General features: G+C 47.7%; 4 protein-coding genes and 1 non-coding gene across 6 annotated transcripts; 4 read left to right on the top strand and 1 right to left on the bottom strand.

Annotated features, from left to right (window-relative positions):
* Positions 1–278: 278 nt before the first annotated feature.
* UBASH3A (ubiquitin associated and SH3 domain containing A) lies at positions 279–40,393 on the bottom strand. Of its 2 annotated transcripts, XM_022552814.2 has the most exons (14): positions 40,262–40,392; positions 38,236–38,289; positions 35,332–35,518; positions 32,798–32,996; positions 28,519–28,688; positions 27,433–27,641; positions 20,864–20,987; positions 15,485–15,584; positions 12,569–12,691; positions 11,164–11,256; positions 6,697–6,841; positions 5,936–6,042; positions 2,642–2,751; positions 279–819 (listed from the first exon to the last, which is right to left on the bottom strand). In XM_022552814.2, the coding sequence occupies exons 1-14, from the start codon at positions 40,372–40,374 to the stop codon at positions 682–684; spliced, it is 1,872 nt and encodes a 623-aa protein (XP_022408522.1). In that variant the 5' UTR covers positions 40,375–40,392; the 3' UTR covers positions 279–681. The 2 variants fall into 2 exon arrangements, with proteins under 2 accessions (XP_022408522.1, XP_022408523.1); XM_022552815.3 differs by lacking the exons at positions 279–819; positions 2,642–2,751 and adding an exon at positions 5,114–5,847 and having other exon boundaries at positions 40,262–40,393.
* LOC115802376 (small nucleolar RNA SNORA61) lies at positions 22,004–22,136 on the top strand. Its single transcript, XR_004022846.2, has one exon. It is a non-coding gene; the product is annotated as a small nucleolar RNA SNORA61 (small nucleolar RNA).
* An 11,241-nt stretch (positions 40,394–51,634) lies between the features above and the next one.
* Positions 51,635–69,969, top strand: TMPRSS3 (transmembrane serine protease 3). The gene is made up of 12 exons (XM_089910066.1): positions 51,635–51,769; positions 56,695–56,805; positions 57,669–57,785; positions 58,182–58,305; positions 61,056–61,181; positions 62,419–62,462; positions 62,964–63,129; positions 63,879–64,048; positions 66,084–66,179; positions 67,282–67,424; positions 68,040–68,395; positions 69,945–69,969. Exons 1-12 carry the CDS (start codon positions 51,676–51,678, stop codon positions 69,967–69,969), a joined length of 1,572 nt encoding a protein of 523 aa, XP_089766192.1. The 5' UTR covers positions 51,635–51,675.
* A 23,871-nt stretch (positions 69,970–93,840) lies between these two features.
* On the top strand, positions 93,841–108,942 carry TFF1 (trefoil factor 1). The gene is made up of 4 exons (XM_089910210.1): positions 93,841–93,954; positions 96,171–104,690; positions 107,769–107,921; positions 108,390–108,942. Exons 2-4 carry the CDS (start codon positions 104,615–104,617, stop codon positions 108,404–108,406), a joined length of 246 nt encoding a protein of 81 aa, XP_089766336.1. The 5' UTR covers positions 93,841–93,954; positions 96,171–104,614; the 3' UTR covers positions 108,407–108,942.
* A 19,239-nt stretch (positions 108,943–128,181) lies between these two features.
* TFF2 (trefoil factor 2) lies at positions 128,182–130,338 on the top strand. Its single transcript, XM_030760856.2, has 3 exons — positions 128,182–128,266; positions 128,938–129,087; positions 130,004–130,338. Exons 1-3 carry the CDS (start codon positions 128,182–128,184, stop codon positions 130,216–130,218), a joined length of 450 nt encoding a protein of 149 aa, XP_030616716.2. The 3' UTR covers positions 130,219–130,338.
* The last annotated feature ends 11,567 nt before the right edge of the window (positions 130,339–141,905 follow it).

Genomic DNA, 141,905 nt, shown 5'->3' on the forward strand with positions numbered 1-141,905 from the left:
TGCCTTTGAAGACAGAGGAAGGTGCTGTGAACCAAGGAATGCAGGAGCCGCTAAAGGCTGGAGAAGCAGGGAAGCAGACTCTCCCCAGCGCCGTGGAAGGAAAGGAACCCGCTGGCCTATTTCAGAACTGCTGACCTGCAGGACTGTAACAGTAAACACGTGTGTGTTTAAAAAGTTGTGTCTCTAATCAGTACTGTGCAGTTACTTGTTACAGGAGCAACAGGAAGCTAATACCTGGTCTGTGGTCACCAAGCCTGTTTCCTGGTTTTGATCTGGTAGGTGGTTTTCTTGCAACATTTTATTCAATATTCCACCTCTTTTGGCCTGTGTGGACATAGCCAAAGAGCGATTGAAACAGAAAAAGAAAAAAACGATTGGGAACTTGATGAATAAAAACATACAAAGTAAAGTAGAATTTTCTGTGGGGTCAGTGTCATGGTTCCTCATTCCCCTCCAAGCCACATGGCCAATGCACATGGTACACTGTGGCATCCTCACAGCTAAGCTCACAGGATGACGGTCCGCAGAGGGCAAACACTCTGGTATCTAAAAGTGCCTTTTGTGCTTCTACAAGTCACATTAGGGGAGACCATGACCTCTTCGAAATAACAGTATCTTACAGCCACTGCCAAGCGTTTCCCCTCTTCATCATTGTGAATTATGCAAACATAGAGGCGGCTCTTAGTTGCCCGGGATCCAGTTACTCCAGTTAAACGCTGAGTTTGAGCCATGAGTCAGCGTCTTCACGGGAGGGTTCACCAGCTCCCATTTTCCTTCTTCTTTGTTTTCTTCTAAGAAGCACATACCCAGAGAAGGGATCTAGAACAGAGTTAAATCACTTATTATTATTGTATACCAGGTCCATGGATTTCAGACTTGTTCCAAAGGCAACAGCCTTGGAGGCTGGCGTGACGTCCCCACGATGCCTTGAACGCAGCACTAACATCCAACACAGCAGCCCTCAGCGGGGCCTCCCCGCCCTCCCACGGGCAGTGGGAAATGTCTGCAGACCTTACTCTTGGTCACAGCTGGGGGTGCTACGGCATCTCAGGATTAGAGGCCAGGGATGCTGCTAAACATCCCACAATGCACAGGACAGTCCCCGTAGCACAGCATCGTCCCGCCCAAACGTCAACAATGTTGAGGCTGAGAACCCCTTCTGTCTACGCTACTGCTTCAAGAGTGGCTTCCATTCTCGAATTCAGCGTCACAAATCGATACAGGTATTGTGTTTTCAAACCCAAGATTAAAGGACAAAGCGAAACTTTAGACCTCAATTCCCTGTAAAATAAATGGTTTGGAGCAGATCTTTGCTTTTAAGGCTTTGTTTGTTTACATGTTCTGCTTTCCTTTTTTCCCCCTCTCTTTTCAATGTACGGAAATTCCTTGCTTAGAAGAAACGTGCAAAAATTCCAACCTGAGGGGCAGGATGCAAGTGGGGGCTGGCGTTGACTCAGGGACCCTCTCTCCTTCTGTGTGTAGAGCCTGGGGGGAGGGTTCGGGGATGAGTGTGATGGGGGTGGGCTCCTGAATGTCCGTTTTCAGCTGCCCCTGACTTTAAGGCCCATCGTTGGTTGGTAAAGCCCTTGATGAATTTCTGATATTAACTGGCAAGTCCAGCTAACTTGGGGATGGGGTGGGGTGGACTCTAAATCCTCAGTGTAAGAAAGTGGCGGGAGTGTGGAAGTTCAAGGCTGGCATCTCGAGCAGGGAGGCCAAGGGTCAGGGGAGTGGGTGGGAATTTGGCCACAAAGACTAATGGGATTTTGGAACCGTGTCAACATGCAATTGCCGTGCAGTCTCAGTCAGCGTCTGGCGTGTGCAGCACTGCTGTCTGCATGGATGACGAGGACCCCCAGGGGGCCCCAGGGTGGGAAGGGCTGCAAGAACAGGAGCGGCCACGTCGGAGTACGCGGGGACGGGAGACTTGGTGATGTCAGCAGGAGCAAGGCCCTGAGTAGATTTAGGGGGCAGGGACGGGGGCGGGGTCTGAGTCCTGAGTTTCCTGCCTCCATTCACCTCGTCATCTGGATAAAAGCCACCCCTGCTTTGCCGGGTGATGCTCCACAGTTTGGTCCAAAGTACCCGTTATCCTTCTCTACACATCCGTCACCTGCTTGCTTTTTCAGTATGTGTTTATACGGCCCCGGCCTGGCACCAGGCACCCCAGCAGCTTTGACCAGCTCGTGTGTTCCGAGGCTGGATGACTCCAAAGGCAAGACGGAGGGGCTCCCTTCTGGCCGTCAGGCCCCCAGTCCCCAGAGCAAGTGAGCCCAGCAACCGCCCTTTCTCTTCTTATCCAAATGTCTCACCCGCCACTGGACCAAGTGCTCAACTACTGGAGTGACAGGAATTATCATGTGACCTGATAATAAAAGTTCTCTGTCTTGTTTTTTATATTATGTGGGTAGCAAATGGCCACAGTTGCCATAATGATAAAGATGACAAACCTCCCCGTCAGCTCCCTGCCCAAGGCTGCCCTTTGCGTCAGAGCAGGAGGGCGCGTTCTCAGGTGACAGGTGGGTCCCTGCTGCCCTGGGTTGTCAGGACGCTTGTCTTCGTCCTGAGAGGGGCGTGTGGTGACGCCACATCGTCGGGCTGCCTGTTTCTGCGGCAGAAACACGAACGAGGGGGCGCGTACCTTCCTCACTAGCTGGGTGAGCACTGTGCAGTCCCGGGGCGGCAGCCCGAGGAGTGGGCGCGTGCAGGAGTCCAGCGCCGAGCCATGGCCCACGACCAGGATGACGCCCACTGTGGGAGAAAGGACACCCCGAGGTCAGAGCAGGCACAGAGAACGCGTCTTATTAGACGGGGGTGGGGGGGCAAAGTTGTCGGGCGGAACAAGCTCGTGGTGCCCCGAGGCCCCGGGTAGGAGGGAGGCGTGGTTGGTAAGAGCTCATTAACACTGGCAGTCGGCCTCTCGTTTGTGTAGAAGTTCTTCTGAGCCCGTCGCATCCTGTGCGGGGCTCGGGTGGCTGCACCCGCCCGCAAGCTTCAGGGATGGGCCGGCGCCGTGCGCTGAGCGGCCTCGTCCAGGCCTTGTCTGTGAGCTTGCGAAAGATCAGCTGCTCAGTGCCAAAGGGGCCACGGATGACTCTCTCTTTACAGAAGGACCTCCAGAGTCCAGGGCCGAGTGAGTCTCCTAAAGGTGATGGGCGCGGGCAAGGCTGGGAGTTAGACCTGCGGGTGAGCCAGGGAGGCCCCAAGGCGGGACCCAGCCCGCCACCTGAGGACGGAATCAGAACCCGAGCTTCCCTGGAAAGCTGAGAGTCACAGGGCGATCTATTCATTTGCCCCTAATGTGGCTATAAATTCTCCGGTGTGACCCCCAGAGCCAAGCCCCCACCTGCTTCTCCTGTGTTATTTCTGAGTAATTTCACACTCATTTCTTCGGCCTCTGAGGTTATGGTGAGGTTGCCGGACATGCAGATTTGACCCCTGGCCTGTGCTCTCCAGCTGGGCCACCTGGACACGGCGGCTTTCTAGACACTCTGAGCTTCCAAGTCACATGGTGTCAGTGGAGGTGATATCTCAGACCGCACGGGAGGGTGAGGACCTAACAGGTAAAGCCTGTGAAGGGCCACCAGTGCCGCAGGATTTGCAGGTGTTAGGTTTTACCCTCCAGCCCCCCTGGACTTTCCGTTGCTCTGTCCGCTGGATCCACATGTCTCTGCCTCCTCCTGGCCCCGCCTTTGCCTTCCAAACCCTACTCATTCCACTGCTCAGGTGCTGCATCTTGGGTGCCTCAGCCAATTGCCACAGCCATGGGTGGATGGGTCTGTATCCCTGCAGCAGGCAGCGGCCACCTGTGTCAATGGCAGGGGTCAGTAGACCCCAGAGGTAATGAAGCAATGGTTCTGCATCCTCTTCCAGAAGCCCTCAGGACCCTAGGGAGATGCTTGGAAGGAAGCTCATCCGTGGACACTGAATTTCAGCCTGGGTCAGGTGGAGACAGGTGGGCCAGGGCAGGGCCTGGGTGCAGGAAAGGCCCTCATTTCATTCTGTCCTCTGATGGCCTGTAGCAATAATTGTGAGCAACGTGAGACTGATAATGAATCAAAGGCCACTAAGATGTGGTTTCCAAAAGCACCTTCCCCAGGGTGCCCATCAGTCAAAACAGGTCACATGGACCCGTCTCGTGGCCGGGTGTGCGTGTGGCGCTGGACACCGCAAGGTTGAGGTCTCAGAGCCTGTGCCCCACGGTGCACTGGGGACTCTGGCAGGAGGGCAGGGGCTCAGCTGTCCCCGAGGTCCTGGTCATCAGAGTCTTTGGTCCCCTGAGCTCCTTTGGACGAGGGATGGAAAGAACGATGGTGGGGCAAGCGGGCCGGGTGGTCCCTTATCGACTCCTTCTGAGCTCTTTTTCATGTTATTTAATATTCCTAATACTCCAGACATTTGTGCCTTTTCCTCCAACAATATTCATACCCTTTGAGGGCAGAACGTGTGTCTTCTTTGCTTAGATTTTTCCCATGATGCTTTATTTGGTACCTGACACATTGCTGATGTCCAATACGCACTTGCTAACTTAAATCTTATAGGATTCGTTTTTCGAGCTTTACTATGGACATTTTCATATATCCCCGTGCTCCCATCAGGGAGCTCCAACGGTTGTTGACATTTTGCCCATCTTGTATCATCTGTCTCTGCTACCCCACGCCCTTTCCTGTGAAGTATTTTTATTTTATTTTTACTGAAGTGTAGTTTATGTACAATATTATACTGTATAAGTTACAATATTATATAAGGTGTACAGTATAGTGATTCACAATTTTTTTTTTTTTTTTTGTGGTACGCGGGCCTCTCACTGTTGTGACCTCTGGCTCCGGACGCGCAGGCTCAGCGGCCATGGCTCACGGGCCCAGCCGCTCCGCGGCATGTGGGATCTTCCCAGACCGGGGCACGAACCCGTGTCCCCTGCATCGGCAGGGGGACTCTAAACCACTGCGCCACCAGGGAAGCCCCTGATTCACAATTTTTAAAGGCTATACGCCATTTAGTTGCTATAAAATATTGGCTATGTTCCCTATGTTGTACAATATATCCTTGTAGCTTATTTTATACCTAATAGCTTGCACCTCTTAATCCCCTACCCCTATCATGCCCCTCCCCGTTTCCTCTCCCCACTGGTACTCCTCATTTGTTTTCAATACCTGTGAGTCTGCCTCTTTTTTGTTATATTCACTAGTTTGTTGTATTTTTTAGATTCCACATATAAGTGTTTGTCTTTCTCTGTCTGACTAATTTCACTTGGTGTAACGCCCTTCAAGTCCATCCATGTTGCTGCAAATGTCAAAATTTCATTCTTTTTTATGGCTGAGTAATATTCCATTGTGTATATGCACCACATCTTCTTAATCCATTTATTGGTTGATGGACACTTAGTGAAGCGTTTTAAAGCATATCCCAAGCATCACGCCATTTCACAGGATATACCTCGGTTTGCATCTCCAAATGAGGACTTTTCATTCTTACACAACAACCATGCTATTATCACACCTCATAAAATTAGCATTAATATTTCTTAAATACTTCCATATTCAGATTCCAGATTTAAATTCCATGTTCAAATTTCTTTAGTGGTCTCAACCATCAACTTAAACAGATGCTTTGTCCGAACTGTCATTTAAACATGACCCAACATTTGGCTGTTTGCTCCTTAGTTTCTTTGTTTCCTAGGAAGTGGGCGTGGCTGGTCTGTGTTGACTCTTCTGTCCTGGATCCCATCAGCTCTTGGTTTCGAAATCAGGGGCCCCAGGGCCTGGGTCGGGGGGCACGTGTCTATGCAGAGGCAGCGATGTAGCACTCCAGTGGCAGGGAAATGGGGCAGGGGAGGCTGGGGCATCCCTAGGTTCAAAAATCAATCATTTCCATCCCGGAGGTGAGAACCCAACCCCCAGGGCGGCTGGTACCCGAGGACAATGGGGGCACTTACCATCCTGCGGGTGGGTGCTGACCATCTGTTCCATGCTCACCGCACACCTGTGCAAGTAATCCTCGTAGCGCTCGGCGGGCAGGAGGGAGGGAAGGGGGAAGGCGGGCCTGGAGGAGGGGGAGGGGAGAAGGAAGGAGACGGCTCGCCTTTAGCCAGGGCTCGCAGTCAGCAGCAAGCCTTCAGATTTGTGCTCAAAACGAGCAAAGAGCTGGCGTTGGGCCTCCAGCGTGCTTTCTCACTGAGCACCAGGCACACAGGCTTGTGATGGCGCAGCCAGCCACGGGCAGAGGGAGATGCAGGTTCTCTGGCTGACAAACTCTAGCCAGACTGACTGACCCTCTTCTCAACGGGCCCGACCTGTGGGCTTCACATCCAACCTTGTGGACTCAGTTTAGCCAGAATCGCCCACCCCCGTATCTGACCACTCTGGATATCCGAGCAAACTCGGCTTCCCCTCCAACCCCAGGAGGTGTCCGATCCCCTGGCCTGCCCACAGCAAGGATCCTTTTAGGTTCCGTTTAGCAAGAATCACCCTGTTCTCTTAAGAATCTCCCATCGCCCCACCCTGCCCCTGGGAGGAAGAATCCCCACTTGGCCTTATATTCGGAGGGGAATCTGATCTTCCTCCCGTTCTGCAACCCCCCACTGCAGTGGTCCCTCTTGAATAAAGCCTTCCTTGGTATCTTTACCAAGTGTCGTGGGTAATTTTTCTTTAACAAGAACGAGAAAACCCCAGCAGCAGACGACGCGAGGCGGCTCACCTATAATCCATGCTGACGTTGAAGTTCGCCCCTTTCAGCTCTTCCAGGGTCATGAGGGTCGGGGTAGTTTTGCCAGCCTCCCATTTGGTCCATTCAAAGATTCCGGGCTCCACTCTTATCTTAATTTTCTTCTCCAGTTTGAGCTCTGGATTCAACAGAATACAAGTGTTTATCATCTTTGGCGTCTATTTTGGCTTTCTGTAAAGAAGTCTCTTCCTAGGTCTAAATCAAACCTTTGGAAAAAAATCTGACTTTACACTATTTCTCAGACAAAAGCCACCAGGCAGTTGGAGGGTATGAGAGGAGTGATGACCCTCTGTTCATCAGGAAGGGCCAGAGTCTCTTGGGATCTGGGAGGTGCCACTGGCAGCAGCCTCCCTGGAGCTCATCCTGGTCACCCGATGCAGCCCCATAGCACGCGGCACCCGCGCTTCTCCTTGGGTCAAGAAGGAACCTGCACCTATGAGGACTTGGCTGGTCCAATGATCTGAGGAAAAGACGAGGGCAATCGTGGAGCTTGTTAGTCACACGGAAGTGCCATCCTGGTAAACACTTACCCCGGACTGAGCTGAAGCAGAGGGTGGATGGGAGTCACCTTCTGGAACATTCTATCTCTCACAACTGGCCCTTCCCTAGGATTTTTTTTTTTTTTTTTTTTTTTTTTGCAGTACGCGGGCCTCTCACTGCTGTGGCCTGTCCCGTTGCGGAGCACAGGCTCAGCGGCCATGGCTCACGGGACCAGCCGCTCCGGGGCATGTGGGATCTTCCCGGACCGGGGCACGAACCCGTGTCCCCTGCATCGGCAGGCGGACACTCAACCACTGCGCCACCAGGGAAGCCCGATTTTTTTTTTTTAATGAGAAAAAACCTCCACTTGCTATTGTAAATTAAAAAAAACTGGAAATGGAAGTCATGAATTCAGTAAAATCTAACTGGTGAAGTTGTTTTGGACAAAACTTCATATAATCATATTTGCATCTAAGTATACTTCATCTGTTTTTCCAAAAATAGTACATATGTTTGCTACAGAAAAGCACATTCCATAAGCTGACATTTTGTTTTTATACCTTCAGTAAGAGACCTATAAACTAGTCACCTCTTTTTGAGTGGGGGAAAAACAAGACCTTAATGTTTTTATTCGAAATGGAGAAAATGACATTAAACGGAAATGCTGGCAATAAAATCCATTCCCCAATTGTATTTCAGGCCCATGAAATGGGTTCCTTTGCAAAGCACATTTAGAAAAGAGAGTTAAGGCTGGTTGATGGGGCTCCTAGGCTCTCCCGCAGCCTGTGAGGAGCTCGTGTCCACCGGGAATAGGTGACACGAAGAAAGAGTTTGGAGAGGGATGGATTGGGAGTTTGAGATTAGCAGATGCAAACTATTATATATAGGCTGGATAAACAACAAGGTCCTACTGTAGAGTGCAGGGAACTACATTCAATGTCCTGTGAGAAACCATAATGGAAAAGAATATGAAAAAGAACGTATATATATATATATATATATGTATAATGGAAAAGAATATGAAAAAGAACGTATATATGTATAAACTGAATCACTTTGCTGTACAGCAGAAATTAACACAACATTGTAATTCAACTATTCTTCAATAAAAAATAAATTGAAAACAGAAAAATAATACCCTACAAAATTAAAAAAAAAAAAGAGTCTGGAGAGTGTCCCCAATGGCGTTGGGCCCTCTTCCTGTTCTGTGGGTCACACTTTGGGAAATGGTCCTCCGTCTGGACACATTCACTGACATGGTGGTGAGATAAAGCTTAGCATTCTGGGGAACAGGATGGTCACGTTCGAGGACATATGAAGAAGGCCGGGCATCCTGCTTTCTGGATTAACACAGGATTTATGGATTTATGCTCTTTAAACTGACTTTGTCGTGCTCTCCTCATCTACATATAGAGTAAAAGTCAATGAGAGATCATGTTAAAGACATTGACATGATCATGGTCAGAAAACATTTGGGGGAGCTTTTATTTTAAATGCAAGAGATCCACATAATAGAAGTCAGAGAAATTGGAACAGATACATTCATAATGAAGAAACATGAATGATAACCAAAAGGGGATAAAGTTACGAAAAATGTTTTTGAAGCTCTCAGTTATATTCGTTTAAGGCCTAAAGAATATTCCTTTATCTTTTTTTTCATACGTTGTGACCATGGCTGGGAGGCTGGGTGGGGAAAGGGGGCCTGAGAGCATCATTAGGAAAGGGCCTGGCGACTCGGAGGAAGTAGTCACCGTCAGAGACATCCGCGTGCTGGCCTGGCTGGACACAGGCTATCTGCAGGTGTCACCCCCGCTCACCTGTGGGCTGCCAGCCTCAGATGGAAATTCAAGTGCTTTTTTAGGTTAGTGGAAAAGTATCAGCCTCTCGGATGGGTTAAAACAAAATAAGCTCCATTAAATGGCGGGTTTAAAGGCGGGTGGGGGGCATAGGAGAATCAGGGATGAGCCTGTCACCTTTTATCCTGTATCTGTGCGTGTTTCTTACTTTCTTCACATCTGATCACTGTAGCTGTTGGGTTAATTACACATATATTGATCCTAAGCTATCCGGGGATAGAATGACTTCATATCTATTTTGCTTTCTTCTGTCCTACTTATTAAGAGTTACCAAATGGAAACAGAGCAAACACGGCGGGGTCCTGGGCCCCTCCCGGGTTTGTTTAGCAGCTGACATTGTGCGTTAACCTGCCCTCGGCTCCATGGGTCCAGAGCCCAGAGCTGCAGGGAAGCAAAGCAATGAACGTGCACATCTCAACAGTGGGGGAAACCATGGGCGTTTCTCCATCTCAGGGACCCGAGAAACCATGCAGGGGAGTCCAGGGTCCCCTGTCATGCTCGGATGAGAAATGACAAACGGAGGACGTCTGCAGGGCTGACGATGCACAGAGACGACCTCCGAGTTTTAAATGTGTGGAAAGTGGACGGTGATGAAATGGGTTTCTACCCTCACAACTTAGCGGGTGGATCAAGAAACAGCACGTTAATGAGAAGGTAGGAAAGGACTGGATTGGCCACGGGCCCACATGGGTCCTGTGCAAGGATCAGGTCCATCCCTGGGAGGGATTCCCAGCTGCATGGCAGAATCGGGAAGGCACTTTGTCAGAGCTTCTCTGATCGACGTGGAGGGGATACTGGGGAGGGGCTCGGGCTGGCGGACCTGCTATCGTTTCAACAGCTCCTCCCGTGAAGGTCTGCTTGCTGCCCTCTTTCTGGCACCGCTCCAGCAGTAGCCTCTTTCCGCTTTGTCCCCTTCCTCCACTGATGTCTTTCCTCCCTGACCTTGACCTGGTAGGTCATTCCCAGCAGCTACAACCCCCTCTAAGCTCAGTGCCACCCCCTTCTCTATCTCCAGCCAGCCTTCCTTTCTCTGTAGCCTCCCGTCCCTCGTGTCGGATTCCAACCCTCCAGCCACCTCCCGGGATTTCACTCCACGGAGCTGACTCTTTTCTTGGTATCATTGGCCTCCCCCAGCCCCTAACTCCCTACCTTACACAGCTTAAAATCTCCACTCAATCTCCACGGCCCTTCCCTGTGCACCTCGCACCCTTTCTTGCTTCATCGTACTCACTTCTCAAACCTGTCCGGGGTTATAGCCCCAGGTCCTTCCGCTCCTCCTGGCCCACGCCTGGGGGCAGCCCCAGCCCAGCTGATGGGTCTCCGTGTAAGGCTGTGCCCATGAGGTCAAGTGGCCTTTGTGCTGCCCAATGTTCACCTTGCACTTCCCCATCCCTGTCCTGGCCCCCCTCCCCAATAAGCATGTCACACATTCAGCGCTCCCCTTTCTCATGCTCACCTGGTGACCTGACTTCCTGTGTCTCTGAGAAAGCAGAGGCAAGCCCCCTCCTCCACATGTGCCCACCTGCTACACCTGTGTCCACACGCTCTGCCCTCATTCCCATCACTGTGGAGGACCGGCCGTGCATGCATGGCGACCTAGGTCTTGTGCCCCCTTCCCCACACTGGGAGGGACGGAACCAGGACCTCCAGGGCAGGCTGCCCATCTCTGGCAGGAAGTTGCTTCTTCCTGTAGGTGGACGCTCGCTCAGAAGGGTCTGCCACTGGCTTCCGATCACACAGCAGCTTTTGATGGTGCCGAACAGCTCCCAGGAGCCGATTCCCTTGCCCAGGGAGTCTTGCATTTTGGACTTGAGAAGGGACCACAGCAGTTCTCAGCTCTCTGGGAACACCCTCGCCCCCAGCTTTCTAAAAAACACATGGCAGAAGCAGGCCAAAGGCGAATTACAATCCTGACCTTCCAGAAATGCTAACTGGCTCAGTGCCTCCTAACAGTCCTCGAGGGCTGGTTCACAGCTGTCTTGTGACTTTGTGTGGCCATTCGTGGTCACCCACCCCAGTCTCACCTCTGCTCACTGTCGTCTCCCTCAGGAGAAGAGTCATGAGGTCAAGGCCACATGAGAAGCTAGCTACAGTTCTCACTGACCTTCCAGGATGTGTTTGGCTGTCTGCACACAGCGGAGGGCTGGGGAGGTGAAGACGGAGGTGATCCTGATGCCACTGTCCAGCAGAGCTTCCCCTGGAAGACAGCAGGTGGAGAAGTGCCCTCTTCATAACTGTAGCTACCCATGGTGGCAACTCCAACAGGTGGCTTACTACCCATGGCAGGCAGGGTCTTAAGTGGCCCCAAGAATCCCCACCACCACCCCGTATACACACCCTGTATAATCCCCTGGTGTGTGGGTGGAAGCTGTGAGTACGGTGAGCTAGCACCCCTGTGACCAGGTTATGTTATAAGGCAGAAGGGAGATTATCACAGGTGGGCCAGACCCATTCAGGTGAGCCCATTAAAAGCAGAGGTTTCTCCAGCCCGTCACAGAAAAGAAGTCAGATAACATATTCACACTGCTATGTATAAAACAGACAACCAACAAGGTCCTTCTTCATAGCACAGGGAACTCGACTCAATATTTTGTAATAACCTATAAGGGAAAAGAATCTGATAAAGAACATTTATCTATCTATCTGTCTGTCTATCTATCTAAAACGGAACCACTTTGCTGTACACCTGAAACTTATATGATATTGTAAATCAACTATACTTTAATAAAATTTTTTTAAAAACCAAAGGTAGAGGGATTTGACATGCAATAAATTCTCTATTGTTGCCTTCCAAGATGGAGGGGGCCATGTTGCAAGGAAGGTGGGTGGGCTCTAGGGATCCAGCAGGCCCTGTGCTGGCACCAGGCAAGGAAGTGAGGACTTCAGTCCTACAACCACAAGGAACTGAATTCTCCCACCAGCCCAATGAATGTGGAACTGCTTCCAGGAGGCTCCAGGTGGGAAGTCAGCCCAGCCAGCAGCTTGATATCAGAGTTCAGACCCTGAACAGAGAACCCAGCCATGCTGTGTTTGTGTTTCTGACCCACAGAACTGTGAGCATCAAGTGGGTGCTGTTTCAAGTTCATGGTCATCTGTAGTAATGGAAACTCAAGCCCCCTGGGGCTCACGGAAGGACAAGCCTGTAAATCACATTTCTTCTTGCAAAATTAGAGGACCTGGTCTTTGGGAAAGAAGGAGATCTCTTCAGTACAAAATCTGCACAGTACCAACACCAGCGAGGTTTCCGTGGATGTTGTGATGGGCTGATTTCTGTTCCCTAAATTCATATGTTGGAGTCCTAACCCCATGCCTCACAGTGTGACATTCTTTGAATGTAGGGTCTTTATAGAGGTGATCAAGTTAAGACGAGCAATTTATGAGGACTGGTGCCCTTATATAAAGGGGAGATCTGACCTCAAAGGGCACGTAGCAAGGACTCAATACACGTGAGTGATAATCACTGCTACAGCTATTGTTACTATTCCTACTAGAATGATCCTCAAACATACCTGCCATTCTGGACTGGAAAATTCCACAGGACGATAAAGGTGGATCGTTTTCAAAGTCTTTGATACCTCGGCTCCGTCTGGGCAGACTGCGAGGGAAGTTCAGGTCTGGCCGGTAGTATTTCCCTAAAGCATAAATACGTACCAGATGCTCAGTTCCACTGAGTTAGTGCATATTTGTCCCACTAAACTCTTAAGATCAAGACCCACATTTGAAACACGGTAATTATTTACATTGTGGTCGACTGTGTTTTTTCTTGAGCATGCTCTGTGATGTGGATTCCAGGAGGAAGCCCTACTCTCACCACCCATTCCCTCAAACACAGAAAACGTATGTTTCAGCCATAGGCACCATGAGACCTTCTTTGTCCTCTCAAACACCCCCCGAAGAGTCATTCATACAATTTTCCTGATTAAGAACCGAGACTGATTTAGCTTAACTCGATAAGAATCTCAAATTGGTATTAATTAATTAGATGAAACTCAACCCATCCCCATAGCTTGAAGATGTCCCGTTGCCTACGGGACAGAATACAGATGGTGGGAGAGGGTCCTGCATTGTGTGTTGTTAGTCAGCTGCCTGAGGCAGGACTGGACGTCAGGGGGCTCCGCTGGGACTCCCCGCCACCACAACCCATTCAGAGGCTCAGAGCACCTTGGCTCACTTTGAGTTTGACCTTGGGCTCGAAGATTGGACGATCTGGTGCAAATCCTGGCACCACCAGTTACTAGCTGTGTGTGTACAGGCAACTGACTAATCTCCCTTATCGATACAAATCGGGAAACAACAGAGTTGTCTGAACCAATCAGCAAGATAATGCTTGGAGCCCGGAGCCTGGCTCAGAGGTAGTGGCCAATAGGGTCAGGTCTGATCTCATCCTCAGATTATCCAATTATCCCTGCGGATAAATGGATAATCATGCCACACCACACCAAGCCCTCTCATCCTCCCAAGCGGCCCCCAAACCTCCTGGCTACAACAGATTCTAGCAGCCAACCTGCCTCTCCTGAGACCTGCCATACGTCATACGGCTGGCCTGTCACTTGCTCCTGAACACGCCACCCCAGCCTCCCAGCAGTTCACCAAGGGGAGGCAGGTGGCGGCTATCTGCCTGCCTTGTGCTTTTTAGGATCCATGAAAGATTTTTCTGGAAGCTGCCTCCCTGGAATTTCCATTGGCAGAGACTTTGTTTGAACCGTAAGCTTTACAGACCTTTATTAAATGCCAGTGTTAGGTGTGCCCGCAGGGAAAGCTGGTGTTTGTTTTTCATTCAAAGCGAAGGTCCGTCACTTCTGTCATATACTCAAGGGCATCTGTCATCCCCAAATGTGAAACTACTCCACTGAGGTCTTTTGCCCTCACTGATGCTTTATCTGTGATCACTTTGGGAGGCAGAGGGCAGAGCTCACAAGAAGCCGAGGACCCGGGGGGGTGGTTGGGTTCTGACGGGAGTACAGTCTGAGCGAATAGGGGTGCCCTGGGCCAGCGCCGCTGGGAAGTCAGGGGCCATAGAGGGTGTGGGTCCTTCGTCCAGAAGTGAGCAGAAACCAGGAGGGACGCCGGAATGCAAGGGGAGGCCAGCAGTGTCCCCAAATACCCGTCACTGTAATTGATCAAACACTGCAACTTGCAGAATTCAGACCAAGTAGACAGTCACAACGCACTTTACCAGGGCTTCCTTACCTGGTAGAAGATCCACCAACAGCTTCCTCTAAGCTGGGAATTTCCAGTGCCTTTAAAATATTTTCCCTTATAGGTGACTTGATCTTTTGCGTAGATGACCAAATCTTTTCCCTCTTTTTATGAAGTCCAGTCACTCTTTTTTGATGTTGGTTGTTTGGTCTGGTTCTCACACCACCACCACCATCATATACATACTGACGTGTGTGCCATTTCAGTCTGTAGTTTTAGTAATTGTTTTATTGCAGGAAGTGTCTTCTAATTCTTTGTCTGAATGTCAGTGCATCTTCAGAGCCACGTATTTCTTCCTTGAGCCTTTGTGCCTCTACTTGGTCTTGTTTTGTAGAGACAAGCATTGCATTAGTTCTATGGGTTCTTGGCGATAGGTGTAGTCATGACGTCATTTGTGCAGGAATTTTCTTCTGCATTCAGGTCATCTGCCAATGCTTCCCCTATTCACCTCCCCCTTTCTTGGACTGTTGGGTTCCTGGAGGGATCCCCAAGGGCTCAGCAAGTCCAGCCACTGTGAATGGATTTTATCACTAGGTTCATTTAATACTTTCATTTATATAATTATCCATGGCTCAGAAATAGTGGCACTCTGGGCTTTCCATTAGGGGATGTGTGTGATGCAATTGTGGATCAGTACAGAGACTGTGGGTGTTTTGTATTTACAAGCCCTGTTCTCAGTTCTTGGCATCCAGAGGGGTGAAGTTGGGGTAAGCACCCAATACGTTAAAAAATATGCCCTTCAGTTGAGTATAGCACGGCCAGACATTGTAGGGAAGCGACCACTGCAGGGAAGATGACTCAGAAAGATGCAGCTGTGAGATTGCAAGTTGGGGTATGTGCCAGCAGCTGAGGGTCCGTGACTGCGGTCAGAGTGACTTGCTTTCAAGGCAGTGCCTTACCCACTAACCAAATGCCATGTGTGTGCTGCTGGGACACACAGGGCTGTCCACGTGTCACTCCAGCAGACTTGCTTACTATTGAAAACCATTCCTCCATCTTCCCCAAAGCGTTTGAGGTAAGACACTTACAGATGCATACACGCTCACATGCACACATGTAATGCCTGTGGAGAGAGATGGAGCGTGTGTCTATCCCACATGAACAGTCTATGCATGGTCATTCTGAAGCATGGTGCCCCAGGGGCTCTGGCTAAGAAATCTGAGACGTGATCTCATCTGTTAGCTCTGTCTAATTCCTGCCTCTGGATTCTCCAGGACTGCACCTACCGTCGGGAGTGGAACACTGCTGCAGCCAGGACTTCCCGAAGATCTGGTCCACTCTCTCCCCATGGCGCACCACCAGGACGCTTTTCCTCAGTATGGTGGCCTGGAATGGTGGAAAGAAAGGCACGTGAGAGTGAACACCCACCTTATGAAACTTGTTCCAGCAGCTTCTCCCCCTCATCCAGTGGTGGCCCGGACACCACGTCTCTTCCTTCCTCGCTCAGTAGCTACAGCCCGTTTTACCAGGATCATTATGATGAGAACGGGCTAGGAATTGCAGGTGATCTCTAATTTCTTGCAACTTTTAATTTTCTGGGCACTATAGCACACATAGGAAATGAAAAGGAAGTGGAACAAATGACCCATGTCATGGCACATCAACTGTCTACTTTCTGTCTCTTCCAAGTTCTTATCCTTTGTCTTGGTCCCTTCAGGCTGCTGTAATAAAATACCCTGGGTGGCTTATAAACAACAGAAATTTGTGTCTCATGGTTCTGGAGGCTGGAAGTCTCAGGGTGCCAGAGATCAGGCACCAGCACAGTTAGGTGAGGGCCCTCTTTTGGGCTAACATCTCACTGTGTCCTCACACGGTGGAGAGTAAGGGAGCTCTCTGGGGTCTTTTCCATAAGGTCACTAACCCCTTTCATGAGAGCTCCACCCGCATGACCTAAGCCCCACCTCCAAACACCATCACATTGATCAACAAGATTTCAACATAGGAATTTGGTGGGGGACACAAATATTCACCCTTCCATAGTGACTTCTTAGGAATGATCTGAATCTATCTAAATATAATAATATATACATTTATTACCTTATAATATGATATGTAATTGTAATTCAATTATATAATATAATTATAATCTTTATAATATACTATATTATAATATATCTATCATAATGTACTATATTATACTATTATAACATTATAGATTACATAATATCTATTATATATAATAGATATATATAATAGATTTATGTATATACTATTAGATATGTACAAATCTTCCTCAACATAGGATGGGGTTACATCCCAATAAACCCATATAAATTGAAAATATATTAAGTAAAAAATGCATTTAATATCATTTGATATCTGCCCAACATCAGAGAGAGGATTGGACCACATGTCACTAGTCTGGGAAAATTCAAAATTCAAGTATTCAAAATTCTATTGAATGCATATTGCTTTTGCACCATCGTAAAGTCAAACAAGTGTAAGTCGAACCATTGTAAGTTGGGGACCATCTGTGTGTGTATATCTATATCTGTATCTATCTATAAAATCTATCTATTATCTATTTATCAATCATCTATCTATCTACCTATCTATGTATCTATCTACCTACCTATCTATCTATCTATCTACCTATCTATCTCTCTATCTATCTATCTCTCTATCTAATCTATCTATCATTTAGCCATCCATCCATCCATCCTAGTCTCCTCTGTTGTTGGCACTCGTTTTCTTCCGAGGGGCCCTCTGGGACCACCCCAGTGTTGATGTGTTAAATGTGGTTCTCTGCTTAAATGTGGTTCACCCTGTTCTCCAGGGTGCCAGGGCGTGTGTTCAGCTCTGGGCACCCAGGGGAGAAGCCCTGCATCTACCCCTTCCTTCTCCTTTCTTGCTGGCCCTTCTTTCCCATAACTGGCGTTTTTCTGTTTGGCTGAGTGCTAGGGGAAAACAGCCCTTTATTTTACTTTATTTATTTTGGGGAGAGAAAGGCATCGACAGGAGGTTAGCAGGGTCCAGCTGTGGAAACAGCAGAGCTCTCTGGACCTCTCCCGCTTTGCTTTGGGCAGGGGCTCAGACGGCCTTTGGGCCTCAAAACTGCAGGGCTCACGTCCACCTTTGCTCTGGGGGAGGTCAGTGCTTTGGTGAATTAACCCAAGGGCTGCATTCCAGGCCGTGGCGTGGGGGGTCTTTGAGGAGGGGACCTCTATGTGCGGGGTGGCTGGGGGTTTCCTCAGGGGAGCTGGGGCTGAACCTTCTCCTCACTGTGCTGTGTCGGAGGGAGAGGTTGACCTCGAGAGGAAGCCTGAGCACATTTTCTGTAAAAAAGACGGAGAGAATGAGGGAGAGCTGAGATGGCCAGAGAGGTGAGAGTGACCTGCAGAGGCTGAGGGCGGAGCCGACGTGGAGCCACCAGGACAGCTGTGTGGGGCACAGGCCTCCCCCGGGAGCCCCAGAGGTGACAGACAACCTCTCGAGGGAGGCACTGAGGCTGGGCCGGGACTCTGAAGGAGCTCGCCTCCCAGCCCCGGGGGCAGGGGCGGTGCTGCCCAGCGCCAGGCCCAGACCATTCAGGGGACTCAACTCTGGAGCAGGATGGGAAATTCCGCATCAGACAGGCCCGCTGCCTCTGGGGACTCGTGCCGTCAGGGTCTGGGGACACGCGTGCCAGATGCTGGGACACAAGGTGTCGTCCACAGGTGCCCCACTTAGGGGGCCTCGGATCTCACTGGGGCCTCTGGACCAACATGGAAAGATGAGTCACAGATGGCAGAGGACGAGGGGCAGAGCTGACAGTGCCTGCCACAGGAGGTGGGCTGGGGGGACTCCAGGGAAGACACGGGACTTGGTCATGCCTGGAGCCACGGTCACCAGGGACGGTCAGAAGGGGGAGGGCGTCTGGACAGGAGACAGCTCCAGCCAGAGGTCTGCTTTGCCCTGACCACTCCTTTTCGTCAGGTGGACCCTTTCTCTCCCTCCCCATCCTTGGCCTCACATCCCTCTGAAGGTGGGCTTCGGGGTGAAAATGTATCTGCTATTTTTTTTTCTTTTGGCTGCTCTGCGCAGCACGTGGGATCTTAGTTCCCCGACCGGGGATCGAACTCTCGCCCCCTGCATCGGAAGTGCAGAGTCTTAACCACTGGACCACCGGGGAAGTCCCTCTATCTTTGCTATTGAGTGATGTGAGGAAGAGGGGACGAGATGTGGCCCTCCTCAGTGTGAACTCCATCACCAGACCCAGAATCACATTCTGGTTTCCCCCAAATACTGGAGAGGAAAATGTAGGTATTTTTAACAGGTAAACACCCTGAGAGACACGGTGTTCATTTGAAACTAGCCAGTGCTACTGACCACGCCCTTGGGATTGATTCTGCCGACAGGGGTGGGGCCTCGAGGGTCTGCACCTCTGGCTGCTCCCCCAGCATGTCTTCAAGTTCATCAAGAAGGACGAAGGGGCCCCAGCAGAGTCCCCGCATGTTGGAAAGTGGTTGGGAATTGCTGAGAAGGGCAGACACCAGAAAGTAGGGTCTCGGGCAAACTGCACTTGCCTCACAAGCGCTCTTGGGTCCGGCACCATGGGCAGCCCCAGCCAGACCCTCCCAACCCCTCATGGGGCCCACCCACCCCTGGGGGGATGCAGAATCTCCAGCTGTCTGACATACAGCGCTCTTCTCGGTGGACCTGACTACATTCTGACGGGTGCATGAAATGCGGTGTTTGTGAGCCGATGGGACGGTCAAAGTCTCCATATGTAGTTTCTCGGGGCTTTGGGGCCAAGTCTTCAAAATGGGCACAAGGTCAAGGTGAAGTGAATACTGTGGTGGAGGGCGCCGATGTTTGGTCCAGGATGCAAACACCGACCTCCGGCAGCTGCAAGGGGAAGGTCGTCTTGCTGTCTTACATTTTTTTAAAAATATTTATTTGGTTGCACTGGGTCTTAGTTGCAGCATGTGGTCTTCTTAGTTGCGGCACGCGGGCTCCTTAGTTGTTGCATGCATGTGGGATCTAGTTCCCTGACCGAGGATCGAACCCGAGCCCCCTGCATTTGGAGCACGGAGTCCCAGCCACTGTGCCACCAGGGAAGTCCCGTTGCTGTCTTACATTTTGAAGTATGGCTGTGGGATTGCCTGCACGGACACCAGGACCCCCTTTCTATTTCATTCCCCCTGCCGAGGACGGATCTTCCCAGTAGGTCACAGGACACACACGTGCTCCCAACCTGGATCTGCTCACTGATGGTCTCAAAGCACCATCACTGCCTTGGGCTGAGGTTTTGGATTCAGGGCATTTTCTTCCCTGGAAGAGCACGGAGGAGTTGAACTTTGAAATGCAGAGCTTTGCATCAGGAATATTATGATAAAGTGAAAGGTCCGTGGGGAATGGAATGGACTAACCCCTGGGTCCACACAACAGCAGGGCTGCATCAGATCTTTTGACAGAAGGCGCTGGATGCCTTTCCTGGGACTGCTGTAACAAAGCACCAACTGCGGGGGGTTAAAAAAAAGGAAGCTTATTCTCTTCCAGTTCTGAAGGCTGGAAGTCCAAAATCAAGGTGTCGCAGGGCAAGGCCCCCTCAGAGGCTCTAGGGGAGGGTCCCGGTGGCCCCAGCATCCTTGACGTGTGGCCGTGTGGCTCCAGTCTCTGCCCCGAGGTCACGTGCCTTCTCCCTGTGTGCCTGTCTCCTCGTCTATGAGCATCACATCCCCTGTTTCCTGTGATTAGGGTTAGGGCCTGCAAGATAATCTCCCCATCAAGATCCTTATCTCAGTCCCACATGCAAAGACCATTTTCCTCATAATAGGTGGCAGGAATTGGGACCTTACCTCTTTGGAGTCATTTTTCAGCCCACTACTCGACCACAGCAAAACGATGGCCAGTTTTCCTTTCTCACTACCTGGATGGAGTGACCTCAGGCCAGGGGAGGGTTCTGTTATCGGGGACGGTGTCAGGTTCTCGTTCATTTAAAGCACCAGTGTTCAGACAGAGGCCGAGCTCGAGCTTGGGGCTGAGCATTGCAAGCCAGCTCCTCCCCTCCTTCAATCTGAAAGGGGGGCTCAGCCTCAGGGAGCCCACGGCCCCAGTCCAGGCCGGCCTCCCTCATTCCCAGAGAGTCTGGGCCGGGGGCCCCATTTTCATCGGTCTGGGGCTGGCAGGCCTCTGGCTCCCAGTCTGCAGCTTCTCCACCCAGGCCGTTCACCCCCTGAAGGCCCAGCTAAAGAGGTCACCCATTGTCCTCCCAGGGTCCCAGTGTCCCCTGCCCTGCGCTCAGCTCTTGTCTGAACTGGAGGCAAGCTCTGGGGGCCGGTGGGCTCTTGGGGGAGGAGCCAGCTGGCCAATGGCAGAGTTAGGGTGAGAGTGTGGCCCCCCAGGAGGGCTGGGTCCCTGCCCCTTTCCTGCCCTGTGACCTAGTGCCATGATGACAGTGCTCAGGCTCACAGTGTGTGCGTGTGTGCGGGGGTCACCCTCTGCCCGGGGTGGACGGAGCAGGGGGACCTGGTAGCAGAGAGATGGGCCCCTTGCTGGCCCACCTGGGTCTGAGCTCAGGGCCGCAGTATCTGAATGAAAGCTGCCCCTGAGAAGCCGAGTCTACCCGGAGTTGACACAGAGTGGGGCTGTGAGCGGCTCATTTGACCTTAGGGCCCCGTCACCTGTAGAGACTGCAGGCTGCTGCTCTGGGACACGGGCAGAGGCTGAGGCTCCCCGTTCCGTCTGCTGCTGGCTTCACCGTCCTTCCCGGAGCTCGGGTCTGGGGCTACACCGAAGGTGTACGTCCTGTGGGAGAGGAAAGAGATCAGTGTCATGACGACCCTGGGAAGCATCCGGTCGTCACGTGATGGAGAGCATGCATGCGACGCGACAGGTGGGTTGGGTCATCGTGAGGATGAAACGAAACAATGGTTCAAAACGGCTCAGTGCCCAGCACATAGCAGCTCTTGAGCCAGTGGTGGTGGTTCATGTTCTCCGTCACCACCTGTTACAGACCGAACTGTGTGCCCTCAGGTGTATAGTCCTGACCCCCAGGACCTCCGAATGGGACCCTATTTGGAGGTCGGACCTTTAAAGAGCTGATGAAGGTAAAATGAGGTCACTAGGGTGGGTGCTAATTCAATCTGACTGGGTCCTTTTGAGAAGAGGAGATCAGGACACAGGGATGACAATGTGGGGACACTGGGAGGAGATGGCCATCTACACACCCGGGAGAGAGGCCTCGGGAAGGACCAGCTTGAGCTCGGACTTCCAGCCTCCAGGGCTGCAAGAGAAGGGACACCTGCTGTTTAAGTCACCATGTCTGTGATATCTTGTTATGAGGCCCGAGCAAATCAGTGCATCATCCTCTAAGAATCGCCTTCTAAAATAACCAAAGGTGTGAAGATGCTCGTGGTTGGGAACAGGGATAAGGGAGCAGAACAGACACATTAAACACCATGGCAACACACAGGAAAGGCACAGATGCATTAGTGGGCGGGTGGGTGACCACGGTGCCTGAGCAGTTGCAGGCGGAGAAGGAACTGCTGCTCGTCTAGGGGATCAAGAAAGGTGCCCCGGTGGACAGCCGTTTGGGAGCTCTGAGGACCACTGAGGGCAAAGGTCATGGCACACCGGAGCTGTGAGAACTCCGGAAGGTGAGTGGGTGCTGGTGCCGAGGTGAGGAACAGGGGAGGGGCCAGGTGCCGACCGTCATGGATGCAAATCCTCCAAGAGCAAGAAATGGCCAGGTTCCCAGGGGAGATTCCTTTTAGAAAGCGAAAGGCCATCTTTGTAAACTCTAGTTAAAAACAATTTACAAGCACCTCTGGTTCCCTTTCCCATGGGATCTGAACACCTGTCCTGGTGGTCGTAAAGGGACGACTAGTCATACGGAAGCTGTCCTCAGGAGGCCTGTAATCTGCTTTAGAGCGTGTGGGCTAGTTTCAAACAAGGCTGAGTGAAAAAGATACGTACAATCAGAGGAGAGAAATGGACAGTAGCTAGAGAGGGAAATGGGAAAAAAAGAGAGCTTGTGCTTGATTTTGTTTTTAAGATAACAGCATGTTTGCTTGCTGGTGGGAGCCATTGGGGAGGGCCTTGGGATGACAGATGGTGCTGGCGTGATGCCCTTGGAGGGCATGGGATGCCCAGGAGGCATGGGATGCAACGTGCCGTGAACAGGTGGCCTTGGCTAGGAGTTTGGACCCAGCATCACAGTGCGCTGTGGGGAGAAGGGCACGTGGGCCCAGAGGCTGCAGGTGACCAGAGCTGGTGGACGCCCTTCTGACGTTCACCTGTCCCGGTGGATAGGAGTGAGGAATGCAGTAGGTGGCCTCTGGGTTCAATGAAAAAATCGGACACAAATCAACGGGTGGGCAGAGTGTCCAGGGATGCCTGGGCCTCCAGTTTACGGGGGAAGAGAAGGAGGCAGACAGTCCGCTCACGTGAGTGACTGGTAAGGGAACGTCTTTATTACTATTCTCTGGAAAGCATGTTCTCATCTTGCTCTTTAAATTGTAGTATGATTTTTAACATACAGGAGGCTTACATTTTAAGCATTTAATAATCAGTATTAAAGACACATCTGTTAAGTCTCACCCTAAGATCCATTCCACTGCTTCTCTGCTTTCAAAGCTCTCCCCAGTCCAGAAATCAGAAATACAGTCGTTTAAACTGCCTTCTATTTTAAAATGATTTTCTTTTTCTGTTTAATTCCTGACTCAGAATTAAACTGATATCAGTGTGTGCTGTGAGGTCATACAGAACACCTTTTATTTTACACCCATTTATTTTCCTATTTCTGATGCATTTATCAGATAGGAACCTCCTAATATACCCGGTCTCCTGCTCTGTTAGCTAGTCTGTCCAACGGATCTATTTTTTCTCTTTCCCTCAAGTCAGTACCATATTATAGATTTATAACATGCTTTTAATATCTGGTAGGGTAAATATCTCCTCTCATCACTTTTATTTTTCAAAGTGCTCTCAGCTCTTCTCTCCTATTTATTCTCCCAGATAAATTTTTCAATCGCTCAGTGAAGTTCCAACAAACGATCCCATTGGGATTTTCCCTGGAATTTCATTAAACCTGGAAATGGCTCTGGGAGGATTCATTTTGCTCCATCACGAACGTGGTGTGTTTCTACTTATTCGGCCCATTTGTAAATGTTTGCCTTTCTCTCCCACAGTGGCCCCAAGTCCCCCAGTTCTCGTAAAGCTGATGGCTCCCAGGCCTCCATCCTAAGACCCTAACCGGGTCCTGAGCTGGGAGTGGCATCATTTCTCCTGCATCTCAGGGGTCCACAGGCTCAGGCCACCTGCTTTTCACCATCACAACCGTACGCCCGGGACCCTCAGTGCCCACGCGGTGTTTCGATGTAGTGAACTCACTTCTGAAACTGTCTGCCAGTCGTACCTTCTCTTCCCATCTTGTTGCCTGTCCTGTCTTGAGCGGTAAATCCTACTGGCGGTGAGACAGGCTGGGACCTGGGACCTTTTGCTGGGACCTGGGACCCTTTGCTGCAGGCCTTGCACCTGGACACACCTCTCCTCCAGCAACAGAATACAAAGAAACTGTACAGGACTAAAAATAACTGAGTGCATACCCAGTTGGGTCAAATTCTGGACCCAAAATATACAAAGAGACCAAAAAACCCAACTGCCACTTTTGAAGAGCCTGGAGCAGAAACAGGGTGTCGGGAGCAAAAGCAGGGCACCGCGCGTGCCCCCTGCACGCACCACCACCTAAGGGGTGGGCAGACCACCTAAGTCGCCCCTCCAGCCTGACCCCTGGACACACCCCTCCCCTCACCCCATATAAGGAACTAGCTCGACCCCCCTCGGGGAGCAGGCAAGCAAGGGAAACTGTTGTTGGTTCTCACTCCCCCCTGTGGCAGCAGTGGTCCCAACAAAGCCGTGCCTGAATTTCTTGTCTGGCCTCTGATCAATTTCCATTGATTAAGGAAGCTAAGAACCCTGGTCCGTAACAGCAGGATCCAGGTCAAATAGATTTACACGGCTCATATTCTCACAGCGTCAGATGTCAGCACATTCGACATCTTCAACTGGTCATAAATAGACAAGAACGTGATGCCCATATTCAGACCATTGACATTTCCCTCTTCTAGTGAGCACGCTCTCAGTATTTGCAGTCTCATGTTGACACAGGAAATGCTGGTGGGTTTCCCCTTCCTGAGGGCGAGGTGTGGCCCTCCCGCACCCTGCTCCGGGCCCTCGGGCCCTCGGGGCAGATAATGAAGCCTCCTTATCTATAAATAACATCTGTGAAGCTTACAGCTGGAGAGAAAAATTGAATTTTTTTTTTTTTTGCTACTCTTTCAAATGAAATACAACCTTGATTACGATGGGGATGTTGGTGATCAGAAGAGAAAGGAAAGAAGGTAGCATTTTAATACTTCTGTTTTTTTCTGAAACGTTGGAGGCCCACTTACTCCTTAACTTACACAATAGAAATAGATGTATTTAAATTCTCCCTGGCTTTTAAAAGGGGCACAGCTGCTGTCTGTGGGGTTGTGTGGACTGTGTCTGCTAGGGATGCCGTATCGAGGTACCATGGACGGGGCAGCTAAAGTAACAGATACTTATTCTCATACAGTCTGGGGGCTGAGTCCAAGATCGAGGTATGGGCGGGGTTAGTTCCTCCAGAGGCCTCTCTCCTTGGTGTGTACACGGCCGTCTTCTCCCTGTGTCCTCACATGATCATCCTTCTGTGTGTGTCTGCGTCCGGATCTCCTCTTCTTATAAGGACACCAGGCAAATTGGATTAGGGCCCACCCTGTGACCTCATTTTATCTTAGTCACCTCTTTAAAGACCCATCTCTAAATACAATCACATTGTGAGGTGCTGGGGCTTCAGACATCAACGTATGAATTTGGGGGACACAGTGCAGCCCATGACAATATCTCTATTATGTCTGAGCTACTTGCCAGGAACTTGCTCTGTGGGTTTGGAAAGTTACTGAGCATGTATTGCTCCAGGGTTGGTACTCTCATCTTGGCTCAAAGAGGACAAAGTGTCCTCTAAGCTCTAACGTTCATGGCTCTTTGTTCGAGATTATGCTACATACATTCTTGTCTGTGGAGGGTTGAAAACTGCTGTGATTCATGACTATGTTCCATCAATATCACAGTGGTCACCTCTGATCTTTTTCTTCAAAGTAACAGGCAAATATTGTGGGGTCATTTTGTTGCTGAGTAAATCCAGAGACCCTGAACTATTGGCACAAAGGCTGAATTGTCGCATTGGTGACGGGTCACTGATGTAAGGCCAATAATTTTTCCTGCTTGGGTTGCATGTCCCAAGTGTGAATTCTGTGCTGACACTGTCAGAGATATTTATCCACTGTCTGTAAACAACAGTTTGTCTGCCCACAGCTGAAGTAGCCTTGGGACAGTATCATCGGACGGTATTTCTGCTCAACCAATTAGTAAGGTGTCCAGACATTCTAGGGCCATTTTCTGAATTTAAAAGTTTGAAGTTTAATAAAGTACACTTTGGGCCATTTTAAAAGACTTAGCCAGGACAGCCGAGTCCGGCAACAGTGCTGGCTCTCTGTCCTTCTGACCCAGAATCACATGTCACTGTTTGTCTTACTTCTTCCCCAGCACAGCTGGGGTGCTTCCAAAACACGGCCAATCAGACACCCCACAGCCCAGCCCAGTACTTAGTTTTCTCTTCTTTTGCTATAATTCTTGTTAATACTTATCAATTCCTAGGGGAAACTTGTTTCTAGAAGGAATAGTCCCAGAAATGTTCAGCTTAAAAGCTGGAACCGTTACTTTGGTGACAGGTGACTAATAATAGATTAACTGTGAGGTGAAAGATGCGATAGCCATAAACTCATTTTCTCCAGAATCTTAGCTGCATAGTTCTAGAAACATCCAGTCTGCCGACTGCCTGGCGACAGTGATGCTCTCTTGTCCTGAGCAAGGACTGGGGGACTTGCTAAAGGACAGGGACCAGACGGGAGCCCACACCACCTGGACCTCAGATGGTCAGTTGGGGTGGAACCGGCATCTTCTCCCTTGTTACTCCTTAAATGGTTCATTGGACCGGGTGATGGTCCGAGCTGGTTCTAAAAGGAACCAAGTGCTTGCTTGATTGCGTGGTGTCATCTGGCCCCTCCACCTCCCTGGGCCCAAGTGTTCTCAACTCTCAGGGATGATGATGTACCTGACTATCTCTGCGGTCCCTCGTGACACCAATGTCCTGTGATTTTGTTGTGGCCACTGGACACATGGCCATGTCCACATCTGCAAAACTGTGCTTCTCCGGGACGACTGGTCTACCCATACCTGGGATGGCTGTGATCTTTTCGTGGAAGCCATATCCCTTTCCACGTTGGGTGTGGGAGAGCTCGGAGCCTGGGGCCCACAGCGTGCATGGTGTGCACAGAGCTTGGCCCTGGGTTTGTCTGACTTCTCTCCCTTTATTCTCCCTTTGACCCAGTTTTCCTTATATTCTTTTCTTTAAACTTAAAATTGATTAATTTAGATTTTGAATAAATAATACATTTCTATGGTTCACAAAGTTAAAAATTATGCAATGGTAGAGGGTGAAAAGTCTCCCTCCCATTCCTATTCCATTCTCCCAACTCCCACCCTCAATCCTGCAGGTAGCCACTGTTAGACGTTTATAGACATCTTCCCTTCCAGGGAACTTTTATGTATGGACGTGCATATAAATACATATCGTGCAGATCTAAGCACAGATGGTAATGTTTTAATGCATCTGTTCCCCACAGTTAGTATTATCCTATATACATCGTTCTGCAACTTCTCTTGGATTTTTTTATATCAGTACATAAAATACTTCCCTGTGATCATTTTTAAAAACCTCAAGTATTCTATTGTATGGATGTATCGTAATTTATTTCACTGGCTTATCTTTAATTGAATTATCTCTTCTACGGTGCTTGTATGCTTCTATAATTTGTTTTGCTCATAATAAGGAAGTGGTATTTTGTAGTCCTTTTGGGATTATGATCTCAGAAAAGTTTTGTAGAGTAATTGATGTTTTCTGAATGTTTTCAGTGGAAAACCACAAATCAACCAAGATATTTACCATATACCTGCAGGGATAATGTTGCTAGCACGGAGAAGGCAATTTTTACCAACAATGGAACTGTCTAGAAGCATACAAGCACCACGGCCACTGTTTCCAAAAAGACGCTCTCAGACACTAAGTCTGAGAGAGGCGTCTGGGCTGCAGGGGCAGAGTGGCGCTCACCTGTGCTTCACCCAGGTGTCACACTCGCTAGCTCGCTCCGTGTAGTTCTCGGGCAGGAAGCCCCGGCAGCCAGTCTGCTGTGAGATCCCAATCACCCAGCCCTCGCTGGCTTCCTCCTGCTGAGTGGGGTCCACGAAGATGTAGTCACCGGGACTGAGTGTCAGCTCATCCATGTTCTGCGGTTTGTACTGGAACAGGACCCTCAGGGTCTAGAATGGAGGAAAGTGTCTTCATGTCTCAAGCAAGGATGGGTTCTGTGTCTCCAAGACACATCCAAGCCTCTGTCTGATGACAGTAGAATATGACAAAAGGAAGTATACACTTGTTCAGATACATTCAGAAATGAATTTTGGTATCTATCTATCATCTATCTATTATCTCTCTATCATCTATCTATCTATCTATCATCTATTTACCTCTGTATCTATTTACATCTGTATCTATCAATCACCTATCTACCTAATCTATTATCTATCTACCTCTTATCTACCTATCAATTTATCTACCTATCTATCATCTATCTATCTACCTATTTTATCAGTCTACTATCTACCTACCTATTTATCTCTGTTTACTTATTTCTTATATGATAATTTCAAAGCATAACCAGATGTTCACATCCGCCCGCCTTGGAGTGAGGTTATTTACAGCTTCTCCCACACCACAGAACACGGTGGATTCATTCATACTTGTTCCATGGGTCTGAAAGGAGCATACCAAGCTTTCTACCTGAAGCAATCAGTCCCATGGGGAGGGAGTCTTGAACCGAGGCTTCACTCAAATCATTATCTAAACAAATCAGCAAGCAGCACAATGTATTCATAAATCTTTGCAACCGTCCATTTTTAATACCAGAAATGTTTCCACTTTTTCCCCAAATTTCTGTGTCTGCGACTTATATATACAAAAGAATGTTAATTCCATAGCGCAGGCCAAAGAATGATTTTAGACAAGGGATAGAAGTTCGTCCTTCTGCTGAAATACCTCCATCCGAGGGCTCCTGCGGGTCAGGGCTCCGTCAGGAGGGCAGCGTTCACCTATTCCCATGGCGGGGTCCAGCCCAGCCGTCCGCCTGCATTCGCTCACCTGGTAGTGTACAAAGCGCATGTCCCGGGAGTAGAGTGCGGCCGTCCACTGGCAGCTGTGGCCGGGGTGGACGGCTCTGGCCAGCTGCTCCAGCGTCCTCTGGTGGTGGGGATAGAACTTGTGGGCCAGGGTGAGATGCAACTGCTTGGTGCAGGGCTTCACGGTGCAGTCTGTGAAATCACGCAAACGGGGCACCTTGACCCGGACGTCCGCACTGCACGCCCGGGCCGTCCGCATCCGGGGCGGCCACGAGCCCGGGCTGGAGGTGCAAACGCCTTTACACACGCACCTCCTGCCTCTGCCTACTCCCCTCCCCACACCAGTGCTCCCCCGACAGGGCAAGGAGTTGGCCCAGACGGGCCACCACACAGAGGTCACCTCGTTAAGGAGGTACTTGCAGATTCTACGAAGAAGCAGGAAAGCAGAGGGTATAGAGACACAGGTTTTGGGGGTGGCTGTTTGTGGCCCATCAATTTGCAAGCTAATTGTCCCGACAATTGATTCAAATCTCTTTCACCCCCCGGGGTGTGCATGTGACACAGTGGCCTGAACGGGTGGGCTCACGCTCCAGTCAATGGCTTTTTGTTCAGTTGTGGAGTCTCTGGAAGAAAATGCCCTAAGCAATGCGATTCCATCGGACATCGCAGTGCCTCTAATATTCTGCTGACTTTGGTGAAGCAGGAAGCCCTTGGAGTGGCCAAGGCCCTGGTCTTTTTTTTTTTTTTTACGCGGGCCTCTCACTGCTGTGGCCTCTCCCGTTGCGGAGCACAGGCTCCGGACACGGAGGCTCAGCGGCCATGGCTCACGGGCCCAGCCGTTCCGCGGCATGTGGGATCTTCCCGGAGCGGGGCACGAACCCGTGTCCCCTGCATCGGCAGGCAGACTCTCAACCCCTGCGCCACTAGGCCCTGGTCTTTTGGAGTGACCTCTGCCCTCATGGCCCCAGCCCTCCTGGACCTCATCCCAGGGCCCTCAGGTTAGTGGGCAGCAGCGTCCCCGAAGCAGCCGGGATCCGGTTTCAGCCAGGTCACAAAGCAGCTTTGTTCCGGGGAGGTGGTGATTAGTGGAACTGCACAGACTCTGGAATCTGATAGACCTGACTTTAGACCCAGCTGCCCCGTTTGGCAGCTGACTTTGGGGACCATCCTGGTCTGACTCAGCTTCAGTTTCGACAGCAACAACTTGAGGATTGGACGGGCTGTCCTGGGAAACCGACCTCTTAACCGTAAGGTCCCCGGGAAACTTTCAGTAAATCTTAGTTACCTGCTACCTTTCTCACGGGCAACACTTAGCAACACACAGGATCCGTCTTCCCCCTGAAAAACGTCAAGGGTGATGCACCCACTTCCTGGAGCCCAGACTTGGCAAAACCCCATTGATGTCTCCCGTCCTCTATCTGAGCCTTTGGTAGCAAAAGAGAAACTTGAGAGGTCTCCAGGCCCTGAGCTGCGAGGTCTCCAGCCCTGAGCTGCAGGGGAGAGGAGCTCGAAGCAAGAGAGCATGTGGGTGGCGGGGAAATTCCTTTTCTCGGGTGTTCCAGACGAGGTGGGGGGGACAGCCTTGCCGTGGATGAGTCAGCGTGGCCTGGGAAAGGCCCGCTGAGGTCATCGTCAGAGAGATCACTGAGTCACCTGATCTGAATGGGCGCTTGTCTATTTCTCTGTGTCGCCCATGCCCCTGGGGACCGTGAGCTGGCCAGGATCACGCTCGCTGGCTGAGCTGTGCCTGGTGCCTCCCGATCCATCAGGGTCAGGCCCAGGGTGCCGGCTGTGGAGGGCAGGGCAGAGCCTGCTAAGGGGTGGGCGATGGACGTGAGGTCAAAGCCGGTTTCCCGGGGTGTGGAGCAGGTCAGCACAAAGCCCAGGAGGCGTGAAGCAGGACGTGGCCGGGCCCTAGTGCCAGGTCCACCACCCACTGGCTTGGGGACTCTGTTGTCACAGATGGCCACACCCTGGGTGGCCTAGAACAACAGAAATTTGTTCTCATGCGTCTGGAGGCTGCAAGTCCAAAACCAAGGTGTTGCAGGGCAGTGCCCCCCGCTGAAGGCTCCCGGGGAGGGTCCCTCCCGTCCTCCTCCAGCTCCTGTGGCCCCAGCATTCCTTTGCTTGTGGCCACATCCCTTCAATGCCTGCCTCCGTGGTCACATGGCCTCTCCTCTGTGTCTCTGTGTCTTCTCGTCATACAAGGACACCGGACTTAGGGCCTGTCCTACTCCAGTGTGACCTCAACTAATTACATCTAATAGAGACCCTATTTCCAAATAAGGTCCTTTTCTGAGGTTTTGGTGGACTTGAATTTTAGGGGACACTTTTCAACCCATGACAGTGACCTTGGGCAGGCACTTTACCCTGCACAGCCCTCAGTCACTCTATTTTTAAAATGAGTGGTCATTAAGAGCCACTTTTGGGGGGCATGGGAGTAAGTGAGGTACTAGGCCTGCTCGGAGGCAACTGGCTGATACACTGCATCAGGACAAGAGCCATGTCCGTCGTCCTTCTAGAGACAAGGAGATTCAAGAGCCATCCCCTGAACTCACGTTTACATAAGGGAGGCAATCCGCAAGGACATGGGGTAAGGTTATCATTATCTAGCAAATATGATCCCAGACTCGACAAGCGAGCCTCCAAATGGAAATCTGGGACTAAGGAAATTATTCATGTGACCGGCATCTGCGTTCATACATGTCTGCAGGGGGCAGGGAGGGGTCCTGCTACCAGGGTGCTGCGGCTTCTTCGAGTTTCAGACTCAGCAAAGCACAGCTGTGCGGAGCACCTCTGAGTACCAGGACCACGGGGAAGTTCCCCAAACATGCCGCACTGTTTACAGGGCGAGAGCCCCAGCCATTTGCAGAGAAAGAAAACGACTCAGGGGTCAGAGGACATGATTCAGGTCACGTCACCAACCAGAGACGAGGGAAAATTCACACCTGAGGTCAAGTCTGGAATTCTTCCCACTAAACCCCAGCCGGAACCTCAGTCTCCAGACTGGGGCTGGTGTCTGAGGAAAGTGAATTTGATTGATTTCAAAGTGAGTCTAGATAATTTTCCCCCCAAGAGGCCAAGGAGACAAAACTACGCTCATACCTAAAACGTTAAAATGAATCAGCTAGGACTTGTGTTTTACATACAGCACTGGCCTGGTGAGGAGGGATGCCTCTGGTGGGCGTGGGGCTGGGGGAGGTGCCCCAGCCTACGATCCCCTGTCATTATGTGACCACACACTGTCCCTCCTGGGACAGTTTCCCAGCAGCTGGAACACGGCGGAGTGTTCTGAAAAACCGCATCGATGCAGACAAGGCTACTTCCACTTAGAGAAGAGCCCTCTGCTAGTTCTGAGTCTTTCTATTCGCTCACTCTGTTTTGTTTTTAATTAATTCTTATTGGAGTATAATTGATGTACAATGTTGTTTAGTTTCTGCTGTACAGCAAAGTGAATCCGTTATACATATACACATATCCACTCTTTTTTAGATTCTATTCCCGTACAGGTCATTACAGAGTATTGGGTAGAGTTCCCTGTGCTCTACAGCAGGTCCTTATTAGTTACCTATTTTATATATAGTAGTGTGTATATGTCAGTCCCAATCTCCCAATTTATCCCTCGCACCCCTTTCCTCCTTAGTAACCGTACGTTTGTTTTCTACATCTGTGACTCTACTTCTGTTTTGTAAATAGGTTCATCTGTACCATTTTTTTTTTTTTTGCGGTACGCGGGCCTCTCACTGCTGTGGCCTCTCCCATTGCAGAGCACAGGCTCCGGACGCGCAGGCTCAGCGGCCATGGCTCACGGGCCCAGCCGCTCCGCGGCATGTGGGATCTTCCCGGACCGGGGCACGAACCCGCATCCCCTGCATCGGCAGGCGGACTCTCAACCACTGCGCCACCAGGGAAGCCCCATCTGTACCATTTTTTTAATTCCACGTATAAGTGATATCATATGATATTTGTCTTTCTCTGTCTGACTTAGCTCACGTTTTTGAAGGACATCCTGGCCCGTTACGGAGGTTCTGGCTAATTGTTCAGCCTCAGGTTAAGGCCGTGTCATAGTTGCTGGCTGTAAAGGGCCAGGTGGGTGTGGAAGTGACCTGGTGAGGGTGCAGATAACCCTGTGCCCGGCCAGCCCGTAGGATGACCGTCGCTGCATCTGGGAAACAGTCTCACTCTTGCTGCCCTGGGGTCTGCCCATCGCATCCAAGTGTGGCGAGCTCAGTCCCTCAGGCACAAAGGGACCACTTTCTATTAACGGGGCCCTGCGTGTGCTTCTGCCTGGGGCTGCCTACCTGCTAAGATGGAAGCTTCCGTGGCGAACATCACAGCAAATTCCTGGATGATGTCTGCGGTGCTGTCATTCACGAAGAAGCCCAGGTAGCTGACGGAAGAATGGAGAACCAGAGGCACGGCCGAGGGGAAGGCGCCCAGGGTCCTATCCCCGGCTCTCTTCAGTGCTTCATACAGACACTCCAACTTCTGGTCCTCGCACTGAGGGACAGAGACAGGACAGTCACCTGTTACCTTAACTAATAAAAATCAGGCAGCCTCGGGAGCCTCTTTTCTGTTCACGATGCTGTAACATAATTTAACTAGTCCTGGTGTTTGGGGTGATGGATCCGTTCTATAGCTGGTCCCCAGTTTCTTATAGAATTCAGGCCAAGCTCTTTTTGGAATAGAATAGCCTTTGAGTGCCCAGGTCAAAAATCCCTTGTCCCTCTAAATATGTGCCTCACTGCACGTTGAGTTGACCCAACCCTGCATCACATCCTGAACCCCGTCCTCCACTCCTGTGGCCCACAGCTGGGCTCAGTGCTGCATCATTGGCTTCTGGAGGTTTCCTGTAGACACCAAGGCAGCCCCGGGGTGCATCGCTCACAACCTACCCTACTGAGGAGGGTTGTAGCCTACCCCTCAGCTGCTGACCTTCAGACCCGGCAGCAGGCCACACACTCGGCCAGTGATCGAGCCATCCTTGCCCCCAACGGGGTCTCCTCTGACGTGGTCTTGGCTCACAAGCTCCCCCTCAACCCTGCTGTCACCCACTCACCTGCCCTCTGGCCACACAGCCCTTGGCTCCTTGCTCAGTGGGAAAGACTCCACGTGCCCGTGTGGGACCCCAGTGGAACCCTGACAGAGCCACCCGCTTCGGGGAGCCGGCCAAATCCTGCTCTCCCCAGCAGCTGGCTCCCTCTGGGCTTCCCACAGCCCTCTTTATTCTCTGAGTTATGAACCTTATCATCATTGTTAATGCGCACCCTCGGCTCCCCTGCTAACCAGGAGTGCACTAAATTCAACCCTTTCTGTTGTATCTTTGCCGTCCTCGTAGGGCCTGGAAAGCACGTGGTGCCTGGAGGGCACTCATCTCATGTAATCTGGGAGCATGGAGCCACGTTATACACTGACCTGTAGCTGACAGCACTATGTGGTGGCAAAGGGGCACTCAGCCACCAGGGCAGGGTGGGACGTGGGGCGGGCGTGAGGGGGCAGCTACCTCAAGAGAAGGGAAATGTGTGTGCGTGTGTCTACGTGTGTGGTGTGTCTGTGTGTCATGCTGTGCGTGTCTCTGTGTGCATATCTGTGTGTGTGACATGGTGTGTGCGTGTGGTGTGTCTGTGTGTCTGTGTGAGATGCTGTGTGTGTCTCTGTGTGTCTGTGTATGTGTGTGTGCGTGCACAAATGGACATGCCTCGACAGGCTGGGAGGAAGAGTTGGAGGCCCCGGTCAGCTCTCTGGCTGTCAGGACCCGGTGTGTCCATTTCTAAGGTCATGTTCGTTGCTGGCTTCACTGCCTCTCCTTTCCCTGATGAGCTCCTAGGACAAGCCAGGAAGGAGCCTGTCACAAATGCCATCAATGTGCAAGTAGGGTGACCAACTCACCCTGGTTTGCCTGGGACTTTCCTGGTTTCAGAACCTGGGAATCCCTCCCCACTGGCCCTGACAAATGAGGATGATTGTCAAGGGCTTTGGAAGATGCTGCTTCTCCTGGGCATCGTCTGGAAGCCTTCCTGCACAGGTTTGCATCCCCTTTTCCGTGCAGCGCAAAGGAGCCTGGAACAGAGGGCTCCTTGGGCCCCGGTGGGACCCTTAGAGTTTGCTGGCAGTAGAGCCGGGGTGGGGCCAGGGTGTGCCGTCTGTACTTTTCTCTGGTCGGGAGCCACAGTGGTGTCTGCCCCTCCTTCTCTCATTCTCATGCCTCCCTCTTGTCTTTTGAGCATCCCAGGTCCTTCTCACCTTCCCAGGACCCCATCCGGGGAGCTGGAGCTGGCTCTCTGAACATCTTTCGAATCAGAGAACTGGTCCCCCAGGCAGGGAGAAGTCCTACATCTGTGGCTGGCCAACCCGTTCTTTAGTTGATCCATCACACATCTGTGAAGCACCCACTCTGTTTGAGGCATGGTGCTGGTCTCTGGGGGGCAATGGTAAGTGAATTATCCTCCTTCACTTGAGCGGTTCAGTCCAGTGAGGGATGCAGAGCTGAGCCAGACACATGGCCATGCAACAGGGAAAGAGTGCCACTAGACTTAGAAACAAGAGGATGGTGGGAGCACAAAGGGCAGCAACCTCTTCTGCCTGGGGAGCTGGGGAAGACTCAAAAAGGGAGGGGATAAATGAGTTGGGTTCTGAAGGATGAATAGAAGTTGACCAGATGAAGATGAGGAAGAAAGTAAAGGATATCTCACACAAAGAGTCCGGGTAACACCACCATTGTGGACCGCCCTGTGAAAGCAAACCCCTCAGTTTTGCCCCATCACCACCTAGTTATGGCAGAAAATGACTCAGCTGCTGTGTTAATGAGCATTAAAAACTCCTTGGACCGACTCACCGTGAAGAAGTCACAGAGCGTTATGTGAGGGAAGACCTCATGGGCTCTGTTCTTTGCGCACTGACGCCTGCTCTCTCTCCAGAACTCTTGAAGTTTGTCCAGCAGGGGTCCCGTGGGACAGAGGAAAAGGGCGTACTCCTGGGGGATGGGGTCGTCGAGAGAAGGGTCATTGCAATGGCAGTGCAGCCTGCAACAGAGAATGGGACACTTTTACCTGGCGTCGTGGCCAAAAGAGTCTTTCCCCATGGAGGACACAGGACAGTGGTGACAGCAACTCAGAACAGCAGGCCGTGCAGAGCAGAGGTGTCCATGCCCGGGCGGGACTTGCCGAGCATGGGGCTGAGTGTGGCCGCAGAGCAGGTCAGTGTCCAGCCAGGTCTCAGACCCTGGCTAGTCTGATTCCCAGGCCAAAGACCCAGAAAAGCAGAGAAAGGTGACAGAAACACTCAAAACCTGGTCTTCCAATGGTCTTTGTGAGCCAGTCATCTCCTTAGGGTTGAAAATTTTGTGGAAGAAAACTCACACTTTAATTTTATCTCCAACTTCAAATTAAGTGTAAAAATCAAAGCCACAAAGAACTAGACAGAACTTAGGTGGCTACTATATTTTCTTTCAGTTCAGAAAGTTATTTTAAATACTAAGAAAAAAAATACTAGGAAAAATGACATAGAGCCCCCAATTCAAGTTCATTCTCACCAATAATAAAAAAAAAATGGGGGCTTCCCTGGAGGCGCAGTGGTTGAGAGTCCGCCTGCCGATGCAGGGGACGAGGGTTCGTGCCCCGGTCCGGGAGGATTCCACATGTCGCGGAGCGGCTGGGCCCGTGAGCCATGGCCGCTGAGCCTGTGCGTCCGGAGCCTGTGCTCCGTAACGGGAGAGGCCACAACAGTGAGAGGCCCGTGTACCGCAAAAAAAAAAAAAAAAAAAAAAAAAAAATTGAGGCAACCACGAGACACTAATTTTCTCACTTGTCAAATTAACAGAAGGTCTTTGAGAGGGTGAACGTTAGGCTTAATTGTGTTGAAGGTGCAGTGAGACTTAAGGATGAATTTCTGCAACCTTTACATATAGCAATTTGCTAAGATGTGTCAATAGCCTTAAAATACCCATTCCATTTGAACTAATAATTCCACTTCCAGAAATTTATCCGAGACAAAAAGTATAGATAAGACTTCATATAACATATTTATTGTATGGTTATTTATAATAGGAAAGAAGGAAAAAACGAGAAAAACGACAATAACTTTATCATGCAGTCATTGGAAATTATGGATTTGAATAATTTTTGATGACTCAGAGAAGTGCTTGTGATATAATATTGAATTTAGGAATCAGGGTACAGCCACTGGAGAAAACATAAGATACACACAAATACCTTCTCCTTAATAAAAAAAAATACCAATAGAGGAAGCTATACCCCTTCCACTGTAGCTCACTTCCCCTTTTCTAGAGGAAACCTCAAGTCTTAGTCTGCTTGTTTTCTTCTAGACATCTAGGTAACAAATCCACAGATAGCACTTGTGTGTGTTTTATATAAATCATAAGCTATTGTTCAAATAATTCAGCAACTTGCATTTTTTACTCAACCCTGTGGTTTTGTAATCTCTCCACATTGATACACATACATCTGGGGAAGTTTGTCAGAATGAACCTTCTAAGGTCTGTATAACAGTACGTCATCTACATATGTAATATCTCATCCACCCATGCCATTGATGGACATTTAAATTGTTTTCTTTTTTCTAAATTTCACAGCTCTGTGATCAAGATCTTTGTACATGTCCTTTTAGGTCCTCTGTGTTTCTCCAGGGAATGTACTTGGACATGAACTTCTGGGTGGCAGCTACACATTTTCAGTGTTGATATTCATCGCTATTGCAGCTGAGAAAGTGAGAGACCACCTTCCCCTCATTCTCACCAACACTTGAAGCCGCCTTTTGCTGTTAACGGCATCCTGATTTGCCCCCGATTAGGAGTGCGGTTGGGCCCACTCTCACAGAATCTAGGGGACCCACCACCTCCCTGTTCTTCGGTGGGTCTGCTGGGCTTTCTGGCTGAGTCACCACTAGCACGACCCTCAGGGCAGTGGGTTTGGTTTTTAATTCCAATTCTGCAATGGACTTTAGGGTTAGCCTAGCCCAGAGGGTCCCGGGTGCTTCCCTTTGTCCAGTACAGGGTGGGCATTTTTGCCCTTGGCCTAGAGTTTTTGGAGGAAGAGGGGGTTCCCGCCGAGGACACTCTGAGCCCTAAGAGACCTGGTGCCTGTGTCTGCCATCCTGCTCTGGGGAGGGCACCCCAGCCTGGCGGGACCTGGGGTTTTTGTTTGATTTTCACTGCAGCTATTCCGGGGCGGAGCACGAGGGGACTTCCCACCAGGGGAAGGATGATGGCATCAGGCCACACGCGGGCGGGACTGAGTTTTAGAGAACGGGGTGTCCTCTTTGATTCCCAGGGCTGGAAACCGAGGCCCGTAGCAGCAGGAGGCTGGCAGAGCTGCAGAGCTGAGGGCTGGCTGAGCCTCCTGGAACCCAGAGCTCCCCCCAGCCCCCAGGCACCTGGCACCCTGAGGGGCAACATGCGAGGCCTTGGGGGGCATTCAGCACCACCTGCAAGTTCTCGCCCCATCAGAGGTGAAGATGGTGGCAACCTCGCCTTCATATCAGCAAGAATGGCTCTGCCCTATTTACTCAACAAATCACATGGATATTACTCTTCACTGACAGGCACGTTTGGATTAAATCAGACTTTTAAGTGAAGAAAACGTTGTTCAAAGTTCTCTCTCTTTTGTTTTCCTTTTTAACCGGGGCCTCTTTATTCCTTTCCCTGGGTGCTGGGTGGGCGGCATGGAGGTTCCCCGCCCCCTGGAGTGTCCTGGGTACTTCCCAGCGCTCACCCTGCACCTACCAGTCTGACGCCTCCGCCGCCGTCTTCCTTCCAGTCGCCGCCAACGCCTTGAGCCTGTGGGGAGGGAGAACGCGAGGAGCTCTCAGAACCTGCCTTCTGTTCTTTGGAAAAGGTCAGAGAGACAGGAGTGTCCCTGCAGCACATGGGACCTTAGGGGGTCACCCCCAGGGGCTGGACAGCCAGACCTCACAGTGGGATGCAGCGCCCAGTCCTCCGCCCTCCGCGTGGCATCACTGTGGTTTTGGAAACGCAGACGCCCTGCATCTCAGCCCATCATTTTCCTTCCCTGGCCCCCACCCCCAGTCCCTGGCACGGAGTCCAAGGGCTCCTGTCCTGAGGTCCACCCACACCTGAATCCCGCGTCCCCATCCCTCCCCAACGCACCTGCTCCCAAGCCAGGTGGACCCGCTCTTGGACCCTTGAGTCGGCTGTGCAGGGCCATGTCCCAGGCTTGCACACATGCCTCCCTGCCAAGATTAGGCCCGGTGCCAACATGCCCTGGGGCAAATGGCACTGGGTATTCCAGGCTCGGCTCAGATGTTTCTCTTCCAGGAAGCCCTCCGCAAACCACCCAAGCAGGATGCCCGTGCAGCTCTCCTGCACTTCCCCACTGCACATATGGCCACCTTGCCCCTCATCTCAATGGACTTGAGTCTATCTACCTGATCAACTGGACCACAAGCTCCCTGGGCCCAACCAAGTCTTACTCATCCTTGAAACTGGGATGAATGTACACTGAATGGAGTTTAACTGAAGGGGACTGAACTGGACAGATGGAGTTTGGTAAAGGTAATTCATCCGGGAATTCAGCCTGGAAATAGCTGGGGTTGACCAGGCACCCAAGATGGCCAGTGCCCAGCACTGCTATTTCAGAGGATACTGGCGGGGATGAGGCTGCCTGGAGAGGTTAACAGGAGCCTTACCTGGGTGCTCTCGCCTAAGGGAGACGTTTAAAACACGTTTCTCCACCTCCAACACGCAGCTGTTTAAACTGGAAGGAATTTTGAGTATGTCTCCGATGGTGGCTTTGGTCACGTAATAAAGCATGAGTGTTGCAAGCGTGAGTGTTACTGGGAGTGGGGTTCCAGCCCTGCCCCTCCAGAATCTGCCCTCTCTGGCCTCGGTGTCCCCGTCTGCCCCTGACGGATGGTGCCCGGCCCATGGCAAGCTCCCTGCACACGCCTGGTTCTGTTCCCGTCTCACAGACCCCCGCTTTACTATGAGCATAACATGACAACAAAGTCCTGATTTGGGTTGGGGAGGAAAGGGGTCCAGCCTCAGTCATTCCACGCAGTTGGGCAAGGGTTTGTCATCTGTCTAAGGAGAGTTTGCCCCCCCCCCCCAAATCCGAGGTTACCTAAGGGGACTTATGATGTATTTCCCACATGAATAAGCACGTGAAAAGCACCAGATCTAAGAAAACTGTGGAAGCTGCAACCTGATGTCGGTCTCAAGCTCATTGTTTTGGGGGACCCTGTCCTCTCCCAGAGGGTGACCTTCAAGGTGGGGTCATCTCTGTGTGGCCCTTCTCCTTGGACAAGTAGGATCATGTCCACCCTGCTCGAGGAGTTCCTTAACCATTTCGCTCCATTATCAGACATTCAAGAGAGTCCCCCTCTAAGGACAAGGGGTTTCCCTGCATATTTAGAACTACATTCTTGTGTATTTCAAGAGGTCCCAGCATCAGAGACCCACCCGGCTTTGGGACTTTCAAATTCGAGTCTAAAAAGCTGTCTCAGATTCACTGAGCTGCCCACAGAGGGGGTACAGCCAGACCCCTCCAAACCCTGCTTCCAATTTTCACAAATTTCAAGGTCCCTCCATCACCAGCCAGCAGAGTTTGTCTTTAAAAGGCAAAGATCGTGTCATTTATAAAAGCAGAAAAGGCCTCATTTTGAGCCAGTCTCTGGCCCTGCATGGTGCACCCTTTGACAGGAAGTAAGTGCTCTGAGCCACCTGCAGTTTTGTGGCCCCAGAGGGGCCAGCTCAGGGTCCAGGGCACATGGCCAGCCAGGGTGGTACTCACGCGGTGTGTGCCGGGAAGCCCATGCCCAGGAGGGGGTCCAGGAGCGAGGTGGTGCTGCGGCCCTTGAGCTTGTTGGAAACCTTGGCATAGATCTGAGTCTCACCCGCTGCCATCTCTTCCTGATGCCGACTGAAGCGAGCAGATAAAGCAGGGAGGGAGAGGCAGGGGAGGCTGAGGCTGAGAAGAAAAACCTCAAGCCCTTTTTGATCTTTCTGACAAAAGCTAATATCCTGTTTGCATGAGCTATTGGTTTTCAGAATTCTCTTTGCAGAGTATGGGTGTAAGGTCAACCAAGCCCCTTCCACAGTGGGGTTTGGAGTCTAGAGGTCCAACCGAGTACCTGCATGGGATCGGCCTTGGCTCTGACTTGGGCTGTATTGGGGAGCGAGTAGGCCTGGGAGGGAGGGGGCAGGGTGGGGGAGGGGAAGCCGGTGTGGGGTTAACTCTGAGCCACTGTATCTTAGCTTCCTTATCTGCAAGACACTGCATCTAGTGTCCCTGCTAGCTCTAAAAGTTTTGGCTCTTCTAGTTATTCATTGAATTTTTTTTTTAAATTTAAAAAACTCTTAAAGTTTAATATGCATGCAGAAAATCTGATGAATCCTACATGTACAGCTCAATGCATTTTCACCAAGTGAGCTTGCTAACCTCATCCTCCAAGACCAGCAATGAAACAAAGGTCCTCAACCAGGGCAATTTTGGCCCCCATCCCCAGGGACCACTGGCAACGTTTGGAGACATTTTTGGTTGTCACAGCTGGAGGAGGGGGTGTTTGCTACCTGCACCCAGTGGGCTGAGGCCAGGAATGCTGCAGCATATATGACAGCAAAGAAGGGCCCAGACCAAGATGTCAACAGTGTCAAGGTTGAGAAACCCTGTTCTAGAACATCCCCAGAACCTCAGAAAACCCCTGGCCCCCAGCATCATTCCCCCAGCCTCCTAGTTTTCTCCTCCCTCCCCCAAAATGTAGCTGCTGTGCTCATATATATATTAATTTTGCTCATCTTTGAATCTGACATAAACAGAACCGTGTAGCATGTACTCTTTCATGTCTGATTCCTTTTGCCCAAAATTATGAGTGTGAAATTTATCCACGTTATTGAGTGTAGCCATGGTTCACTGTATTGCTATGAACTATCAGATAAATGCACCATAATTTATTTCTCGAGTTCTCAGTTGATGTACATTTGGGGGGTTTTCAGTTTTGCCGCTGCACACATTCTTGTATATGTGTTTGAGTGCCCCATGCATGCATTTCTGTTAGGTACCCGTCTAGGTGTGGGATAGTGAGGTCATAGGACATGTGCATCCTTCATTTGTACCAACTTGCCCCCTTGCCAGCAGCGGATGAAAGTTTCTTCTGCTCTACATCCTTGCCCACACTTGATGTTATCAGTCTTTCAGCCAGTCTGGGGCTGCATCATTGTATCTCACTCTGGTTCTAATTTGCGTTTCCCCAAATGTCAGTGACACTGACCACCATGAGACAGGCCGTTGACCATCTGAATTTCCTCTTTGGGGATGGGCCTCTTCTAGTTGTCTGCCATTTTTAAATTGGATTGTTTGTGCTTGCTTATCAATTTATGGAAACTCTAGAGATGAGTCTTTTTTTTTTTTTTAAGATGCTGGGGGTAGGAGTTTATTAATTAATTAATTTATTTTTGCTGTGTTGGGTCTTCATTTCTGTGCAAGGGCTTTCTCTAGTTGTGGCAAGCGGGGCCCACTCTTCATCGCGGTGCACGGGCCCCTCACTATCGCGGCCTCTCTTGTTGCAGAGCACAGGCTCCAGACGCGCAGGCTCAGTAGTTGTGGCTCACAGACCTAGTTGCTCCGAGGCATGTGGGATCCTCCCAGACCAGGGCTCGAACCCATGTCCTCTGCATTAGCAGGCAGACTCTCAACCACTGCGCCACCAGGGAAGCCCTAGAGATGAGTGTTTGGTTGGATGCCTTTACAGGTAACTTCTTCCAGGCTTTGGTTTGCTTTTTTAATCTCTTACTAATGTCTTTGGGCAAAACAAAAGTTCTTAATTTGAATAAAAATTAATGTAGCAATCTTTTCTTTTATGGTTAGAACTTCCTACATCTTATTTAAGAAATCATTGTTAATCCAACATTGATGAAGATAGTCTCCTATGTTTCCTTCTTGGAGCTTTTCCATGTTTGCAGTTCATATTTAGCTCTATGATCCCCTTGAATTCATTCTCTATATGGTGGGAGGTAGGCATAAAAGTTCACTTATTTCCCTATACCTTTCTTTATTCATGGATAAGACCATCCTCTGCCCAGTGAATTGCAGTAGAATGCTTATTGTAAGTCAGTAGACTGAATATGTATTAGTCTGTTTCTGACTCTGTTTTCCTGTTTGATTTGTTCATTTTTGTATCCACACTACACTATTTTAATTACTATAATGCTAAGGCCTCTGATTTGTGTCTTCTTTTTTTTTATTTTTATTTTTTGTGGTACGCGGGCCTCTCACTGTTGTGGCCTCCCGTTGCGGAGCACAGGCTCCGGATGCGCAGGCTCAGCGGCCGTGGCTCACGAGCCTAGCCGCTCCGCGGCACGTGGGATCTTCCCGGACCGGGGCACGAACCCGTGTCCCCTGCATCGGCAGGCGGGCTCTCAACCACCACGCCATCAGGGAAGCCCTGACTTGTGTTTTCTACTTCAAGATTGTCTTGCTCCTCTGGGCCCTTTGATTTTTCATATAAATTTAAAAATCAGGTTGCCATAGTGAGCCATTGGAGAGTGCAGAAAGACCCTCATATGTAGCCAAACTGATTCTCAACAAAGGGATCAATGTAATTCATGGGGGAAGGGGTAATATTTTCAATAAATAGTGCCAGAAAACTGCATATGGATATGGGAAAAGTATGAACCTCAACCCTTTCTCCACATCATGCCCCCAAATTAACTGAAAATGTATGATAAACCTAAATGTAAAAGCTAAAACTGTGAAACTTCTAAAAGAAAAAGCGTTTGCTATGCTGGAGTTTGCAAAGCTTTCTTAGTACATAAAAAGCATGAATCATACAAGAAGAAAATTGATGAATGGGATTTCATCAAAATTGAAAACATCTGCTCTTGAAAAGACATCATAAAGGAAATAAAAAGGCCAGGCACAGACTGGGAGAGAATATCATCATATATACACCTGACAAAGGACTTATATCCAGAATATATAGAGAATATAATATAATATACCGCAAGTCCCCTACATACGAATGAGTTCCGTTCCGAGAGCACGTTCGTAAGTCCAGTTTGTTAGTAAGTCCAACAAAGTTAGCCTAGGTACCCAACTAACACAATCGGCTATATACCGCTGCTTTTACACTTGCTTCCAGACACCCTGGGCTTGAAATATGACACTATACTGCTGTACTCTATACAGTACTGTAGAGCAAAGTACACAAAAGCACAACCACTTGTAGAGGATGCACGCACGTGACAATGCACGCTAGACACGTGAACTAACTTACGTGATTGGACATGCGAACGCACGTTTGCATCTTTGACAGTTCGCAACTTGAAGGTTCATATGTAGGGGACTTACTGTAATTGCATATGTATCTATTGTGTGTATTTATATTACTATAATCAATAATAAGAAAACAAACAATCCAGTTTAAAGATAGGCGTAAGATCTAAATGGACACTTAACGATAGAAGATACATGAATGGCTAGTGAGGATGTGAAAAGACATTCAATATCATTAGTCATTGGGGAAATGTAAATTAAAACCACAACGTGATACCACAACACACTTACTAGAAGAGCTAAAATTGAAGAGACAGACGATACCAAGTTTTGACAAGACTGTGGAATAACGAACTCTCATAATGTTGTTGGTGGGAATACAAAATTGTCCAACCAGTTTGGAAAACATTTTGACAGTTTCTTATAGTTAAACTTACATTTGCTATATGACCAATCCATTCTTAGCAATCTGCCACAGAGAAATGAAGATGTATGTCCACAGTAAGACTTGTATACGAATGCCCATGATGGCTTTATTCACAAGAGACCCAAACTGGAAAGAATCAAATGTCCATCAACTGGAGAATGGATACACAAATTATGGTATATTCAATCAATGGGATAACATTTATCAATAATAAGTAACACACCACTGATTCATGCAACAGCATGGATGAATTTAAAAGAACATTTTGTTGGCTGAAAGAAGCCAGACACAAGATCATGCATACTATATGATTTTATTTAAATGAAATCCTAAAAATGGTAAAACTAATCTATAGAAACAGAAAGCAGGTCACGTGGTTGACCAAGACTAGTGTATGCAGGGGTTTTGGGAGGATAATGGAAATGTCCTATTTCCTGATTTGGTGGTGACTGTATAGGTGCATAGATGTTCAAGACTGACTGAACTAAACACTTAGGATGGGTGCATTTTTATAGTGCATAAACTAAACCTCAATAAAATTGATTTTAAAAAAAGGAAAGGGAAGGAATCCAGAGGAAAATAGAAAGCAGTATTATGTCAATTTCCACCAATCAAAAGGCCTGCTGAGATTTTGCTGGAGATTTTGGTGACTCCATAGATCAATTTCAACAATGTTAAGTCTTTCATGAGTATGGTATATCTCTCTATTTGTTTAATTTCTTGTAGTAATGCTTTGTAGTTTTCAGGGTCTTGTACTTCTGTCATTAAGTTTATTCCTACATGTTGTATGTTTTTGCTGCTATGGTTTAAAAATAATTTCAGTTTCCATTTGTTTGCTGCCAGTGTATAGAAATACAATTGATTTTTATGTATTGACGTCACATCCAATAATCTGGCTGAGATCACTTTTTTTTTTTTTTTTTTTTTGAGGTACAGCGGGCCTCTCACTGTTGTGGCCTCTCCTGTTGCGGAGCACAGGCTCCGGACGCGCAGGCTCAGCGGCCATGGCTCATGGGCCCAGCTGTTCCACGGCATGTGGGACCTTCCTGGACCGGGGCACGGACCCGTGTCCCCTGCATCGGCAGGCGGACTCTCAACCACTGTGCCACTAGGGAAGCCCTGAGATCACTTATTAATTCTAATATTTGGTAGATGCTTTTGGATTTTCTATGTACACAATTATGTAATCTTCAAATAAGGACAGTTTTCCCCTCACTTTCTAATATTTATAAACTTTATTTCCTCTTCTTGCCATATTGTGTGGCAAAGACCTCCAATGCCATGTTGAATAAAAGTGGCTTTTTGGTAGATACTCTTTATCAAATAAAAGAAATTCCTTTTCACTCCTAGTTTACTGAAGTGTTTTAGAATTTCATTAATGGATATTAAATTTTATCTTATGCTTCTTCTGCGTCTATTGAGGTGATCATATTGTTTTCCTTTTTTATTCAATGAATGAGGTAACTTACACCAATTGACTTTTGAATGTTAAATCGATCTTGTTTTCCAAAGATAAAACCTCCTTGGCTATAATATGTTATCCTTTTTATATATCGCTGGAATCAAGTTGTTAATGTTTTGTTTAAAATCTTTGCATCGATATTTGTAAGTTAGCTTGGCCTTTTGTTTTCCCTTCTTGTAATTTTCTTGTCAGGTTTTGGTATCAGCAGTGATCAACTCATTCTGACTTACCTGTGACTTTCTTGGTCTTAGCACTGAAAGTTCCCATCCTGGGAAAACCCTCTCAGTCCCAGGAAAACAAGAACAGTTGGTCACCCTAGTGTCAGCCTTATTCTGGCCTCATAGATGAGTTGGGAAGTGTTACCTCGTTCCATAATTCTCTGAGTTTTTGTAAGTTTGGTATAATTTCTTTCTTAAATATTTGAAAAGATTTATCAGTGAAGTCATCTGAGCCTAGAATTTTCTTTTTTGGGAAGTTTTAAATTATGAATTTACTTTATTTAAGCAATATAGGACTGTTCTTCTTGTATGTGTTTTATTAAATTGTTTTTCAAGGAATTTGACCATCTTATGTAAGTTGCCAAATTTCCAGGCACTTCCAATTCTGTTACATAGTTTCTGTATCCACATTGTTATCTTAAAAAATAAAAGTCAGTTATTTTACCAGCAAAAATGGGTTTATTCGAGAATAACAGAGAATTGAAATTCAGGACAAGTAAGTCACAGTAAAAACCACAGGCAAGTCTAATAAACAAAGGAGAGGAACATTATTTTATAGTAAAAAGGAGGAAGCTGGGAGGGCTTATTTTGAACTAAGTCCATTGGATAAAAGTGAGAATTCAGGGTGATGATGGTTTTTCCCTGGCTGAGTTACCAGGGTGGTCAATTTCTTGTAGGAGATGCAATGTGCATCTTTTCCTGTTGGGGGGCATAATTGGTGATTCTTTCCTTTTGGTGATCCTTCTGCTGGGGTCTGTAATTGACAATTCTTCCTGTAACTGACAATTCAGGTAATTGACGTCTACCTGTGTGTCTGTGAGAACTCCCACTTCTGGCCTTCCAATTCCATTTTAGTGAGGTTTCCCTCTTAATTTTCACAAGGTTTTACAATATTGGTTTTATTATTCTTAGATATTTGATTATTATTGATGCACTGTAAAGTATATCTTTTAAAAATTTCATGTTCCTACTCTCTGTTGCTGGTAAATCAAAATACTATTGATTTCACATTATTTTACACTCAACTTATATCCACAAGTCTTACTTGACTTACTTATTCATTCTAAAAGTTTATCTTTAGAATTTTAAAGATATTCTTTGTGCAAAAATAATTTTGTCTATGAATAATACTAGCTGTATTTCTTGTTTTCTAACCAGTACATATTCTTTTCTTTTAAAAATTCTCCCTTCCTTCCCTCTTTCTTCCCTTCCTTCCTTTATTCCTTTCTTTTTCTTTCATCTTTTTTCCTTTTCTTTTTTTCTTTCTTCTTCTTCCTCCTCCTCCTTCTTCCTTAGTTTTATTGCACTGGTTTGGACACCAAATATTGAATACATATGACATATACCTATATAGTGCATCTCCTTATATTTTCGTCCACCTCAGAGGAAAGAGTTTCAATATTTCACCTTTAAATGTGAAAAGTAAAAATTATATTTTAAAGTAATGTCTTTTTCCTTTGAGGATTTCAAAAGATGAAATAATTTCAAAATCAAATGAATTATAGATCTTAAATTTGAATGTCTGAAAATAGGCAAAGCTTGTTACCCAAAGGGAAAAAAGTAGAGTTGGGGTCTGAAATAGAGCCTCTCTTCAAACATACTTTTCTCTTCTAATAGTAAACCACTTTGTGAACCATGGTGCTTATAGCACATTAAAATGTAAATTAAAAAAAATATCCGTGTAAACCAGGAAGTGCCCTATCTAGCTTAATTCCTTTTTCTTAGATTGAAAAGTTATCTTCAAAGGCCAACAGTGAAAAGACTAAAGCTTCCTGATCAATGATTTCTACTGTGGTTGAGCCCCAAAGCCTCCCTTCACTCACTAAAGGAATCAAGGTGGAAACAGACCACACCTGTAACTCAAGCTGTGTGAAGATGGTTACTAAGGCTTCACAGCTTCTAGAGCAGTCCTCGGGAGGATGTCCCTTCTCATACCTTCAAACGGAGACCTCTGAAGACATTAGCTTGGTGAATATCAGATACCAGCCCTACGTATGCTGATTTCTGTTTCCTTAACATTTTATTTTGAGTTTGATGGAATTGAATTGTAGGTAACCTTTCTGAAAAGCTACTTTATGGTGGTAGAAGTCCAGCTACCTTCATGGGTTCTTTCCCTAATACTCCCTGGTGAATTGTCCCAATCTTTGACTTCATGTGACCCACATGCCAACATGTGAACACATGGTAATATGCCCTCGTGGCTGCTTTTGGTTTTCTGCATGTCCACTCAGTATTCTCCATCCACCTAGGTTTACAATCAACTCGTATACATGGAGGCCCATCATACACTCACCATTGGGCTGGACACCCAAAGAGTACATTCTAGACTCTGTCCTTCGAGAGCTGTACCACACTTGGGAGCGCCAGCTATGACACTCAGGTAAAAGCAAAGAAAGAATTAAGTTCTAAGTTTCCTGTTGCTGTCTTTGAGAGCAAATGCTCCTTCAGGGACTGGGGAGGGTAGTTAGGACAGATGTTAAGAAGGGATGTATTGGCTTGAGGGACACCTGGTGTTAAATGCAAAAGACACTGAGAGATATGTGGGCAGGTGCTCGGAGGTGGGAAAACAAGACTGAAGTAATTCACGATTGGCTGAATATAGTTCTTTGGCTACTGTTGCCATTGACAAATCCCACCAATGCGACCTTCAAAATCAATCCCAAACCCTGCCCTTGATCTCCACCTGCACCACCAGCACCCTGGTCGCAGTCGTGGTGGCCCAGGGTTTCAGTAGCCTCCTACTGGTTCTCTGTACACACAAACCTGCCCCTATACTTGGTGCACACAGGTAGATCCCCACCACACCCGGGGATCTATCACATCAGCTCCTCCACCCTTTCCCTCACATGGATGCCAAGCCAGAGTCCTTCCAGGAGCCTGGGCTCTCCAAGCTCTGCCCTTTGGCCTCTCCAGGCACATAGGCTTTCCTGAGTTTCTCCAACACTCCTAACTCATCCTCTCCACTGGGCCTTTGGCATTGATGGTCCCATGCTTGGAGCAAGCTCCCCTCTTAGCTGGAGACAGGCTGGGACCTGGGATCCTTTGCTGCAGTGCTTGCACCTGGACAAACGTCTCCTAGAGAAACAAAATGCAAAGAAACTATAAAGGATTAAAAATAACTTCGTGCATGCACAGTTAGGACAAATTCTGGACAAGAAGATTCAAAAAATACAAAAAGACCAAAAAAAAAGCAAAACCCCAACTGCCACTTCTGAAGAGCTGGGAGCAAAAGCAGGGCACTACGCATGCCCCCTGCACTCAACACCACCAAAAGGGTGGGCAGACCACCTGAGCCACCCTCTGGCCTGACCCCTGGACACACCCCTCTCCTCATCCCATGTAAGAAACAGCTCAACCCCCCTCGGGGAGCGATCAGGGGAACCTGTTACTTGCTTTTGCTCCTTCCTGTGGCCGCAGGAGCCCCAATACAGCCTTGCCTGAACTTCTTGTCTGGCCTCTTATCAATTTCTATTGGTTAAGGAGGCCAAGAATCCTGGTTAGTATCAGGCTCACAAGACCTACTTTACCACATCATCAAGGGCTCTGCTAAAACATCACTTCCTTCCTGGAGGCCTTCCTCCACTACACCATCCCATCATTATCTAAACCTCTCCTGGCCTCATCTCTTCCTACTGTTTGTCATCACCTGAGACCACAGGTGAGTGCTTTGTCCCCTCTGCCACCTGCTCTGAGTCTAGATGGCTGGCTCATGGCAGGCGGCCCATCAATGTTTGCTGAATCAGTGAATGCACGACTCTCATCTAGCTCACATTCACCCTGGCCTTCCAAAGGGCTTCCTAGTCCCCTGCCCACAGCAGCAGGGCTCTGTGCTTTCCTGAAAACACATCTTTAAGCCGTATTGTGTGCAGAAGCCTCTTGGGACGCAGAGGACTCTACAGAGCGGAGCAGGCAGGGTGTCTCTGTAGAGTGCTGGCTGCGGGTCCCCTGTCTTTTGTCTGCAGAGCGCTGCAAGTCTAAACCTGAGCTCGGGCACACAGGGGGCTCGAAAGCCCCACCAAAGAGTTTCCCTGCCCTGCTGGGTGACCTTGCTCAGCAGTGGGCAGGACCTGCCTGTTCTTTTAAATAAAAGGAGTGCCTGTGTCCCAAAGCCTCTCTTATGAGAAGTTTCTGAAAAGGTTTGCTTACCTTACTTAACTAATTAAAGGCAAGCCACATTCCCCCTCTCTGGTCTCTGCAGTCAAGCACCAGCGGCTACTTGATAGTCACTGCCAGGTAGGGTTACCCAGAGGCCCGTGACCAAGCCATTTGCGTGATGATTGAGTCGACAAGGCTGAGTGCCTCAGTGGAAATATTTCCCGGTTGGACTCTCCTGTTGGCAGCCTGCTTACCATCACGCTTACTTTTATAATGAGAAAGGAAATTATTTCTGCTTTTAATGATGGCGGCTCCAGAAATGGTGAGTGAAGTGGGGGGTGGGGGTGGGGCAGGTGCAGGGGAGAGAAGCCGCTTCTAAAAGATGACTTCTCAACATTTCTGGATGTGAAACCTCCCAACCATGACCTGCTGGGAAGGGACTCCCTTACCTAGGTTCCCCGTTTCAGAAAGCATTTTGCTGTTGATTCTTACTCTTGTTCTAAAGCCAGACTGTGGAATTTGCCACAGGCTGACAGTAAGCTGCAGTTACGAGCAAGAATCAAGGTAAAAGATGCTGAATGTGAATTATTAGTTTCCTAAGCTATTCTTCGAAGCTACTCTCGCAATGGAAATGAAATAAACATTTTTAGCGCATAACTCTTGCTTAGATTTTCCCATGACCACGTGAAACAGCATGAAGACAGAGTTTGTTTTAAGTGGCTTAATAGTTCCCTTTTGAATTTCAAACATTACAAGTAAATGGAGAGAAAATAACGATGGGTGATCTAAGTATCCATGTTTATATGACTCTTGGAAAGTCTAGGTTTTAGCACGTTGCAGAAGCAACTTCCTGGGGTGCTCTCGCCTGATTCCTCGGAGAGTGAGCTGGAATTTAGTCGGGAACATTTGGACTGTTTCTTTGCTCCCTCTGCCCCTCTTTTGAGTTATTGGAAATGACTTCCAAAGGCTTCTGACCTGTCCGGCATCACGATAGGTGGAATTCTCTTGGAGGAAACAGATCCCCGGTGTAGCTTTTGGGCGAGCCCGCAGTCCCCAGCCACTCCTCCCTTTGCGAGGTAAAGGGGGGGGACTGGGCACCCAGAGGGCGAGGATACTTTCATCCTTAATTAGGTCAAGCCTGTGCGAGCCAGGAAAAGGTTGTGTTTACGGGAAGCTCCGAATACTGTGGGTGAGCGTCCCTTCCTTGGTGCTATCTGCATTTTGGGGGCACGGACATGATGTGAGTATCCAGACTTCTTATAGTATGGTAGGTGTATCACCTGCACGGGCAAAGGGTCAAGTTTAAGTGGGACAAAAGAGAGAAGGAAAGGGTTTGAAAGTAATTTATCTTCTGAAAAGTAATGGTAACTAACTTCTAAATGGTAAAAGGGCACATCTCTAGAGAAATGCTATTCAATTGATTTGAAGATTGGTTGAACAAATAATGGGAAAGTCATACGCGTGGCAGAATTACATTCGTAGTTTCGCTCACTCTAGACGTTTCTGTGTTATCTGCTGTGGCTCAGAAAAAAAAAATGCGTTCTCCCTGGACAAATAGTTTTGATTTATCGGCACTGAAAGCTCTTTATGTGGATTGTCAGATTTCAAAGATTTCACACGACAAAGATTCGTTTGATGCTAAAACTATAAACAGGGACGCAAACGCTCTCTATTCTTTCCTGCGAAGGAGGTGGAGGTAGAGCCTGGTCTCCGAGGTCCTGAAATAGTCACCATGGGGGAAAATGACCCACCTGCTGCCGAAGCCCCCTTCTCCTTCAGATCGCTTTTCGGCCTTGATGATTTGAAAATAAGTCCTGTTACACCAGGTAGGTGGCACCAGGTATCATTTCTGCCCCGCTTCCCCTCCCCCATATAGATGATGGATGTGGCTGAGTGTTCCTCTGGAGAAATATCTCCCCAGGAGCCCTCACACCCACAGGCCGCTTCCTCGTGTTTGCAGAATCCTGGAGAGAAGGGGCATTAGGGGGGCCGTCACTTTGTTTAGCCTCTTGCCAACTCCCTGGAGATAGGTGTTGGTATTCTCTGGATGGAGGTTTTCTGAAATCGAGGCTCCAACTGCCCCTGGGAGTTAGGGGTCAGATCCTGGCCAGGAAATCTCTGAGCCCTCCAGGAATTCCTGACAATCAGTGGTCACCAGCCCTTCCAGAAAACTTAAAATAAGCCGGTTGCCCTAACGGTATCAGATACCTAGATTAAAATTCAACAGCAGGTGACGGAGTTGCTCCTAGCAACTGAAGGAAGGAAAGTTGGTTTTGGAAATGGGTCATAAATGCTTGGAGAAATGGCAGACTCCTTCATGCCTGGATAGGATCTTTTTGGCAAAGACCCTATCAGGACTTGTCACAGGAAGCTGTGGCTCCCTGGTCCTGGCTGCAGTCAGGAAGACTGAGCCCAGGGGCTGGGCAGAGGGACATCTGGGGCCCCTGGCTAGGGTTCCAGAAAGCATGGCATGGGGGCCGCACTAACAATTCCTTTTAAACCACCTGGACAGCTGATGTGGACCGATGGGAGGTGGGAGAAGAGGTTTCAAGTAAGGGAAAATATACACAATTTACAAATGCTTTTGAAAAATTAGCATCAGTGGAAATGAAGAAAAAACATCCTGCAGTTACCTAACCACCCAAACTTAGCTAGTTTTTACATTTTCTTCATTCTCTCCATGTCCTTGACCATAAGTATACACTCACAGGCAGTGCAGGTGCAGACAGGCGTTTTTCCATGTGCTTTTTGGTTTTCTAAATGCCCTTTTTTATAGGATCAGGTAGGTGTGTAATTTACATAGCCATTTTGGTCATCATTTGACATATAATTGTTTCTAATATTTTATAATATAAATCATAACATGAATAGCACTATACATGTTCTTTTCTGCTAAGTTTTGATCATTTCTTCATGATTAATTCCTAGTCATGGGAAGGAATAAAAACTTTTTTAAACTTTTCTTTTTAAATAAACCAATGCATTGTTTATGAGGGAAATTTAGGAAATACAGTTAATCAAAGTTTTTTTAAGATGAACCACAATTTTACTCTTACTCAGAGATAAACCTATTAGCACTTTATAATTTATTTCTTGCCTTTTTCCTATCAACATATCTGCATTTCTCTTTGGAAGTGAAATATGAAGGTAGACCCCAGAGATATTTTGGGTTTGGTTCCAGACCACTGCAATAAGCAAATATTGCAATAAAATGAGTCACACTAATTTTTTAGTTTCCCCATACGTATAAAAGTCAAGTTTATTCGATAGCATAGTCTATTCAGTGTGCAATAGCCTTATGCCCCCAAACAATGTACATACCCTAATTAAAAAATTACGTTTTAACTTAGTTAAACAATTCATCGCTAAAAAATGCTAGTCTTTACCTGACTACACAGTGTTGCTACAAAGCTTCAATTTATGAAAACTGCAACACCAGCAAAGCGTGATAAAACGAGGTCTGCCTGTACTATTTGTATGATTTTGAAGCTTATTTTTTTTAACTTAAAAATATGTTCATCTTTCCATGACATTAAATAATTAAATAGCCTTTAAGGCTTGGCAAACTATGGCCCCTGGGCCGAATCTGGCCCGCTGTCTGTTTTTATAAATAAAGTTTTATTGGAACACAGACATATCCATTTATTCACATTTTGTCTGGCTGCTTTCAAGCCATAGCTGCAGAGTTGAGAAGTTGTGACAGGGACCACTTATGGCCCATAAAGTTTAAAACATTTATGATCGGGTCCTTCACAGAAAAACGTTGCCGACCCCTCTCCTCTATCATTTTAGATATTTCTATACCATTTGTTATTTCACCACCTCCCTTTTGTTGGTCACTTAGGCTGTTTCCATATGTCCATGCATCAATATTATCAAGGTCACTCCTTTAAGTGTCCTTTACATAGAGATTTGTGTACATCTGTGATGACTTTTTAGGATAAATTCCTAGAAGTGGAATTAATAGGTCAAAAATTCTATCCATTTTTTAGCTTTTTGGTACATATTTCCAATTTGACTGTCAAAAAGTTTACACAATTTATACTCTTATGGGCTGTTAAGTGGAGATCCATTTCCTTTCACTTTGGACTGCAGTGGAAATAGTAGTAGTAGTAGTAATAATAATACATTGCAAAGGTGATATGTAATTATGTCTAATTTGTGGTGTTTTTTTCGTTTCCAGAGGGGTTGAAGGTTTTTTGTGTGTGTGCTTGTTTATCATTTGCATTCCTCCTTTGAAGAGATGCTATACCTTTTGCTTTTTATTCCAAGCATGACCTCAAAGACAGGGCAAGGAGGAGGGGGACCACAGTGGGACCATAGGGCACGCGGCCGAGGAGCCGTAAAGTGGCAAATGTGAGCTGATACAAAGGCGCTGTAATTGCAGGAGGGGCTGTAACTGCAGGACACTCTTTGGATCTACAACTGGGGCTCACTTCCTAAACCTCACTCTTAGATACTGAACAGCTAGAATGATGAGAAGTCATTCTGGGGTTCCTGCTGAGTTTTAAAGTGTGACTGGAGAGCCGGCATCTCAGTAGGGAGAGTGACTGATTGGGGCAGACTTCTGGAGGCGGGGGAGGTGGAGAGGAGGGGTCTGCTTTGCTGACTCTAAATGGGTTATCCTGAAAGGAACTGGTCTCTGGCCTTGAGATAAAACCACGTTCATTATCCCGAAACCATCCCCAAACCAACCATCCATCCATCCATCCATCCATCCATCCATCTATCCATTCCTTCAATCTACTAACATTTACTGAGGACCATGGAATGGCTAGTGCTGTCCTAGGTGTTGAGAGTACAGCCTGGAACAAGCCGCCCGCTCCTGCATCCAAGGCTAAAGAAGGACCGTGCGGGTGGTCCCTCCGCCCTGCTCCACACTCACGGCACAGAGTCTGATGTGCATCTCCTATCCCCCCATTCTTCCCTTTCTGCTCCTGCTTTTTCCTTGTTTACTCTTTTCTCCTTTTTCTCCCATTTCATGGCTTTCTTTTTTCCATTTTTCTTTTCTAATTCACTTCTGTTTTGGGCAACCGGGAAGGGTACTGACCATTTTATAATCGCAGTCTTTATAGCCAGAGGATGAAGTTGTGGGTTTCCAAAGACAGACAGGGAGCCTCTTTTTGGCTCTTCCATGGGAGACTCTCGGCCCAACATCTCCAAGAGCAGGAGAACAGAGGCCAAGGCAGTCTCCGTCCTGTGTTGTCATGTGAGGCCTGGAAAGCTTCCTCCCCTCCCTACATTCTAACCTTCCTAATTATAACAGAGGACAACTTCAGCATAGATGTATTTTCAGGATTGATGAGATAATTTGCATGAAATGGCCTGTTCTCCTGAGAGTAAACGTTGCAGTGGAAATCCTCCTGTCGTCCAGAGAGGCTTGCACTTTTGGGTATCTTAAGCTGTTCACATCTTCTTTTCTACCAAATCAGCCTTGTTCTATAGGCAAGAACTGGGAAGGGTCTGGGGCTTTACCCTACTTGCAAGCTAACAAGTCAGCCTGCCCCAGTCCCACGGATGCTGGCAGAAGACACAGCCCTTCGGTCGGACACGTGTACACACAGCACAGGTGGCATGAGCGTCCTGTTTGAGTAGGTCACGCTTGCCTGCCAAGTCCCTCAGCAGCAATGTGGAGCGGCCCAGGTGCACGCTGTACACGCAGCGGGTCTGCATCACAGCTGAGGAACCCTGAGCTGAGGGAATACACATCTTTGATAATGGGCTTCAAACAGACATGCACAAGCTTTGTCCCAAAGGAAGAGGTGGTATTTATTAAGCCAGACAGTAAATAGTAACCTGTCCCTTGCTCTGGAGAAGGACACCATCTCTGTCTTCTAAGGCTGTTTGCTCTGCCAGCATCCTCCAAGAGATGGTCTGGAATAAAGGCCCTCGGTGTCTATGCTCAGGACTGGTGGAGAATGACCCGCACATCACCTGGTGACCCTTTCAGAGATCGCAGCTCTCTCTCTCCTGAAAGCACCCTGTTTGGGTTTTATATGTTGCCTTCCTCTGTAGGAAAACATCCTTGGGAGTTGGGGTTCTACCTCCCCTCCGTATTAGTTTCTTAGGGCCACCAAAACATCACAAACTCGGTGGCCTAAAACAGCAGAAATCTATTTTCTCTGGAGGCTAGAAGTCTGAAACTAAGGTGACCGCAAGGACTTGCTCCCTCTGACACCTGCAGGGGAAATCCTTCCTTGCCTCACCTTAGATGTTGGGGTTTGCTGATAAATCATGGGTTCCTTGGCTTATAGATGTATCACCCCCATCTCTGTCTTCCTCTTCACATGGCCTTCTGCCCGTGTCTCTTCACATCATCCTCCCTCTGTGTGTGTCTGTCTCTGTGTCTGAATTTCCCCTGTTTATAAGGACACCAGTCATTTTAGATTAAGGCCCACATTAATGACCTTGATTTAACTTGATCACCTCTGTAAAGACTCTATTTCCAAATAAGATGATATTCTGAGTTCTGAGGGTTTGAACATAAACCTGTCTCTTGGGGGACACAATTCAACCCATCACACCATCCCCTAACCGAGGACGGATGGAGCTGGGCTGGTGTTGGGGAGCTTGGGGCTCAACTTTTAGAGAACGTGCCCCCGGGTAGGCGGCCATTTCTCTAAGTCAACTCCCTTTGGGCTGGAACATTCTCTGCACTGAGGGCAGGGGGGATGAATAGCTAAATTTTGTTTTATTTCATTCAGATTCGCTATTCCGTGGCCTTTTGCTCTCCCCGCTTTTTGGTTTCTAGATGCCGATGCGGTGGCTGCCCAGATCCTGTCTCTGCTGCCACTGAAGTTCTTTCCCATCATTGTCATCGGGATAATTGCATTGATATTAGCGCTGGCCATTGGTCTGGGCAGTGAGTACGATCCATTATTTAGTAGGTTCTCAAATACCTGTTCAGGCGTTTAGACTTTCACGGGCTCCCCCCTCACACCAACCCGGGCCCGCCACACAGCCCTAATTACTAAGGCAAACACCCTCTGGGTTTGCTGATTTGAGCTTTATTTGCCGGCAGGATCGTGAAGCCGACCAGGGCCCCAGCGGGGGCCTCTGGCTGTGGTGGAGGTTTCGTCACCGAGGAGCCTCTGCCCAGTTAACAGTGGCCAAAGGCAGCTGATGGAACTGAACCCACAGGCAGGAGGGGGTGGGAGCGGGTGGAGGAGACAAGGAGGCCATTCATGCCAGGCCAAGCTGGGTTCCAAATAAGGTGCAAGTGGCTTTTGAGAAAGAGAGTCCTTTGAATGGTCCCTGATAGGGAACAATTTTGCATTTACTCTTCAAATAGGCGGATCTCAGATCAGTTTAACTCTCCACGTGCTCGGCTCTGGGGTCCACAGTTCCCTCACTTCTCGCCCAGGGTCAGAGAAGACAGGAGGTAGATTGGGGGCCAGGGGTCCTCTCTCAAGGCTCCTTGCTCAGCCGGCTTAGCCAGTCGGCCACAGCCACGCACTTTCTCTCTGGACCTTGAGCCACCGGAGTCTAAATTCATCTTGAGTTGTGGCTTGAGGTCACTTAGGGAGACACGGTGGGGTGCAGCTGCCCCGCCCGCTGGAATCTGGAACAGAAACTGGGCTGAGGGAAACAGGCTGCTGGCAGTGGTGCCGTTTCAACGCAGCTTTCATGACGCTTGGGCGAGCTCAAGGCCGCGTGGCAGGTGCACGGTTGTCAGTGCTGTGCACTGAAGCAGCCCTTCCCCGACCCCCTCCCTCCTTTCCTCAGTCCACTTTGACTGCTCCGGGAAGTACAGGTGTCGGTCGTCTTTTAAGTGTATTGAGCTGACGGCTAGATGCGACGGAGTGTCAGACTGCAAAGACGGGGAAGATGAGTACCGATGTGGTAAGGTCATGCCTTTTCAGAAGCAGAAGCAGGAGGACGTCAGTACAACCCGACCCTGACCTTCCCCATCTGAGAAATGGGTCCAAGGCAATGCCTTTGTTAAGTCATGGGATCCAACTGGCATTCAGCCCAGGAGACCCTGGGCTGGGTATTAAGGGAGGGTCCTTACATGGAGCTAAAATTGGGTTGGGGAGACTCTGTAAGCAACCAGAAGAGAGCTCCAAGAGAACTCAGGGGTCCAGACGATAAGAACTGTGGCCGCCCTGCGTGGGTGGGGCACTGAGCAGGGGCAGGTCAGACTCAGCACGGGAGGGTCTAGGCTGGCTGCAGAGAAATTCTGCTGGGTCTCAGGGCTCCTCAGGCCACTAACGACCTGTCTTCCTGTGCATTGGTCAGTCCGCGTGAGCGGTCAGAACGCCGCACTCCAGGTGTTCACGGCTGCCACCTGGAGGACCATGTGCTCTGAGGACTGGAAGAGTCACCACGCTACTGTCGCCTGTGCCCAGCTGGGGTTTCCAAGGTAATTCAGAGAGTGTCCAGCAGTGGGCAGGACATGAGCAGTGATCACGATGAGGGCAGACAGCTGCCGTTTAGCTGAGCATGCACAAGGCACCTGGACATCCCCATGGCAACCCCGCGATGCCTGACATCACAGGTGCGCAAACCAAGGTCCCAACATGCTAAGTGACTTGCTCAAGGTCACATGGGACCTAGCATGTTTGGGGGCGTCTCAGGCCAGGACCCTAGATGCAAACATTCAATAAAGAGCTTCAGAGCTGAGGACTGAGCCCCCAGTTCCTCAGGCCACAGCTTTTGGGCAGCTTCCCGACACCACCCAGCTTGGTCCCACTTCCCAAGGAGCCCCAGAGAGCCAAGTTCGAAAAGTCAGGAATTTAGTGAATGTCCAGTTATTCAAAACAGTTGATTAGCAACAGGTGGAAGAAAGAAACAGGTAGAAGAAAGAACTATTGCAGTGGAATCTCCATGTTTCAACGTTCTGCGTTCCTTATGTGACTTTTTGCACTGGGGCGACACACTTTGGCCCTGATGCGGCCCCGTCCCTCCCCTGGCCCCTCCTTTGGGCCCCTGATAGCTGCTGTCTTCCTCGGGTGCCCAGGACTGCACTTCTGCTCCTCTTTGTGCCGGATTCTTGGAGTTCAAAACCAGCAGGCTCTGAGTACCCACACTCTCCTCAGGAAGTGGGCATCCCTGTTTGCGCCCAAGGAAACGGGCGTTAAAACCTCCACGCTCTGAGCAGGGAGCCCTGACTTGCAAATCTGATGCATCATATTCTCAACTCTTTTCTCCAAAGCCAGTGAAACCCTCCCTCCAGCCTGTATCCCTGAGATGTACCTCTTTCTCACCCGTGACAACCTGGATTCAGAAATCAGCTGCACTTCAAGCCCAACGACAACAGCAAAAGCACCCACACAATCGCCTTCAGGAATTATGTAGACTTGACCCCTCATAGGCAAGGAGGAAGTTTACATACCACACACACACAGCCCACATCACACACACCACAAACACACACACGCCACACACACCACGCGCACACATCACATCACACACACGCCAATTACACAGACACACACACAAACCCCACCACCACGGCTCACAGCTGAAAGCTTCCCTTGGGCATTTCTGCTCCATAGGAGGTAGTTCCTTGGACTCACTAGGGGGTGTCCCTTCTTCTTCCCGTCTGCCTCCCCTGCTTCTCCCTCCTGGACCACCTCCCTGCCCTGAATCCTTGGCCTCCCCTCTGTCCTGCAGAAGGACCCAGCAGCCCCTCTCTCCTTCTCCCAAACCTTCCCGGCAGTGCTCAGGCATCTCTGTACCCCAGCCGTCTGCGGAGAGGCTCCTTCCTTGTTCCATCTCAGGGCAAGTCTGGAGTATGCAATTTTCCAGTCTGTCCCCTCAACCTTGTCCATTTTCTTCCCTCTAAACTTGCTCTGTTCTTCCCTGTTTCTTCAGTTCTAAGATTTGCTTCTGTATCCTTTCTTGTTTATTCTTCCTATTTCTCTCTTGAAAGCCCTCCTTTGATCCCCTCTGCTCTACAGCGTCCTGTGTCAGAGGTCTGTGATAAAGAATAAAAGATAGACTGACAGCTCAGATTGCCTGGGTCCAAAACCCAGCACACGCAGCCCCGCCACATGACTGAGGCCTCAAAATAAGGCGAATAATAATACCAGCTTTAAAGGGTCGCTGTGAGGGTCAAGTGATCTTGGGGCTTTGAAGCCAGCCTGGACCGCAGGGACGCCCTATAAGAGTCTGTGGTCATGGTTGTTGTTACCACTGAGACTTTGACAATTTATGGGGCTCCAGGTGCAGCCTTTGGGGTCCCTTTGCATCACCCTCACCGCCCCACTGGTGGCCCAGTCCACCTGTATCAGGATCTCCATCTCGGTAACATCCGGCTCTTTCATCTGGTGCCTGACGTATCAGCGGGTTGAGCAATACCTGGGGAGGCTGGAAGGGTCATTGCTGCTGCCTAGATTACATTTTTCTCAAAATTCAAACCTGGCTGCACTTTGTACACCACGTACGCTGCCCGCGCCGCCCCCCAGCGCTTACGGTCACCTGATGAAATCATGCTTGATACGCTGGTGAGTTTGTGAGCGAAGCAAGCCAGCGACTCTGTCTTTTGTTCATTCCACGACCTCCCATCTCATAACTCTTTGGATGCCTGATTTGAAAAATATTATTCCCTCTTTTCCATCATTCTCCAGACCTGTTTCCTGACCCTTTAAACACTGGCTTGTCCTGGTGCCCCCGAATCTCTCCGTCTACATGCTCATCTCTCTGTAATGGGAGCCCTGCCAGCTCTGGGCAGCCTGGGAAAGTATTTCATCCCCCCCCACCCCCAGCCTATCGTACCTGGGGCGCTCAGCATCCCCACTTCGGTGCTCACCTGAAAACACTCCACCCAATTCTGTGTTCTGTTCCCTCTGAGGCTCGCTTCAGGCCAAGCGAAGGTCAGTTCAGCTCAATGCATCAGGGAGTGTCCCCCCAGCTACGTCACGAAGTGGTCCTCCCTTGCATGTGTCTGGAGCCCATGGTGGGTGGATGGGCTGTGGGGAGAGGGTCACCCCAGACTCTTCCAGGTCTGGAATACCTTGCTAAGTTGGCAGAAGGAAGCCATTGACGGTTTGGGGCTGCAAAATGACTCCCCTCCCAGTATGATACCTGTATCCTTGTGACTTGAGCCCAGGTAGATTTGCTACAGAGTGAATTCCACACATCAGGTCTGTGTTTCCATTGTACTTGCAGCTATGTGAGTTCGGACACCATCAGAGTGGATTCACTGGAGGAGCAGTTCCGAGAGGACTTCGTTTCCATCAATCACCTCTTGCCAGATGACAAAGTGACCACTTTACACCAGTCGGTGTACGTGAGGTAAGCGGCCAGGTGGTGCCGTGTCCACTTATGTCCACTCATCCGCTGGACTTGTGCATGAGGTTGTGTTCTCCAAGTGCAAGGTGCGGGTTTGGCCACTTTGGTTAGAAGGGTGGACGCACCAGGCTGGGGTACAAGAACTTAATCCCAAGCCAGGCAAATACAGCCCAACAGACAGAGGGAGGAAGGATGGTAAAGGGGTCCCGTGATGCGCGTGTCATAAATGCAGCATTGCACCGTGCACACAGTGGGCACTGCTGATGTGTTTGGGGAAAGGAAGGGAGGGAGGGAGGAGAAAAAATATTAGAAAGAAAGAAATTAAGAAAGAAATTTGTATTTGTATCCTTTGTTTACAAAATACTTTAATGTTCACCATTAGTATTACATGTTTCCCCAAAGAAGTCATAAGGGAGGTAAAACGAGGTATCCTTAAATGACAGTCAGGTACCTGAAGCTTACGGGGCCACCTGTCTGGTGCACAGAGGTGCGTCAGGCTTTCTGAACCCACGTTCCATGTGCTCTTCCTGACTCCTTGGACCAAACCCCAAGAGGAGTGTTCCCTGCTCCAGGAAACACCTGCCTGTCAGCCTATTGTGCGATTGACAGTCGCTCCTGAACCCACAGGAAATCTGCAGGGACAGTTCATCTCTTGGGTCCTAAAACCTCAGTCTGGTGACACTAGCTTTTTCTTGCATGGCCATGTGACAGGACTGGGGCTCTAAAGGCAGGAAATCTACAAAGGGATCTACAAAGGGATCCCAGGGTGGATTGTAACATGAGCACCCACCCACGCAAGGGACAGTGTGTGTCATTTCCCGGGCAATCACATCTCAGCGCTGGAGGTGGCGGGAGGTCTTCTCTGACATGCATGTGTCCCAGGCTGCAAGGACTTTGTGGCAGGAGAGCCACAAAACTGACATGCAAATGACACCAGTGTATATTTATATAATATAGCTCATTATGCATTTCTTATCATTAGCTATACAAAGCCTAGAAATGCTCAACACATGGTCACACACACCATACCTCACTGTAGTCACGTGTTTTATAATGAATTGTGTGACCTCACTCTCGTGGGTTTTTTTTTTATAGACTAAAATTATAATCTGTATTCAAGAGCAGGGGAGTAAAGTTTATTTTTCTTTTACCCCAAGATTTAAGTAAAAAAAAAAAAAAAAAGTGTTCAGTTCACAGGCCTCGGGTATTTATCATTAAACGCATTCTTTTTCCACTTTAGGGAGGGATGCACCTCGGGTTACGTGGTTACCTTGAAGTGCTCAGGTGAGAGTTACAGAAACGCAGAGAGAAACGGAAGGAAGCCCTGGCTCACAGGCTCCTGTCCTCCCTCCCCGCTCCTTGGACCGCTCTGTTGGCAGTCCCTTCCTCCCAGGGGCCAGGTGGGAACTCTGTGACCCCCATCTGCCAGGTTGGTGAAGAGAGCCCTGGGCGACTTCTCAGCAGCAGACAGGACCACGGCGCACGATGTCCTGTCCTTCCGTGGTGGCTCCAATCGAGTGACTCTCTGTCACCTTCTCTTCCCCACCCCTCCTGCCAGAAAAGTGTGCACGGGCTGCTTAGTGCCCGCCCCCAGCCTGGGCAGGCACCCTGTGTTCCTGGCAAGGGGGCGCCGTACCTGGTGCTGTGTCCTGACGGGCTTTTCCCACTGCACCCCTACAGCACCCTGCTTGTCCCACGCCGCAGGTGACCTGCCCCCCGACCCCCATCCCTCACCCTGTGCTCCTGCCAAAGCTCCCGCCCCTGCCCCTCCCTCTCGCTCTGCAGTCTGCGGTCTGAGGACGGGCTCCAGCCCGCGCATCGTGGGTGGCAACGTGTCCTTGCTGGCGCAGTGGCCCTGGCAGGCCAGCCTGCAGTTCCAGGGCTACCACTTGTGCGGAGGGTCCGTCATCACCCCCGTGTGGATCGTCACTGCTGCCCACTGTGTTTATGAGTGAGTTCTCCTGACCTCCTTGCCGGGGGTCCTCATCTTCTGCAGACCCCCATCCCAGTCCGGGCCATGTTGGGACAGGGCTGATTTGGGTGGTCGACAGCAGGGCAGGTCCAGAAAGCAGGAAGACAGACCGGATGGTCACAAAGTAATGTCCATGGGGCGGGACACCTTCCTTCTTCACTGTGGATCCAGCTCCAACAGCTGGGTGAGACTGGTGACCCCGGGCTCATTTTAAGGATCCCTGGCCTGCAGCTCTTACAGAAAAGAGAGAAGGAAGAGGAAGGAAGCTCTCGCAGGAGGGAACCCAGCAACGTAAAGGCCCTAGGCCTCCCTGTAGCTCATCACAGTGGACCATGCCGTGGCCGAGAGGGAGAGGGAGGGTGCAGGGTAGGCAGGGGTCTCCCCAGAGCCACCCCTCCTTGAATCTCTCTCCAGGGGGGTGGCTTGGAAGAAAACCACAGAAAATACTTCCAAACACAGGGGCAATTGTCCCCGTTATTTCCACCTCCCTCAACTTCGGTTTCTGATGGAGAATAGACCCTGATGGACTCTCACAGGGAGCAAAGTTCAGCTCACTTCTCAAATGCCCAGAGGTGCAAAGAGCAAGGCCTGTCTAGGAAATGCATGGGGTGGGTCTGTGCTTCTGCTGGGCTTGGTGGGGGGGACGTCTGCTGGCATCTCCTTAGCACCGGCTCTCGGGACACCTGAGGGGTCCGTGGGTTAACGTGCTTGGGGCTTTCTCATTTTAGTCTCTACCTCCCCAAGTCATGGACCATCCAGGTGGGCCTCGTTTCCCTGCTGGACAGTCCAGCCCCCTCCCATCTGGTGGAAAAAATCATCTACCACAGCAAGTACAAGCCAAAGAGGTTGGGCAATGACATCGCCCTCATGAAGCTGGCCGGGCCTGTCACTTTCAATGGTACGTCTGGGTCTCTGTCATTTTGTTGCTATCCTTTGTTTCAAGAGAATTTGAATTGCTTGTTGAAGCATGGTGATGAAGGCTGCCTTACAATCTCGCCAGATAATTCCAATATGTGATTCATTTCTGCATTGGCCTCAGTTGACTGTCTCTTTGTCTTAAAGTTGTGATTTTCCTGGCTCTTGGTATGATAAGAAATTTTCAGTCATATTCTGGTCATTTGGGCCATCGTGTTAGGAGACGTACATCTTCAGTTTTAGCAGACTGTCACCCTGTTCAGGTTCACTATGCCTGCTTCTGTGGGCTGTGGTTCTGATGATTATTTGATTTCAGAACCTGTGTGGTTCTACTTTGGTCAACTTGGTTTGGCTGGGGCCACTGGGGCCCTCACTTTTGCTACTTCCTTTCTGCTGGTACCACCTGGAGATTAAAGGGACTTCCCCAGGCCAGACCACCCGGTGCCTGTGGGTGGTAGAAGGGGGTCTCAGGCGCATGGGAACAAAGAGCTTTTTCTTGTTTCGTGTTTATTGTGGTGAGGTCCCCACCCATCTGCCTGGTGTCTCAATCTTGGCTGAGAAAGAGAGGGCCTCCCAGGCCAGCCAGCTGCTTGTGGTGGGATCTTCCCTGCAGCCCTTTCTTTACAAGTCAGAAGACACTGGGAATCTCCAGCTCCTGGAAATACTCAGAAACGTTCTCTCCCAACCAGCTGCTGAGTTCAGAGGCTCTGTTTCTCCACAGAAATGTCAAGTCCTGACTCCTGGAGGTTTCAAAAACACCAGAAAAGCCACACGGGACAGAACTTTCCAAGATGTTGCAGATGCAACAAAGCATATGAGCCTACTCCTAAATAAGTAAAAGCCCTCTTCTGCTTCCCAAGGATTAGAGCAGCTCAGAGAGCAGCAGAGTATAATAAACAAGGCCCCTTGTTGGAGCAGAATCCTGGCTCAGGACCAGCAGCAGGTTGGACCTGGCAGAATCAACAGTGTGTTTATCACACAGCACGCAGAATTCTCCACGCATCACACTTGGAAACAAATATTTCTAGAGAAACAAAGAGAAATTGTAAAGGTGGTGTTTGTTTGTTAATTATGATTAATGACCCTTGGTTATAAAATAATGAGGTGCCAACACTTGCACTTTGACAAAAATTAAAATGAGTGCCCTTACCCCTTCTCTACCTTTCCATTATTGTCCTACCCCAAAAGCTTAGCGTGTCTCAGAATGCGGGCACATGAAGGCCCCGTGACAGTCTTTGGTGGAGGGCTTACATGACACAGCCCAGGTGGACAGGCAGGCTCGTCGCCTCCAGATATGTCAGGAGGGATGGGAATATTCACACACTGTTGGTCCATAAAGCAGCGTGCCCATGGTCTAGAACAAGAGCAGGCAGGCTATGGCCCATGGGCTGAATCTGACCCTTTGCTTACTTTTGTAAATAAAGTTTTATCAGCCCACAGCCTGGCCCATTTGTTCACCACGGCCCGTGGCTGCTTTCATGCTACTGTGGCAGAGGTGAGGGTTGAAACAGAGACCACGTGGCCTGCCAAGCCTAAAATATAAAGTATTTGGCTTTTTTTTTCTTTTTTGCTGTACGCGGGCCTCTCACTGTTGTGGCCTCTCCCGTTGCGGAGCACAGGCTCCAGACGCGCAGGCTCAGCGGCCATGGCTCACGGGCCCAGCCGCTCCACGGCATGAGGGATCTTCCTGGACCGGGGCACGAACCCACGTCCCCTGCATCGGCAGGCGGACTCTCAACCACTGCGCCACCAGGGAAACCCTATTTGGCTTTTTATAGAAAATATGCTGACCCCTGGTCTAGACTCCCTCATGTTGCCACGGTCTCCGGTTGTTTTAAAGTTTCAGGGCTCTGGTGGGCAAGGGGTCCCTACTCTGAGCAAATAGCTTCCAAACGACCAGGGACCTGGCCTTTCTCTGGGAGCTGGCTTGAGCTGCCAGAGCGGTAGGCACTGAGAAGACGGTTTTCTCAGACCACAGCTGCCACAGGCTTGAAAGCTCTTGTTTCCTCTCCAAACAGAGATGATCCAGCCAGTCTGTCTGCCCAACTCCGAAGAGCACTTTCCTGATGGGAAAATGTGCTGGACGTCAGGCTGGGGGGCCACAGAGGATGGAGGTCAGTGTTCTGAAATCAAGATTCTGAGTCCAGGGTGCCTAGAACCGAGAGGGCTGTGGGCCTGCTCCCCAGGCTCCCAGTGTAATGTCCCCGCCCACGTGTCCCGGTAGGGGTGTAGCGCAGACCCCCAGCCGGCCACTGAGACATGAGAGGAATGGGAGGCGGGTGTGCCCCGTGGTGAGCCTGTAATACGTGAAGGTCACAGTTTACAGGCAGGTGAAGTTAGAGGGTGTCGATCTGTTTGGGTGGGTGGTGAGGCTGACCCACCACAGATGTGTTAGTTTCTTGTCGCTGCTGTAACAAATGACCCCAAATTTACTGGCCTAAAGCAATGCACGTGTATTACCTTACAGTTACGGGGATCGGAAGTCATAAATCAGTGTGTCAGGAGGGCTGTGATCCTCCCAGAGGCTCTGGGGGAGGATCTGTTCCCACGTGTTCCAGCCTCTAGGGCCCCTGCATCTCTTGCTTCTGCCCTCACCTCCACCTTCAAGCCAGCAGCACAGCATCTTCCAATCTCTCTCCCCTCTGACCTCCGCTTCTCCTATCATCACATCTCCTTCTCTGACCCTTTGAAGGACCCTTGTGATTACACTTAAGGTCCACCCAGAGAGCCCGGCATCGTGTCCCCATCTCAAGGTCTTATCACATCTGCAAAATCCCTTTTAGAAGGTGACACGGTTCCTGGTTCCAGGGGTTGGGATGTGGATGCCTTTGGGAGTACAAGTTTCTGCTGACCACCCCCAGGTTCCACCCCAAAGCTGTGAGTGGGATCTTCGTGTGCCTTAGTTTCCCTGCTGTCATCTGGGTTATTTTGGGAACTAAACAGACTGGTGTAGGTCAAGTGCTTGGCCCAGGACAGGCTCTGGCGGGGCGCGGGGGGGGGGGCCCTGTTGGCTACATTTGCCCCCCGTCCTCCCACATTGGTGACCTTAGGGAAGTGAGTGGCCCTGACATGAAGCAGCGGGGTCCCCCAGCCCACTCCCCAAGGGGCAGAGCTCTAAGGCCATCCACCTCCAGGCTTCCCCACCCACATGCAGGCCCCCTGAGTTCCTGGTGGGGGTCCCCCGCACCACACGAACCACCCCCTGCTCTGACCCAGGCGATGCCTCCCCGGTCCTCAACCATGCGGCTGTGCCTCTGATCTCCAACAAGATCTGCAACCACAGGGACGTGTACGGTGGCATCATCTCCCCCTCCATGATCTGTGCTGGCTACCTGAAAGGCGGTGTGGACAGCTGCCAGGTAGGGGCCCCTGGTGACCCCTGGGGGCCACGCTGCAAGCAAGGCGAGGCTCTGCTGTGGCAACCCAGCCTGCGGGAGAGGCCACCACCAGCATGTCCCTGTGACTGACTGAAAAGCAAATTTACAGGGCGTGGGAAGAAGTTTGCTCAGGATATCAGTGTTTACCCAACGCTCCCCTCTGCCTGGGTGCTGGGCAGTGGGAAGGGTCTCGGAGTTTGCAGAGGGACCAAAGGGGCAGAGGGCAGGTGGGAACCAGGGAATCCAGTCTGCAAAGCTACAGTGGGCGAGACTCCAACACTGCCTGGTCCAGCCGAAGCCCCTGGCCAGGCAGACCCTCCCTCTGGAGCATCCCTCTGTTTCCCCAGCTGCCTTGACCTTCGTGGGTTCAGGGTACCGAGATCTGGCAGGGAGACGGCTGGAGGGGGACCGTCCCCAAAGGATAAGGACCCCACTATTAGGGGTACAAGTCAGTTCCAGAAGGACTGGGGGGTGAATGCAGAGCCATCTTTGTGCTGTATTTTGTGATAGAGTGAAGGGGGGGATCCTGCCACCAGGACAGGGGACACACCATGGCAGTGCCTGTTGTGTGTCCTTTGCTCTTTCCTTGTCATCTAGGGAGACAGCGGGGGGCCCCTGGTGTGTCAAGAGAGGAGGGTGTGGAAGTTGGTGGGAGCCACAAGCTTCGGCATTGGCTGTGCCGCGGTGAACAAGCCCGGAGTCTACACCCGCATCACCTCCTTCCTGGACTGGATTCACGAGCAGATGGAGGTGGGTGCAGCGCCGCCCCTGCCCTGGAATCCCATGCTGGTGCCCGTCAGTCAGTCCACCTCTGGCATCCCTTCCGTGGGACCCCAGTCGTGCTGTCCGGAGCCAGGGAGTGACCAATCAGTTATCGATTTGTCAAGCAGTGACTTTGTGCTTCTGGGCGTTAGACTGAGCAGGGCTAATCCCACAGACAAGGCCCTGGTGGGGTGGGCATGGCAGGTGGGCACACACAGGGCCAGTGTTGCTGGGACGTGAAGGAAACGTGCTTCCACCAACTGGGGAAAGGAGGAGGGGCAGCCGAGGAAGAGCCCTGGGGGACGGGAACCAGCCAGGTGGGCACGTGTGGGTGTGGAGACAGGTGGGGGATGGTCTGGACCGGAGGCCCCGAATGCCCACTGGGGTGTTTGGACCTTGCCAGGAGCCAGGGTGGGATGGAGAGTCTCTAATCAGGAGGGGTCTGGGCGGTTCTGTGCTTTGGGGGGACCTCCCTGTGGGCGGTCGGGGGTGGTGCTGGAGGAGGGAGATGGGTCAGTGAGGCTGGCTTGGCAGGACCAGGGCTGGCAGGGGGAGCCCTGGTGATGGCGGGAGGAAGAATGGGACGCCCAGGGACAAGGAATGCCCCAGCCTACTCCAGGCCCCAGTGCAATGGCTTAGAAGACAGGGGGAGACACGCACCCAGGGAGCGAGAGCCTGGACAGCCCGGCCTTCCACCCCACGGGCGCACAGCAGATGTTTGCGGACCTGATCACCGGCTCTGAGTCCCACGTCAGCCCTTGGACCAGTTTCAAAGAACTTTGTTTTTTTTTTTTTTGGTGTATTTTGTTGTTGTTGTTTTCGTTGGGTTTTTTTGAGGCAAAATTTACACAGAGTGAAACTGACCATTCTAAAGTGAAAATCTGGGGGCATTTAGCCCGTTCACGATGTTGGGCTGCTGCCGTCTCTACCTAGTTTCAGAATATTTTCATTTTCTGGAAGTAAGACTTCATTAAGCAGTCACTCCCTGTTCCCTGTCCCCCGGCCTCCAGTGACCAGTAATCTGCTTTCTGTCCTGGTAGATCAAGACCTTTAAAATGCTCCTTTTAATTTAAAGCATTTGGCTAAGAAGGACCAAACTCCTCAAGTGCCTTGGTGTTAATTTCCACTTCTTCCTCCTTGAATATTTGCCTTAAATCAGGAGCTACGAGCAGGGCTGAGACCCCAGGACTGGGCCTGGCTGGAATTCCAGCCCTGCTGTCGTATAGCTGTGTGTTCTCGGCAGGCATATCGTGCCAGCCCATTGCAGGGCAAGGCTAGGAGATAGGCCTGCCGGGGACTTCTGCTGGGGCTCATTTTGCTGTTAGCTGACCGCCTGGCCCAGCGCTGAGGGCTGTGCAATGCTCTTCAGCCCCCAATTCAGCCCAAATCCCTCACCCCCTCAGAAAACAGACATTTGAAAGAGCAGCCTCCTTGCTGCAGTGGCTGCAGACAGCCCGTGAGCAGGATTGAGAGGGGTGAGGGTCATGTGGGCCGGGGGGGGGTGGGGGCGTCACGTGGGCGTAGGGAGTGGAGGACCCTCTGATTTCGCCCAGGGAGCCTCGGAGGTGCAGCTCCACGACGCTGCTCCCAGGCTCAGAGGGTCCATGTGACCAGGCTTGCTGCAGGGGTAGGTTGAAGATGTCCGGCCCAGTCCTGAGCTGGTGGGGAGGACCAGGTTCCAAAATCAGTCTGGAAGGTTCTGACAGAGGGGTCCTGACCTCTCAGCCCATTTCCCCCCAGCACCGCCCTGGCTGTGGGGCCCTAGGACCATTCCCATATTAGAGGTGAGGGGACCCACATAAGCCCCCCGCCGAGGCTAATAAGGGCAGGGCATGAGTCTAACCAGCTCCGTGAGCCCAGCCCCCCACCCTGCAAAGCTCAGTGATGGATCTCCAAGCGGGGCCACAGAGCACTCCTTCTGGCTGCTCGCTAGCGTTGAGGGTCCAGAGGGTCTGATCGGACGCCCTGGCAATTCTGAGGCAGGGGTCTCCGGGGCACACTCTGAGGACGTGGGGGGATTTTAGAAAGGGCTCCTCTTCCTCCCAGAGCTCGAGAAGCAGGTTCTTCTGGATGTAGGTGGACGGCTCTCCTGAGGCCTGGGAGAGCACCTCAGCCACGGCAGCCTCTGGCATCTGAAGGCCTGTGTGAGTCATGCCTCTCTTCAAACGTCTCTGGGACGACCCAGAAGAGGCTTCCCTCCCATGAGAGTTTTCCAGTGGGCCTGCATTTTTATTTATATTTTATTTTTTGTGGTACGCAGGCCTCTCACTGTTGTGGCCTCTCCCGCTGCGGAGCACAGGCTCCAGACGCACAGGCTCAACGGCCATGGCTCACGGGCCCAGCCGCTCCGCGGCATGTGGGATCTTCCCAGACCGGGGCACGAACCCGTGTCCCCTGCATCGACAGGCGGCCTCTCAACCACTGCGCCACCAGGGAAGCCCCGGGCCTGCATTTTTAGTTGTTTCTTTTGAACCTTGATGTGAGGGCCTTCCAATAGCTCTCACACCTCGAGGGGAATCACCCCATTTTTTAGCTGATGCTGAAGCTTGCTGCATCACCTTCATTTTCATCCAGTAGTTTTCTCTCTCTGCTGGACGCTTAAAACGAAATTGTTGCAACTCAAAGAGAGACACAGGAACACTGATACTAAGAGCTGGAAACGATGGAATAGTCGCAGGTTGATGACGGAGACGGCGGGGGTGTGGCAGGTTGGAGGTGTGACACAGGGAAGGGGAGCTATTTCACACTTACCCGGGATCCGCATGGAACAGAGGCCAACTTTGTCCCCATCAGTTGTGAACAGCTGACGCTCCACTCAGGGTACAGTCAGGTGCTCACTCCATCTAAATATTAGAGAGATGGCTTGAAGCGCTGAAAAAGATAATACCTATGTTTTCATTTCTAGAGGGACCTGAAAACTTGAAGAGAAAGAGGCAGGTTACCACCTTGAGTTCCAGCCAAGACGGAGACATCCCTGTCCTTCCATGGATTCTAACAGCAGAGCCAAAAGAAGGAGCATCTTTTCGTTCCTCTACATCTAGAGCAATTTTCTTCTATCACCTCTAACAAGCCAGAGGGACATTGGACTAAAATGACCCCGAACCTCCTTTCTGATCTTCACTAAGAACAGAAGCAGGAATGCCTCCGAAGTGCTACAGTTTCCTTGTCCATCTGGTTTCCTCCCCTGCAAAGCGATCCACACCTTAGCCCCTCAACAAAGACACGGCAGCCTGGACCTGCAGGAGTGTGGTCAGTGCAGATGCAGCTGTCTGCACCTTTTTATCCGGGCACCAGAACCTAACCAATTTTCTACCAGGATCTCCTTTGACATGTGGGAACTTAAGATCATAGTTTGAGGTTTATTTCTGGTATTTTTTGTAGCCTTTGGTGCTTGATGTATCATTGTCCCTTGCTTCCAGAGGATGTCCCCTTTCTTAGTGCATTCATCCCTCCGAGCTTGTCTGAATGAATCTTGACTGCTCGTATAAGCTTAATTCAAGAGGCTCAATTAATTTGATCTCTTCTATATCCATCGTGGGTTTTGTATTTTCTGTTAGAACGGGTTTCTCGGCAGATCAGAATTATCTGCTATTACATCACCGTGCTCAGAAACAGAGTAAGAAAAGAAAGTACTAAGCCAAAGCCATCTAAACCTCACACAACGGTACTGAGGCAGACTAGACAGTCTCAAGTCGTTAAGAGGCCAGAGGTTTCCCTACCTCTCTGTATGGGCCCATTCATCTCCCACGCAGCTGCAGGATTAGAGACCCCTTTCTGTACCCACACACCTTCTGCAGTCCACATAACACACACATAACAGAGGAAGGTTACCTGGTAAGTAATCACTGTCCAGTGGTGCTTTATCACAAATGACTTCATCAGAATATGAATCCGTTGCTTTGCCTGAGGTAACAGTGGGAAAGATGGGTGAGTTTCAAAGAGCTCAGAGATGGGTCCAGGTACCCGGGGAAGGGCCGGCTCCAGGAAGCCTCCATGTGTGAGAAGGGGATGGGGGAGATAGGGAGGGAGAACTAAGGGCAAACCTCATTTGGATGCACCTCACTGTATCACAGTCACTGCACAGATCTCTGTACATGTCAGAAGTGACAAGACCATTTTTATTTTAAGTGTGTCTGCCCAGCTCTCTTTGAAAGCAGTGGTAGCTCACCAAAGCATCTTGAGAAAGAGGAACAAAGCTGGAGGTATCACTCTCCTGATATCAAACTATCCTACAAAGTTTCAGTCATCAAAACAGTATGGTACTGGCACAAAAACAGACACACAGATTAATGGAACAGGATAGAGAGCCCAGAAATAAACCCACACTTATATAGGCAATTAATCTACACCAAAGGAGGCAAGAATATACAATGGAGGAAAAGACAATCTCTTCAGCTACATGCAAAAGAATGAAACTGGCCTACTTTGTTATACCATGCACAAAAATAAACTCAACATGGATTAAAGACTTAAATGTAAGACCTGAAACCACAAAATTTGTAGAAGAAAACATAGGCAGTAAAATCTTTGACATTGGTATTAGTATTATTTTTTAGATCTATCTCCTCAGGCAAGGGCAAGAAAAACAAAAATAAACAAATAGGACTATATCATACTAAAAAAACATTTTGCACAGTGAACAAAACCATCAATAAAACGAAAAGTCTGCCTACTGAATTGGAGAAGATATTTGCAAATGGTATATCCAATAAGGGGTTAATATCCAAAATATATAAAGAACTCATACAACTCAATAGCCAAAAACCAAACAATCCAATTTTAAAAGTGGGCGGAGGACCTGAATAGACATTTTTTCCAAAGAAGACATAGAGATGGTGGACAGACACATGAAAAGATGTTCAACATCAATAATCACCAGGAAGATGCAAATCAAAACCATCATGAGGTATTACCTCACACCTGTCAGAATGGCTATTATCAAAAAGAACACAAATAACAAATGTTGGTGAGGGTGTGGAGAAAGGGGAACCCTTGTGCACTGTTGGTGGGAATGTAAATTGGTGCAGCCACTATGGAAAACAGTATGGAGGTTCCTCAAAAAAATTAAAAATAGAACTACCATTTGATCCAGCAATTCTGCTTCTGGGTATTTACCCAAAGAAAACAAAAACACTAATTGGAAAAAATATATGCACTCCTGTGTTCGTTGCAGCATTGTTTACAATAGCCAAGATATGGAAGCAACTTATGTGTCCATCAGCAGATGAATGGATAAAGAAGATGTTGTGTATATATACAATGGAATATTATTCAGCCATAAAAAAGAATGGAATCTTGCCATTTGTGACAACTTGAGTGGACCCTGAGGATATTATGCTAAGTAAAATAAGTCAGACAGAGAAAGACAAACACAAAAATGAAAGAAATATTTCCCTTACACGTGGAATCTAAAAAACAAAACAAATGAGCAAACATAACAAAACAGAAAAAGACTCATAGATACAGAGAACACATGGGTGGTTGCCAGAGGGGAGGGGGGTGAGGGTTGGGTGAAATGGGTGAAGGAGATTAACGGGTACAGAGTTCCAGTTGTAAAATAAATAAGGCATATGGGGATGTAACGTACAGCACAAATATAGTCAATAATACAGTAATAAGTTTGTATGGGGACAGATGCTAACTAGACCTATCCCAGTGATTGTTTCATAATGTATTTAAATGTCGAATCACTCTGTTGTACACCTGAAACTAACCTAACATTGTACGTCTGCTATACTTCAATAAAAAAAACAATGTCCTATAGGAAAAAAGAATAAGAAATCATCGAGTTCTTCAGATTTCGGTCTATAATGGTATCATGGCACATAATCATTTGTTAGTTTAAATAAACCCATATAACTTCACTAAATTTACCCTGTTATACATAAAATAATACTCCAATTAAAAAAAAAAAAAGAAAGTAGTGGTAACTCAGGTATTGAAGATCCAAGCTGTGAAAAGTTGAAAGATTTCATATGTGATCATCTCAGTTTTGAAAACTTGACTTTGGGGTCAATGCACTTTAGCCTGTTGTGGTTTCCTTCTGCTAGCTTGTTGGGAAAGACTTGCTGTCTTACATCTTTCAAAGGGTGCTGGATAATACTAATGGTGGGGAGTTACTCGGTGTGTGCTGGGTCCTGACCCTGTTCCCTACGCTTACCTGCTTCATCGTTACAGCACCCCTACGACACAGGGTTTTGCCACTAGTTCCAGTCACAGATGAGGAAACCGACTTGTGAAAGTGACGAGATTTTCCCAAGACCACACGTCGGGCCAGTGGGGTACATCATACCAGCAGGAATTAAAGCAATTAACTAATTGCAAAGCTACATTCTTTCACATTTGAGTCCAAAGGGACTTTGTGCCACCAGTTTGAACCCATCTGAGATGCAGTAGTGATTCAAAGTCGTGATCGACTTTGTCCTCTAGAAACGTTTGGTTCCCACGGAGCCGTTTGCTGGCTTAAGGTTCTCGAGTAAAGCGGTTTGTCATCTTGTTCCTTTTCTCCTGTGGCTACAACAACTTGACACCTACCTCACACCTGGCAGCCAGGCCACAGCAGGAGCTGGGAGAGAAGGCCATGGCTGGAGCATCCCTAACCTGCAGCCCAGCCGCAGCCAGAGGAACACACCATAGATGAGGTGGGCTGCCTCCCCTGACGGCTCAGACCTGAAGAAGCAGATGTGGGGCATCCGTGTCCCGAGGTAGTAAATGAGGGAGCCTCACCTGTGCCCAGACATCCAGGACAGTGGCTGGGAAACAGCTCCTCTCCCTCTCCCTCTCTCTCTTTCTCTGTCTCTTTCTGGTACTTTAGTATTTGATATGGCTGTATTTAAATATGTTTATAAGAATTGCAGAAGACCTAACAATATTATAGAAAGCTTGGAAACAGAGTATTAAAAATTGGTCCGGGGCTTCCCAGGTGGCGCAGTGGTTAAGAATCCGCCTGCCAATGCAGGGGACACAGGTTCGATCCCTGGTCCAGGAGGATCCCACATGCCGCGGAGCAACTAAGCCCGTGCACCACAAGTACTGGGGCCCATGCGCCTAGAACCTGTGCTCCGTAACAAGAGAAGCCACCGCAATGAGAAGCCCGCGCACTGCAACAAAGAGTAGCCCCCGCTCGCCGCAACTAGAGAAAGCCCACATGCAGCAACGAAGACCCAACACAGCCAAAAATAAATAAATAAAATAAATAAATTAAAAAAAATAAAAATTGGTCAACAACTTGAATACTGTAATTGGTCACAAAATCTGTTAGTTGCCTCCCTTCTCTAATAGGAGGGCTTCTGGCCGGGAGCTGAGGAATCTGTTGAAGTCTATCTCTTCCAATTCTCACCTGGAGAGACCACCTGGGCTGTGCAGGAAGATGCCAGGACAGTCTGGCTGTGGATCCCCCGCCCTGTCACCCTGTCCCACAGCCCAGCCCGGGAGCCACTGCTGGTGGAAGACGTTCCAGGTGTGGGCGCAGCTGTACTGGTCTCAATGTCCAAAGGCTTCTCTGCAAGAATTTCCCAACAGCAGCAGTGGGGTTGGGATACTTCTGCAGGAGCCAAGCCCTGATCTAACGGGCAGGGGCAGGTGCATTTTCCGATGGCCTGGCCACCAGCACCGGGGAGGCAAAGGGACGTGCCAGCAGTAAGCAAGAAGAATCCAGTTTCTGCTGCAGAATCGTAAACAACACTGGCTTCCAATCAATTAATTTAGACTACTTACTCGCTGGGCCACGTTTTCCCCACAGCGTGAAAAATCCTGGCTGACTTGTTGCATCTCAGTGACTTGCAACACAACGTCTTCTGTGTCTGGCCCAGCTCCGCACCAAGAACTGTGGCCTGTCTCACCTGCTTGGGAGCAACTTCTGGAGACTGGCTACCTTTTATTCACCTGCACATCCCAACATCTAGACCAGGACCCAGAAGCTGCTCATGGACACGAGTGGAGTGACCGAATGATGACTATGAAGTAAATGCACCACCTCCATGGACTATACCTGAATGCCATTGTTTCATAAACCAGCACATATTATGTATGGAAGTAGGTGAAAATCAACCTAATGATAACATTTATAATTTAAAATTATGATGTATTTAAAAGAACATCCATATTTCTCCCCTTAAAAGTACAATATAACTGCCTGATGTGTGAAAACCAAATCCTGCTACATGTCTACACTGTATTCTGGTCTGCCGTAGAGTGATCAAAATTCTGTAAAAAATTATGACCCAGAGTCTAGTTCACAGAAAAATGGTCAAAGTGATATCACTAAGGGGTGAGAAATGACAAAAGAGAGAATTTATTTTAAGAATGAAAAGAAAACAATACTGATGCTCTCTAAAATCCATCCACTAAGCATTGATATCATGTTTTCAGACTTGGGGAAATGGACTCTTAAGACATAATTTTTTTTTTTTTTTTTTTTGCGGTACGCGGGCCTCTCACTGTTGTGGCCTCTCCCGCTGCGGAGCACAGGCTCTGGACGCGCAGGCTCAGCGGTCATGGCTCAGGGGCCCAGCCGCTCCGCGGCATGTGGGATCTTCCTGGACTGGGGCACAAACCCACGTCCCCTGCATCGGTAGGCGGACTCTCAACCACTGCACCACCAGGGAAGCCCTTAAGACATAATTTTTATATCAGAGTGGTTTTTTTTTCTTTTTTTTACTCTTTTACCCCTTCTTTCCTTTTCATCTTAGGTGCAAACTAGAAGCTTCCACTGGCCCTCATTTCCTTGCTGGGGTCAGAGCGGCGAGGGAGGTTTGCAGGAAGAGCTGGGGTCTGCTGTCTAGCCCACATGTGCCTTGGCCTCTTGCTGACCTCCCTCTTCTCCAGGAGCGGCTGGTGTGGGGATGCAGCTGCCACATCTGCACAATTCCCCGTATTCTCTCCTCAGGCCCTGGTGGCGGGGGGTGGGGGGGCGGGCCTGGCCCCAGGCAGGAGGCCCCCACGTTGGTACATTAAAAGGTGTATAATATCACTGGTTTCCAACACAGTATTAAAACTCAGTGCTCATTCCCTGCAGACTCCAGAGGACAAGGCAAGGAAAGGGAAGGGATGGAGTTGGGGACCATCCCTGGGTCCAGACAGCTGCTTGTTTATCACACCCACCCTCAGAGAACTTCAAGGGAAACCTAGGAGCTTCCCAGGTCTGGCCACCAGGGGGGGCTCTGGGGAGGGCACCCACTCCCACCCCTTCCGCCTGGTCACTGGAAAATTCCAGATTCTCTCCCAGGTCCCGGACGGACAGCTGTCTGCTGGGACTGTGACGCTGGGGCCACAGCTCGCCTTCCTCCTGGCTTGTGAGAGGGCTGCCTGCTGCCAGGCCAGAGCCAGAGCTTCTTCCTGTCCCCATCCCCGGGGTGCCCACCGTGACTCAGTGCTGGCCACAGGGCAGGATGGATGCCAGACGGGCGGCAGGGCCCAGGGCGAGATTCCAGAGTCTGTACCCATTTCAACCAGAGCAGGAGTCAGGCCTTCAGCTGTGAAATTGTGAGGACACCCCTGCAGTCCCCAGCTTCCCTGAGGCTGAAGCCAGAGTGCCTCCATGGGCCTCCGTGCGGGAGGCGGTTATCTTCTCGGTGCAGTCACATCCGGGAGGGGCGGGGGGCTGGGGTTTCCGTTTAACCACTTTCCATCACCAACCACACAGAGGGCTGCTGAGAAAAGGAACCATGAAAATGATTGTTTAAAGTTATGCTTGGTTCATGGAGCCCAAAGAACTATGATTTCAGAAACATTCTTATCGGGCTAATATATATGTTTTTTAACATCTTTATTGGAGTATAATTGCTTTACAATGGTGTGTTAGTTTCTGCTGTATAACAAAGTGAATCAGCTATACATATACATATAGCCCCATATCTCCTCCCTCTTGCGTCTCCCTCCCTCCCACCCTCCCTGTCTCACCCTCTAGGTGGTCACAAAGCACCGAGCTGATCTCCCTGTGCTATGCGGCTGCTTCCCACTAGCTATCCATTTTCCATTTGGTAGTGTATATATGTCCATGCCACTCTCTCACTTCGTCCCAGCTTACCCTTCCCCCTCCTCGTGTCCTCAAGTCCATTCTCTATGTCTGCGTCTTTATTCCTGTCCTGCCCCTAGGTTCTTCAGAGCCACTTTATTTTTTAGATTCCATATATATGTGTGAGCATATGGTATTTGTTTTTCTCTTTCTGACTTACTTCGCTCTGTATGACAGACTCTAGGTTCATCCAACTCACTACAAATAACTCAATTTCATTTCTTTTTATGGCTGAGTAATATTCCATTGTATACATGTGCCACATCTTCTTTATCCATTCATCCGATGATGGACACTTAGGTTGCTTCCATGTCCTGGCTATTGTAAATAGAGCTGCAATGAACACTTTGGTACATGATTCTTTTTGAATTATGGTTTTTTCAGGGTATATGTCCAGTAGTGGGATTGCTGGGTCATATGGTATTTCTATTTTTAGTTTTTTAAGAGACCTCCATACTGTTCTCCATAGTGGCTGTATCAAGTTACATTCCCACCAACAGTGCAAGAGGGTTCACTTTTCTCCACACCCTCTCCAGCATTTACTGTTTCTGGATTTTTTGATGATGGCCATTCTGACTGGTGTGAGATGATACCTCAATGTAGTTTTGATTTGCATTTCTCTAATGATTAGTGATGTTGAGCATCCTTTCATGTGTTTGTTGGCAATCTGTATATCTTCTTTGGAGAAATGTCTATTTAGGTCTTCTGCCCATTTTTGGATGGGGTTGTTTGTTTTTTTGATATTGAACTGCGTGAGCTGCTTGTAAATTTTGGAGATTAATCCTTTGTCAATTGCTTCTTTTGCAAATATTTTCTCCCATTCTGAGGGTTGTCTTTTGGTCCTGTTTATGGTTTCCTTTGCTGTGCAAAAGCTTTTAAGTTTCATTAGGTCCCATTTGTTTATTTTTGTTTTTATTTCCATTTCTCTAGGAGGTGGGTCGAAAAGGATCTTGCTGTGATTTATGTCATAGAGCGTTCTGCCTCTATTTTCCTCTAAGAGTTTGATAGTTTCTGGCCTTACATTTAGGTCTTTAATCCATTTTGAGTTTATTTTTGTGTATGGTGTTAGGGAGTTTTCTAATTTCATTCTTTTACATGTAGCTGTCCAGTTTCCCAGCACCACTTCTTGAAGAGGCTGTCTTTTCTCCACTGCACATTCTTGCCTGCTTTATCAAAACTAAGGTGACCATATGTGTGTGGGTTTATCTCTGGGCTTTCTATCCTGTTTCGTTGATCTATATTTCTGTTTTTGTGCCAGTACCATAATGTCTTGATTACTGTAGCTTTGTAGTATAGTCTGAAGTCAGGGAGCCTGATTCCTCCAGCTCCAGTTTTCTTTCTCAAGATTGCTTTGGCTATTCGGGGTCTTTTTTGTTTCCATACAAATTGTGAAATTTTTTGTTCTAGTTCTGTGAAAAATGCCACTAGTAGTTTGATAGGGATTGCATTGAATCTGTAGATTGCTTTGGGTAGTATAGTCATTTTCACAATGTTGATTCTTCCAATCCAAGAACATGGTATATCTCTCCATCTGTTGGTATCATGTTTAATTTCTTTCATCAGTGTCTTATAGCTTACTGCATACACGTCTTTTGTCTCCCTAGGTAGGATTATTCAGAGGTATTTTATTCTTTTTGTTGCAGTGGTAAATGGGACTGCTTCCTTAATTTCTCTTTCAGATTTTTCATCATTAGTGTATAGGAATGCAAGAGATTTCTGTGCATTAATTTTGTATCCTGCTACTTTACCAAATTCATTGATTAGCTCTAGTAGTTTTCTGGTAGCATCTTTAGGATTCTCTATGTATAGTATCATGTCATCTGCAAACAGTGACAGCTTTACTTCTTTTCCGATTTGGATTCCTTTTATTTCCTTTTCTTCTCTGATTGCTGTGGCTAAAACTTCCAAAACTATGTTGAATGACAGTGATGAGAGTGGACAACCTTGTCTTTTTCCTGATCTTAGAGGAAATGGTTGCAGTTTTTCATCATTGAGAATGATGTTGGTTGTGGTTTTCTCATATATGGCCTTTATTATGTTGAGGTAAGTTCCCTCTATGCCTATTTTCTGGAGGGTTTTTATAATAAATGCGTGTTGAATTTTGTTGAAAGCTTTTTCTGCATCTATTGAGATAATCATATGGTTTTTCTCCTTCAGTATGTTAATATGGTTTATCTTAACATTGATTGATTTGCGTATATTGAAAAATCTTTGCATTCCTGGGATAAGCCCCACTTGATCATGGTGTATGATCCTTTTACTGTGCTGTTGGATTCTGTTTGCTAGTATTTTGTTAAGGATTTTTGCATCTATATTCATCAGTGATATTGGCCTGTAGTTTTCTTTCTTTGTGACATCTTTGTCTGGTTTTGGTATCAGGGTGATGGTGGCCTCATAGAATGAGTTTGGGAGCATTGCTCCCTCTGCTATATTTTGGAAGAGTTTGAGAAGGATAGGAGTTAGCTCTTCTCTAAATGTTTGATAGAACTCACCTGTGAAGCCATCTGGTCCTGGGCTTTTGTTTGTTGGAAGATTTTTAATCAGAATCTCAATTTCAGTGCTTGTGATTTGTCTGTTTATATTTTCTATTTCTTCCTGGTTCGGTCTCGGAAGGTTGTGCTTTTCTAAGAATTTGTCCATTTCTTCCAGGTTGTCCATTTTATTGGCATGTAGTTGCTTGTAGTAATCTCTCATTATCCTTTGTCTTTCTGCAGGGTCAGTTGTTAATTCTCTTTTTTCATTTCTAATTCTATTGATTTGAGCCTTCTCCCTTTTTTTTCTTGTTGAGTCTGGCTAATGGTTTATCAATTTTGTTTAGCTTCTCAAAGAACCAGCTTTTAGTTTTATTGATCTTTGCTATTGTTTCCTTCATTTCTTTTTCATTTATTTCTGATCTGATCTTTATGATTTCTTTCCTTCTGCTAACTTTGGGTTTTTTTTTTTTTGTTCTTGTTTCTCTAATTGCTTTAGGTGTAAAGTTAGATTATTTATTTGAGATTTTTCTTGTTTCTTGAGGTAGGCTTGTATAGCTATAAACTTCCCCCTTAGAACTGCTTTTGCTGCATCCCGTAGGTTTTGGGTCATCTTGTTTTCATTGTCATTTTTTTCTAGGTATTTTTTGATTTCCTCTTTGATTTCTTCAGCGATCTCTTGGTTATTTAGTAGTGTATTGTTTAGCCTCCATGTGTTTGCATTCTTTACAGATTTTTTTCCTGTAATTGATATGTAGTCTCATAGCGTTGTGGTCAGAAAAGATACTTGATACGAGTTCAATTTTCTTAAATTTACCAAGGCGTGATTTGTGACCCAGGATATAATCTATCCTGGAGAATGTTCCATGAGGACTTAAGAAGAAAGTGTATTCTGTTGTTTTTGGTTGAAATGTCCTATGAATATCAATTAAGTCCCTCTTGTTTAATGTATCATTTAAAGCTTGTGTTTCCTTATTTATTTTCATTTTGGATGATCTGCCCATTGGTGAAAGTGGGGTGTTAAAGACCCCTACTATCAATGTGTTACTGTCGATTTCCCCTTTTATGGCTGCTAGCATTTGCCTTATATACTGAGGTGCTCGTATGTTGAGTGCATAGATATTCACAATTGTTATATCTTCTTCTTGGATTGATCACTGGATCATTATATAGTGTCCTTCCTTGTCTGTTATAATAGTCTTTATTCTAAAGTCTATTTTGTCTGAGTGTTGTTACTACAGCTTTCTTTTGATTTCTATCTGCATGGAATATCTTTTTCCATCCCCTCACTTTCACTCTGTATGTGTCCCTAGGTCTGAAGTGGGTCTCTTGTAGACAGCATATATACGGGTCTTGTTTTTGTATCCATTCAGCCAGTCTATGTCTTTTGGTGGGAGCATTCAATCCATTTACATTTAAGGTAATTATCGATATGTATGTTCCTATTACCATTTTCTTAATTGTTTTGGATTTGTTATTGTAGGTCTTTTCCTTCTCTTGTGTTTCCTGCCTAGAGAAGTTCCTTTAGCATTTGTTGTAAAGCTGGTTTTGTGGTGCTGAATTCTCTTAGCTTTCGCTTGTCTGTAAAGGTTTTAATGTCTCTGTCGAATCTGAATAAGATCCTTGCTGGATAGAGTAATCTTGTTTTTTGTTTTTTTTAAAAAAATTATTTATTTATTTTTGGCTGTGTTGGATCTTTGTTTCTGTGTGAGGGCTTTCTCTAGTTGCAGCGAGCAGGGGCCACTCTTCATCGCGGTGCGCGGGCCTCTCACTGTCGCGGCCTGTTTTGTTGTGGAGCACAAGTTCCAGACGTGCAGGCTCAGTAGTTGTGGCACACGGGCCTAGCCACTCCGCGGCATGTGGAATCTTCCCAGACCAGGGCTCGAGCGCATGTCCCTTGCGTTGGCAGGTGGACTGTCAACCACTGCACCACCAGGGAAGCCCCGAGTAATCTTAGTTGTAGGTTTTTCCCTTTCATCACTTTAAATATGTCCTGCCACTCCCTTCTGGCTTGCAGAGTTTCTGCTGAAAGATCAGCTGTTAACCTCATGGGGATTCCCTTGTATGTTATTTGTTGTTTTTCCCTTGCTGCTTTTAATATTTTTTCTTTGTATTTAATTTTTTTCTTTGCATTTTTAACATCTTTATTGGAGTATAATTGCTTTACAATGGTGTGTTAGTTTCTGCTTTATAACAAAGTGAATCAGCTATACATATATCCCCATATCTCCTCCCTCTTGCATTTAATTTTTGATAGTTTGATTAATATGTATCTTGACATGTTTCTCCTTGGATTTATCCTGTATGGGACTCTCTGCACTTCCTGGACTTGATTGACTATTTCCTTTCCCATATTAGGGAAGTTTTCAATTATAATCTCTTCAAATATCTTCTCAGTCCCTTTCTTTTTCTCTTCTTCTTCTGGGACCCCTATAATTCAAATGTTGGTGCTTTTAATGTTGTCCCAGATGTCTCTGAGACTGTCCTCAATTATTTTCATTCTTTTTTCTTTATTCTGCTCTGCGGTAGTTATTTCCACTATTTTGTCTTCCAGGTCACTTATCCGTTCTTCTGCCCCAGTTATTCTGCTATTGATTCCTTCTAGAGAATTTTTAATTTCTTTTATTTTGTTGTTCATCATTGTTTGTTTGCTCTTTGTTTCTTCTAGCTCCTTGTTAAACATTTCTTGTATTTTCTCCATTCTATTTCCAAGATTTTGAATCATCTTCACCATCATTACTCTGAATTCTTTTTCAGGTAGACTACCGAAGTGCTACTGAAGCGCAACTCCTTATAGAGCCTTGGAAAATCAGGCCAGCGCAGCAGTTTCTGGGCGGGTCATGCCCCCGCAGTGCCCCCTGCCAGGCGACAGTCTTCTCAGGCTAATATTTTTCAATTGAAACTTTTATTGAGATAATTATCGTATCACATGCAGTCACAAGGAATAATACAGATAGGGGTCTTGTGAAATTTGCCCAGTTTTCCCTCATGATGACATTTTATAAAACTATGGGGCAGTATCACAGGCAGAACGTGGACAGTGTTAAAGTGCATTGATCTTACTTGGGTTTGTCCAGTTTTACTTGTTCTTGTGTGTGTGTGTGTGTGTGTGTGTGTGTTTATATGTGGTATATGTCTTGTGTGTATATGTGGTATGTCTGTTTATGTGTGGGTGTTTATGTGTGCATGTATGTGTATGTGGGGTGTGTGTGTCTGTGTATGTGGTGTGTGTCTATATGTGGTATATATATGTGTGTATATGTGGTATGTATATATGTGTGTGGTGCATGTGTCTGTTTATGTGTGTGTGCTTATGTATGTGTATGTGTGTATATGTGGTATGTACGTGTTGTGTATGTTTGTGTGTGCATGTATGTGTATGTGGTGTGTGTCTGTGGTGTGTGTCTGTGTGTGGTGTGTGTGTATTTAGCTCTGTTCACTGTGTAAAACCCATGTAGGTCTGTGTACCCACCACCACAATGCAGACACTGAACAGTTCCATCACTGGAAGGATCCCTCCAACTGCCCTTTTCAAAACCCCACCTAATTCCTTCATGAATCCACCACCCTCACCTCCCACCCCTTTCCCGTCTCTAATCCCTGGCAACCACTAAGCTGTTCTTCATTTCTAAAATATAGTCATTTCCAAATGTTCCATATGGAAGCATACAGTTTCCATTCCTCTCAGATAAATGCCCAGAAGGGCAACTTGCTGGGTGATCCCATAGTTGCATAATTAGATTTTTAAGAAACTGCTGCCCTCTTTTCCAGAGCGACTCCACCACTTGACAAGCTCAGAAATGCACGAGAGCTCCAGTTTCCTGAACCCTTGTCAGCATGTGGCCCCTGCTTTTTATCTGAGCCATTCTGATAGGTGTTTGGTGGTATTCCATTACAGTTTGAACTTGCGTTTCCCTGATGGCTAATGATGGTGAACACCCTTTCCTATGCTCACTTGCCATCTGTGTATACTCTTGGTGGAACGTCTCTTCCTGTTTTGGCCATTTTCTAATTGGATTGTTTTCTAGCGCTGAGATTTGAGAGTTCTTTATACATTCTAGATACAAGTTCTTTTTTGGATGTGTAGTTTACAAATATATTTCCTACCAGTCTGTAGTTTGTCTTTTCATTTTCCTCACACAAGGATTCACAGAGCAAAAGTTTTAAATTTTGGGAGGAGGGTACATTTATCAACTTTTCCTTTTATGTGTCATGTTCATGGCACCAAGTTGAAGAACTTCTTGCTTAGTTCTAGGTCCCAAAGATTTTCTCCTAAAAGTTTTTCTCCTAAAAGATTTATAGCTTTATGTTTTATGTTTAATTCTATGCTGTATTTTGGTTAATTTTTTATATAAGATGTGAGGTTTAGGTTATAGTTCACTTTTTTTTCCCCCTGTGGATGTCCATTTGCCCAGCACTATTTGTTGACAAGGCTGTCTTTTCTCCATTGAATTGCTTTTACTCCTTTGTCAAAAAAAAGAGTTGGGTGGGCTTCCCTGGTGATACAGTGGTTGAGAATCTGCCTACCAATGCAGGGGACATGGGTTCGAGCCCTGGTCCAGGAAGATCCCACATGCCATGGAGCAACTAAGCCCGTGTGCCACAACTACTGAGCTTGCACTCTAGAGCCCGCGAGCCACAACTAATGAAGCCCACGTGCCTAGAGCCCGTGCTCTGCAACAAGAGAAGCCACTGCAATGAGAAGCCCACACACTGCAACGAAAAGTAGCCCCCGCTCGCCACAACTAGAGAAAAGTCTGTGTGCAGCAACGAAGACCCAACGCAGCCAAAAATAAATAAATTTATTTTAAAAAAATTAGTTGGGCATATTTGTGTGAGTCTATTTCTGGGTCCCCTGTCCTGTTGTATTGATCTATCTCTCTTGTCTTGATTACGGCCACTAGATAGTAAGACTTACTATCAGGTAGAGTGATTCCTCTCAGTTTATTCCTCTTTTTCAAGATTGTTTTAACTATTCAAGGGCTTGTGTCTTTCCATATAAATTTTAAAGTAAGCTTCTCTATGTCTACAAAAACTTTGCTGGAATTTTGATAGGAGTTACATAAACCTATAGATCAATTCGGGGAGAACTGACATCTTGACTATGTTGAGTCTTCCAACATGTCTCTCAATTAGATTTTCTTTGATTTCTTTCCTCAAAACGTTGTCATTTGCAGCGTAGAGTTCCTCAAAATATTTTGTTAAATGTATACCTAAGTGTTCCAGTTTTTGATTGGTTATAAATGGTATTGTGTTCTTAATTTCAGTTTGTGTGTGTTTACTGATAGTAAACAGAAATACAATTGATTTTTGCATACTGATCTTGAATCCTGTGAATCATTGAACTCTTTATTATTTCTAAGAGTTTGTGTTTAGTTTCTTTGGGATTTTATACATAGGTGATCATACCATGTGCAAACAGTTATATTTCTTCCTTTCTCATCCCATGTTCTTTTAATTTCTTTTTCTTCCCTTATTTCAGTGGCTAGAATGTCTAGGACTATATTAAACAGTAGTGATGAGAGCAGAGAGACTTGCCTTGCTCTCAGTCTTATGGGGAAAGCATTCAGTCTTTTTCAAGTTTGACATCAGCTATAGGTGTAGAGGCTCTTTTCCAAGCTGAGGTCACACCCTACTATTTTTAATGGCTGAGAGGTTTTGTCAGTAATGGCTGTTGGATTTTGTCAAATATTTTTTCCACATCAGTTGATAATGTATGGTTTTTCTTCTTTAGCTTGATGTTGATTTTCTAATGTTGAACCAGCCTTGTATACCTGGAATAAACCCTATTTGGCCATGGTGTATAGTTCTTTTTTATTGTTGAATTAAGTTTGCTAATATTTTGTTGGGAAATTCTGCATCTAAATTCATGAGAGATATTGGTTTGTAGTTTCCTTTTTTTGTGTGTTGTCTTCATCTGGTTTTGGTATCAGGGTGACACTGGCCTCATAAAGTGAGTTGGGAAAAGTTTATCCCTTTTCTATTTTCTGGAAGAGATTGTGTTAAATTGTTGTTAATTATTCTTTTAAAACTGGGTGGAGGGACTTCCCTGGTGGCGCAGTGGTTGAGAGTCTGCCTGCCGATGCATGGGACGCGGGTTAATGCCCCAGTCCGGGAAGATCCCACATGCTGCGGAGCAGCTGTGCCCATGAGCCATGGCCGCTGAGCCTGCCCGTCCGGAGCCTGTGCTCCACAATGGGAGAGGCCACAATGTACCGCAAAAAACCCACAAAAAACAAACAAACAAAAAACTGGTGGAAATTTCTTTTTTCAGAGATTTTACATTATAAATTAAAATTCTTTGATGTTTATAGGGCTGTTCAGATTGTCTATTCCATGTTCATTGAATTTTGGTTGTTTGTAGCTTTTGAGAACTTAATCCATTTCTTCCTAGTTGTAAAATTTATAAGCATAAAGTTCTTCACAGAATTCCCTTTATATCCTTTAGATGTCTGCAGGGTCTGTAGTGATATCCCCTGTTTCATTTCTAATGTTATTTGTGCCTTCTTGCTTTTAATTTTTGTCCGTTTTGCTATAGGTTTGTCAATTTTATTCATTTTCCAAAGAACTAGTTTTCATCTCATTTTTTTTTCCTATTTTTCAATTTCATTGATTTCCACTCTTATTTTTCTTATTTTCTTCCTTCTAATTGCTTTGGCTTTATTTGGCTCTTATTTTTCTAATCTTTTGAGGTAGAAACAATATTTTGATTTGACAACTTTTCTTATTTCTATTGTAAGTTAATGCAATGAGTTTCCCTCTCAGCACTGCTTTAGCTGAGTCCCACAAATTTTGTTATGTTGTGTGTTCATTTTCATTCAGCTCTATATACTTTTAAATTTCTTTAGAAACTTCTTTTTTAACCTGTGAATTATTTACACAGGGGTTATTTAATTTCTACCCATTTAGAGCTTTATCTATTGTTTGCTATTGATTTTTCATTTGATTTCATTGTGGTCAGAGCACACATTCTGTATGATTTCAACTCTTTTAGATTTGTTGAGATTTATTTTATGATCCAGTATACTGTCTATCTTGGTGAATTTACATGAGCACTTACAAAAAATGTGTATTCTGCTGTTATTGGGTGGAATGTCCTAGAAATACCACTTAGATCCTGTTGGCTGGTATGTAGCTCATATGTGCTATGTCTTTGCTGATTGTCTGTCTAGTGGTTCATCTGTTGCGGGGAGGGAGGTTCTTGATGTTTCCAACTATAATTGTGGGCTTATCATCTATTTCTCCTTTCAGCTCTATCCGTTTTTGTTTCATCTATTTTGAGGCTGTTTTTTTAATAAGGACTAAAGCTTTTGAAAATTTTAAAGGCAAAATAATTTTTTTAAGAGTCATGTAAGCATTGTAACAATTTTTGAGAGTATACATACTACATATTTTTACCCCAAACCACTTTCAACCTCTTCATCACGCTATCCTCATGCTGACTGTGGAAGGAAAGGTCAGGTCCACAGAGGTCTGGGTCTCAGAAACTAACGTTGCCCCTTAGTATTTTTTTGGAATCTTTATCTTCTTATGTGGAAAAATGAAAAAGATTAAGAGTGGACATTCAAGGCAATGTTGTAAACATCCTATTAAAACACTTAAGAAAAATGACATCCCTTTTTAAAGCAAGGATTTAAAAATAGAACATTCCAGATGAACGAGTAGACCTGAAGCCATTCCCTGACACATACATAGGGATGAATTTCCTACAAGGACCCTAGGTTGTGTGTGACCTAGAGCTTGATTACTCCAGGGCTGCCTCCTTCTCCTCCAAAGAAGAAAGAATGTGAAAACGCAAGGGAGAGATAATAATATGGGGAGAACCTTGAATCTCTTCTAATTTACATTTTAAAAAGCCAATCGTTTTTTTGAATTTTTAAATTTTATTTTACTTATTTTTTATACAGCAGGTTCTTATTAGTCATCAATTTTATACAAATCAGTGTATACATGTCAATCCCAATCTCCCAATTCACCACACCACCATCCCCACCCCACACAGCCTTCCCCTCATTGGTGTCCATACATTTGTTCTCTACATCTGTGTCTCAACTTCTGCCCTGTAAACCGGTTCATCTGTACCATTTTTCTAGGTTCCATATACATGCGTTAATATACAATATTTGTTTTTCTCTTTCTGACTTACTTCACTCTGTATGACAGTCTCTAGATCCATCCACGTCTCAACAAATGACTCAATTTCATTCCTTTTTATGGCTGAGTAATATTCCATTGTATATATGTACCAAATCTTCTTTATCTATTCGTCTGTCGATGGGCATTTAGATTGCTTCCATGTCCTGGCTATTGTAACTAGTGCTGCAATGAACATTGGGGTGCATGTGTCTTTTTGAATTATGGTTTTCTCTGGGTATATGCCCAGTAGTGGGATTGCTGGGTCATATGGTAATTCTATTTTTAGTTTTTTAAGGAACCTCCATACTGTTCTCCACAGTGACTGTATCAATTTACATTCCCACCAAGAGTGCAAGAGGGTTCTCTTTTCTGCACACCCTCTCCAGCATTTGTTCCTTGTAGATTTTCTGATGATGCCCATTCGAACTGGTGTGAGGTGATACCTCACTGTAGTTTTGATTTGCATTTCTCTAATAATTAGTGATGTTGAGCAGCTTTTCATGTGCTTCTTGGCCATCTGTATGTCTTCTTTGGAGAAATGTCTATTTAGGTCTTCTGGCTATTTTTGGATTGGGTTGTTTGTTTCTTTAATATTGAGCTGCATGTGCTGTTTATATATTTTGGAGATTAATCCTTTGTCTGTTGATTCATTTGCAAATATTTTCTCCCATTCTGAGGGTGGTCTTTTCATCTTGTTTATGGTTTCCTTTTCTGTGCAAAAGTTTTTAAGTTTCATTAGGTCCCATTCGTTTTTTTTTTTTTTTAATTTCCATTACTCTAGGAGGTGGATCAAAAAAGATCTTGCTGTGATTTATGTCAAAGAGCGTTCATCCTATGTTTTCCTCTAAGGGTTTTATAGTGTCTGGCCTTACATTTAAGTCTTTAATCCACTTTGAGTTTGTTTTTGTGTATGGTGATAGGGAGTGTTCTAATTTCATTCTTTTACATGTAGCTGTCCAGTTTTCCCAGCACCACTTACTGAAGAGACTGTCTTTTCTCCATTTTATATCCTTGCCTCCTTTGTCATAGATTAGTTGACCATAGGTTTGTGGGTTTATCTCTGGGCTTTCTATCTTGTTCCATTGATCTGTATTTCTGTTTTTGTGCCAGTACCATAATGTCTTGATTACTGTCACTTTGTAGTATAGTCTGAAGTCAGGGAGTTTGAACCCTCCTGCTCTGTTATTTTCCCTCAAGACTGCTTTGGCTATTCAGGGTCTTTTGTATCTCCATACAAATTTTAAGATTTTTTGTTCTAGTTCTGTAAAAAAAAAAAATGCCATTGGTAATTTGATATGGATTGCATTGAATCTGTAGATTGCTTTGGGTAGTATAGTCATTTTCACAATATTGATTTTCCAATCCAAGAACATGGTATATCTCTCCATCTGTTTATATCATCTTTAATTTCTTTCATCAGTGTCTTATAGTTTTCTGCATACAGGTCTTTTGTCTCCCTAGGTAGGTTTATTTCTAGGTATTTTCTTTTTTTTGTTGCAGTGGTAAATGGGAGTGTTTCCTTAATTTCTCTTTCAGATTTTTCATCATTAGTATATAGGAATGCAAGATATTTCTGTGCATTAATTTTGTATCCAGCTATTTCACCAAATTCATTGATTAGCTCTAGTAGTTTTCTGGTGGCATCTTTAGGATTCTCTGTGTATAGTATCATGTCATCTGCAAACAGTGACAATTTTACTTCTTCTTTTCCAATTTGTATTCCTTTTATTTCTTTTTCTTCTCTGATTGCTGTGGCTAGGACTTCCAAACTTTGTTGAATAATAGTGATGAGAGTGGACATCCTTGTCTTGTTCCTGATCATAGAGGAAATGTTTTCAGTTTTTCACCATTGAGAATGATGTTTGCTGTGGGTTTGTTGTATATGACCTGTATTATGTTGAGAGAGGTTCCCTCTATACCCACTTTCTCGAGTGTTTTTATCATAAATGGGTGTTGAATTTTGTCAAAAGCCTTTTCTGCATCTATTGAGATGATCATATGGTTTTTATTCTTCAATTTGTGGATATGGAGTATCACACTGATTGATTTGCCTATATTGAAGAATCCTTGCATCCCTGGGATAAATCCCACTTGATCATGGTGTATGATCCTTTAATGTGTTGTTGGATTCTGTTTGCTAGTATTTTGTTGAGGATTTTTGCATCTATATTCATCAGTGTTATTGGTCCGTAATTTTCTTTTTTTGTAGTATCTTTGTCTGGTTTTGGTATCAGGGTGATGGTGCCCTCATAGAATGAGTTTGGTAGTGTTCCTTACTCTGCAATTTTTTGGGAGACTTTGAGAAGGATGGGTGTTAGCTCTTCTCTAAATGTTTGATAGAGTTCACCTGTGAAGCCATCTGGTCATGCACTTTTGTTTCTTGGAAGATTTTTAATCACAGTTTCAAATTCATTACTTGTGATTGATCTGTTCATATTTTCTATTTCTTCCTGGTTCAGTCTTGGAAGGTTATACCTTTCTAAAAATTTGTCCATTTCTTCCAGGTTGTCCAGTTTATTGGCATAGAGTTGCTTGTAGTAGTCTCTTAGGAAGCTTTGTATTTCTGCAGTGTCTGTTGTAACTTCTCCTTTTTCATTTCTGATTTTATTGATTTGAGTCCTCTCCCTCTTTTTCTTGATGAGTCTGGCTAATGGTTTATCAATGTTGTTTATCTTCTCAAAGAACCAGCATTTAGTTTTACTGATCTTTGTTATTGTTTTCTTTGTTTCTATTTCATTTATTTCTGCTCTGATCTTTATGATTTCTTTCCTTCTGCTAACTTTGGGTTTTGTTTGTTCTTCTTTCTCTAGTTCCTTTAGGTGTAAGGTTAGATTGTTTATTTGAGATTTTTCTTGTTTCTTGAGGTAGGCTTGTATAGCTATAAACTTCCCTCTTAGAACTGTATTGCCGCATTGCATAGGTTTTGGATTGTCCGGTTTTCATTATCATTTGTCTCTAGGTATTTTTTGATTTCCTCTTTGGTTTCTTCAGTGATCTCTTTGTTACTTAGTAATGTTTTGTTTAGCCTCCATGTGTTTGTGTTTTTTACGTTTTTTTCCCCGTAATTGATTACTAAGCATTGTGGTTGCAAAAGATGCTTGATATGATTGCAATTTTCTTAAATTTACTGAGGCTTGATTTGTGACCCAAGATGTGATCTATCCTGGAGAATGTTCCTGTGCACATGAGAAGAAAGTGTAATCTGCTGTTTTTGGATGGAACGTCGTAAAGATATCAATTAAATCTACCTGGTCTATTGTGTCATTTAAAGTTTGTGTTTCCTTATTAATTTTCTGTTTGGCTGATCTGTCCATTGGTGTAAGTGAGGTTTTAAAGTCCCCTACTATTATTGTGTTACTGTCGCTTTCCTCTTTTATAGCTGTTAGCAGTTGTCTTATGTATTGAGGTGCTCCTCTGTTGGGTGCATACATATTTATAATTGTTATATCTTCTTCTTGGATTGATCCCTTGATCATTATGTAGTGTCCTTCGTTGTCTCTTGTCACATTCTTTATTTTAAAGTCTATTTTATCTGATATGAGAATTGCTACTCCAGCTTTCTTTTGATTTCCATTTGCATGGAATATCTTTTTCCATCCCTTCACTTTCAGTCTGTATGTGTCCCTAGGCCTGAAGTGGGTCTCTTGTAGACAGCATATATATGGGTCTTGTTTTTGTATCCATTCAGCAAGCCTGTGTCTTTTGGTTGGAGCATTTAATCCATTCATGTTTAAGGTAATTATCGATATGTATATTCCTATGACCATTTTCTTAATGTGTTGGGTTTGTTTTTGTAGATCCTTTTCTTCTCTTGTGTTTCCCACTTAGAGAAGTTCCTTTAGCATTTGTTGTAGAGCTGGTTTGGTGGTGCTGAGTTCTCTTAGCTTTTGCTTGTCTGTAAAGCTTTTGCTCTCCATCGAATCTGAATGAGATCTGGGTAGAGTAATCTTGGTTGTAGGTTCTTCCATTTCATCACTTTAAGTATATCATGCCACTCCCTTCCGGTTTGTAGAGTTTCTGCTGAGAAATCAGCTGTTAACCTTATGGGAGTTCCCTTGTACGTTATTTGTCATTTTTCCCTTGCTGCTTTCAATAATTTTTGTTTGTCTTTAATTTTTGCCAATTTGATTACTATGTGTCTCGGCATGTTTCTCCTTGGGTTTATCCTGTATGGGACTCACTGTGCTTCCTGGACTTGGGTGGCTATTTCCTTTCCCATGTTAGGGATTTTTCAACTATAATCTCTTGAAATATTTTCTCTGGTCCTTTCTCTCCCTCTTCTCCTTCTGGGACCTCTATAATGTGATTGTTGTTGCATTTAATGTTGTCCCAGAGGTCTCTTAGGCTGTCTTCATTTCTTTTTCTTTATTCTGTTCCACAGCAGTGAATTCCACCTTTCTGTCTTCTAGGTCACTTATCCGTTTTTCTGCCTCAGTTATTCTGCTATTGATTCCTTCTAGTATAGTTTTCATTTCAGTTATTGTATTGTTCATCTCTGTTTGTTTGTTCTTTAATTCATCTAGGTCTTTGTTAAACATTTCTTACATCTTCTCAATCTTTGCCTCCATTCTTTTTCTGGGGTCCTGGATCGTCTTCACTATCATTATTCTGAATTCTTTTTCTGGAAGGTTACCTATCTCCACTTCATTTAGTTGTTTTTCTGGGGTTTTATCTTGTTCCTTCATCTGGTACATAGCCCTCTGCCTTTTCATCTCGTCTATCTTCCTGTGAACGTGGTTTTTGTTCCACAGGCTGCAGGATTGTAGTTCTTCTTGCGTCTGCTGTCTGTCCTCTGGTGGATGAGGCTATCTAAGAGTCTTGTGTAAGTTTCCTGTTGGGAGGGACTGGTGGTGGGTAGAGCTGGGTGTTGCTCTGGTGAGCAGAGCTAAGTAAAACTTTAATTCACTTGACTGTTGATGAGTGGGTCTGGGTTCCCTCCATGTTGGTTGTTTGGCCTGAGGCAGCCCAACACTGGAGCCCACCTGGGCTCTTTGGTAGGGCTAATGACAGACTCTGGGAGGGCTCATGCCAAGGAATACTTCCCAGAACTTCTGCTGCCAGTGTCCTTGTCCCCACAGTGAGCCACAGCCACCTCCCGCCTCTGCAGGAGACCCTCCAACACTAGCAGGTAGGTCTGGTTCAGTCTCCCCTGGGGTCACTGCTCCTTCCCCTGGGTCCCGATGCACACACTACTTTGTGTGTGCCCTCCAAGAGTGGAGTCTCTGTTTCCCCCAGTCCTGTCGAAGTCCCGCAATCAAATCCCATTAGGCTTCAAAGTCTGATTCTCTAGGAATTCCTCTTCCTGTTGCCGGACTCCCAGGTTGGGAAGCCTGACATGGGGCTCAGAACCAAAGCCACTCATTTTAACATTGCTGGTGACACCATAAAGAAGATGCTAAACGGCCCAAGCTGGTTCACATTTTATGTGGTAACATCTTGGGTACGTGATTGGCACCTGAGCCATCAGGCTGCTTTGGTGAGATGCCTCTGGTTTTCACCAAGAAGCTAGGCAGTGCCATTCTGGAGGGCGGTGGGTGAGGGGTGAGGTCAGGGCACCTGGTCCAGGTCTTACCCACCACTGAAGAACCATAGGGTTCAGGACATTCTCTTAACCTCACCCCCAGGCCCCTGAGTCCTCCTTCATAACCAGCCTTGGCTATATGTTAGGGCTGTTAGGAAGAGAAAACAGGATCCTTGGTACAGGGGACTCTTTCTGTCATTTGTTTTTGCATAAACTTGTGTAGCAACTTGAATGGTAAAAGTGGTTTCGTCTCCATCAGGGTGAAGTTTGCATCGAAGCTGGAATGCTAATAACTAAGTCTGGGAGGTGGCCTATTCCATACCCCTCTGACCAGTGCCACACCTGCTCTCAGAGCCTCTGTCTTGTGGAAGGTGCTGCACAGCAGGGACAAGAGAACCAGTTTAGGACACAACCAGTGAGATAAGACTTGGCCCAAGAATCATAATCCTTTATACATCATACTCCAACCAGTGGACGTGCAATCAGATTTGCCTGAATTCTAGGGCCCAGTCTTTGGGAACTCTATTTAGAAAAAGTAGAGGGAAGACATGAACAAAAAGTATAAAATTGAAATAAAGTTTAGTCAGGCTCTTCTGAGATGATCAAATCCAGGCCCTTTGTCCAGTAAATGAAACTCTCCCTACTGGTCAATCATGACTGATCACTAAACCACAGGATAATCTGGGGCTTATGAAACAGTATTACAGAAACAGCCTCAGAGCAAAGCAGGGGCTAGTAACTGCCATCCTTGGGCAGCCCCACTTAAGGGTAGTTTACATGTAATTCTTCTTATTCTTTCCTCTGCTGGAGTGGAGACGGTTCACCACCAGTCCTGGCCAGATGGAAAGTCCTCATGCCTGAAATAACAAATATACTCGCACACTTCTGTCTGGAGTAGACATGGATTGAAATTTGGTCTCATGGTTAGGAGAGGTGCAGCACCAAGGCCCGAGGGGGTAAGACTCCAGCCAGGGACAGCAGGCGGGAGGAAGTAACACAGTCAGTGTCACTGGGAGGCGGCTGGTGCTGTCCTCACCTTGGGGACTGAGGTGCAGATCAATGGGAGAATGTACAGTGTCCGCACTTACCCCAGGCTCCTGGAACCTAGGCAAGGAATCAGCAGATGAATTCCAGGCTCACTTGCTGGGCAAAACAACCCTGGCTGGTGCCGAGCTGAGTGTAGGATGCTTAGCTGCAGCTTGGCAGAGTCAGGGAGGCTGGCAGGGATGGCTTGGGGCTGAGGAATCAGGTATCAGGCTCCTTGTCTCTCACACCTAGTTTTAAATTCCTTGGAGGCCATGGTTAGGACTTGGTGGGTTTTTGGAGCCTTGGTTAGTGGAAGGGATTGCTGGGCTTTGGCATTCCCTCTCTGAACAGAGAAGGGTGGTGAAGGCTATTGCTGGGCTCAGCGGGGAGGAAAGTGTGTAGAGGCCTGTGCGAGCCTGCACCTCACTGGCACGGCCTCTGTGTGGATCGAGGACTCAGTGGACAGGAATGTGTGGCTTTGCTCAGCGGGATTGCTGAAATCTATGGGATTATGGGCAGATCACACCAACTCCTGACCTGTGTTTAACTTTAGGGAAGGTTTAGGGAAGGTGTGAGCAAGCAGGTCTTGGGGGAAGCAGGTCAGTGGGGTGTGGCCAGTGGGGAACACCTCCAAGGTCAAATACCTGCTCCAGGACTGACTCACTGCCTCACCCATGGAGGGGAGGTGGCAGGGAAACTCCCCTCTTTTTCTCTTTTTGGGGAGAGCAAAGCCATTACACTTCATTTTTAAAAATACAGTATTTTTCAATTATAAAAGTTTATTATGTGCCTTATAGAAACATTTCAGGGACTTCCCTGGTGGCACAGTGATTAAGAATCCACCTGCCAATGCAGGGGACGCAGGTTCAATCCCTGGTCCGGGAGGATCCCACATGCTGCAGAGCAACTAAGCCCGTGCGCCACAACTACTGAGCCTACGTGCCACAACTACTGAACCCCACGCACCTAGAACCTGTGCTCCGCACAAGAGAAGACACCGCAAAGGGAAGCCCGCACACCACAATGGGAAGCCCCTGCACCACAATGAAGAGTAATCCCCGCTTGCCACAACTACAGAAAAGCCTGCACGCAGCAACGAAGACCCAATGCAGCCAAAAATAAATAAAATACATAGATAAAAAACCAAACAAACAAACAAACAAAAAACATTTCAATGACCAGGAAAGCAGAATCCAAGAGAAGGGATGGAACTCACCCTTTCACAGTGACACCCACTGGTGTATCTTCTTTTTTTTCCCTTTTTTTCTACTGAGTTGTTTGTAAAGCTTTGTTGTCTTGTTCTTTCTGAGTTAACACTGCAGGATGAAAATTCTCCACGTGATTACAAATTCCATAGAAATACACTAGTGATGGTTGCATGTTTCACCATGTAGCTGTAACCAAGATGTGTTAGCGATTTCTCTACTACTGGTAATTTGAGTTGCTTATAATTTTTCACAATTAGTAAGATTTCCTTTGATGAACATCTTCATGCAAAATGATTTTTCTTGGGGAAAAAAGTGATTTTTCTGTGCTTGGGATTCTTTCTTTAGGACATCTCCAAAGTAGATTTACTGGGTCGGAGAGTGTGCTGTTTCTCAGATTCTTGGTGCAAAATACCATGTTGATTTCCACAGAGGTGATGCCGATTTCCACTTACTATGGGTGTAGGTGTTCATTTCACCTGAGCTTCATTCAGCAGCATTGAATCTTCTCTTAAAAAAAATCAAATTCTGACAATTTGATTGGTTTGAATATTGTTATTGTTTTAAATTATTTCTTTGATTGCTAATATTTTTTCTCACTTTTCCGGTAATTTTTAATCATTTGCATATTGTTTTCTAAGAATTTTGTGTTCATGTTCTTTAATTATTGGAGTTCCAGGGTTTTAGAAATCATTTTGCGTGAGATCTTTACATCTTAAAGTTTTTAAACCTTCGTCCATTATATATACTATAAACTTTGCACAGTTAAAATTTTTTGATATCCGAAGTTCAAGATATTTTACACAGTCAAATTTGCTCTCTACCTACGTATTTATATACATTTAGATGATTTCTCTCATTTTTACAAGGGTTAGAAATCCCTAAACCTTCCAGAAGTTTGTTAAGTATTTACTGTCATTTTCTTTAATTTACATTAAACATAGCTGCAACAGTACCTGCTTTGGTTGTTGGTCAAGAGGTCAAAGTAGGTTATCATCGCTTCCTTCCCATTTCATGTCCTGTTACCATCTGCAGTCATTCCAGCTGCATGTGGTTGTCTCCCTGGTAGGGTGACCCAAATCTTGACATCTGTAGGATATGAGTTCTTAAGTGGTCTTATATTTACTGTGTTGCTTTGGTTTTCCATCGACCAGGACCCCTGAGTGAGAAAGCACTACCAGTGACCCCCTTGGGCTACAAGCATTGTCCTGCTGGTTCCCACGGTGCAGCAGTTACACAGTTTCCTTTGGGAATTAGAACCACTCCTTCTAGTTGATAATTCTCTGCCAGCTGGTTCGGGGGCCTGAAGAGGTCAAGGGTACTCTCTCCACTGCCAGTTCAGTGGAACCAAGAGTGTGTTTCTAAGTGGAAGCCAGCCTCTCTTGGGCAACAGCACTCAGGCCATGGTCACGGGGATGGGAAGCAAAATTTCTTACATCCTTTAGTCATCAGAAAAGCCACTCCTACTTCTCTTGCTTGGTTTCTGGACAGGCACACTTGGCTTGAGATGGTCCCATATTCTGCTGCTGTTTGAGGCATATACTGCTGGCTGCCAAGCAGATAGGTCCATCATTCTATGAAGCTAGCTGCTCCTGGGTGGTGGGCATGTGGAAAGACCAGCGAATAGCTGGGACATTGTTCTATTTCTTTGACCTAAAATGTGTTGTGATGTATTCTGTGCACTGGATTACACTTGCTGTAAATTCACAAGTGAGTGGTGGTGCTGCCAGGGGCTGCAGGCTCAGAGGGAAGGCATGTCCAGACCCAAACTATGTGCCCCTGGCCCTCTGTAATGCAAGGAATCCTATCAAATTAACTTGCTGCCAGCTTGCCGGCCACTGCTCCTGGGTAATGATGCTATATCCAGTCTCACGTGCCAGCCTTTGATGGGAATTCAGTGGTATAACTCAGATCAGCCACAGCGAGCAGAAACTCATGGGATTGATCCTATATGTCACCATTGCCACTTTTTACATGGGCCATCTGTATATGGACAGGGAAAAGAAAATTGATGTGTTTGAATTCATGAGCTCTGCATTCATCCCTGGACGACACCTACTGCAGCCAATGAGAGACCCTGAGCCAGAGGCCCCAGGAAAGCTGTGGTGGCACAACTAAAGCTCAGAAACTAGAAGACGGTAAATGTTTGTTGCTTTAACCCTCTAAGTCTTGGGGTCATTTGGCACATGGCAACAGAGAACTTAGACAGATCTGTGCTGTTTCACTTATTAGGACTTCCCAAAGGTGCTGTACACTATCTGTGTCTGCCATGAATATTTCACAAGCCATAGAAACTTCTGGGCTCAGTGGCAGGGCATCTTGTATTACAGCCTGGACCAGCTGCTGCCAAGCAGTCTATGACTCTTAACTCTACTCAAAATTGCAAACTTACCTGTGGCTTGGTAAATAAGCCAGAACAATATGTCCAAATGTTGTGTATATTATCTCAAAATCACATGAGTATTTTGGGGGTGAGTGGTACAAGCTGCAGAAAATTATCTTTCTCTTTCAAGAGGATATTTCCAGTGTACTGGGTCTCCTAACACCTCACTCATAGGCCAGGTCCTTGAACTTTTGCAGTTCCAATCTCTGACACGTCTGTGCTTCGCTAAGGCATCTTACTTCCTGTTTTCCAAATGCAATCAACATAGCATCCTGTCATCAGTGTAATGGGCCAGCGGGATGTTTAACATAATGTTCAAGGTCCCTCTGAATGTGTTATACCAGAGAACAGGGGACTTGATGTAACCCAATATAACTCACACAGTAGAGGTATATTGCTGCCCTTGCCATGGAAAGGCAAAGTACTTCTGATGATTTTTTCTGAAGGAATGGGGGAAAACCAAACATTTTCTAGGTCAGTAGCTGCATATCAGGTGCCAGGGAATTTGCTCCAGTAATGATATTTCATCCAGAACCTCAGCAACAATTGTCATCACCACTTGGTTAAATTTATGATACTCTATATATCAAGGATGTGACAAATGTCGGTCTGTGGGCCAAATCCTGTGTGTGGCCTGTTTTAATACAACCTTTAAACTAAGAATTGTTTCTACATGTTTTAAGGGTTACAAAAATAAAACAAAGAAGAACATGTAATAGAGGCCAAATGTGTTCCACCAAGCCTAAAATAATTACTACCTGGCCCTTTACAGAGAACGTGTGCTCTGTAGTCATTCTCTGTAACTCACCTGGCCTGAGCACTGGCCAAACATGCGAGCTCAAAGGGCAAGTGCAGTGACCACTCCTGAATCTTTCACATCCTTGATAGTGACATGGATTTCTGCAATTCCTTCCTGGACAGTGATAGTGGTTTTTCTTCCCTGTCTTGGTGAGAGAGACTTCCGCTATAATATGCCTCTCCAAAAATCAGAGAAGCAATGTAGCTACTGAGTGTATCTATTCTGGGCCTTAGGAGATCCCCAAGGGATGTGTGTGTCACCTCACTGAACCCATAGTGAGACCATGTCTTGGACCAAGACTTCAACCAGCACCTGAAATCCACAGGTTCCATCTTTGGTGAACCACAGGAGATTTGGGCTCTGAGGATTAGTGTCAGTTCTAATATTTAATGACCTTCAGAAAGCCTAGATATTTTTCTTTCTCCAGTAGTAGTCACCCTGGTTGTATTAGTTTCTAGGACTGTATCATAAAGTACCACAAGCTGAATTTACAACAGAAATTTATTGTCTCTCAGTTCTAGAGCCTAGAAGTCTGAGATCAAGGTGTCACCAGGGTTGGTTCCTTCTGAGGGTAACTCTCTCATAGCTTCTAACAGCCTCAGGCATTCCCTTGGCTATAGATGGTGTTCTCCCTGGGTGTCTTTACATCATATTCCCTCTGTGTATGTCTGTGTCTAAATATCCTCTTTTTATAAGGACACAGTCATAATGGATTAGGGCCCACCCTAATGACCTCATCTCAACTTGATTATCTGCAAAGATCCTATTTCCAAATAAGGTCACATTTACGGATACTGGGGGTTAGGACTGCAACATATTTTGGGGAACTCAATTAAACCCTAGCAAACGAGTACTAGTGAATGGCTCAGATCACTCTGGGGAAGGCTTGGGGGACGGCTCATCACTTGTATCTGTGGCTTTGCTGTAAGGCTCTTCCTCAAGGGGACCTGGCCTCCATTCTTGGTGAGGGACTCTGGGTCCCACATCAACTCTGGGCTACAAAGACTTGAGAAGACCAGAGGGGATTGTGAAAATCCTGGTGGCCCCCCACCAGGGCATTTTTGAACATCTGAGTGATGGGAGAACCCAAAAGAGTTGAAGGACTGCATTGGCAGGAGCCTGGGGAGGATGGTTGAGTGTGGAGTCAAGGGATGTTGGACCCTAGGGTGGCCGAGAAGGGTGCACATCATAGGTCCATCCAACACTGAAGCCTCCCTGAGCCGGGACCCCCTCACCTGCAGCATCACTGAGCCTCCCACAGCTAACGTGCCTGTGAAGTACCTGGGAACTTTCTAGAATGCAGATTTGACTTCATGAAGCCTGGGAGGGAGTGTGTCTGCTGAGATCCCAGGGGTGGGATGCTGCTAACCCAGGGCCACCTTGAGTAGTGAGGTTGCCATGTTTTGGAGGTGGAAGGTGGGTCTCCGGCATTTCCCCTGCATGAACTCTTGGCCACCTTCAAGCCCAGGGCTTGGTTACCCACTCACAGGACAGTCATAGCCTCCTGTACGCTTGGCCAGCACATCCGCCCCGAATCCTGGGGAGTGTGACGATGTCAGTCCTCTGAGCTTGGCACCTCATCCTCTGTGGTCTGACACCCCCAAATCTACCCTCAGTCTTCCCCAGAATCCTGCCAATGCAGCTCTGCAACTCTCCTGGGCACAGGCTGTCCACCCTGGCAGGCCAGTGCTTGTGTCTGGGCCATGAGGGGTCTCACCCTCATGCACCTGGAAGCGATGCGGGTTGTGGAGATGGCCCCATCCTGTGTCCACATCCCGTGTGAACCCTTGGGTGGTCAATGGTCAGTGGAAGCATTTATGGAGGGGAGAGATGCTTGGCCTCAGATGGGGGTGGAGGGGTCATCTCTGCTGGGGGAGAAGGGTCAGGGTATTTGCTCAGGATCCCAAATTCTCGGCCTCACCTTTCTGCCCAAACTTCCCAACCCCATGTCTCAGAGTTTAACTCTTTGCTCTCCAAGGCCAAGACCTTGGTGTAAGGAAGTGGGACGTGATGGACGTCTAATTGGTGCTGCAAATCCAGGAGCCTGGCCCAGCCTGAGCCCAGCCCTCACTGCCTCACAACAGTGGAGGCTTAGCTGGGAAAGCCTCTCCATTTTCCCATTCCCAGAGGGACACTCTCACTCCTCCATTCCTTCTTTCCTTCTTGAATGTTGTGTAGCTCTCAGAAGAAGCCAACTGACCCCCATCTTTATCACGTGACTGTTACCATGGAAACGAGATGCCCCCAGGTACCTTATCTCACACTTCACTCCACATCACCTCTGGTAGGTTTGGGACATTTTTCCACCTCTCCAACCAGGGGACATGCCCTGGGAGCCAACCTTGGGTCTCATTTCCGGGGTCGGTTAACAGGGTCACTGCTGGTAGCAATTTCTGTGTCAGTCAGAGGCCCTGCAGGAAGCAGGCCTGTCACTCCAAATCTGGGTAATTCAAGGAAAGTTCGATGGAGAGAGTGTTGACCTCTCTTTGGAGCTAGTGAAACCCTCAGCCTGAGGAGTGAAGAAAGGGGTCAGTTTTGGTGAGCCAGAGAAGACTGCTGTGTGGAGAGGGCTGCCCACGGGGCTGTGGGTAGACATGGAGGTATAGCCTGTCCAGGGTGACACTGCCAGGAGGGACCAGGAGGCAACCTCCGCCCACTGAGTTCACTTTCTCCCAAGTACCCATGTCCTGCTGGTGCCACCACAGTGGCCAAAAGCCAGGGGATGTGAGGGCTGGAGACACAGCTGACGCAGCACCACCTCCAGGGGCTCAGAGAGCTGATCAGGATGGGCAGACAGAGGACCCCAGCCCACCCCACTCAGACATGCACCCCCAGGCAGAGCCAGGGTGACTGTGAGATGGAGGTCGACGGGGGGCAGGCCAAGTCAAACTACACACAGTGGGAGTTCGGTGTGGGGAGGGGGCCTGGAGATGGAAAACTTTAGCCCCAAAGCAGGAAGGCCTGCTGGGCATGCAAAACCAGGGGCGCCCACTTGGAACCCTAGCACGAGAGGACTGCAAGTTAGATCAGGCTCCAGCTGCCTCAGGGTCCGGACACATTATTTTCCATCAAGAAAAGTGAATCCCAAGAGGACTTACAATATTTGTACAAGGCGACCCAGCTCGTTAGCGGACCAATACTCGACTCAGTGTACTGTCTTCTTCACCAAATGGCCGTTTTTTAAGAACAAGACCATCGTGTGGTCTTGTGTTAGTGTTGTCCGCCAGGAGTCTTGGAATCGCCGCTGCAAGTCTGAGAGGCGGTGTGGAGAGTGATATGGGCCCCCGTCCACCCTCCCCCCACTCACTCGGGAGGGCACAGTCAGACAAACACAGGGAAGGATGTAGCAAACAACCGTGAATCCTGCCCGTTGGGCCTCTCCTGGAGTTTCCAGCTCAGGATCGGCAGCTGGAGCCAGGGTGGCGGGCTGGGGGTGAGCCTGACTAAGAATGTGGGGGCCCCAGTTCTGACCCTGCTCCCCTCCCAGAGGGGCTGCCAGGACACACTTACCAGGTCACCCAAGAGAAGTTATTCTCTCTCCAAGGCCAGACTCATTTTCCTCCGAACCTAATCTTTCACCGAAGAAAAGAATTTCTCTTACATTCATTCATTCGTTTGTTCATTAATTCATTCTTCAACAGATATTTGTTGAATAAGGCACTGTCGTAGGTGCTGGGGCCACCTGAACACACAAAATAGACGAAGCTCCCTGCATTGTGGACCTTCCGTTCTACGGGGGGGGCGAGGGTGTCAATACATAACAAGGACAGAGTGTAAGCAAATCATTGTGTCCCTTAGAAGGCAGTGAGAACTGCAGAGCAGGGGAGGGACCTGGGACACTGCGGTTGGAGGTGGCCCATTAGGTACAGGGTCAAGGAGGCTGCACCGCAAGGACCTGAGAGAGGGAGCCCCCCCCCCGCCAGATGCAGGGCCCCTGCTAGAGGGAGAGACCGCTACTTCATCAGTGTCACGTCAGCTCTCGTACACACAACCTCACTGTGAAAAGGACTCCACTGGGAAAGGAAAAAGCAAAGCAAAAAAAAAATTTAATTAATTAATTTAGGTAAATAAGTAAAAATGCTCCCACAATTCCTTTAAGTGGGATGTTGAACATTGGTGAATTTTCAATGTCCATGCCAACAGGAAGGGCATGGCTCTCTGGACAGGGCCAGGGTGCTGAAGGGCCTAAGGGTGCTTTGCTCATGTACCAATTTGCCATGGAAAAGTCTGACAAGACAGACGAGTGAAAAAAAGAAGAAGTTTGAAGTCCAGTTCCTGGTATTTCCAGGTCATTTTGCCCAGGCACATGGATCCTTAAAACCATTGGAAATAGTTGTATGCCCAGTTGGAAAGGACCAGGCTGGGCCAGTGGGCTTCACTTGCCCCTGTCTGCCTGTCCGTCCCTGAATGGCCATGGGGGACCGGTGAGTCACTGTTGATACACTGTGCCTGGCATGGGCATCTCACCTATGACTCACTCTCCCGTGAGTGTACTGTTGATTTAGCAGGAGGGTCTCCGAAAAGCTCAGGCACTGGACCATGTCGTGACCAAGGAGACTGCCACAGGATAAGAGAGGGATTTTCTGAATCTCAACTCCCTCAACAAAGATGACCGCGCAATATAGCATTTTCCTCTGTCAACAAACTTGTCAGTTTGGCTTGGCTGTGTTTAGGAAACACCTTTTAATCATGGAGATTACTTGGAATGAAGGGTGTCGGGGCCCTCCTTAGGCAAACGTTATCTGACCCTCTTTAAAAAGCAAACAGAGCCTGTGGTATAAGATCGAGGGCCAGGACGCACACTTATCCTTGACGGTGGTCTCCTTTGGACAGAGGAGGAAGGTCATAGCCGCCATGGAGCCCAAGGTGACCTGCGTCCTGGTCATGGTCTTTGCTCTGGCCCTCAGCAGCCTGGCTCAGGGCGAGGCCGGTAAGACACCCCCTTTCCTGCTCTGTGGTGGGCACGGGGGGCAGGGGTCCACCTCTGGGAGTCATGGTTTCACAACGTACTTTTGAGCCAAGCACTGTTTAGTGCCAGGGGCTGTTCTAGACCCTGGGAAGATTCTGGAAAGCAGAACATGGGAAGATAGCAGCAGGGTGGAGGGGCCCGTGGAAGCTTTGGGGACTGCGGTGAGAACGTAGTGGCCTCGGTTGGCATCTCTCTTCAGTACTGATGCTAGAATATTCTGGGGCTCTTAAGTATCACATTTCAAAGAGCTATCTTTGATGTTAATGCCCAAGCCAAACCCCTGGGGCTGGACCCACTCAAGGTCCACACAGACCTCTAAGAGCCTCTTCTGAGGACGGGCGTCCCCTGGGAACCCTGCTGGCAGGTTCTGTGGGCTCTCCTGGGCCCCCTGTTCCGTGGAACCCAGACCACTTGTCCCACTGGTGCATGTGTCCCATCAGTGCCTAGTCCATGGGTGTCACCAAATAAGAGAATTAAGGAGGGAGGACACTATTGCTTCCTTTGAACGTGTTTGTGTCTCAAATCCTTTACCTGCAGAGCAGGGTCAATCTTCAGCTTCAGACGGTTGTCAGCAAAATTACGTGTGATGATATTTGGGAAAAGCTACAAAGTGCTAAATAAATGTTGCTTATTATTGGCAGATACACTTTTAAAGGGAGAGGGCTGGAGAAGGATTTTCCAAAGGTTTCAAAATGAGGATTCCGATCGAGGTTTGAAGGGAGGTAAAAGGATGGGTCCCATGTATCTCTGGACACGTTCCAAGGACCTCACATGTCAGGAACAGCGGACCAGGCATGTGAGGACGGGATGGGGGGAGGAAGGCCCCACGGCCTAAGGCAAGGAGGAGGGAGGGGGCTTGGACCTGAAAGGACATATGCCCTCCTGTGGGGATGGAGGAGGGTGGTCTGTACCCGGCCGCACCCCGGTCCGTCTGCATCTTCCCTGGCACCCCAGTCCCCAGCTCTGCCCACTGCATTGTCCGCTTCCGGGAGGCTGGGCAGCCTTGCATTGTCCACTTCCGGGAGGCTGGGCAGCCTAGCCCTGGTCCCCACTCTCCACACCAGCTTCTGGCCACCCACTGGCCCCTGCCCTGTGGCCCAAGGCTCAACCTTTCTCTGTGGTTCTCACAGGGTCAGCGATCCTGTGACAACAGAAAACTAGAAAACTCCATCCAATTACAAGTGTAGCCCTGGCTGGAAATCATTTCCATTTAGTCCTGTTATGCAACAGAAAACAGTGGGCAAGATGGACTCCTGTTGAGGACAGAACCCTTGGAAATCTTCAGTTCCCGTTTAGGATGGCAGCTGGGAGGGGGTCAGGTTACCCAGCAAAGCAGCCCTCTGCCCCTCCCCCGGCTGCTTCATCACAACCTGCAGGGAGAGAAAGGACAAAAGAACTGTGGTCCAAGCTCTGCACACACAGCCTGTCTTGACCTTCCCCACCACCCTGCCCGGTGGAGTGGGCAATGACCACCTTCTCTCTACGGCGGGGAGGCCAGACCCTGGGGTGTTTGATGTCCCCAAGAGGCTGCACCGCCAGTGGGAGATGGACGCCCGTCTTTCTGCAAAGCCACAGAAACTTTTCTTCAAAGAAAGCTAGAGGCGATCCTCAGACGTCGATACAAAAACACACAAAGACCAGCTCGAGTGACGGGCTCCGCTTTAAGATGCTCAGGTGGACTTCACAAGGGACCAAAGGCGAGCATCCTGCCTCTCAGTCTAGGAGACGCCAGGCATCTATCTGTCTTTGGTTGGACTGCCTTCTTCTGAGAGCGAGATGCTCCAGGTCAAGGCCAGCTCGTGACCACATCTGCCCTGAACCTCGGTCCTCCTTGCTCTGTTCCGGCTCCTTCCCTCCCAGTCTCTTTACCACCCACACTCCCAAGGCCTGGCTGCGCGTCCCCTTCACCCAGGGACAGAGTCTGGTCCGGGAGTGGATGGCGCGGCTGCATGGCCAGGCCTCTCTCTGGAGGCCAGCTGGTGGCGTTCATCCACGAGCACGCCGAGCCCACGTGCAGAGCGGAGCCCCTAACCTTCGAAGCATCCCCCCTCACCCACGAGACAGGGTAGGGGTTCCGGATTCTTCTTCTGCTACCTGCCTCAACCCGCCCACCACCCGGTCTGAGCAGTATGCCTTCTCAGAGCCCTACACTGTGGCCCTGAGTTCAGACCCTCCCAATCTTGCATCTAGAACACGTGGGAGCCGTTAGCCGCCCGCGAGTGTTCTCCACTTTGGGTCAATGTCGTCACCCCTCTGCTTAAAGCTTCCGAGTGGCTCCCTTTGCTCTTGGGCTGAAGTTGTCCACTCCAGCCCTCAGCCTGGCTTCCCCAAACTACCCTACCCCGACTCCCCATCTTACCTCGAACACACTTTGCTCTCTCTCTCCACCACCTTTGAATGCGCTACTCCCTCTGCTTGGAGCACCCATTGCCTCGTCCTCATCTGGTCAGCCTCCTCCAACAGGAAGCCCTCCTTGCTTTGTTCAGCCTGTCGTCACTCTCCCCTCTTGGGCCTGCCCACGGCTGGTTGCACTGTGCTGTTTTGTGCCTTTACTCAGCTCCCGCCTCCGTCAGACTGTGAGCTTCTTAACAACAACGTCTCTATTTTTAATTTCTGGGTCCCTATCACCCAGCACAGGGCCTGGCATGAACTTGATCCCTGAGGGGATAAATAGATCCCTGTCTATTTCTGCTGCGCTGGCTCCCGTTTCTAGCACCCACAAGCGGTGCTCCACAGATATTTATCAATTGAGTGAATAAAGTTTAATAATTGTTGAAATTAATGAGCAAATGAGTAGATTATCTAGGTAGGTGCAAAGTTTACAAATCCCAGGCACCTTGCATTTTACCAGAGTTTCAGTGTTTGCGCATCAGGAAATGAGGACAGGGTCTCCTCTTGTATGGGGAGCCCTGGGTCTACATCAACTGCTCGGCTGGCTGCTGATTTAATTGGGGAAAGGAAGTGAGCTGCAGTGCGGGTAATAACAGGAAGGGATCCAGCCTGCCACTTACCTTCACCTCTTGGCCCATGTACTTTCAGAGACGTGTCAGATGGAACCCCATCAAAGGGTAAATTGTGGTCACCCCAGTATCACATCTACGGAGTGCAAAAGTAAAGGCTGCTGCTTTGATAGCAAAATTTCTGGAGTCCCCTGGTGCTTCCATCCTGTGGCCGTTGATGAACCTTTAGAAGGTAAGCCCATGACAACACCGTGGGGTCTGAAGATGCAGAATTCGTGAGAAAAAAACACCGCATGGGACCACGGGACCCTGCTCCGAATTGCCTGCTGCGTTTTTACCCAAAGTAATGGCCAGGGGGTGACTAGAAAGAAGTGGTTTTGCCTAAATCAGTCTGAATCCAGGGCTGGGGAATGGAAACACAGGGGTGAAAGACCCACTGGGTGAGGCACCCTATTTTTTTTCCTGGCTTTTCTTCACATCTCTAACTACAGATCTGTGAAGAATTGTCCTTGGTAACGCACTTCATCGCTTGCTTGGGGGTGGGGAGTGGAAAGAATGACAAAATATAAAGACAATCTTTGTTTTCTAAAGAATGTTCCCGGTCACGCTTTTAAGCAAATTCTCTGTAATTATTTAAAAGTGAAAGAAAATACTTATTCTTGCTAACACACCTCTTCTTCCCCACACTTCACCTTTGCAGGGGAGTGTCAGTTTTAGACGCTTTTCCGGTGGGGATGGCATCAGCCCGGCGCCGGGGTCTTAACTCCGTCTCTGGCTGGATGTTTCGGGGTCCTCTGAGCCTGAACTCACTGCCTGGATTGACTGCTCTGATTCCTCGTACTCAAAATCAGCCTAAAAATTAAAAGAGATAAATGTTACTCTGTGCTGGTACTTCTTTTAAAAAATAGAAAGGATTTTCCCTTTGAGGGAGGGATGTGATATTTGCACCTCTGGGTTCTCATCGTGGATTACACATTAACTCAGGCTATCTTGGGCCAGATGAGAGCGTGACTTGTAATTGCGTTAGGCTCTCTCGATGGATATCAGCCATCAGCGTCCGTGCACCAGGCCATTGGGTTGCAGTCTTAGAAGCAACTCGGAGTCACACCCTTGTCAAATCATGAAAACAGGCACCAAACCTTACTCACATTCTTTACGTATTCATGGTGGTAATAAAAGTTGCCTGACAATTTCTTCACTTCCCCCAGATGGAAACTGACTTAGGAGATCGAATCCATCGCAAAGCGTCTGCAAGTGTTAATAATAACAACAATTGCAGAGGACGGCGCGGGTTGACGTCTTGAGGAAACACCCACCCGCCTGGCCCCCCACTCTTGAACTCCAAACTGGAAAATAGAACAAAATGGGGGGTGGGGTGGGAGATACGGAGGCCACGGTGCCCCCTTATCACCGACACAGGCAAGACGGAAGGGAGCCAGTCGGACCTGCCTGGACCTGGGCAGATGCCTCACCCTGGCGGGCAGTGCTGGGCCGAGCAGCCTCAGGTGCCCCCTGGGCAGTCAGCCCTGCTCCAGGGAGCTCAGCTCAGCCAGCCGTGCTCCTGGACGCCTCCTCCCAGAGCTTGTCTCTGGGGTCCCAGGAGCCCCGCCCTCCCGCCCTCCCCAGCCACCTGGTCCCCAGAAGGAGGTACCGCCCTCTGCGCGATCAGTTTTCTTCCCAATTTTCCAGCAGATCCATCACCCACCCGCAACCCTCGGCCACCAGGACAATTAGGTACAGAGGCCCCGGGGGCCAGGAGATACACTGCACATGCGGAAACATCAGGATGGGGACCCCAGCACACGCACACAGCAGCATGCGTGTGTGTGCAATAGTGTATGTGTCATGCGTGTGCCATGACCTTCGCGGGAGAATGTGCAGAGAAATGTTGGCTTCTCTCTTTTTTTAATCTGAAGCCTATCTGATCTTTCTCGCAATCTTCACCTGTTAGTGAGAGGTAAAAATAAACTACCTGTGTTTACTCCGGCCCCTCTGGAAATGCAGTGTGTGACGGGACTCTGTGCAGCGTCTGCAGGTAGCAGTCGCCAGTCTCTCTGAACCCTCCCTCTCCCACTTTCCTGCCCCTCCTTAGAGCTGGGTGGACAGAGGGGACCAAGCCCCCACGGCTGTGGAGCAAGGGAGTCCTTGGGTCTACGTCATGCCCTTTGGGTTGCCACTGACCTGTCTGGGGGTCTCGGCTGGAGTTTCTTCTGGAGTCCAGCTTGTCGCGTCCCCTGTACCTTCTCCCCACGTTCCCCAGTGCCAGAGAGGAGGGCTTTCCCCCATGACAAAACAGGCCCGTTTCCCAGTTCCCAACATCCGTTCCTTCCCTTCTTTCTTCCCTGACTTCCACCCTATAAAGGATGGAAAAAGTACTCACTTTCCCAACCTCTCTTTCAGTTAGAGGTAGGACTCCGCTCTGGCCCATGAGGCAGGAGCAGGCATCTGCTTGAAGGCTCTGGGGAAAGGCTTTTACTGCTTGGTGAGAGGAGAGCGCCCTCTAGCGGTCATGGACGGCCCTTGCAGCCTGCCTTTGCTGTGTGGTGTGAGGGTGTGATGTGGTGCTTCAGGCAGTCATTCTATGATAGTGCGGAAAAGCCAGAGAACTCGAGCCTTAATCTCCCTCAGCTGCTGATTTGCTCCAGCATCACCCACCTCCAGACTTCATGTCAAGTAAACCCAAATATCCTTATGGGTTAAACCTCTGCTGGTTGAGTTTTCTGTATCTTCCAAGACTTTGCCAAGGCCTGTATCTTCCTTGTACCTTAGAGGGGTGAGTCTACATCCCAGCTACCACGGGCAGGGACAAGCTCTCAGCCAAAGTAAACGTCCTCAGGGTGAGTCCTCCAGGCTGGGCCCTTCATCTGTTAAAGGCCAGTGGGCAATCTGTCCCCTCTACCACACCTAGTGTTTCACTAACTTCTCACAGAGCCATCCACCCGCCTCAGGCTCTCGGGAGGAATTTTGGGCTCAGAATCAGGAGTGATCAGGGGCAAAGCGAGGTGCATGTGGGGAGGATTAAAAGGCATTTCTTTAGGTTTTCGAAACAAACTCCATTACAAATGTTATCTTACCCTCATCTTCATCCCCGTTTGGTAAGACAAGAAATGTTTAGTAACTCGCCCAATTGAGCAGGCACACAGGTCAGACCAGACTCCCCTGAACCAGAGAGCCTCTAGAATCAAGGTTTACTAATAATTTCAAGGATGCAATCAAGAGAAAGCCAAGAATGGGATCTGGGACACGAGGGCCATACCCACGCTGCCCCTTTGTGTCACATGTACCCCCTGGCTCTGAGAGGTGAACTTGGTCTCCTGGGGGTTCCTGCAGCAGCAGGCTGAACTGGGCATTCTCCCCCTTTTCCTGGGCAGAGAGCATGAGGGCTACGCCACTTTTCAGGGAGCTGTGATGCACAGATTGGGGTTTCTTGACCCTAAGTACTCCTGTGGCTGACAGGCACCAGGCTGTGGGGCGGAGGCCAGGTGACAGGAGGCCAGGTGGGTCCCCTGCCTTCCTTCTGTTTCTCTGGATTCTTGCCCACCGAGGGAGTGAATGGACGGAGGACCAGCAGCTTCAAAACCCTTCCCCCTCCCCCCACGTTACAGGGAAAGAAATCTGCGATCCACGATGGCTCGGCCACCTCCCCTGGTGTTTACCCGCGTGGATGCGTGATCCTACGGCTCCACTGTCTGGACACCAGGCCTCTGGGGCTCACCCGCACGGGTACGAGAACACGGGGGACTCCTGCAGGGGTGCCCAGTCCAGCACCCCGCACGGGTGGGAAAGGGATTTGACTTGGCCTCGGCCACGTTGTGCTTCCTGAGGATCACAAAATCCCTAGGAATTCCGACAGTGGAGGCAACTGAGGGCAGAGAGGGAGGCGCCCAGGCAGCGTGTGGGGGGACCTGTCAGAACAGATGCCGGTGGAAATGCTCTGGGAAGCCGGGTGGCCTCAGAGGGCAGTCAGGCCCGTGCCCGCCCGTGCTGTCTGGCCTCAGCCTCCCAGGACATCCCAGTGGGTCCCAGCGCTCAGTGAGGCTGTGGAGGGAGAGAGGTGAGAGCCGGGGTGTTGCGTCCTTCCCGTGTTCAGAGCCAGGACGGGGGAGACGGCAGGGGAGCCGGTGGGGGACAGAACAGGACCGTAAAGAAGTCACCACCACCCACGGGGGCAGACCTGCCCCTATGGCCGCCTCCCTGTCACGCTCTCGCATCACCTGCCCCTCCCTGTCACGCGCCCCCATGAAGGCGATTGGTTGGTGACCCCTCCTGGGGAGGGAAATCTGGGCTTCCCAGGAGCCTGGACCACCTCCCCGCCCCGCGCTTCACTACTGCCAGGAGTCCACGGCCAGGGAAGCAGAAAAGATGGCAGGGCTTAGGAGCAAAGGGTGCCTTCTCACGGCCAGTGCAGAGACCTTGAAGCATCCAGAAGGTGGTGGAAAAAAGGCAGGCTGTGTGGTAAAGAACAGCTCGCTGATAAGGTACAAGGGGCCTTTAACAGTTTGGGGACCATGTCACACGCATGCACACACACACACACATGCAGACGCACATACACACAGCTCTTAAAGGGCCCACGCTGCTCCCTCCCCCCAACCTTGGAAACCAGGCTGAGGGAGGCTATTTGGGGGTGAGCTCTCTTGCACATCAAGACCAGGGATTTCTGCCAGAGGAGGGAAAGCCACCCTTATACTTTCTACATCTGAATACGTAGCTTGTTAGTGGAAAGTTTTATGTTTTCTATCTTCGTTTTTAGAGACAGGCCTTCAACTTCAGAACGACGCAATGGAGTGATGTGTCAGTTTAGAGTTTTCTTGGTTTTCACACAGGTGGAGCTACAAGGCTAACTGGCCAGTCAACACGGCTGTCTGACACCCTGCGTACTACCCTTTCCCTCCAGCCTGGAAACCACCGATGTGGGAATTTTTCTAGAACTTTCCATGTCCTTGAAGAGCTTCAGACAAAAGTCCAGGAAGTTTCTCCTGGGAGAGATTCATATTTTGAGAGGAAGTCAGGGGTCTTCTGGTGGACACAACTGGTGTGGGAGGGAGTCACGTCTGTATCAGCCCTGGAGAGAATGGGTAACAAATGCGTAACAGAGGAGCCCAAGTGAGCACAGCTCCCCACGCAGCCTGAGGGGCCGGGCAAGGACAGGTGGATGTGCAGAGAGGGGCCAAAGGGAGAGAGAGCGAGTCCCGACCCCGAGGCTGGCAGTGCTGTCACCCTGGTGTCCCAGTGACAACTGAAGCCATGTGACACACCCTCCCCTTTCTTCATCAGCTTGCGCTGGTATCCTCGTCAGACCGGATGACTTAAACAACTGACATTTATTCTCACAGTTCTAGAGGCTGGAAGTCCAAGATTGAGGTGTGGGCAGGGCTGATTTCTCCCGAGGCCTCTCTCCTTGGTGTGTAGATGACCGTCTTCTCCGTGTTCTCTGTGTGTGTCCTAATCTCCTCTTCTTAGAAGGACACCAGTCATATTGGATTAAGGCCCACCCTACTGGCTTCATTTTAACTTAATTACGTTTAGAGACTTCATCTCCAAATAAGGTCACATTATGAGGTCCTGGAGAACAGGACTTCCACATATGAATTTGGAGGAGACATTTTAGCCCATAACAGCTGGTGTCTCTTACTTGCAGCCAAGGAACCCTAATAAATGCAAATTACCAAAGGGCAGGGGTCACAGCTGCTTGTTGCTGAGACTAGTCGCTTCTGCTCTAGGTGGTAAGAAAACAAAGGGAATACGTGAGACTGAGAATGTGTCGAATGCAGACACTGAGCAAACCCAGAGACCATGAGACATAGGGGACATTCACACTGTGTGTTAAGGGCAGACAGGGAGTGAGTGGGTCACCTGTAGGGTGTGTTATGTGACAAAGGGGATGGAACAGGCAGAACATTATCACAGGTGGGACAGGATGGAGGATCCATAGGAAGCAGACTGCGTATCTCCAGCCTGACTGCTCCGTCATCCTTAATCAGGCCCCCGTTGGTGACCCTGGTCATGGTCCAATTCAGGCTCCACGTGTCATCCCAGACACAGACTAACAGCATGGCTGCTCTGTGGGTCACTGTGGGCTGCAGTTGGGCCAACGCTGCTTTCCCTGAGTCTCCCCAATAAAGCCTGAGTGTGTGGTGGCACTGCCCATGTCCTGGCCCCTGTTCAAACCCCAGTTCTGGTTCTTGTCACCATGCATTGATGGAAGGGCCGAGAGAGGAACAGGACACATGAGCATCTCATGACCCAGGATCCAGGTGTGTGGTCCTTCCACCCACTTGCACCCCATGCAGAGTGCAAACCTGCCACTTCTGCCCCTCACTTTTCATCACGTGTTGGAGATAGATTTACTAAACCCCGTGGCTCAAGCACCTTAATTGGATCTGTGAGCCTTTCCACTCTGCAGCTGGCCGTGTACTTGGAGGTTATCATTGTTTCTAGAAAATTGCCAACACAACAATAGGCTTCTATTCAGGACATGTTGAACTAAGGACCAGACCAGGAACCAACTCTTGAAGCCAAGTTGTGGCTTCAGATCCTATTCGTAGGGTTGTAGGGAAGGGTATTGTTAGCTCAAGAAAACTCCCTTGCGTTTATTTGTGAGTGTGGGCAGAGACAGCTTGTGGAAATATTCAGTGCTGGTGAGCCCGACAGGAAACATCAGCTAAGAAGAGACACATACCTGGGAAAAACCAGCACAGGAATGTCCTGGCAGACCTCAAGCCGTCACCCATTTAAAGGTCCGAGCTGTCACATTACAGTTAGTTCCGGAAAGGTAAATAGTATTATTTTAAAGGTATTTCTTAATTGTTCTTCTCAGCTCTTGACGTTGCCCTGAGCCGGACATTTTGGGGGTAGCAAACAGATTAAATTAGGCAAAGCCATACACACTCACATATATACGTGGTACAGTGTAGTTGATTGAACCTAAAAGTAGGGAACATCTATTCTAAAGGCAAACATTGATGGGATTTTTATATTTAATCTTATCTGGTTCATCAGTGTTGAGAACTCAGAAGGGCTGAGAGTTTACCCTACTTGCAAGCGAGTAGCCTCATGGCTGCTGGCGGAGGACAGGAGACTCCCGGTTCAGAGCTAAAGGACCTTGTTACTCATCACACAGCAAGCAGTGAAAGCAGCAGCATGCCTGTCTTGGTTCCCTTTGCCCCCAAGTCCTTCAGGGGTGGCACCGATGAGCTCAGATGGGTGCCGGCACACGCAGTGGGCTGCCTTACAGGAGAGAAACACTGACCTCTCGAGGGGTTTAAATCTTTCAAGGGGCAGTAAGCTTGCTGGCCCTCTGCCGCCTGCTTACCTACCTTCCAGGGTTGTTTGCCACACAAATATCCTGCCACGCGGGGCCACACGGGGGTTGCACTCAGGAACACAGTGAACAGCCAGGGGCTGTGGAAGGAGCTGTGTAGTATCAAGAGGGGGGGGTGCTCCCTGGTTCCTGCAGGAGGATGAGATTGACTTGATTGGCTAGTTCTGCTGGCTGGCAGGGAAGTGAGGTCCACTCCTCAGGGATAAGCAGGAGCTGTGCCCAGTCCCTAGATAAGGAGGTTGTTTGGCTAAGGGGCCTTATCTGTGGGAGCTGAGTAGGGAGGAGAATTCGTGGTTAGGCCACTCGCGGCCTCTCAATTGCCAGATGTCAAGGCATCTCGACATCATTAACATTCAACTGTAATTTTAGGTCCTAAGCTATTGGGACAGTTAGCGTCTCATTCACAAGATCTGCAGGAATGTGAGAGACTCGCGGGGAATTGTCTCCTGAAAATCAGTATACTACATATACCATTTCCAAGACCAGATTACAGAAGGGGAAGAGAGCATTGAAGCGCATTTCTGTAACATTTCATTTATAAATACACATATTTACCACCTTCTTTTTAAAATTTTGTTTTTAGAGAGTTGTAGGACTAAAATACAGGGATAGGCAGATTTTTTTTTTCTTAAAAGGCCAGAGAGTAAATATTTTAGGTTTCCTGGGCCATACAGTTTCTGCCACAGGTAATCAAGTCTGCAATCATAGTTAGAAAGTGGCCATAGACAATGTGTGAATGAATGGGTATGGCTGTGTTTTTAATAAAGTTTTATTTAAACACAGGCAACAAGCTCATGGGCCATAGTTTGCCAACTCCTACTATAATATATCATTTTTCCTTGACTTGTGGTAAGTTTCAAGACGGGCCAGCTCCCACTCAGATAAAAAAGGGGTACAAAAGAGACATTTTGAAGGAATGTAAATCTTGGTTAAAGTCCCTCAAAGTAGGACAAGGAGGAATTCCATTGCACAATACATTGAAAAATGCTAAGGTTTATGTCCGTCCAATTATGTCCCCCGAATATAACCCATCAAGACATCTCTATTTACTCCTTCCTAAAGTCTGTACCAAATTCTTATCAGCATTGGCTCATCTGTTTATGTCTCCTCCCAGCTTTGACCATCTTCTTTATTATGTAGCTAAATTAAGTCCTGGGTTTTAGAAGAGTCTATTATTATTATTTTTGCCTGCATTGGGTCTTTGTTGCTGTGTGCCAGCTTTCTCTAGTTGCGGTGAGCAGGAGCTACTCTTTGTTGCAGTGCGTGTCTTCTCATTGCAGTGGCTCCTCTTGTTGCAGAGCATGGGCTCTAGGCATGTGGGCTTCAGTTGTTGTGGCACATGGGCTCAGTAGTTGTGGCTTGTGGGCTCTAGAGCACAGGCTCAGTAGCTGTGGCACATGGGCTTAGTTGCTCTGTAGCATGTGGGATCTTCCCAGACCAGGGCTCAAACCCGTGTCCCCTGCATTGGCAGGCAGATTCTTAACCACTGCGCCACCAGGGAAGTCCCATAGAAGAGTCTATTATTTACCCATTCTATTGATCAGCACAGCCAAACTCCAGAAACCTGGAATGCTGGGGAGGGAAATTGAGTTTGCATGTTTTTCAGCCCCACCTTCTATATTTAGGAACACTGTACATGCAAATGTTAGTAATAAAAATTTACTTTTTCCCCTGATGACAGTGTAAAAATGAAATATTATCCTAGTCAGTATCCGAGTGAGGGTTCACCAGGCATGTGAGACCTTGGAGATAATTTGATAAACTCTCATTCCAGCTCTCATTTCACAGATGAGGAAATTAATCCAGAGATGAGAAGAGGCTTGCCTTACTTATTTGCATATATCCAGGCCTCGGTATTATCTTATGAATTCCATAAGGAAATTTGGGCGCATGGGTGACATTAGGAGGCAGACTCCTCTTCCTCACCTTCCGGGTGTCACTTACCCATTTTTCCACCCCACACCACCTCACTAAGTAGGTCTGGTTTGTGCAGTTGCTGGCTTTGGTTCTAGGGATTCAAAATAAAGGAGGCATAGGTCCAGTTCTGGATGCCACCCTGCACTTACTTTCTGTGTTGTTTGGGGAAACTATTTTTCCGTATACACTATAAACTGGGGGTGACAGTTTCAGCTCTTCATTTGGATTGTTGTAAGAATTAAATGAGATACAGTACATGAAATCCTTAGAATATCACCTGGGACAAAGTTGGCCTGCAGATTTAGCTGTTACCTTTGGTACAATTAATAAAGGAACCAGAAACATAAAACTCCACTTAAAATGCAGGTGTGGCTAAGTGTTGTGAATCAGGTGAACAAAGGAGGCTTGGGGGAAGGGTGAAGGGCCCTGTCTTCTCTCAGGGGAAGTGAAGGAGGCCTTCCTGGAAGAAGTGGCTTCTGAGTCAAGAGCTGAAGGGTGGACAGGAGTTAGCAAGGCAAAGAGTGGAGGAAGAGCATTGCAGAGAGAGGAGGACATGCAAACAAAGTGTCAGAGGTCAGGGTGTGTCTAGAGGGTAAGAGGCTTAGGTTATGAAGGAGACCCGGCAATAGAAGAGTGCAGGGCGGGGGGAGGGGGTATGTGGGGACCAGCTCATAAAAGGTCTTGCTTTTCACGCACGCTTCAGGCTGGGAGGTGTGAGGGAGTGCCAGGGGAGTGACATGTACTGATTGTCACTTTATAAAGGTAATCAAGGCACCAGACTTTTGTCTAGATGAGGACAAAACTCTGGCTGAGAGATTATTTAGGAAACAGTTGTAGCAAACCAAGGGAGAAATCATGAGGCTAGACTGGGCTGTAAACACAAATGCTGACAGAGGCCCAAATGCTGACAGAGGCCCAAACGCTGCCATAACTGAATAAATCCAGCCAGGTGGGAAGTGGTGGCAGCAACGTGGAGAAATCATGCCCTGCATCAAGGGACAACCACAGCTTCAGCCTGAAGAACCAATTTTAGATTCCTTGGAGGAGAGGTTGGCAAGTGATAGATTCTTACAGCCTTTGTTTGTCTAAAAATGTATTTTGAAATCTCTGTACCTTCTGCTCAATTCTGCTGTGAATCTAGACTTGCTCTAAAAAATAAAATAAGGACATTTTCCATGAGTATAGAATTCTGACTTGACAGATTTTCTCCTTTAGCACTTTAATATCGTTGTTCCATTGCCTTCCAGATTGCATGGTTTCAGATGAGAGGTCACTTGTCATTCTTTTCTTTTTCCAATACAATATTTTTAAAAACTTTTTTATAATATCAATTTTTCTAAAATATACTTTAAGTATGTTTCCATCCAAACCTTGAACTGACATTTAAAAAAAATTTTAGATTTAATTTATTTTTTTATACAGCAGGTTCTTATTAGTCAACCATTTTATACACATCAGTGTACACATGTCAATCCCAATCGCCCAATTCATCCCACCACCCCCACCCCCACCCCCACTTTCCCCCCTTGGTGTCCATACGTTTGTTCTCTACATTTGTGTCTCAATTTCTGCCCTGCAAACCGGTTCATCTGTACCATTTTTCTAGGTTCCACATATATGCGTTAATAGACGATATTTGTTTTTCTCTTTCTGACTTACTTCACTCTGTATGACAGTCTCTAGATACATCCACGTCTCTACAAATAACTCAATTTCGTTTCTTTTTATGGCTGAGTAATATTCCATTGTATATATGAACCACATCTTCTTTATCCATTCATCTGTTTATGGGCATTTAGGTTGCTTCCATGACCTGGCTATTGTAAATAGTGCTGCAATGAACATTGGGGTGCATGTGTCTTTTTCAATTTTGGTTTTCTCTGGGTATATGCCCAGTAGTGGGATTGCTGGGTCATATGGTAATTCTATTTTTAGTTGTTTAAAGAACCTCCATACTGTTCTCCACAGTGGCTGTATCAATTTACATTCCCACCAACAGTGCAAGAGTGTTCCTTTTTCTCCACACCCTCTCCAGCATTTGTTCCTTGTAGATTTTCTGATGATGCCCATTCGAACTGGTGTGAGGTGATACCTCACTGTAGTTTTGATTTGCATTTCTCTAATAATTAGTGATGTTGAGCAGCTTTTCATGTGCTTTTTGACCATCTGTATGTTTTCTTTGGAGAAATGTCTACTTAGGTCTTCTGCCCATTTTTGGATTGGGTTGTTTGTTTTTTTAATATTGAGCTGCACGAGCTATTTATATATTTTGGAGATTAATCCTTTGTCCGTTGATTCGTTTGCAAATATTTTCTCCCATTCTGAGGGTGGGTTTTTCATCTTGTTTATGGTTTCCTTTGCAGTGCAACAGTTTTTAAGTTTCATTAGGTCCCATTCGTTTATTTTTGTTTTTATTTCCATTACTCTAGGAGGTGGATCAAAAAAGATCTTGCTGTGATTTATGTCAAAGAGTGTTCATCCTATGTTTTCCTCTAAGAGTTTTATAGTGTCTGGCCTTACATCTAGGTCTTTAATCCATTTTGAGTTTATTTTTGTGTAGGGTGTTAGGGAGTGTTCTAATTTCATTCTTTTACATGTAGCTGTCCAGTTTTCCCAGCACCACTTACTGAAGAGACTGTCTTTTCTCCATTGTATATCCTTGCCTCCTTTGTCATAGATTAGTTGACCATAGGTTTGTGGGTTTATCTCTGGGCTTTCTATCCTGTTCCATTGATCTGTATTTCTGTTTTTGTGCCAGTACCATATTGTCTTGATTACTGTCGCTTTGTAGTATAGTCTGAAGTCAGGGAGTCTGATTCCTCCACCTCTGTGTTTTTCCTTCAAGACCACTTTGGATATTCGGGGTCTTTTGTATCTCCATACAAATTTTAAGATTTTTTGCTCTAGTTCTGTGAAAAATGCCACTAGTAGTTTGATAGGGATTGCATTGAATCTGTAGATTGCTTTGGGTAGTATAGTCATTTTCACAATGTTGATTCTTCCAATCCAAGAACATGGTATATCTCTCCATCTGTTGGTATCATCTTTAATTTCTTTCATCAGTGTCTTATAATTTTCTGCATACAGGTCTTTTGTCTCCCTAGGGAGGTTTATTCCTAGGTATTTTATTCTTTTTGTTGCAATGGTAAATGGGAGTGTTTCCTTAATTTCTCTTTCAGATTTTTCATCATTACTGTATAGGAATGCAAGTGATTTCTGTGTATTTTGTATCCTGCAACTTTACCAAATTCATCGATTAGCTCTAGTAGTTTTCTGGTGGCATCTTTAGGATTCTCTATGTATAGTATCATGTCATCTGCAAACAGTAACAGTTTTAATTTTTCTTTTACAGTTTGTATTCCTTTTATTTCTTTTTCTTCTCTGATTGCCGTGGCTAGGACTTCCAAAACTATGTTGAATAATAGCGGCAAGAGTGGACATGCTTGTCTTGTTCCTGATCTTGGTGGAAATGGTTTCAGTTTTTCACCATTGAGAATGATGTTTGCTGTGGGTTGGTCATATATGGCCTTTATTATGTTGAGGTAAATTCCCTATATGTCTACTTTCTGGAGAGGTTTTATCATAAATGAGTGTTGAATTTTGTCAAAAGCTTTTTCTGCATCTATTGAGATGATCGTATGGTTTTTATTCTTCAATTTGTTAATATGGTGTATCACATTGATTGATTTGCATATACTGAAGATTCCTTGCATATATGGGATAAATCCCACTTGATCACGGTGTATGATGCTTTTAATGTGTTGCTGGATTCTGTTTGCTAGTATTTTGTTGAGGATTTTTACATCTATATTCATCAATGATACTGGTCTGTAATTTTTTTTTTGTAGTATCTTTGGTTCTGGTATCAGGGTGATGGTGGTGTCATAGAATGAGTTTGGGAGGGTTCCTTCCTCTGCAATTTTTTGGAAGACTTTGAGAAGGATGGGTGTTAGCTCTTCTCTAAATGTTTGATAGAATTCACCTGAGAAGCCATCAGGTTCTGGAATTTTGTTTTTTGGAAGATTTTGTTTGTTTGTTTGTTTTCTGGAAGATTTTAAATCACAGTTTCAATTTCAGTGCTTGTGATTGGTCTGTTCATGTTTTCTATTTCTTCCTCGTTCATTCTTGGAAGGCTTTGTCCATTTATTCCAGGTTGTCCATTTTATTGGCATAGAGTTGCTTGTAGTAATCTCTCATGATCCTTTGTATTTCTGCAGTGTCTGTTGTTACTTCTCCTTTTTCATTTCTAATTTTATTGATTTGAGTCCTCTCCCTCTTTTTCTTGATGAGTCTGGCTAATGGTTTATCAATGTTGTTTATCTTCTCAAAGAACCAGCTTTTAGTTGTATTGATCTTTGCTATTGTTTTCTTTGTTTCTATTTCATTTATCTCTGTTCTGATCTTTATGATTTCTTTCCTTCTGCTAACTTTGGGTTTTGTTTGTTCTTCTTTCTCTAGTTCCTTTAGGTGTAAGGTTAGATTGTTTATTTGAGATTTTTCTTGTTTCTTGAGGTATGCTTGTATAGCTATAAACTTCCCTCTTAGAACTGTTTTGCCACATTGCATAGGTTTTGGATTGTCTGGTTTTCATTATCATTTGTTTCTAGGTATATTTTTATTTCCTCTTTGGTTTCTTCAGTGATCTCTTTGTTATTTAGTAACGTATTGTTTAACCTCCATGTGTTTGTGTTTTTTACATTTTTTCCCTGTTATTGATTTCTAATCTCAAAGCGTTGTGGTCAGAAAAGATGCTTGATATGATTGCAATTTTCTTAAATTTACTGAGGCTTGATTTGTGACCCAAGATGTGATCTATCCTGGAGAATGTTCCGTGCGCACTTGAGAAGAAAGTGTAATATGCTGGTTTTGGATGGAATGTCATATAGATATCAATTAAGTCTATCTGGTCTAGAGTGTCATTTAAAGCTTGTGTTTCCTTATTAATTTTCTGTTTGGCTGTTCTGTCCATTGGTGTCAGGGAGGTGTTAAAGTCCCCCACTATTATTGTGTTACTGTTGATTTCCTCTTTTATAGCTGTTAGCAGTTGCCTTATGTATTGAGGCGCTCCTACGTTGGGTGCATATATAATTGTTATATCTTCTTCTTGGATTGATCCCTTGATCATTATTTAGTGTCCGTCCTTGTCTCTTGTCACATTCTTTATTTTAAAGTCTATTTTATCTGATATGAGAATTGCTACTCCAGCTTTCTTTTGATTTCCATTTGCATGGAATATCTTTTTCCATCCCTTCACTTTCAGTCTGTATGTGTCCCTAGGTCTGAAGTGGGTCTCTTTTAGACAGCATATATATGGATCTTGTTTTTGTAACCATTCAGCCAGTCTATGTCTTTTGGTTGGAGCATTTAATCCATTCACGTTTAAGGTAATTATCGATATGTGTGTTCCTATGACCATTTTCTTAATTGTTTTGGGTTTGTTTTTGTAGGTCCTTTTCTTCTCTTGTGTTTCCCACTTACAGAAGTTCCTTTAGCATTTGTTGTAGAGCTGGTTTGGTGGTGCTGAATTCTCTTAGCTTTTGCTTGTCTGTAAAGCTTTTGATTTCTCCATCGAATCTGAATGAGATCCTTGTCAGGTAGAGTAATCTTGGTTGTAGGTTCTTCCATTTCATCACTTTAAGTATATCATGCCACTCCCTTCTGGCTTGTAGAGTTTCTGCTGAGAAATCAGCTGTTAACCTTATGGGAGTTCATTTGTACATTATTTGTCATTTTCCCCTTGATGCGTTCTACAATTTTTCTTTGTTTTTAATTTTTACCAATTTGATTACTATGTGTCTTGGCATGTTTCTCCTTGGGTTTATCCTGTATGGGACTCACTGTGCTTCCTGGACTTGGGTGGCTATTTCCTTTCCCATGTTAGGGAAGTTTTCAGCTATAATCTCTTCAAATATTTTCTCGGGTCCTTTCTCTCTCTCTTCTCCTTCTGGGACCCCTATAATGCGAATGTTGTTGCATTTAATGTTGTCCCAGAGGTCTCTTAGGCTGTCTTCATTTCTTTTCATTCTTTTTTCTTTATTCTGTTCCGCAGCAGTGAATTCCACCATTCTGTCTTCCAGGTCACTTATCCGTTCTTCTGCCTCAGTTATTCTGCTATTGATTCCTTCTAGTGTAGTTTTCATTTCAGTTATTGTACTGTTCATCTCTGTTTGTTTGTTCTTTAATTCTTCTAGTTCTTTGTTGATAATTTCTTGCATCTTCTCAATCTTTGCCTCTATTCATTTTCCGAGGTCCTGGATCATCTTCACTATCATTATTCTGAATTCTTTTTCTGGAAGGTTGCCTATCTTCACTTCGTTTAGTTGTTTTTCTGGGGTTTTATCTTGTTCCTTCATCTGGTACATAGCCCTCTGCCTTTTCGTCTTGTCTATCTTTCTGTGAATGTGGTTTTTGTTCCATAGGCTGCAGGATTGTAGTTCTTCTTGCTTCTGCTGTCTGCCCTCTGGTGGATGAGGCTATCTAAGAGGCTTGTGTAAATTTCCTGATGGGAGGGACTGGTGGTGGGTAGAGCTGGGTGTTGCTCTGGTGGGCAGAGCTCAGTAAAACTTTAACCTGCTTGTTTGCTGATGGGTGGGGCTGGGACCCCTCCTTGTTGGTTGTTTGGCCTGAGGTGACCGAACACTGGAGTCTTCCTGGGCTCTTTGGTGGGGCTAATGACAGACTCTGGGAGGGCTTACACCAAGGAGTAACCAACTTCCCAGAACTTCTGCTGCCAGTGTCCTTGTCCTTGTCCTCACGGTGAGACAGAGCCACTCCCCGCCTCTGCAGGCAACCCTCCAACACTAGCAGGTAGGTCTGGTTCAGTCTCCTATGGGGTCACTGCTCCTTCCCCCGGGTCCCGATGCACACAGTACTTTGTGTGTGCCCTCCAAGAGCGGAGTCTCTGTCTCCCCCAGTCCTGTCGATGTCCTGCAATCAAATCCTGCTAGCCTTCAGAGTCTGGTTCTCTAGGAATTCCTCCTCCCGTTGCCAGACCCGCAGGTTGGGAAGCCTGACGTGGGACTCAGAACCTTCACTCCAGTGGGGTGACTTCTGTGGTATAAGTGTTCTCCAGTTTGTGAGTCACCCTCCCAGCAGTTATGGGATTTGATTTTATGGTGATTGCGCCCCTCCTACAATCTCATTGTGGCTTCTCATCTGTCTTTGGATGGGGGGTATATTTTTGGTGAGTTCCAGTGTTTTCCTGTCAATGATTGTTTAGCAGTGATTAGCAGTGATTCCAGTGTTCTTGCAAAAGGGAGTGAGAGCACTTCCTTCTACTCCGCCATCTTGAGCCAGCCTCCGACTCACTTGTCATTCTTAATATGCTCCTTTGTAATTCAGTGTGTCTTTCTGCCAGTTGCTGTAAAAACATTTTAAAATTACTGATTTTCAACAATTTGATCATGCTGTGCCTTTATGTGGTTTTCTTTATCTTGCTTGGTATTCACTGAGCTTCTAGGATATATGAGTTTATATTTGTCAGCAAATTTACAAAAAATTTGGCCATTATTTTTTCAAATCCTTTTTCTTGCCCCAATATTTTCTTCCCCTCCTACTGGTACACTAATTACATGTATGTTAGTCTGCTGACACTGTCTCACGGGCCACTGAGGTTCTGTTCCTTTTTATTTCAGTCCTCTTTCTCTCTATGCCCCAGTTTGGAGAGCTTGTACTGCAGTGACTTCAAATAAATCAGCCATTTCTTCTAAAGTATCTAATCTAATTAGAATTTTTCATTTCAGATATTGTAGTTTTCATGCCTAGAATTTCCACCTGGTTCATTTTTAGTTTCCATTTCTCTGTGCAGATTTTAAAATGTGTTCCCTTCTTATATTTCTCTTTAAGTAGTTGAACATTTTAATGCAGTATCTGGTCTGATTCTATTCTCTGTTATTTCCAGTGCTTAAGGTCCTGCTTCTTCACACACCTAGTAAGTTTTGAGTTTGTGTTGAACATTATGAATGCTATGTCATGTGTCTGGATTTTGTTGACTTCCTTAACAAAATGCTGAGTTTCGTTCTGTTAGGCAGTCACTTTACTTACAGATTAACTTGATCTTTTAGGACTTGTTTTAAAGTTTTGTTAGAAGGGGTATAAAGTGGCTTTACTCTAGAACAAGATCAAGCCTACTCTTATGGCATGTTATGGACTGAATGTTTGTGCCCCCCTCACATTCATATGTGGAAGCCATACCCCCCAATGTGATGCTATTAGGAGGTAGGGACTTTGGGAGGTAATTAGGGTTGGAAAAGGTCATGAGGATGGATCCCCCATGATGGGGTTAGTGGTCTTATAGAAAGAGACAGCAGGGAACTTACCCTTTCTCCACCAGGTGAGCACACATTGAGAAGGCCACCATCTGCAAGCCAGGAAGAGAGCCCTCACCAGAACCCTACCCTGCAGCCACCCTGATAATGAATTTCCAGCTACCAGAACTGTGAGAAACCAATGTTGGTTGTTTAACCCATCTCCCTGTGGTATTTCGTTATGGCCACCCAAGCTGACTAAGACATGGCGTGGTCATTCTATGTCCCTACTCAGTGCTTGGACAGCCAACAAGCCTTCCCCTGTGGCTTGTCAGAACTCATGTGAATCAGGCTGCTGACAGCCCCGTCTCCTTGGTGTGTGTTCCTTCCTGGGAGCTGTTTCTTCCTGGCCTTGTGTGTGTGGCGGCTTAGCATCTGACTAAACCCCAGGGAGTCCCCAGCCCTGTTTAAGGTGTCCCTCTCCTCCGGCCCCCACCCTGGAAACCCATCACCCCGTGGCCTCTGATTCCACCCTCTGTCCCTCAGCCCAATGAGCCTCTGATGCTCTGTGGCCAGACTGTGTTTCTAGACAGAAAACCAGGTGACCTTGGGCCTCCCCACACTACTTCCCTTTCTGTCCCACACAGCCTGTTGCTCAGCATTTGTAAATGGTTATTCCACATAAGTTTAGAGTTACTTATGGCAGGAGGAAGAGTCTGGTACCAGTACCTCCATAATAATCAGAAGTAGACTGACATGGGTGACCTCTAAGGGACCCCACATTTGGCTTCTGTTTCCTGTGAGAACTGATAGGTAACATCACTACAAAGAAGAATTGCAATCCCACTAGGCGTGGGATGGGTCTGAGACTGAGCGCTCCTGTGGCAGCACCAGCTAGCGCAGCAGGTGGGGTGGGAGGGCCTGGAGATGGTCAACAGATGGGTACTCCTGGGGGTGATAAGACAGGGGGGGAGCAGGTGGAGTGGGGACCGCGGGAACCAGGCTGGAGAAGGAGGGGAGGGGGAGATGCAGACGGTACAGTGCTCAGAGGGGAAGCCGAGGGGTTAAGGGACTGGAGGGTTTAGGAGTAACGAGGAAGCAGTAGAAGCTTAGACATCCTGAACAGAAAGGACATTTGCATGTCCTCTTTCAGAGGTGGAGTACGGGTTCTGAGTGTGGCCATGGGAGGGGTGGCAGAGTGGAGGAGGGATGGAAGTTCCCAGAGGTGAGGAGGAAATAAAAACCTGAGCTCCTGTGGCTTTGGGTGAGATGTCCCTGGAGTGCTGAACCCACCCAGGATGTCACACATCTTGCTGTGACAAGGGACACAGCGAGCGCGGTGCCAAACCCTTAACGAGGAGCAGGGTGACAGCCAGCTGATGACGGTGGGGCAGGAGCCTTGAAGGTGGTACAGTCACAGCTGCGATTCCTAGGAGCATGGTGACACTGGGGCTCAAGGTCAATGTCCAACCCCCAGCCTGAGCCCAACGCAGCTTAGAGGTTGTGCCGTGCACAGAGCTCCACGTTCAGGTGGGTGCCACTCATACTGTAGACACTGTATCTAACGTAATGACTTCCCCACAGTGGAAGTAAATTGTCTTGAAGAAAATGTGCCTTTTTCTAAAAGCACTAAAATACCATGTGGGCGGATGGTGCCCTGGATGGGGGCCTGAGCACCTCCACCTGAGATGCATGCAAGAGGAACATCGCAGGGAAGATGCAGGCTTCCGTTAGGGCCAGAGCAGGTCAGAGACCAAGGGGCTGATAAGCCGTCTCTTTGGCATGGATCAGGCGGTTTTGGTGGGAATCCCGGAAGGGCCAGGAGGGCGCAGTGGGAAGTCGGGCCAAGGGGGAGGAAGCAAGAGGAAAGTGGAGGTGAGAATCTGGGGGAAGAGGGAGGACTTGGGGCCCTATGTCCTGGTGGTGACTAAGAGTGACAGGGACGCAGTGTGGAAAGGTGACTTTCTCAAGGTTTGCAAAGATAGAGTCATGGTGGTTGCTCAGTGGGGGAATAGGCAGGTCTGGGGCGGCTGGAGCTGGATCTGGCAGAAGCCCTGAGCTCCCCAGACTCTGAGGACCCAGGGTTTCCGATTCCATGCATCTCTGGGTTCCTGGCTGCTCAAGCCGTGCTGGACAGATTGGTGGCTCCTGGAAGTCCCCCAGAGTAGGGAGTTTACGATCCTCTCTTTCCTCCACATTCCCCTTCGTGTGTTGTGTGTCTCATCTCCACTTTTCTTTTCTCTCTTTGGGTCCCATCCACAGGGTCTTTTCCCCGGAGCATCTTATCCTGGGCATAGGCTGGCTTACAGGTGCCATCTTTTAGGCAACACAGACAGTTCCCATGGAAGAAAAACATGACACACTTCAGGCTTTGCTAAAACGAACTTGTTACTTCTACACTCATCTGGGGCCATTCCGTATGCCCGGACAGCTTCATCTCCACGAAGAGCAGCCCCCTCCCCAAAACAGAGACAAGGAGATACAGACAGGGGCTGAGAGAGGGGTCTGCAGCCCTGAAGGAGGGTCTCCTGCCTTCCTCGGAGACCCTCCCATTCCTGGAGGAGGGGTCTTCTCTCTGTCCACGGCTGGCCTGGTCATTTCCCCCAGTAGCCTTGGGCCCAATATTTTAAAATTCCTGTGGTAGCCAAGTACTTTATCAGGAGAAATACATGACTTCTCCCTTCCTGGGTGGGACCCTGTGAGTACCCAGCGCCACACGTGCACGTGGCCCATCTTCCATGTTGGCATCCTGGCATGACCTGGCTCCCTGCCTGGGTCGGGGGAAGCCTGGCTGTGCTCCGGGAGCCCGGAGGCCTGCTCTGTCGCCACTTGGCACTTCAGCCAAGCTACCTCAGCTCCTTTTCCTAACAAAGGTTCCAAAGTGTCAGTGCCATGGGGAGAGAGGGGGTTATCTTGCTTACTGAGCAAACAGAGAGAAGCTTATAAAACAACCCCCCGCAGTGGGGAGCGTGCACTCTTCCAGCGTCCCTGGGATGCAGCTGAGCATGGGCATGGGAGCCCGCTGCACCCGGCTCCTGGCTGCGCTCCTTCTGCTAGGGCTCTGTGCCCTGGGGGGGGCCCAGAAACCTGGTAAGCGAGGGCTCAGGTCCTCGAGGGGCCGTGGGGACCATTCGGACCAGCGAGCCTGGGGAGGCCTCTAGTGCCCCGAGCGCAGGGAGGGCATGAGAGGTCCTTGTTTTCTGCCCCTCGGGGTGTCTCTGTTCCTGTTAGTTTCCCTCAAAGAGAAAATGCAGGTGATGAGTTAACTTGAGAAGGGAAGCAGGTGGGAAGGTGTCCTGAGGTTTGGGACGCTAGCCACACAGCCAGCTCCTGTGTGCATCCCCCCGCTTCCCCGCCACTCAGGAAGGGCAGTAGGGGGGCATTGGAGGGGGGTGAGACCTCCCAGGAGGGCCCCCTTCAGGATCAGTAGGATGGCCTCAGGCTCAGGTGGGCGGGGGCTCCAGGAGAGGCTGGGTGGGAGGCCCACTAAGGGCTCCTAGGGGTCCGGCCTTGCCCACTTTCATCCCGATCTGGGCCTGAGTGCATCTGTCCACCCTCTTGCCAGAAGGTTTTATTTTTAAACTAAGAAAACCCTTTCAGCTAAGCCCTGTCAGTTCCTCTGAAGGACACTGGCTGGTTCAAATACGACCAAGATAAGACGGCCTTTCCCAGGGTGGGAGTGGCACTGCTGGGGGGTCCCGGATGTGCCCGGGGGCTGGGGGCAGGTGTGGGGGGCTGGCTGAGCCAGGGCCTCTCCGCAGATCCCTGCCAATGCTCACGCGTGAGCACCAAGAACAGGTTGAACTGCGGCTTCCCGGGCATCTCCAGGGACCAGTGCTTCTCCGCCAGCTGCTGCTTCGACTCCAGCATCCCCGGGGTCCCCTGGTGTTTCAAGCCCCTCCCCAAGGAAGGTAACGTCCAGGAGAGCTGGGACCTCCTCCTGTGCCCCGGGTGGGCTTCTGTGACCTGGCTTCTTAGGGCTCCAACACCACCTGGGCCAGCTCCAGGGAAGGGAAAATGTGCCCCCCCCATGTCCACACTGGACCCCAAGGGCCAGCCGTTTGCCATTTTGGGGAGCCTTGTTGGAATACGTTTTACAGTATTTGAAAAAAAACAATTCTGAGGCCCCTCTTCGCTGTGGCTCCTGAAGAAGCTTCTAAGGGGCATGAGGCATTAAAATCAGGGCATTATTAGCATAGCTGCAAACAGACCCCAAATGTTAAGAAATTCACTTAAGTCTTCTTGAGTTACCTTTTGAGAGTGAGTTTTGTGCCTGTGCATATTATCAATTTAGAAAGTCTCCGACTCCAAAGCGTGCACACAAAAAAGTCTGTGTGCGAAGCTGATCCGTGTGTGTAGAACTGAACACCCTGGCCTCCCGTCCACAGCCCCCGAGGCTGCCGGTCAGAGGCTCCCGGGTTCCGGGGGAAACAGGCCCGATGGTTGGCTGTTGGTTGGTTGTAGCCAGGCCTCTCCCGGTAGTGGAAGCACCGCTGGGTTTCAATTCTTTGGTCTAATGCTTTACATCCTTAAAGGGTCCCCACAGGAGGTACGGTGGACCACCCCGCTTTACAGAGCAATGTCAAGTCCAGGGAGGTGAGATGATTTTCCCTCCAGACATTCTGACTTTTGGCATCAGGAGGAAGGGGTGCCCACCTGCTGGCGCCCACTCTTAGCCCAGGGGTGACAGTCTCAGAAGCCCCTCATGCTACCCCGAGCCTGTGAGCCCAGCGGCACCCCCCTGGGAGGATGGAATGGACGTGTCTGGTTAGCTAGCTGGCCTAACTGAGTCCCCTTGTCGTCCCCAAATCCGGTGGCACGCGGCAGAGTTGGAGGAGTGTGTCATGGAGGTCTCGGCGCGCAAGAACTGCGGCTACCCAGGCATCAGCCCCGAGGAGTGCGCCTCTAGGAAGTGCTGCTTCTCCGACACCATCCCCCAAGTGCCCTGGTGCTTCTTCCCGCTCTCCGTGCAAGGTAACGTCCAGTTCCTGGACAAGGATGGTTCTCGAGGGCAGTGGGAGCTGGGGCAGGGGAGGTCCTAGGCTGGGCAGGATGCCTGATGCCATCCCGGCCAGGCCCCTGGACCCAGTGGGTGACCAGTTCAGGAAAAAGTGTCCTCGTGTAGGAAGCCACCTTTATTGTGAACCAGCTCAAAAGGCAATCCCAGAATGTTCTCAACAACGACAGCTTCTTTTTAATAAGTTAAGCCCTCCAGCCTTCCCACTGTGGCTTTCGGATGGTTGCAGAAAGCATCCCTTTCTCAGCCGCACCCCCAGGTCCCAGCACAGTGGGGTGGTATCACTATTTTGGGTGCTTTGAATGCCACGTGCTGTGCTGGGCATAGTGAGAGGGACCCAGAGTGAAGCAGATGTGGTCTCTTCTCTCGTGGACCCCACAGTTCTCTCCCGTGACCACGAGTGACAGGTCCTGCCCCAGCGCCAGTCCCAAGAGAGCCCATCTCCCCTCCCCCGCCACCCCTCAGTTACAGTGTGTCCCTGACACTGAGTTTGATAAGATCAAGGAAAGACCGGGTATTCCAAAAGATGGGAAGAATGCACTGATCCTTGAAGGATGCCTCTTCCCATTTTGAGAACATCAGTGTGCTCTAAAGAGCATGGCCTTTACTTTCAGAAATTTCCAAGTGATTTTTTTGTGTGACCTAAGTGTCTACCTGGAAAATTACCAGTTACCTGGGGAGAATGGACTCCCAGAGGGCATCTGGCCCCAGGGGACTGTGCCCCGCAGGCAGCTCCTTCTCCAGCAGGGACGGCTGGACTAAGGGCTATAGTCCAGTGAACCCACGGGGCCATCTAGCTCAGGCACCCTGGCTCTCTGACATGCTCACCAACAATGTCACGTTTAAATTTCTAGACTGTCATTATTAAGAGTCAGTGGCTTCAGAGAACCCCTCAGGCTCCTTGGATGTCCTGAAACTAAAGAAGAACATGCATCATCTTATGGTTTCAGATTTCATGCTTCCCGAATTCCTGGGTTTTCTTAATCTGCTTTTTATCCTTTTCAATGGCTTCACATGCAATTTCTTCAAATAAAGAAAACACTAAAAATCTGCTAAATTTCATTTTGGCTTCATTGACACAGAGGTGGCAATAGCAGTGTGTGTGTGTGTGTGTGTGTGTGTGAGAGAGAGAGAGAGAGAGAGAGAGAGAAAGGTTGAGAGTACGAGTGTGTGTATAATTCTAAGATTCTTTCATTTGCTAGAAGAGCAAGAATTCATCTAATACATTCAGGCTACCCTGACCGTGAAAAAGTATTGCATGTAAGGAATTTCAGAATCCATGATCCCTTTATAACTCTCGTACTAAATCACTGTATTAAAATTCAAATGACTTTACCCCAAAAAACATACTAAAAATTATATGCTGCTCTTGGAGCAACATATAATTTCAGATTGCAATTACAAAACGGCTTTGCTTTTACAAATGCATCACTGAGCACTTGCTTTTGAAATTCGTGCCAGGAACCCAAATACCTCTTCCAAAGGTGAGTCAGGGCTTGTGCCAGATTAGCTCCTATGAGTTCTCCCCTAGGCTTGGGAGCGCACGGCTGCAGCATCCATCGTGTTGCGATTTGAAAGCTGTTCCAAAGAGGTAGTTGACAGCTTCCATCAAGCCTTTTATGAAGCGTGCGGGAAAGTCGTTGCGTGAAAGATATTTCAGGCATCTGGGTGAAGGGGTCCTGGCATTCTTCGGCTCAAGGGTGGAAGTGCAGGCGGGTGACCCCAGGCCAGACTTTCTGTGGCCTGTCCCTCCTCCCTAACCCTCCTCCAGCACGGGGCCTATGGTCACTCTGGAAACCCAGGGCCTCTCCTTCTAGGTGACACTGGCTTTGCATCGAAAGGAGGGAATTTTCAAAAGTGTTTCTTTCAGGAAGGGACTTGGCCTCACATTCCCTCTCGGGACCCCTATGCTGAGAAGGGGGCCCCATACACTCTTAGGTCACTGAGGCATCTTCATCTTGCTAATAACACACACATAAGCTGCATGAAACAACGGCTCTTGCTGGAATACGGGGTCTGAAACACTCAAGACAAGTGGCCGCTGGGGACAGGCGCGGCCTTAGTGAACCGATTCCTCACCGGGAGCCATGTCCTCACGTGTGGTTCGCCTGTCCCGACTCAGCCCTGCGCTCGGCCCCCGCAGAGCCAAGGCCGGTCCTGGTATTGGCACATTGGGGAAAGGGTCTTTGACACATGAATTCTTCGTACCCACACCCCTGGGGTTGGGAATTGGACTGTGCTACTCCCAGAGCGGCCCCGGCTGTCTTGGATTTGGGGTCTGGTGGAGGCTTTTGGTTTCAGACTTCCTGTTCCAGGGCTGCAGTTGCGGGAGCCCTGGTTCTTTCTCAGGAGTCCTCGCGCACGACCCCAACCCCACCTCCTCTCGTACGTTCTCTCTGACACATTGACGCCCTCATTTCCCAGCAGGCTCCCGATGGCCCTTCTGATAACTGAGCGCAGACTTTTAAATTTTGAAGCAATTTCAGTGGCGTTCCCCGGGCGGGGGAATCCTTAGGCCATTTAAATCTTTTTGGCGTTATTTCCATACCTCCGCTTGCTCCAGCGCCATTGATTACAGAGAACGGCGTGGCCCCCCAGAGTGGTTCAGACCGTCCCCGTCCACCTTCTGTAGGTGGCCCCTGGGGAGTGTCCTCGTTGCCCCTGGAGCAGCAGCTGGTAGCATCCGACCCCCCTCCGTCAGACAACCGACCTTTCTTCCTCCCCCCTCCATCCCCTCCTCTGCTGGGCCTACGCCCTCCAGGGGCACCCATAGCCCCGCTGGGCTCAGCTGGGACGTAGCTGAGGGTGGAGAAGGGTGGGCTTGGTGCAGAGGGTCTGGCAGGGGGAGGGGACGGCAGCTCCGCCCCTCACTCCCACTGTCCTGGTCTCCGGGCTCCGGGGCTTCACCCAGGTCCTTGCCCGGCTGGTTCAGGTAATGAAGGTGCTTTGAGAGGCAGTCACAGGAGGGGGGATGGGCCAGGTCTTTGGGGCGGAAACAACAGGAGACATCACAGTGCTGGTGTGTGACCTCGGGGAGGTTCTCCACATCTCCTGAGACGTGGTTAGAACAGTGTCGGGCACGTGGCGAGGGCTTCATGACAATTAATGCCAGTTATTGTTATAGTCACACATACTGACCCGATAGTCCAGGCCCTATTAAGTGGGGGGACAGATGGGATCTCCTCACCCCAGTGCCCGATCATCAGCCCCTCCCAGGTCTCCCCTGCTGATGCAGGAAGGCTAATCCCTGCCAGGTCCCCTCCCCGGGGGTCCTTCTGTGGCCCTGGCTAATGCCATGGTCTTAGTGGACAGCTGTACCCACAGCAGGCTGGGCCCCAACTGCTGGACCTCCTGGGAACACCCTGGGAGTTGGCCTGGCCAGCAGCGTTCCCGTGAAATGAGGGGAAGCTTCATCTTCCCTCTCGCTACACTTGGTGGGGACCTGGGAAGGGATGCTGAGCCTTGGCACCCCACAGCCTTGAGAAAGTGGCTGAAGCACAGTGTCCTCTGCAATCCCCGAGGCCACCATTTCAGGGTCACACACACAGAGTGCAGCGTGTTTCTGGGGTTTGCACACCTAAGCATCACCTGGGTGCTGAGCAGTGCCCCTTCCCCTGGCTGGTGGGCTGTCTTGCTACAATGAGGTGACACCGTGCCTCCCAGCCAGGCTGGCTTGGGGTGGCGCCCTCAGGGACCTCCGCTCTCCCCTGCCCGGTGTCCCAGAGCCCCTCCCCCCTGGTCAAGCCCTTCCCTTTTCACGGCCTCTGTCCCTTCCCCAGGGCTTGTCTGCAACTGTGTGAACAGTTGTGGGAGGTTCTAGGACATGCTGGCAGCTTCCTGGGCTTCCCTGCAGCCCAGACGGATGGGGACCAGAGGAGCAGCCTCACTGCACAGCCCCTGGGGGCCGGATCCCCGCTCCAGCCCAGCCAGGCCTCCCTGGCAGCTCAGACACACGCCCAGGTGTCAGGTACCTGGGTTGATACTGCTCCGGGGCTGAGGGGCTGGGTTTCCAGAAAGTCCCGTGGGTGGCAACTTCTGTATTTATTTCCTGGGATCCAAAGAGAGCTCAGCACTTAATGAAGACTCACCTTAATTTAGCACAGTCAGAAACGCGGCTTCAAGGAAGGAAGGCCCGTCCTGTTCATCTCAGGACACAGGTTTAATGAACTTCGGAAGGTGTTTCCCCATGAAGAACCTTCAGGCCCAGGATGCTCGCAGGGCTGTCTGTCCTCCAGTGCCCTCTGGCCACCCTGGGGACTGACGCACCTGCCTTCACCAAGGGGCAGGGATTTGTCTGACAATAGGTAGCCTCCTCATGTCCAGAGATTGGCCTCAATAACTATTATAAATGGGGAAAGGGGGGAGTGGGAGGAATTGGGAGATGGGGATTGACATATATACACTATTGATACTATGTATAAAATAGATAACTAATGAGAACCTACTGTACAGCACAGGGAACTACTCAGTGCTCTGTGGGGACCTAAATGGGAAGGAAATCCGAAAAAGAGGGGATATATGCATACGTAGAGCTGATTCATTTTGCTGTACAGTAGAAACTAACACAACATTGTAAAGCAGCTGTACTCCAATAAAAATTTTTTTAAAAAAGATTGTAAGTTGCTAAACTTATAAAGTTGGATCAGGGCCGAATTTACTGATATGGGTTCACGAAGCAGAAATGTCACATGTAGTGTTGCAGCCTAGGAACTTGGAAAGGGCTCTCTTGCTGGTTTGAAGACGGCCACCTTCTGGCTGTCCTTACAGGGACTTTCCTGGGTGTATATACATGGAATGAGAGGCAGAGACTGAGATAGAGACAGAGTGGGACAGGGAGAGAGAAAGCTATAAGGCCTAATCCTATCAGGTCAAGGCCCTACCCTGATGACCTCATTTAAGCTTAATTACTTCCATAAAGGCTCCATCTCCAAATACAGTCACATTGAGGCTTAGGGCTTCAACAGGTGAATTTGGGGACACAATTTTGTCATAGCGTTGACCTTTCATTCAGCTCACTGTCTTTACACCAGTAATACTGGTAATTGTTATACCTTGAGGTTGTATTTTTTTTTAATTAGCCTTATTGAGGTATAATTCAAGGCAATAAAGTTTGTCTATTTTAACTGAATCAGTTCAGTGAGTTTTGAAAAATGTTTGCAATTGTGTAAACACTACCACAAGGAAGATATAGAAGATCTTCATTCCCCCCTCAATTCCCTCACGCCTGTTCGTAGTCAATGCCCTCCTTCCACTCCCAGCCCCAAGTAACCAATGAATCGGCTTCCTTTCACTATAGTTTTGCCTCTTCTAGAATTTCCTGTAAATTTAGTCACTTCCTTTATGAGATTTATCTGGGTTGTGTCCACGCCTGTTGCTTGCTGAGTAGGATTCTGCAGGAGGGCATTTCACTGTGTGTTTACCATCCCTCAGTCGATGGGCATTTGGGTTGTTTCCGGGGCTTCACTCTTAGGAACAGTCCTGCTGGGGACAAGTGTGTACGAGTCTGGAGTTGGCTGTGTAAATACCTTTTCTCTTGGAAAAATATCTGCTAAGTAGGATCGCTGGGTCGTATGGCAACTGTTCTGTTGGACTTGATAAGAATCTAACAAACTCTTCTTGCAAAACGGTTGTGCCATTTTGCCTTCCCACCAACAAAGCACGAGAATCCGGAGGTTTCCCACACCCTCTCCAGCACGATGCTGTTAGCTTTTACTTTGAGTCATGCTGCTGTGTGATGGGCATCTCATTTCCACTTTAATTTACATTTCCCTAGTAACTAATGATATGGAGTATCTTTTCATGGGCTTGTCTTTTTTTTTTTTTTTTTACTTTTTCTCTGGTTAAGCATCTGTTCAAGTCTTTTTATTTTAAATTGATTTTTATTGGGGTGGAGTTGATTTACAATGTTGTGTTCGTTTCTGCTGTACAGCAAAGTGAGTCAGTTATACACATACATATATCTACTCTTTTTTTAGATTCTTTTCCCATATAGGTCATTACAGAGTATTGAGTAGACTTCCCTGTGCTCTACAGTAGGTTCTTATTAGTTATCTATTTTACATATGGTAGTGTGTATATGTCAGTCCTACGGTTTTCATCAGGTGTTTTGTCTTCTTTATATTGAGTTCCAAGAGCTCTTTATCCATTCTGCATACAGATCCTTTATCAGATTTATGCTGTGCAGATACTTCCTCCAAGTCTGAGACTTGCCTTTTCATTTCCTTAAGTATCTTTCAAAGAACAGATGTTTTTAATTTTGTAGAAGTCCCATGTTTTCCATTTTTCTTTCATGATTCACACTTTATGTGCCCTAGCTGAAAAAATTATTTGCCTAATCCAAGAGCACAAGGATTTTCTAGTATGTTTTCTTCTAGGAGTTTTATAGCCTTAGCTCCTATATTTTGGGTTTATGACACATTTTGAGGTAATTTTTTCAGTGTGAATTTTGGCATTTTCCTTTGGTTTTTTTTTAATTCTCTGGAACAATATATGTTGCACTGGGACTATTTGGTATTTGCAGCGTTGTTAGAATTTCTCTGTGAGACCATCTGGGCATGGAGAGTTTTACAGAACAAATCTGTAAAACTTGATAACATCCTCTCTTTCCTCTATGGTTGATTTGAGCTTCATGCCTCTACCAGATCACTTTGGGTAAAGGGTGATTTTCCCAGGAACTTGTCTATTTCATCTAGATTTTCAAAATGAGCTGCATAAAGTTATTCAGAGTAGCCTCTTATAATTTTTAAAGTTTCCTCTATTGTAATAGGTAGTTCCCAAAGAATTCTTATTTTGTTTATTTGGGGTTTTCTCTCTCTCTCTCTCTCTCTCTTTTTTTCTATTTTCTTTATTAGGTTGGCCAGTGGTTTGCATATTTTATTTTTCAAAAGAACCAAGATTTTGATTTATTACTTTATTCTTGTTCTCTTAGCTACTTCATTAATTTCTTCATCTTTGTGTTATTTTGGCTTGCGTTCCTATTCTTTTCCTAGCTTTCTGAGTTGGGAATTTTCTTCCATTATTACTGATATGTGTTTAAAGCTATACATTTTCTTTTTTTTTTTTCCTCCGCCCCCCACCCCCCACCTTGCGTGTTTTCTTCTGCCGTACGCGGGTCTCTCACTGCCTCTCACTGTTGTGGCCCCTCCCGTTGCGGAGCGCAGGCTCAGCGGCCATGGCTCATGGGCCCAGCCGCTCCGCGGCATATGGGATCTTCCCGGACCGGGGCATGAACCCGTGTCCCCGGCATCGGCAGGCGGACTCTCAACCACTGCGTCACTAGGGAAGCCCCAGATGTCATCTTGCCCAAGTGGTCTGCAGGATTGCTGAGGGGCTGTTGGGGCAGAGAGCTGGTCACCCTTTAACTGCTTACTTCTTCATCCTTACTTATTTTTATCTAGGGAAAGAATCAACAGGTCAGACACGGCATGGTGGGCATTGAGGAGAGCACACGTCAGGAGTTAGTTTCAATTGCTTAGTGATCTCATTCCTATAATTAGGTTCTTTGTAAGGTTAGAGGGGAACAGAAAAGGGGAAACAGGAAAGGGGCAAAAGACCTGCTTAACAAATCCCCACTTGTCAGACATGACTCCAGTTCTAAAGGGTTATGGGCAAAAGTCCGCCTTCTGTAACTGATGGGCAAAAGTCCATTTTCTGTCACTTCTTCATGCTAAATAGGATGCCGTATTCTCAGAGTGGAAGATGTCAACATGGGTCTGTAGCATCTCTTGGCTGACAATTTTGGTTGCCCACTTACAGACACAGGCAGAGCAAGCTACAATTATTTTGATGCCCACAAAAATACAGATTATTATGAGCAATCATGTTAATCCCATTCTCTTGAGACCAGATCTTGGAATTGTGCTAGCCACAGACTCAGTACTGCTCAAGATGGAGCAGCTTATGTCATGGCGGCAGTCTGGTCACCATGCAGTTAGCTTTTCCTCTCCAGTGGCAGTTACAGTATCTGTAAAAGCAATTCAGGAATGTGCATCAGACAATGAGTCTGTGACTCTATTGACCTAATTATTAACTACTCGGTTTTGTACTTGGAGGGGGCAGGGGCTTCAGGGTTCTGCTCGATTCCAGTTGTATCATCAGGCCTTAAGTTCGACATATGTATGTCCATAAGATCTACCTTATTGATTATATTGTTTGTCTATCTTTTCTTACTTATATTTTTGTTCACATGACATACCCAGAATGGTGTCCCCATCAACACAGCATGGTGTTCCCAACTCAACATCAGCTGTGTTTTTCTCTCTTTCTGCATCACCTATGCTTTCTGGTTAGTAAAGTAGAATACCTTTGCCCAGCCCCTTATTGGTACAAAGATATTTGTAACTGGTATACCTTCATTGTGAATTGTGGCTTATAAAGTTTCCCTTTGTTAGGTATAAGTGCTTTGTCCTGAATTCTATTTCGACTGAGGTCAAGACACATCCCCTGCTTAATGTCACATCAGTTAAATCAATTTTGATCCTTAGTGTTTTCAAGTTTACATTTATTATCAATATATTGACTAATTTTTAATCATAATGACTACTAGTTAAAAGCAAGAAGCAAGAGAATACTGGTCAAGAAATACAGGAAGCTGATGAGGAGAAAAATCATAAAAGTAATAACACTGAAAATTCATCTTCAGATCTTCAGCAGAGAAGTTATCTGAAGAATTGATTTAAAAATCTTACAGAGAACATCAAATTTCTCCAGAAAGTAAAAATGTTAAGAAATAAACACAACTGTGATAGAAATGACTGCAGTTTTAAGGAAACACCTAAAAGAAAATATTTTTATATCAATTCACTTTATCCTACACCATACAAAGTTACTACGACTTACTTTTTTGTAATTCCTAGAAAAGCGTTTGAGGGTTTTTATGTTTTACTGTGAAAAGGGCACAGTGGAAAGGGCTGGGAAGCCCGGCTCCAGGGCCTGCCTCCACAATTCCTTATAACTCGGAACCTCAGAATCACCCCACCAGTTATTTATTAGCTACAGAATCTCTGAATTTTTCTACTTTATGGCTACATCATTCTGCAGAAGGTACCTTGGCGCAGTGAGTGTATTGAATTATGGTCCAAATGACCCTCATTAAGGCAGATAAACCCAGCACAGAGATCCTGCCTGCCTGCTCTCAGTTTCCTTTATTAGAGTCTATAAAAGTGGGATGATAAGCAAGCGCCCAGCTGGTGGTTCTCCAATCAGTTAATAGCCTTTGGGCACTCGCCCGGAGCCGTGCAATCTGCTGGACTGCTAACTGCTGGCCTCAGGGTATAGCCCTCGCTTACAGGGCTCCTTATCCATGAGCTCCAGGCCAGGTCACCTCCTTCCTTCTCCTCCGTTAGCCATCCCACTTCCACACTCACCTACTGGGAGGACTCCCATCCCCCGCAGCTGGGGTGCCAAGGAATTGAGCACACAGCAGCTTCCAGCTCAGGGAGAAGAGCTGGCAGGGCAGGGGGTGCCAAGGGTCTTGTCCAGGACTGGACAGCTGCTCTGGGCACAAAACCGAGAGTGGGACCCAGTCCCTGAGGCCAAGTCAAGCTGAACTGAGTCTTGAGGGATGGAGAATGTTTATAAGGTTTGCACCTCCAGATTGTCACAATTGCACTAAAGCAGTCACCTTGCATAGGACTCCTGTAATGATGGCAACACCACCTGCGACCAGCACGGGAATGACGCGTCGCCCATTAGATTATCCTGACATCACTGCTCCAGCCTCATACCCACCTCGGAAGGCATCCTAGTTGCCCATCAGGAAACCACAGCTCAGGCATTCGGGGACACCCACGAAAGCTTGAATCCAGTTTTCCGTCTCTAGATCCCATAAGACCATCCTCTCTCAACCTTCCTGCACGACAGCAAAGATGACATCATGGAGGGTCCAGGTCATGACCACTGTGCTTGGTCCTGGAGCTGCTGCCACGTGGACACCAAGTGCTGGGGACCCTTCTGCCCAGGGCTATCCAGGGTCTCTCACCACGTATGCTCCAGTGTCAGGACTGTCTCACTCTGCCCTGATGCCCTGGAAAGAGGCGTGTTCTCGCTACATCTTCATCTTCCTCTTTCTCACATTTAGGACAACACACCCCCATTGCCCCCTGCCTGGCAGAGCCCGATTCAGGGTATCCTGTATCTTTCATATTGATATACCCTCTGTTAGGAAGAGTGATGTGCAGACATTGGGGCCCCAACACTCACATCTTTTCCTCCCACACAACTGCCTGTGTGTTTTGAATTTATTTTTGAAATCAGCATATTCACCCACTCAGTCCTTCCTAATATAACGAATATGAGAAAGAATGTATATATGTGTGTGTGTGTGTGTATGTGTGTGTGTGTGTGAGTGTGTGTATATGTGTGTGTATGTGTGTGTGTGTATGTGTGTGTGTGTGTATGTGTGTGTGTGTGTATGTGTGTGTGTATGTGTGTGTATGTGTATGTGTGTGTGTATGTGTATGTATGTGTGTATGTGTGTGTATGAGTGTGTGTATGTGTGTATGTGTGTGTATGTGTGTGTGTGTGTATGTGTGTGTGTGTGTGTATGTGTGTGTGTGTGTGTGTGTAACTGAATCACTGTGCTGTGCAGTAGAAATTAACACAGCAGAGTAAATCAACTGTACTTCAATAAAATAAAATTTTTAAAAAATGAGTAAGTTTGGGGAATGATAACAGCTTCCTTTTATGCAAATTGATGTCGGATTAATTTAATTATTCATGAAAGGCTATGTGTTATTCACCTCTATTCAGATAGAATTAAAAGGTATATACATAATAGAAAACAAAGCACTAAGTTGACTATAGAAGTTTTTCAATTAATTTCAGGAGGAAAGAATTCTAAGGTGAAATTAAACTTTGAGACAATGTTATACCATTTCAATACACATGCGACCATGTAAAAATAAAGAAATATGGATTATAGAAAAATAAATAAGTTGTTATATTGTGTGTACTTTAAAAGATATAAGCTATCTGGAGTACAATGGAGTCTTTCATGTCATGTTAACCATTTACTTAGTAAAATACCCCCCAAAAATCTAAAAAAAAGCATTCCTAACGTTTGGAGCCGTTGGAGGGAAGTAGCTGCAGCAGAAGGAATGCTGCGTGGATTCCGTAATGAGGCATCTGAGTTTGAGTTCATGGTGCTCCCTTCATGACCACAGCTTCCCTATCAACTGTGACCACATCACCTTCTCCCTTTGGAACCTCCCCAGGGTATCTGGGCCAAAGGCTGTGCACACAATGGATGTTTAGTAAATATTGACTGATATTTCTTTGCTCAATAATGTATTGGCCTGTGGGAGTTGAACAAATATTAACGCTCTGGTAATATCATGTGAGTGCTGTGGATATGAATTATCTGTTAATGAGCCTTGGTTTTAGCTTATTTATATTTAATGAGCGAAACAGGGCTATTCTGAGTCTTGAGAACATGTGAGCTCCTTTATAACCAAGAGCTACATGTAGGGAGGCTTTGGCGGTTGAGATAGGCTCTGGCCTGTCGATGTTGCCATTCTTGATGGCCTCACAATTTGCTTTCAATTTCCTGGTGGACTGAATTCTTAATGAGGAGAATATATTATAGCCGGGGAAATGCATTCTCTGAAATACTGAAATGATGGTGAGTATGAAGGGTCAACCTGAGAGATATGCTTGCTTCAAACCCATGTGGCACCTTAGCACATACCAGCCAGAGTCCCTGTGAGCAGCAGC

The sequence above is a fragment of the Delphinapterus leucas genome, chromosome 4 (assembly GCF_059928025.1).
Source record: "Delphinapterus leucas isolate spDelLeu-1000000601 "Yukka" chromosome 4, BTC_Dleu_Yukka2, whole genome shotgun sequence".
NCBI lineage: Eukaryota > Metazoa > Chordata > Mammalia > Artiodactyla > Monodontidae > Delphinapterus > Delphinapterus leucas.

Excerpts from the sequence above, each read along its gene's own strand:
- UBASH3A (XM_022552814.2), bottom strand. The coding sequence starts at position 40,374 with ATGGCAGCGGGTGAGACTCAGATCTATGCCAAGGTTTCCAACAAGCTC. Across the intron at positions 38,290-40,261 it reads GGCTTCCCGGCACACACCGC|GCTCAAGGCGTTGGCGGCGA; the intron begins GTGAGTACCACC and ends CCCTCCCCACAG. Across the intron at positions 6,043-6,696 it reads AACGTCAGCATGGATTATAG|GCCCGCCTTCCCCCTTCCCT; the intron begins GTGAGCCGCCTC and ends CCCCTCCTCCAG.
- TMPRSS3 (XM_089910066.1), top strand. The coding sequence starts at position 51,676 with ATGGGGGAAAATGACCCACCTGCTGCCGAAGCCCCCTTCTCCTTCAGA. Across the intron at positions 51,770-56,694 it reads AATAAGTCCTGTTACACCAG|ATGCCGATGCGGTGGCTGCC; the intron begins GTAGGTGGCACC and ends TTTGGTTTCTAG. Across the intron at positions 57,786-58,181 it reads GGAAGATGAGTACCGATGTG|TCCGCGTGAGCGGTCAGAAC; the intron begins GTAAGGTCATGC and ends TGCATTGGTCAG.
- TFF1 (XM_089910210.1), top strand. The coding sequence starts at position 104,615 with ATGGAGCCCAAGGTGACCTGCGTCCTGGTCATGGTCTTTGCTCTGGCC. Across the intron at positions 104,691-107,768 it reads CCTGGCTCAGGGCGAGGCCG|AGACGTGTCAGATGGAACCC; the intron begins GTAAGACACCCC and ends ATGTACTTTCAG.
- TFF2 (XM_030760856.2), top strand. The coding sequence starts at position 128,182 with ATGGGCATGGGAGCCCGCTGCACCCGGCTCCTGGCTGCGCTCCTTCTG. Across the intron at positions 128,267-128,937 it reads GGGGGGGGCCCAGAAACCTG|ATCCCTGCCAATGCTCACGC; the intron begins GTAAGCGAGGGC and ends GCCTCTCCGCAG. Across the intron at positions 129,088-130,003 it reads CAAGCCCCTCCCCAAGGAAG|AGTTGGAGGAGTGTGTCATG; the intron begins GTAACGTCCAGG and ends GGCACGCGGCAG.